This window comes from Scyliorhinus canicula, chromosome 4 (assembly GCF_902713615.1).
Source record: "Scyliorhinus canicula chromosome 4, sScyCan1.1, whole genome shotgun sequence".
Lineage (NCBI taxonomy): Eukaryota > Metazoa > Chordata > Chondrichthyes > Carcharhiniformes > Scyliorhinidae > Scyliorhinus > Scyliorhinus canicula.
The window spans coordinates 17840044-17984222 of NC_052149.1; the positions used below are offsets into that span (position 1 = coordinate 17840044).

Sequence of the window (144179 nt, forward strand, 5' to 3'; positions counted from 1 at the left end):
AGGAATTCCCACTCACTACCATACTTAGAAATTTTTCTGAATAATCACGTCCATCTTTGGCTTTCCTTACTTGTCCTATTACCACTCCCTTTGGCTCTGTGGTACTGATCCTATAGCTATTTAATTCTTCCTGTATTCAACCCAATGGCAAATCTTCCCTTTTGTATCTTTTCCACTCGTCACATTTCACTTGTTTACTTTTCTAACTTTTCCCTGTTCTGATGAGAGATTTCTCTCCACAGACGCTGACTATTTCCACCATTTTCTCTCTATTTCAGATTTCCAGGATTTTGCTTTCTCTCGGGAGTGAATTTAGGAAATACTTATACGAACAAAAGGTGGTAGAAATTTGGAACACCATCTGCAAATGGTAATTGTTGCAAAATTAATTGTTAATCTTAAATCCAAGTTTGATGAATTACTGTTGGCCAAAGATAAAGTTATATGGGACAATGGCAGATATATGGGGCGCGATTCTCCGCTGCCCACGACGGGTCGGAGAATAGCGGGAGGGCCTTCCCGACATTTTTCACGACCTCCCGTTATTCCCCCCCCCCCCCCCACGGCCGCCCCACGACACGATTCGCTGCTCGCCGTTTTTTACGGTGAGCAGCGATTCTCCCCTGGCCGATGGGCCGAGTTCCCAGGCCTTTACAGCCGTTTTCACGAACGCAAACACACCTGCTCTCACCGTTCGTGAAAACGGCCGCAAAGTGCCGTTCCGGACAACCATGGCACCGATTGGCACGGCCGCACCACGGCCGCACCACGGCTGCACCATGGCCGTGCCAAGGGTGGCATGGGCCCGCGATTGGTGGACACCGATCGCGGGCAGCAGGTCCGATACCCGCGCACTCTTTGTTCCTCCGCCGCCCCGCAGGATCAGTCCGCGGGGCGGCTGAGGGGCATGACGGCCCGCGCATGCGCGTGTTTGACGCATATGCGTGATGACGTCATCCGCGCATGCGCGGGTTGGAGCCGTCCAATCCGCGCATGCACGGCTGCGTCATCGTGCGTGTCAGCCGCCGTGACCCTTGGCGCGCGGGCTTAGCGACGGTCGCTAAGCCCGCGATGTTGTGCTTCGCGGGGCCGCGCTGCTAGCCCCGCCCGGGGGGGAGAATCGGGTCCCGAGAGGGGGCGCGGAGGCTGCCGTGAAACACGGCCAGTTTCACGGCAGCCTTTACGACTCTCCGCATTTGCGGAGAATCGCGCCCATGGAGTTAGAGAGCAGATCAACCATATCAATGGAGGTGGAACAGGGTCAAAGGGCTAAAAGGCCTACTTCCTGTTTCCATGTTCCTAAATTGCTCATTTTAGGGCCTTGGAGTTCTGAACATGTGTGAAAACTATGTGTGAAAACTATGATAAAGAAAAAAGAAGATAAAACTAGAGTTAAAAAGTTCCAATGCCAGGCATAGAGGTGTGGTATTGCATTGAGTTTTTCAGTATAGCGGTGGGAAGTTTGGAGATGCTCCCGATGTTTCTGCATGTTAGGTATAACAAAAAATGAAGGGAGGACTCCTGTAATAAATAATTGTTTGTCCACACTGATTTAAAACATCTCAAACAGGGACCGCAAAGTGGGGCCTCAGTTAAAGATGGGTATGACTGCAGTGCCAAATTGGTTACTATTTCTCCTTCCACTGATATTGCCTGATTTGCGAAATATTTTCCAGTATTTTCTGATTGCAGCATCAAGTGTTACGCTTTTGTCCTCAAAGTGGAAAAGTCAAGTCGCGTGGGGGGGGGTGGTGGTCTGCATGTTATTTCCCCACAACCCCTTGTGGTGAATCATGATGCTAGTAATTCACACTGTGTTATATTATATGTGTTGTGTCTTTGTGGGCTCTGTGTACGAGCAGTTGCGCGGCTCTGCCCAGAGGGGGAGATGAGGAGTTCGTACTGGGCTCCACCCTTGGCTCCGCCCATGGGTGCACCCATGGCTCTCCCACTTACTGGAAGTATAAAGATCTGCAGTTGTGGTTCTGCTGCCAGTTCATCTCGTCGCAGGCAGGCTCAGTTGTAAGACTATTAAAACCACTGTTCACTTCCAATCACATGTCTTGTGAATTGATAGTCTCATCAATTTAATAGTCTTACGAAACTTGAAGAAAACGACTATGGAATCAGCCCTCAAACCTGATCGACTAGAACTCGACCTGCAGGCTGCAGAGGCGAAATAAATCTTTCTACACTGGCTCAGATGTTTCAAGGCCTACCTGGCTGAATCAAGCACTTCAGAAACCTCAAAGGAGCAGAAACTAGGCCTACTGCACACAACGGTGAGCCACCGTATCTCTACTCAACTTAACAGTACTACCTCGTATACGGAGGCCTTAGCCATACTAGATCGAATGCACGTGAGGCCCATCAACGAGGTCTACGCGTGCCACATTTTTACGACCTGCCGCCAGCGCCCCGCGGAGTCGTTGGACGAATTCCTGCGCGATTTAAAAGCCTTAGCTCGGGACTGTAATTATCAAGCTGTATCAGCTGCCCATCATATGGAGCTCGCTGTCCGAGATGTGTATGTGGCAGGGCTCAGGTTAAATTATGTGCGCCAGCGGTTGCTTGAAACAGGGGCCCAAAACTTGGAGGACACTGTAGAATTGGCTACAACCATGGAGGTCTCGTTCCGCAGCCTCACCTCGTTCCCCGCGGACCAAGCGATCGCATCGTGGGCCCCCGACCAGCGACTGCCCCAGGCCTGCGCCACGCAGCCACCCACCCACTATGCAGCCCCAGTGTGCCATTTTTGAGGGCAGCACCCACGGCAGCACTGCCCAGCCCGCAATGCGACCAACTGCGGTCGCAAAGGACACTATGCCCGGGTATGCCTGGTGAAGAAATCCACTTCTCCAAACTCTCCCGCAGCCCAGAGCACTCGCTTCCAAAACTCACAGGCCCGCAGGCCCGGAATTGCTGTGGCCTGTACTCCGACTCCGCCCCCACCCGACATGTGCGACTCATGGGGGCCGCCATCTTGGCAACTCTTCTCCACGCGGCCGGCCACGTGCGACTCATGGGGGCCGCCATCCTGGATGCCATCTTCCTCGCCGCCCGCCACGTGCGATCCACGGGGGTGGCCATCTTGGGCTTCATCCTTTTCAAACTCTGAAACTCACCTCGACGACTACGACCTCAGCGGACTGTCATCACGGGGCCACTCCAGCACAGCTGATCAAGCAGCCGACTACCCGCAACTCAACGCAGTCACGTTGGACCAGTCACGTCCGAAGCGCGGACAGTCATCGCGGGGCCACTCCAGCACAGCTGATCGAGCCGCCGGCTACCCGCAACTCAACGCAATCACATTGGACCAGCCGCGTCCGAAACACCTCGGGAGCTCGATGAGGTCCATTAAAATCAATGGGTACAGTTCACCATGTCTCTTCGACTCCGGGAGCACCAAGAGCTTCATACGTCCTGATCTGGCAAGACGCTGTTCGCTCCCTATCTTCCCTGCACGGCAAACTATTTCCCTTGCCTCGGGCTCACACTCAGCTTCAGCGGACCCCTACCTCCACTCTTTGCTAACCTCACTCGGCGTCCCCTCCCGCTCTCTAAGATCCGCTCATGGACCCGCTCTCTCGAACCCGCTCTCTCGGGCCCGCTACCTCGCACTCGCGCTCCCGCACTCGCTCACTTGGACCCGCTCTCTCGAACCCACTCTCTCGGGCCCGCTCCCTCGCAATCGTGCTCTCGCTTGCTTGGACCCGCTCTCTCGGACCCGCGCTCTCGGACCCGCTCTCTCGCTCCCGCACGCTCGGACTCACTCGCTCGGACCCGCTCTCTTGGACCCGCATCCTCGGACTCGCTCTCTCGGACCCGCTCTCTCGGACCCGCACCCTCGGACCCGCTCTCTCAACCCGCTCTCTCAGACCCGCTCTCGCACTCGCTCGCTCGTACCCGCTCTCTCTGGCCCGCTCTCTTGGACCCGCTCTCTCGGACCCGCTCTCTCGGACCCGCTCTCTCGGACCCGCTCTCTCGGACCCGCTCTCTCGGACCCGCACCCTCGGACCCGTTCGCTCGGACCTGCTCATTCGGACCCTCTCTCTTGGACCCGCTCGCTCAGACCCGCTCTCTCGGACCCGCTCTCTCGGGCCCGCTCTCTCGGACCCGCACCCTCGGACCCGTTCGCTCGGACCTGCTCATTCGGACCCTCTCTCTTGGACCCGCTCGCTCAGACCCGCTCTCTCGGACCCGCTCTCTCGGACCCGCACCCTCGGACCCGTTCGCTCGGACCTGCTCATTCGGACCCTCTCTCTCGGACCCGCACCCTCCGACCCTCTCTCTCGGACCTGCTCTCTCAGACCCGCTCGCTCGGACCCTCTCTCTCAGACCCGCACCCTCGGACCCTCTCTCTCAGACCCGCTCGCTCAGACCCGCTCTCTCGGACCCGCTCTCTCGGTCCCGCACCCTCGGCCCCGCTCGCTCGGACCCGCTCTCTCAGACCCACTCGCTCGGACCCTCTCTCTCAGACCCGCTCGCTCAGACCCGCTCTCTCGGACCCACTCTCTCGGTCCCGCACCCTCGGCCCCGCTCGCTCGGACCCGCTCTCTCAGACCCACTCGCTCGGACCCTCTCTCTCGGACCCGCACCCTCCGACCCTCTCTCTCGGACCTGCTCTCTCAGACCCGCTCGTTCGGACCCGCTCTCACAGACCCGCTCGCTCGGACCCGCTCGCTCGGACCCTCTCTCTCAGACCCGCACCCTCGGCCCCGCTCGCTCGGACCCTCTCGCTCAGACCCGCTCTCTCGGACCTGCTCTCTCAGACCCGCTCGCTCGGACCCGCTCGCTCGGACCCTCTCTCTCGGACCCGCTCTCTCGGACCCGCTCTCTCGGTCCCACACCCTCGGCCCCGCTCGCTCGCACCCACTCTCTCGGACCCGCACCCTCGGACCCGCTCTCTCGGACCCGCTCTCTCAGACCCGCTCTCTCGGTCTCGCGCCCTCGGCCCCGCTCGCTCGGACCCGCTCTCTCAGACCCGCTCTCTCGGTCCCGCACCCTCGGATCCGCACCCTCCGACCCTCTCTCTCGGACCCTCTCTCTCGGACCCGCTCTCTCAGACCCGCTCTCGGTCCCGCACCCTCGGCCCCGCTCGCTCGCACCCGCTCTCGGTCCCGCTCTCTCGGGCCCGTTCCCTCGGACCCGCTCGCTCAGACCCGCCCGCTTGGACCCGCCCTCCCGCAACCACTCTCTCGGGTCCGCTCCGGCACTCGCTCTTCTGCGCTCGCTCTCCAGCACTCGCTCTCCTGCACTCGCGCTATCGCACTCTCTCTCTCGCCCTCTCTTGCCCTCAGTGCTCTCCTGCACTCGCTCTCTCGGTGTCGCTCTCTCTCGCCCCCGGTGTCGCCCTCTCTCGCTCTCGGTGACACCCCCTCTCGCCCTCGGTGACGCCCACTCGCGCCCTCGGTGTCGCCCGCTCTCGCCCTAATCTGTTTTGTCCTCGTGGGCTCAGTATCCGGGCACACAAAACTGACACGCTCGTGGCAAGAGTGCGACTATCCCATTCGAATCCCCAATACGCGTTCATCGAATACCCTGACGGCCGTCAGGACACTGTTTCCCTCCAGGACCTGGCGCCTGCAGGATCCAACTCCAACACTACTACCTCCGAGGTACCCCTCACACTACACCCCACCCAACCCCCGCGCCCTGCGCCCCCACACCTACAGGTTCACTGCCCGTGCTCCGCGCCCTCCCACCTATGGGTTTCCGGCGCTCCCCGCCGCCAGTCGAACCAGTCGAGTACGACTCACCCCGGTGTCCGCCATCGTACCCTCACCGACCGCCACCACCCAGCCACCAAAAGAGGCTGCAACCCCGGCGCTTCGCCGATCCCAGAGGATGACCCGGCTGCCGGACCAGCTAAATTTGTAGACCCATCACCCCCGCCGGACTTGATTTTTTTTTTACAGGGGGTGAATCATAATCCTAGTAATTCACACTGTTATATTATATGTGTTGTGTCTTTGTGAGCTCTGTATACGAGCAGTTGCGCGGCTCTGCCCATAGGGGGAGATGAGGAGTTTGTACTGGGCTCCATCCTTGGCTCCGCCCATGGCTCCTCCCACTAACCGGAAGTATAAAGATCTGCAGTTGTGAGCCTGCTGCCAGTTCATCTCATCGCAGGCAGGCTCAGTTGTAAGACTGTTAAAACCACTGTTCACTTCCAATCACGTGTCTTGTGAATTGATGGTCCCATCACCCCCTTCTCTACCCATCGTGTGTGGGAAAGTAGAGCTGAGCAGAAGAATAGCCACAATCAAAATGAATGGCGGAGCAGTCTGGCCTGGCCCACTGCTCCAATTTCCTTTATCCTTTCTTTCTTCTGTTAATTCCTTAATTATTCGCCCCATTCATGACCAGATGTGTGAGGACTGCAGAGCTTTGATCTGATTCATTGGTTGTGAGTTTAACATGTGACAGAAACAGAGCATCATTTATGCACCCATACTCCACTTAACTGCTGAATTCACCAACTTGTAATGTATGTCCATGTTTTACAAAACAATAACTTTCATTTATATAGTCCCTTTAAGATAGTTAACCATGTCTCAAGGTGTTGCACAGTTTAACACTTTTTTGACAAAGAGGGTCTTAAACAAGTAGTGAAGAAAGGTAAAGGGTTTTAGGGCAGCACGGTAGCATGGTGGTTAGCATAAATGCTTCACAGCTCCAGGGTCCCAGGTTCGATTCCCGGCTGGGTCACTGTCTGTGCAGAGTCTACACGTCCTCCCCGTGTGTGCGTGGGTTTCCTCCGGGTGCTCCGGTTTCCTCCCACAGTCCAAAGATGTGCGGGTTAGGTGGATTGGCCATGCTAAATTGCCCGTAGTGTCCTAAAAAGTAAGGTTAAGGGATGGGGGTTTTGTTCGGTTACGGGTATAGGGTGGATACGTGGGTTTGAGTAGGGCGATCATGGCTCGGCACAACATCGAGGGCCGAAGGGCCTGTTCTGTGCTGTACTGTTCTATGTTCTATGTTTTGGGACGGAATTAGCAAGGAGATAGGTGGCTCAAACTACAGTTGTTAATGATGGGCGAATGGAAGGGGACAAACATTATCGGAACCGATTCAGAGGAATAGTGAGTTCATGGGAGTGATGGGTTGCAGAATTGGTTGTTATAAAGGTAGGGAGATGTGAGGCCATGGAGGAATTAAACACATGAAACCATTGTCGATTGCCGTAAAATTCCATCAGGTTCGCTGATGTCCTTCAGGGAAGGAAATCTGCTGTCCTTGCCTGGTCTGTTCTGCATGTGACACCAGATCCACAGCAATGTGGTTGACTCTTAAAATACCACTCAGTTCGAGCACAATTGGGGACAGGGCCTGTCGCCCCCACATCCCATGAAAGAAAAAAAAAAGCAAGGATGAGAATTTTTAAATGTGAGGTATGGGGTGGGGAAACAGGGAGTCACGATCGATCAGTGAGGATTAGGTTGATCATCAAACAGGACATGGTGTTAGATATATTCCTAAAATGGTTGTATTTGAAAATGAAATGAAAAATGAAAAATGAAAATCGCTCATTGTCACGAGTAGACTTCAATGAAGTTACTGTGAAAAGCCCCTAGTCGCCACATTCCGGCGCCTGTCCGGGGAGGCTGGTACGGGAATCGAACCGTGCTGCTGGCCTGCTTTCAAAGCCAGCGATTTAGCCCAGTGAGCTAAACCAGCCCCTTATTTTGGGAAAATAATTTTGGGATTATGACTTTAATTTAGGATAAATGACTGGTTTATCCAACCTCTTCTGAAGTGTGCCTGACAGCAGATCTGGGTAATGAGGCTGTTAACATTTTAAAGGGAAGCTCAGATCGTTTGCTGGAAAGGTGCAAGGTGTTCACAGCAGGAGGCAATGACAGCAGGATTCCAATGGTTTGACTGGTACAGTCTGCAAAAATCCAGGAAGACACATACGAACTAGAAAGAGGAATAGGCCACTTCGTCCCTCAAGCCTGCACCACCATTCCATAAGATCATGGCTCATCGGATTGTAACTTCAGCTTCACATTTCCTACATAGCCCCACAAGCCTTTCATCCCCTTGTTTATCAAGAATCGATCTACCTCTGCCGTAAAAATATTTGATGTGGAGAGGCTGGACTCGGGTGGGCACAGTAAGAAGTCTCACAACACCATCTTAAAGTCCAACAGGTTTATTTGAAATCACAAGCTTTCAGAGCGCTGCTCCTTCAAAATATTTAAAAACTGCTTCCTTGAATGGTTAATTTACTTCCAAGATAAAAAGAGTTAGAATACCAAGGATAGATAATCAGCATTTCTACCCTGGATATAAGACCCATGTGCTTTATGTCGCCACGGAGATGGGTTTTGAGAGCGAAGATATCCCGGAAGCTCACAGACACAGTTAGTCTGTCAGGGTACAGGAGATAGGCCAAGTATTTTAATGGTTCACCACATAGGAATGCAGCTGAGAGCTCATGCTTGAATTGGAATGACCAAATTTGCCAGGACTTAAACAAGACTGGATGATCCACCTAGGTTAAGAGAGAAATATTCTGCAGGAGAATCCTTCACCTGAAAGACAATTTTGGTGTTGTTATCAGGTTAGGGAAAAGAAAGGAAAGGAATGGAAGGAAATACTCAGGAGCTAAGAGTTACCTAAGACTGGGTCCGGTAAAATAGAAAAGTACTTAAGGGAAAATTTACTTAAGGGAAAATGTAAAGTACACCTGTTGGGAGTGGGTTTTTTGATTATGTTGAAAGTAAAAGGGGAAAGTTGTGTTCTATAGTTTAAAGTATATAAGTTGCCTACAAAATGTGTTTAGTCACAGGTGCTTTTAGTCTGTTACAGTAAATTTTTAAAATGTGAAATCTTGTGTCAACTCATCAACTATTTCATTCGAATTTCAAACTTCTTTTTAAACATCGGGGATTAAACAACAGAGATTGTAGCAGATCAGATATGGCAACTGAGTTTTGAATGAACTGATGGAGTCAATAAGAGGATGGATGATAGGAGGCTGACCAGGACAGCAATTTAGTAAAAAATTATATGATCAAACAAAAGCAGAAATACACTTTAATTAGACAAATTAATACATTCAGAAACGTACACAGAAACGTACACAGAAAACAGAATACAACCATATCACCAAAACCCACCTTCACTTTCTCTGTAGTGTAGCGTGCAGGCTATATACATTTCAAATAGACTTGTCATTAAAACTTTCTAAAAATTAACTTTTATAAATGGTTGCCAAATGATTCTCACTGGTAATCAGGAAATGCAGCATCACCCTCTAAACAATTGTAAACAATTGTGGATGGAACAATTTTATCTTTCATTCTTCAATTACAGTTGTATAGGACTTTGGTTAGGCCACATTTGTAATACTGCGTGCATTTCTGGTTGCCACATTACCAGAAGGATGTGGATGCTTTAGAGAGGGTGCAGAGGAGGTTCACCAGGATGTTGCCTGGTATGGAGGGTGCTAGCTAGGAAGAAAAGTTGAGTACTTAGGATTGTTTTCGTTGGAAAGACGGAGGTTATGGGGGGACCTGATTGAGGTCTACAAAATTATGAGAGGTATGGACAGGGTGGATAGCAACAAGCTTTCTCCAAGATTGGGGGTGTCAATTACAAGGGGTCACGATTTCAAGGTGAGAGGGGGAAAGTTTAAGGGAGATGTGTGTGGAAAGATTTTTTACGCAGAGGGTGGTGGGTGCCTGGAATGCTTTGCCAGCGGAGGTGGTAGAGGCGGGCACGATAGCATCATTTAAGAGGCATCTAGACAGATATATGAACAGGCAGGGAACAGAGGGAAGTAGATCCTTGGAAAATAGGCGACAGGTTTAGATAAAGGATCTGGATCGGCGCAGGCTGGGAGGGCCGAAGGGCCTGTTCCTGTGCTGTAATTTTCTTTGTTCTTTTGTTCTGCTTCTCTGCTGCGTTTTAAAGAAATACACTCTCTGTGGGTAAAAACAAGCACTTTTCCAAGTCCTTTGCTGCAGTGAGTGGTACTATCATTGAACCGTCAAGTTAAGAGTAGCAAAACCACAACTTGATGGATCCTGCAAAGAACCTCATCCTGAGTGAGTGGTACTATCATTGGACCGTCAAGTTAAGAGTAGCAAAACCACAACTTGATGGATCCTGCAAAGAACCTCATCCTGAGTGAGTGGTACTATCATTGGACCGCCAAGTTAAGAGTAGCAAAAACACAACTTGATAAATCCTGCAAAGAACCTCACCCTGAGCAAGATCTGGGGTAATGCACTTTTATTCCACTGCTTTTTGTTCATAGGGAGAGTCTTTACCAGATATGTACCATATGGATTTCGGCACTGATATATGTGTCACTATATTAAGGAATCACGCCAATCTCAAATCACTGCCAGTTGAAACCTCAAAGCCCAAATGATATTTAACAGGCTGGTGGTTCTTGCAATCTTTGACCTGTTCAATTCAGTGTTTTGAGGAAGAAAAAGAGTTGAAGACTTCTGTATTAAGGCCAACACAGGTTGATAGGTAGAATTCTGCTCCTTCGGTGAAGCAATGGCTTTCATTTCCAGTTCCTCAGAATGGTCTCTGCCGAATCCAATGTGCTATCTTGCTGTTTTAAAAAAAAAAAAGAGGGATTAGAATGACAACTTACATAATGTACTAACTTGAGATGTGCATGTACAACTTTGTGAATTCTCAGCAGCGGGGCTGGTAAGTAGATCATGCCTCCACCCTCAGCGTGTAAACCAGTAGACTTACCTTGATAAAGCAGAAGCGAATGTACTTCTCAAATTGACTCTTGGCCTGGTCACTGACAAATGAAGACACAGGGATGGCTGCCAGTCGCTGAAAGAAAATTAATTTTAAATTATAAACTCTCAGTGTACAGCGATAAACACAACTCAAAGTGTAGCTTCAGGTGCAATTCTACTGCGATGATCTAATGGCCACATTGACCGTGGGTGCAAATCCTTTGATGACCACTACATTTCACGAGAGGCCTAAAACGGGGTTATAGGGTTCGTCACCATAACATTTGCCCTCTCCCTATCCTCCCACCCATGACGTCACACAGGGACAGGCTCTCTGGGGAACATCATTTGTGTGTGTGTAGGGGGGGTCCCTGATATGTGGTGGAGGGGGAAGAGTCAGGGAGGAGGAGGGGGTGACCCGATGCTTGTGTGGGGAAGGGCTTTTATTTAAATCAGAGACTGGGGCATCCTTTAAAAAAGGCTCCCTAATCTTGGGATTCCTGGCCTTGCCGGCTTTCTGAGGTGCTGTCCCTCCATTTCAATGTGGCAAGAAAAGTCGACCGTGCTGCTTGCGAGCCTCACATGGTTTTCTCGTCTGAGCCAACCCTGTATTTTTGGTAAGATTCCACACCAAGTATCTGCACGGTACACGATCATAACAAGTAAACAGTTTCATAATTCCAAAAGCAACCTATTATGGTAGTAAGGAATAAAAAGCAATGGGCCAGGATTCTCCGTTCCTGAGACTAAGTGTTGATGCCAGGGCAGGATTTGTGGTCTTCCATGACAGCAAAACCGGAGCCACATGGAACACAATCGATTCCAATGAGAAACGGTGCCGGATTCACGACTGACACTCAGGAGGGCAACAAGCTGCAGCTGCATATACACACTTCACTCCCCACACACACAATCTCAGTCAACAAGGTGCCAGCAAGGAAAGCGGTCTCGAGATTCATAGACGCCAAGCTCGAGACTCCCCTGGCCCTGCGGAAGAGAGACGGGCAATCCTATACCCCGGCCGGGGAAGGAGGCTGCCAGCTGTCGCTGTTCACTGTGCCTGGGCGCAGGTGGCAAAGGCAATAAGTGCCACTGACCGGACTGGCCTGCTGTGCAGTAAAAAACTGCACAACCTCCTCAGGGCGACCTCAGTGCAAGTAGAGATAGAGATAGAGAAATACAGCACAGAACAGGCCCTTCGGCCCACGATGTTGCGCCGAACTTTTGTCCTAGGTTAATCATAGAATTTTGGACAATTTGTCATGGCCAATCCACCCAACCTGCACTGTGCCCCTGGCACCAACCCCCTCCCAACCAGGAGGGCGGCCGAACCCCCACCCTGCACCACATGCCAGCACCCATCCTGGCCGCGTGCCCTGGCCACTGAAGCCGCCAGCTACCCATCCCCTGGGCTGCACGTGTTGGACTGTATAACACTGTGCATTTTCTGTTCTTCCCCCACCCTCCCCGCTCCCAGGTTCCCCGTGACCCATGTGTCAACACCCCCCCCCCCCCCTCCTCCCCCAAACACTATCCTCACCCCCACACCAGTTCCACCCACCAGTCTAATCATGTATCTGCTCCTGTGTCTTGCAGGAGATGCTGGTGATGGGGCGAGCCCGTCTGGTGTCCCTCACCCACAGCCATGACCCCCCCGCCCCCCCCCCGGTGGAAAACCAAACAGCAGGGTCATTTGAGCTGAGTTCAAACAAAACCCATTTTTGCCATAACAAGGGCCTTAACCCACAGTGCAGGAGTTACGAATTTAAGGAGATGTAAATGCTCATGAAGGGCAGATAAGGCATGTAGAACTCAAGCTGTGAAGGTTTTTAAATCCCTAGTACTTTAAAAACTAAAAAATAGCCTGCATGTGACAATGGGTGTTGAAAATAACCTATTTTAGCAGTTATGATTGTCCAGGGTCTATCAATATATCATTATTAGTGGTTGGCTGTTTTTCACAACACATACTTCTCCCAGCAGGAGATTACACAAAGGATTACCTTTGATGTGATATTATGAATACAAGTCTGTTTATTTTGGTAGGCTTTTAAGTACTTATGGGGCATTAAAAGTTTTATATATGCTTTCGTGAGTAGGAGTTTTTTCATTATAGTGAAAGATTAGAATCACATTATTGTGATTGATATTTACATCTCTATTATATTTCACCTCAACATGGCTCCTCGAGATCTCCCCATGGTGGATACTAGGCAAGTTGGCATTGAGAGTGTAAGAAATGTAGAAAATAGGATGCCATTCTGTCCTTCGAGCCTGCTCTGCCATTCATTATGATCATGGCTGATCATCCAACTCCATAAGCTAATCCCACCTTTCCCCCCCCCCCCCCATATCCTTTGAGCCCCTTCGCCCCAAGTGCTATATCTAACCGTTTCTTGAAAACATGCAATGTTTTGGCCTCAACTGCGTTCTGTGGTAATGAATCCCACAGGCTCAGCACTCTCTGGGTGAAGAAATTTCTCCTCATCTCTGTCCTAAATGGTCTATCCTAAATCCACAGACTGAAGACTGGTTCTGGACACCCTCACAATCGGGAAAATCCTTCTAGCATCTACCCTGTCTAGTCCTGAGAGAATAGGTTTCTATAGGCTCCCTCCTCATTCTTCTGAACTCCAACGAAAACAATCCTAACCGAGTCAATCTTTCTTGCTGCCACCCGAGGAGTCAGTCCGGTAAGCGTCTGTTGCACTCCCTCTAGAACATGAACATCCTTCCTCAGATAAGGAGACCAGAACTACACACAATATTCCAGGTGTGGCCTCACCAAGGCCCTGTATAGACATCCCTGTTCCAGTACTCCAATCCTCTCGCTTTGAAGGCCAACATACCATTTGCTTTCTTTATCGCCTGCTGTATCTGCATGCTTACCTTCAGCGAGTGGTGTAGGACACCCAGGTCTCATTGCACATTCCCCTGTCCTAATTTATGGCCAGATAATAGACTGCCTTCCAACCTTGCATTTATCCAAATTATACTGCATCTGATATTCATTTTTTCACTCACTCAAATTGACTAAATCACACTGAAGGATCTCGACATCCTCCTCATAGCTCACCCTCCCACCCAACTTAATTTGCAAGTTTGGAATTTAAAAAATATATATATAAATTTAGAGTACCCCATTCATTTTTTCCAATTAAGGGGCAATTTAGTGTGGCCAATCCACCTACCCTGCACATCTTCGTGTTGTGAGGGCGAAACCCACGCAGACACGGGGAGAATTTGCAAACTCCACACGGACAGTGACCCAGAGCCGGGATCGAACCTGGGACCTTGGCGCCATGAGGCAACAATGCTAACCACTGCGCCACTGTGCTGCCCCGCAAGTTTGGAAATATTGCATTTAGTTCCTTCATTTAATCATTAATATATATTGTGAATAATGGGGTCACAGCATCAATCTCTGTCATATGAGTCACTGCCTGTCAGTTGAAAAAAGACCTGTTGATTCCTACTTTGTTTCAAGTCTGCCGACCAGTTTTCTATCCATCTCAATACACTATCCCTGTGCTTTAATTTTACATGCTAATCATGTGGGACTTTGTCGAAAGCATTCTAAAGTCCAAATAAACCACATCCACTGGCTCTCCGTCGTCACCTCTACTTGTTACTTCCTCGAAGAATCCCAGTCGATTTGTCAAGCATGATTTCCCCTTCATAAATCCATGCTGACTCTGTCCAATCCTGCCACTGTTTTTGAAGTGATCTGCTATAAAAACTTTGATAATGGATTCTAGAATTTTCCCCACTACCGACATCAGGCTTACTGGTGTATAATTCCCCGTTTTCTCTCTACCTCCCTTTTTAAATTGTGGGTTACATTAGCTACCCTCCAATCTGTAGGGACAGTTCCAGAGACTGTAGAATCTTGGAAGATGACCACCAATGCATCCACTATTTCTAGAGCCACTTCCTTGAGTACTCTGGGATGTAGATTATCAGGCCCTGGGGATTTATCAACTTTCAATCCCATCAATTTCACCAATACCATTTCTCTACTAATATTGATTTCCTTCTGTTCTTCCCTCTCACAACCCAGCGTTCCCCAATATTTCTGGTATCGTATTTGTGAAGACAGAGCCAAAGTACATTTTTAGCTGAGTCATTTCTTTGTCCCCCATTATAAATTCCCCTGTTTCAGATTGTAAGGGACCTAATATTTGTCTTCACCAATCCTTTGGGCACAGTAACTGTGCTCACCCCAGTCCAACGCCGGCATCTCCATACCAATCCTTTGGGTACAGGGTGGTGGCTGGGCTCACGACAGAGGATATGCTGGCATGGATGGTGCATTGTGAGTGGATGGGGGGGGGGGGGTGATGAGGTGTGCGGGATGAGGGCTGAAGGGTCTGAAATTTAATAAAACAACTGGGACAAGTCCCAGACAACCAAGACAGTCTTGTAAAAAACCTTGGCACTGGCACGGAACCAGGAAATTCCCCGACTTGAGCTCCATGCCTCAGGCGCAAATTTCCAGGCCCATTAACTCTGTTTTCTCTCCACAGATGATTCCTGACCCGTTAATTTTTTACCAACATCTTCTGCTTTTATTTCAGGACTTCCAGCATCCACAGTATGTTGCCTTTTGTTATACCTTTACTTGGTAAGTAATATAACTAAAAAGCACATGCAGTCAACCCAATATTTAGAAAGCTGCACCGCAGCAGCTTCATTGACGTGCTGGTTCTATATTTGAATTTGATTGAACAAAAACCTTCGGCTTCTTTAAATATGTACAAAGTATGAAATCCTCCACTGTAAAGATTAGCCAAGTATGCAGAAGCTGCAACAGATGCTTCCTGTTTTAAATTGCACGTCATCTCCTGAAAAATAATGGTTGTTCTCAGAAACCTCAGACCCAGTCTGCACTTTCTGCCATCAACCTAGCTGAAGGCAGACAAAAGTGAACTGTATGAAACAAACTTTCAATACAACCAAGGTTAGTTGTTAATGTTTATAGGCCCTTCAATATTTTTGCACAATACATTGCAGAAAACCTCATCAATTCCATGAACATCTGTAATTAGATTCATGTTAGCATAAGAAAAAACCTTGTGTTTGTCTTCATTCAGGACTCCAATAAGGGCAGGTATGCTATACGTTCATTTAGTTCCGTCTCCAGTAATTAACTTGCCAAGAATCCTTTGACGCCAGATTCACTTTTCCCAAAACTTACCTCCTTTTCCCACACACTGTTCTTTTTCTACATCAGTTATCTCTTCAGCTCATCATCTATCTCAATCCACCTTGATCCACGCTTCTACTGATCATTCCACATCAAGTTTATAATCTCCCCATAGGTTACATGTTCTTACTGTGCACATCCTTCATTCCTCCTGCAGTGCAATGGCTGGACCACTGCATCTTCATCCTTATGCTGTCCTTTAATGCATCAGTGAAATATCTTGTTTCTTTCAGCTTTTCCTATACATTTTCTTCACCCGTTTCCTTCTTCACACAATCTTTTGCTCCTAAAACCTCAATCTGGCATTAGCTGCCTTCAGATTAAAATTGTCAACACTGGCCCTGTTCTATGTTCACCGTAGTTCATCAACTTAAAATAAGACAATGGGGCAAGTGTAGTTTGATGTGAGAAAGTGAGAGGTTCACTTTGAATTCAAGCAAGATAAATCAGCCTATGCTCTTAATGGTGAGAAACAAAGAATGGTGGAGGTTTTGGTGTCCCATGTACAAAAACAAAAATTAAAAAGGCCAATGGAACATTAACCTTCATCTCAAGGTCTAGAATGCAGTTGTATAGACCCTTGGCCAGTCCACATCTGGAATACTGATTCGATTTTGAACTCCAGAAAGGGTTTACTGACTTTGGAGATGGTATGTCGCATATTCACCAGAAGGATATCAGGTGGTAAGGGCCAGGGTCTAGAGAACCCCAAAGTGTGTCATGGAGTTCACCTGACCTACAACGTTTAATAGATTGTGGTATGGGGAGCACAATGCCCACTCTCCAGGGTGGTAGAGCAGAAATTGAAAAGTATTTTTTTAAAGCAAAACAATGTTTTCTTTCTGAACTCAAGTTAAACTTTTTAAAACATACAGTAAACATCTTAGCAACCATTAATTCAAATACAACCCCAAAGAAGACAACACTAAGTAATCCTTTAAGCTTTCCTTTTAACATACATAAGACTTAAAACCCCTTTTACCAGAAGCACATTGGGTTAAAGTCACTACTGTTATTAGTTTTGAATCACCAGGATCGAATTACATTCTTTAGATTACAGAGAGAGACTCTAAAACACCTTCTGGCTGTGACTGCAGCTATCCAGCTCTGAAAACGAAACTAAATACACCCTGCAGCAAACAGCCTAAAACAAAAGTAAAATGCTGACAGACAGCCCAGCTCCACCCACTCTCTGACATCACTGCAGTAATAAACACCCATTTCTTAAAGGTACTCTCACTACAGATATTTATATACGTACCCATTTATAAACACCCATTTCTTTAAGGTACTCTCACATGACACCTCCCCCCAAGAAAAAAAAAACTATCAACTTCAGGATGGTTTCATTTTTCACCTTTTCACTATCCTTTAAGAAGTGCACACAGTAAATATACATTTTCGTTTCAAAAAACAACGCACGCAAACAGATATAATAATATAGTCCTTTTTTTCCCCGTTTTTCTTCCTCCAACTGAAATCCTTCTCGATTGACAGTCTCTTTGAACAAGAAGGTCTCTGCACGATCCATCCCTTTCTCTATGCCTCGGCATTTCTCTTTAAAGTCAGATACTTTAGTCCAATCTGATCACAGAGTCCCTTGTAATTCTCCAACACAGGAGCATTGGTTATCGCAGCTTTCAGGCAGTCAAATGACTGTTGACACTCCGCTGTCCACTGGAATTTGTTACTCTTCTTCAGCAAGTCCATCAGTGAAGCAATCACGTGACAAAACCTTTGCACAAATGTTCGATTAAATCCACTCATGTCAAGAACTCGCATTATTTCCCTCCGTCTTGAGGGTATTGGAAACTGCTCAATAACTGTTGATTTCACATCCCATGTGATCATTCGACCCTGTCCGATTGTATGGCCAAGGAACGTGACCTGGGCTTTTCCAAATTCACTTTTGGTGAGGTTTACCACCAAACCTGCCTCCTGAAGTCGATTGAATAACTACATCAGATGTTTTAAATGTTCTTTCCATGTCTGGCTGAAAATTACCAGATCGTCGATGTATACCGCACAATTGGGTAATCCTGAAACAACTTTGTTGGTTAACCATTGAAATGTGACTGGGGTGTTTTTCATGCCAAATGGCATAATTTTGAATTGGCATATACCATCTGGAGTCACAAAAGCTGAAATCTCCTTCGTCCTTTCGGATAAAGGTACCTGCCAGTAACCTTTAAGCAAATTCAGTTTGGAAATAAAAGCTTATTGTCCCACTTTCGAAATGCAATCCTCCAAACGTGGGATAGGATAAGAGTCCATTCTTGTAACTGCATTAACTTTTCTACAGTCCACACACAACCGTTGAGTACCGTGTGGTTTAGGTACCATCACTGTGGATGAGCTCCATTGGCTGCAACCCACTTCAATTATGCCATTTTTAAGCATACTCTCAATCTCTTTGTTAACCTGTGCCAATTTTAAAGGGTTAAGTCTGTATGGATGTTGTTTGAATGGAACAGCATTGTCCACATCTACATCATGTAGAGCCATTATAGTACTTCCCAATTTATCTCCACAAATATGCCCATGCGATATCAATAACTCTTTCAGCTCAGTCTGTTTTTCATCTGGAAGGTAACGCAACAATTTATCACAATTTTTAAGAACATCCTCATTTTCCAATTTAATTTGAGGTATGTCAAATTCACAGTCATCTGTATTTGGTTTGTCACTTTGAGTTAGAATCATTAAAACCTCCTTTTTCTCTCCTTCCCTTTCAAAGTACCTTTTAAGCATATTCACAAGAAACACTTAGCGAGTCTTCCTTCTATCTAGTGTTTTTACCACAGAATTCACCTCACTTAATTTCCTTACAATCTGATAAGGTCCACAAAACCTTGCTTTTAAAGGTTCACCTACCACTGGTAACAACACTAAAACTTTATCTCCACTGGCAAAACTACGAACTTTGGATGACTTGTCTGCGGAGGTGGTAGAGGTGGGCACGATAGCGTCATTGAAGATGTATCTAGACAGATACATGAATGGGCAGGGAGCAGAGGGATACAGATCCTTAGAAAATAGGCGACAGTTTTAGATAGAGGATGTGGATCGGCGCAAGCTTGGAGGGCCGAAGGGCCTGTTCCTGTGCTGTAATTTTTCTTTGTTCTTTGTCCGCTACCTATTTCATCACATTTTGTGCAACTTTTAAATGTTGTCTAGCCAATTCACCTGCTCTATTTAATTGTTCCCTTAAATTTGATTCGTAATCCAATAATGTAATTTCCGATTTCTCACACCATTTTTCCTTAATCAATTTAAGTGGTCCTCTTACCTCATGACCAAAAATTAGTTCAAAAGGACTGAATTTGGTTGACTCATTTGATGCATCCCTAATTGCAAACAGTACGAATGGAATTCCTTTATCCCAATCCTCTGGATAATCTTGACAATAAGCCCTCAACATTGTCTTTAATGTCTGATGCCACCTTTCTAACGCTCCCTGAGATTCTGGATGGTACGCAGTTGATTTGAATTGTTTTATTCCTCAGCTATCCATAACTTCTTTGAATAACCGTGAGGTAAAATTTGATCCTTGATCAGATTGCATTTCTGTTGGTAGTCCATATCTAGTAAATAATTTAAGTATCTCCTCCACAATCTTTTTAGCTGTAATATTACATACTGAAATGGCCTCTGGAAACCTAGTAGACACATCCATTATGGTCAAAAGATACTGATTCCCACTTTCCGTTTTAAGAAGTGGTCCTACGCAATCAATTAGGACCCTCGTAAACGGTTCTTCAAATGCTGGAATGGGTATTAAGGGCGCTGGTTTTATTACTGCTTGAGGTTTCCCTATCACTTGACATGTGTGACATGATTGACAAAATTTAACAACATCTTTATGTAGTCCAGGCCAATAAAAATGTTTCTGGATTTTAGCTTGAGTTTTCCTTGTTGCTAAATGACCTCCCATCATGTGCAACTCGCAATACCTTTTTATACCCTACCGGCAATACTACTTGATGAACTTCTGCCCACTTTTCATCTGCCTGCATATGTACAGGTCTCCATTTTCTCATCAAGACATTATTTTTACGGGCATAACACTCTGGTATACACTCAGATTCCTCTTCCGTGTATGCTTTCTGATACATCCGTTTTATTTCTACATCTTTTTGTTGTAACTCTGCCAATTTTCCTAAACTAAAAATATCCGCCTCATCCTCCACCTGTTCTTGTTCTTTTCCAACCATCTGGTCAAAAATAGTTTCTGATAATTGAATTTCAACTTTATCTTCACTCTTTGATTTATCCTCTTGTCTTAAACTGTGACATTGCGACCTTGCTACTACACAATCCGGAAAAATCCCAGGATATTCGTCCTTCAACACTTCAGTTGTCTGATTTTCTACTGGCTTATCCACCATGGTAGGCATCAGTCCCACCTGCGATCCAGCTATATTATTACCCAAGATAAACTGTATTCCTGGACAAGATAGTTTCTCTATTACTCCTACTACCACTTCACCACTCTTCACTTGACTTTCCAACCTTACCATATATAATGGAACACTACTCCTCTCACCCTGAATTCCACATTTTACTACCTTTTCTGGCAACATTCTTCCAAAACTACATAACTCCTCACCTCTTACCATTAAAGATTGACTAGCTCCCGTATCTCTTTAAATTGTGACTTCTTTACCTGCTCCTCCTGATACACGAGTAAACTTTACCCACACAAGTAAATTCTTTAAAGAGATCTGTCACCTTCTTATCAATTACCTCTTGATCAGGCTGTACAATCTTTTGCACCTCCTTCGCTTCACTTGGGCTTTCTTTTACCACTTTAACAAACCCTACTTGTCTTATCCTGTTTTACCACATCAGCCTTCCCAGTGCTTTTCTTCAACCACCAACACTGTGACGTTACATGACCTAGTTTATTACAGTGAAAACATTTGAAATTTTTCATTTCTTTTCCACCCTCCTGGATTTCTTTTTTAATCTGAGGTACACTCTCCTCATTATCTCCCATCCGATCACCTTTACCTTTACCACTTCAGTATTTCTCATTTCCCCAGTTTCTATCCCTCACAGGCTGAAACTGATGTCGGAAACCAAGCTTTGATTTATGAACTAATTCATAATTATCTGCCATTTCTGCTGCTAATCTCGCAGTTTTAACCCTCTGCTCTTCCACATGAGTTCTCACTAAATCAGGAAGTGAATTTTTAAACTCCTCCAAAAGTATAATTTCTCTGAGAGCTTCATATCTTTGGTCTATTTTCAAAGCACTTATCCACCGATCAAAATTATTCTGTTTGATCCTTTCAAACTCCATGTATGTTTGACCAAATTCTTTCCTTAAATTTCTAAACCTTTGTCTGTAGGCTTCAGGCACTAATTCATATGCACCTAAGATGGATTTTTTCACCTCCTCATACGTCCCAGATACCTCCTCCGGTAGTGATGCAAACACTTCACTAACCCTACCTACCAGTTTTGTTTGAATCAGTAATACCCATATGTCCTGTGGCTATTTCATTTGTTTAGCTACCTTCTCAAATGAAATGAAAAAGGCTTCTACCTCCTTCTCGTCAAACCTTGGCAATGCTTGGACATATTTAAATAGATTCCCACCAAGCCATCGACTATGATGCTCTTTCTCACTGTCCTCATCACTATCATCCAACTGTACGTTTCTCTTTACGCCTGTCAATTTTAACTGACTGTCATGTTTCATAGCCATTTTCTGAAGTTCAAACTCTCTTTCCTTGATCTGTATCTCCCTTTTTCTTTCTTTTTGTTCTGCTAGGGCTATTTTTTCTGTTTTCCTTTCTTCTCTCGCTGTGCCCTCTCTCTCTCTTTTGTATTCAAGCTGCTTTAATTCTTTCTCATGTTCCATTTGTTTAATTTGTAACTGAATTTTTCCCATTTCCAATGAGTTAAACTGTGTCTCAGGCAACTTTAAATGCTTTGCCACCGCCATAATGACCTCATCTTTTTGCCCTTTGTCAGGTAATGTTAACTGCAATGTTTTTGCCAAATCCAACAGTCTGCTTTTAGTCTCTGTCCGTAAGGTACTGCAACCGTCTCCACCCCCAAAACCTTCAGAGCCTCTGACAGAGCCATTGTCCACAACACACTCCCTACTAAACTAGAATACCACACCTGATAAGCATCCACAATATGCTCACCCCTCACTGTCTTTAAGTTCACTAAGCCAATCCAATAGACTTTTTCCCCCCTCGAGCCCCCAATTTGTTATGAGCCAGGGTTTAGAGAACCCCAAAGTGTATCATGGAGTTCACCTGACCACAACTTTTAATAGATTGTGGTATGGGGAGCACACGGCCCACTCTACAGGGTGGTACAGCAGAAATGGAAAAGTATTTTTTAAAGCAAAACAATTTTATTCTCTGAACTCAAGTTAACCTTTTTAAAACATAGTGAACATCTTAGCAACTATTAATTCAAACACAACCCCCAAAGAATACAACACTAAGTAATCCTTGAAGCTTGCCTTTTAACATCTATAAGACTTAAAACATCTTTTACCAGAAGCACATCAGGTTAAAGTCCCTACTGTTATTAGTTTTAAATCACCAGGATCAATTTACAGTCTTTAGATTACAGAGAGAGACTCTAAAACACCTTCTGGCTGTGACTGCAGCTATTCAGCTCCCGGACAGGCGCCGGAATGTGGCGACTAGGGGCTTTTCACAGTAACTTCATTGAAGCCTACTTGTGACAATAAGCGATTTTCATTTTCATTTCATTTCAAAATGAAGCTAAAACACACCCTGCAGCAAACAGCCTAAAATGAAAGTAAAAAGCTGACAGACAGCCCAGCTCCACCCCCACCCACTCTGACGTCACTGCAGTAATAAACACCCATTTCTTAAAGGTACTCTCACTACAGATATTTATATACATACCCATTTATCAACACTCTTTCTTAAAGGTACTCTCACATGACACAGGGCTTAATTTTTTTCAAATTTAGAGTACCCCATTATTTCTTTTCCAATTAAGGGGCAATTTAGCGTGGCCAATCCACCTAGCCTGCACATCTTTGGGTTATGGGGGTGAGGTCCACGCAAACACAGGGAGAATGTGCAAACTCCACACGGACAGTGATCCGGGGCCTGGATCGAACCCAGGTCCTCGGTGCCGTAAGTCAGCAATGCTAACCACTACGCCACCTTGCCGCCGAGAGGGCCTAAAATTAAAGGTGGGCCATTCAGAGTGAAATCAAGAATTTACCTTTTCCTCGCAAAGACTAGTGAAAATCTAGAACTCTCTTGCAAAAAATCTGGGTTTAAAGAGGGTCAATTGAAATTTTCAAGACCCAGATAAATACATTTTTGACGAGGGAGGCTACTGAACCTATGTATTCAGAAGAGTAGGAATAGGCCACTCAGCCCCTCCCGTCTGCTCTGCTATTCAATAAGATCATGGCTGATCGTAACCTCAACTCTACATTCCTACCTACCCCAAATAACCTTTCATCCCCATGCTTATCCAGAATCTATCTAGCTTGCTGGCGGCGTGATTCTCCACTCCTGTCGCTCGTCAATGGGATTTCCCCTTAAAGCCAACTCACGGTCGTCAGGAAACCCATCGGTGGGGGTGTGCTGCTGGCAGGAAAAGTGAATTGCAACTGCCAGAGAATTCCAGCCTCTGTTTCTACTGCCTTTTGAGGAATATTCGCTGCCGTCAGAGAAAAAAAAATCTTCTAATCTTTGTTTAAAAATAAAGGCTCATCCATTTAAGACAGTGACCCCTAATTCTAGATTCTTCCCAAGAGGAAATATCCTTTCCACATCCACCCTGTCAAGACCCCTCTGGATCTCATAAGGATACAAGCCCAGCTTTTCCAACCTTTCCTCGACAACCCTCCCATTCCATCTATTAGTCTAGTAAGCTTCCTCTGAACTGCTTCCAACATATTTCTATCCTTTCTTACATAAAGACCGCCAATACTCCCTGCACTGTACACCAGATGTGGTCTCATCGATGCCCTGTACAACTGCAGTGTAACCTTGTTACTTGAGAGCTGTTTTAGCTCAGTAGCCTAGACAATTGGTTTGTGATGTAGAACAAGGCCAGCAGCGCGGGTTCAATTCCCGTACCCGCTGAGAATTCTGAATTCTCCCTCTGTGTACCCGAACAGGCGCCGGAAAATGGCGACCAGGGGCTTTTCACAATAACTTCACTGCAGTGTTAATGTAAGCCTACTTGTGACAATAAAGGTTATTTATTTATTTTTTATTTATTTTATATTCAATTCCCCCTGCAATAACTGATAACATTCTATTTTCTTTCCTAATTTTTGCTGTACCTGCATACCAAACTTTTTTTTTAAATTAATCTTTTATTGTCACAAGTAGGCTTACATTAACACTGCAATTAAGTTACTGTGAAAAGCCCCTAGTCGCCACACTCTGGTGCCAGTTCGGGTACACAGAGGGAGAATTTAGAACGTCAAAATTACCTTTCGGGACTTGTGGGAGCACCTGGAGAACCCGGAGGAAACCCTTTTGTGATTCATGTAGTAGGACATCCAGATTCCTCTATAAGACCATAAGAAATAGGAATGGGATTAGGCCGTTCAGTCCTTCGAGCCTGCTCCACCATTCAATATGATCATGGCTGATCCAGTATTTCTCAGATCCACTTTCCTGCCCTTTCCCCTTTGTGTTGCAGCTTTTCTCCATTTAAATAACACTGTTCTTTTGTTCTCCTTCCAATATGAGCAACTTCACATTTTGCACATTATACTCCGTTTGCCAACTTTTTGCCCACTTACTTAAGCTAACAATAACTCTTTGCAAACGGTTATGTATCCCGCTAGCAACTTGCCTTTCCATTTGTTTTTGTGTCGTCTGCAAATTTGGCTACAATATATTCCCTTCCTTTCTCCAAGTCATCAATGTGTATTGTAAACAGTTGCGGTCCCAATGCCGATCCCTGTGGAACCCCACTGGTTGCAGGTTGCCAACCTGAAAAAGAACCCCTTATCCCTACTCGCTGTTTCCTGCCCATTAGCCAATTTTCTATCCTTGCCAATATTATTACCTCCCAACACCATAGGCTCTTAACTTACAATTTATTTTGCGAGGTACCTTGTCACATGCCTTCTGGAAGTCCAAATACAACACATCTACTGGTTCCCCTCTATCCATTCTAGTTCGGAATTACTCGTAAAACTCTAATAATTAGTCAGACACTATTTCCCTTTCATGAAGCTTTGCTGAATCTGATCGATTAGATTATGATTTTCCAAATATGCCTTATTCTTCTTTAATACCGGATTACAACATTTTTCCAACATTAGATATTAGACTAATCAACCTATAGTTGCCCACATTTTGCTTCCTCCCATTTTTGAATAGGTGTGTCACATTGGCAGTTTTCCAATCCAAGGATTTTTGGAAAATTACACCCAATGCATCCACTACCTCGGCAGCTACTTCTTTTAGGGTCCCAGGATGCAAGTAATCAGGGCCAAGGGACTTATCTGCCTTTAGCCCTATCTCTAGTGATGGTGACAGTATTTACTTGCTCCCCCGTATTCTTTAGTGTTAATAGGATTTTCAAAATATCTTCCACTGTAAAGACTAATGCAAAATATCTGGTTAACTCCTCTGCCATTTCCTTGTTCCCCATAACTATCTCCCCAGAGATTTATTCATCTCTTAAAATCTTTCCTCCCTACTGGTATACACTGCCCAGGTTTAAACTGTCCAGTTTGTACTGGTCCCACACCCCCAGGCCGGCCCCAATATCCCAGGAACCTGAAACCTTCCCCCTTGCCCCATCTTTCCAGTCACGTATTCATGCAATATATCCTGCGATTTCTACTCGAACTAGCATGTGGCACTAGTACCAATCCTGAGATCACTATATTTGAGGTCATACTTTTCAAATAATTTCCTAACTTCCTGTATTCTGCTTTTAGGACCGCATCTTTTTTTACCCGTGCCATTGGTACCGAAGTGCTCCACAACCACTGGCTGAACACTCTCCCCTCCAGAATGTCCTGTAGCCCCATTGAGACATCCTTGACCCTAGCACTAAGGAGGAAACATACAGCCTGGAAGTGGATTTGTGGCCACAGAAATACCCTATTCCCCTTACAATTAAACCCCCTACAACTACTGTATTTCCACATTCTTTAATCCTCCTCTGTGCAGCGGAGCCAACTGTGATGCAATGAAATTAGGTGTCGGCGCTACCCCCCCCCTCCCCCCAAAAGAGACAATTCCGCTCAACAATATCTAAAGCGGCATATTTGTTTGCAGGGCCTGCCTCATATCTTGCCCTGCCTGATGGTCCCCCATTCCTTTTCTGCCTGTGAAGCCTTTAGCCTGTTGTGTGACCACGTCTCTTTATACATGCTATCCATGATACACTATGCTCCACAGTGTCCCAGGCCGTCGTTCCAGCGGCATATTTGTTTGCAGGGCCTGCCTAGTATCTTGCCCTGCCTGATGGTCCCCCATTCCTTTCCTGCCTGTGAAGCCTTAGCCTGTTGTGTGACCACATCTCTTTATACATGCTATCCACGATACACTATCCTCCATAGTGTCCCCAGCCGCCGCTCCAGCTCCGAAACCCACACTTCCAGGAGCTGCAGCTAGAGTCACTTCCTGCACACATGCTGGTCCTGGGCACTGGAAATGTGGACAGCTTCCACAGAGCAGGAGCAAACCACGGCTTTGGGATTTCCTGCCATAACTTATCCCTTTGGATTAAACCTTTAAAAGGACTCGTACAATAAAATATCATGTATGTTAGGGGCCTTCTTCCCTTGTTCTTGTTAATACAGGCCTTACAAACTGTAAACCACAAAATACGTCTTTATTAACTATAAACGATAATAGTAGTATAAATACTCACCGTCTGTACTCCTCCAATCAGCAGCTTCCACTTGCCCCACGTCATCTCAGGATGGATGAGCGAAGGTACGGTGGGCTTTTTAAAAAAAAATGTTTCCACTACTCTGCTCAGCTGCTCTTCACCAGATTCGTTCTCTCTCTGACCTTCAATGCTCTGAACTGTAATAGTTACTTAAAAGTCCCTCTTTCCCCTTATGCTTCAAATTCCCCAAGATTATACTTTTATTTTAAAGAGCAAAAGTACTCACCAGAGAAAGAAAAGGGACTGGTCACCCGGTTCCCTCCTTCACCAAACTCCAGCTGCACTTCTTGTGGTGAGCCACGTATAGCTATTGTATATACTCACTGTTGTTCTATTATTACTATTGTCATCGACAACCACTATTGTATATACTTACTGTTGTTGCTGTTACTGTTGAATTATTGTGTTGATGCTGCTGTTGGCTTCGCCTGTGGCTCCGCCCCTCTGAGGAGGTATATAATCGGCCGATCTGAGACAGGCTCTCAGTGCGGGTGAAGCTACAGGTTGGTACACATCTAGTTGAGTAAAGCCACTGTTCTTTGCTACAAACTGTCTCGACTGAATTGATGGTCATCACTTCTAATGCAACAAGGCTGCACTTGGTGCTGTCTGCATCTCAGAGCTCTGCAATCATTTACCACTTAGATGATATGCTTTATTATTCCTCCCAAAATGGACAATATCACATTTTCCCACATTATGCTCCATTTGCCAGATCTTTGCTCATTTAACCTTTCTATATGCCTCCTTATGTCCTCTTCACAACTTACTTTCCTAACTATCTTTGTGTCATCAGCAAATTTAGCAACCATGGGCAGGATTCTCCGACCACCTGCCGGGTCGGAGAATTGCCGGGGGGGGTGGCATGAATCCTGCCCCCGCCGACTGCCGAATTCTCTGGTGCTGGGGATTTGGCGGGGGCGGGAATCGCGCCGCGCCGGTTGACGGTCGCTGGCAGCGACCCCCCCGGCGATTCTCCGGCCCGCGATGGACCGAGTGGCCTCCCGTTTTCGGCCAGTCCCGCCGGCGTATATTACACCAGGTATTTGCCAGCGGGACCTGGCTGCGTGGGCGGCCTCTGGGGTCCTCGGGGAGGTGCGGGGGGATCTGGTCCCGGGAGGTGCCCCCACGGTGGCCTGGCCTGCGATCGGGGCCCACCGATCCGCGGGCGGGCCTGTGCTGTGGGGGCACTCTATTCTTCCGCGTCGGTGGCTGTGGTCCTCTGCGATGGCCGACACAGAGATGATCCCCACTGCGCACGTGCTGGCATGACACCGGCACACGTGGCGCTCCAGCACATGCGCCAACTCGCGCCGGCTGGCAGAGGCCCTTCGGCGCTGGTTGGCGTGGCGCCAAGCCCCTTCCCGGCCGGCCGGCGTGGCACAAACCACTCCGGCGCCGGCCTAGCCCCAGAAGGGGTGGCCCGACGCCGGAGTGGTTCACGCCACTCCTCGGCACCGGAGTTGCCCGCCCCGCAGATTCCCGCAGAATCCCGCCCGATACCTTTCATCTCTTGATCCAAGTCATTTATACAAATTGTAAATAGTTGACGGCCCAGCACTGATCCCTGTGGCAGAGCGTTCATAACATCTTGCCAACCAGAAAATGATCCATTTGTGCTTACTGGGTTTCCAGTTAACAAGCCTATTTTCAATCCACCATGAGCTTTTATTTTCTGCAATAGGCTTTGATGCGGCACCTTATCAAATGCTTTCCAAAAATCTAAATACGATACATACACTGGTTCCCCTTCATCCATAGCACATATTACTTCTTCAAAGAACTCCAATAAATCGGTTAAACAGGATTTCCCTCAAAACCATTTTGACTCTGCCTGATTACGTTGAATTTATCTAAGTACCCTGTTATAACATATTTAATAATAGCTTCTAACATTGTTAAGCATACTGGCCTATAGTTTTCTGCTTTCTGTCATCCTCCCTATATAAAAGTTAAATTCTATTTTCCAATCTAATGGAACCTTCCCCGAATATAGAAACTTTTGAAAAACATGATTTCTCTTTCACAAAACCATGATGGCTTTGCCTGATTATCATGAATTTTTCCCAAGAGCCCTACTATAATGTTTTTAACTATAGTTTCCAGCATTTTTCCCTATGCCATTTTCCATATTTCTACCAAAGGGATAAGGGTCAAAGACAAGTAAAAGAAGGACACATTGGAAAGACAGATCAGGCTGAATGGCCTCCTCTTGTTCATATGATTCACCAGGTGGTGGAGGGGAAGAAATAATCAAACCAAAAGATTCATCTCATTTCTATGGCTTGAATTTCCAAATCAGAGGTGCAATGAGAAGAATGTACATTTAGAGCGCATCTTCATGTCCTCAGGACTTTTCAAAGTATTTCACAGTCAATGAAGTATGTTGAAATGTAGTCGCCATTGTTAGTAAATGCAAACAGGACAGCCAACTTCTACAAGAAACACAGCAATGACAAAATGAGATCAACCTTTTACAGTGGAGGCAGTTAAAGATTGCCCAAGTTATAAGAAATGCTGTAATGTGGTCTCCTTTATGCCCACCGGAGAGAGGGCTGATGGGACCTGTTTAATGTCTTATCCAAAAAGACAGCCGCTTCACCAGTTGAGCGCTCTCTTAGTAACGCATACTAGAGTGTTAGCCTAGGTTCTGTGCTCAAGTCTCTGGAGAGGGGTTGGAACCCACAATCTGATTCAGAACTACAATGCACAGTGTCATAATAAATGTCCTCCTTCTGTGCCTTAACATTTGTGATATTCAATATGTAAACACTTATTTCATATCATTGAAATCAAGTTGACCGTACCTTGTTTTTAAGCATCCACTTCACAAAGATGTTGTCATAAGGCACATTCCCTTCCGTCTTTGGGAGATCGACATCTGGAGCGAATATTGTGCAAAGGATTAGAAGAAATTGGTAATTTTATTAGCTCAGATCAGGTTTGAAATTTCTGAGATCTTGGGGACGCAGCATTGTACAGAACCATGTACCCATTGACCAAACAATTCCAGAGCTCCAAAAGTGGAGTATGGGCCCCCAAAAAGTCTTCCTTCTTTCTTGCCTTTACTGTCCACCTGCTCAAGTTGGCCACTTAATCTCCAACACTCCGTTCTCTGAAGGCTCACCCTGTGTGTTCATTCCCGAAATGGTGAACTGTGGCAGCAAGTGTCAATAGACTATTCAACCACATTGGAGACATCACCACTGTGTGGAATATTGTCCTGTTCCACCCAAACCTCACACATTTTTCCAGCGTGACAGAATGACAAAACAGCTGGGGTAGGAACCAACACTTTGACCTTGCTTAGAGATCAAAAGGCCATTCAACCACTGCTCCAGCTAACATCTGCCAAACCAGCCCATACCAAAGATCCAACAAGAACCTTGGTTGACATGGGTGAAAATACCAGATTTATTTCTCGACCTGACTGGAACACTCCTTAGCCTGGCAGTTTCTGTTTTCATGTCTTACAGCATTTGGCAACTACCCAATAAATGGGTATTTCTTTAGCAATCTCATCACCATTTCTGATTCGTCCAATAGCAAAAGAAAGCAGCAGAAACCTCCAACTGACAATCTGTCGTCTGGAACAGTACCCTTGGAATACTTTCAAATCTGAACTGTGAGCCCATTTATCCTGTACCAAGTCTTTAATTTGTTGAGTCTAAAGTCAGACTTGAATATACGATGGGACTAATCCAATTTTCCATTCATAACAAAACTTCTCTGTTGCTTTAATGCATCATTCAATAAATAGAAGAAAACAGCTATGTGTCCCTACTGGCACCAGCACAATATCCAAGCAAATCTCAACAATTGTGAAGCGTTAATGAACAGTGCTTTAAGTGGGGCAGGGGTGAAGAGGAAAAGCACTTACCTAGAACTGAAATATTTGCAATCATAAAGTATCCGCCTTCAGGGATGACCGGGCTCATCCCAGCAGCATCGAGAAACTTTGCCATGCGATTCCGCTTGACTTCCAGTTCACGAGGTAGAGAGGAGAAGTAGCATTCCTGATCGTTCAGGAGGGCATACTCCTTCCGAATACCTTGGGCAACAGCTTCCTGTGCAATAGAAGACAACAGACAACTTCAGTCAGTGTGCTTTGCAGATTTCCAATTCGGACCAGATTTACAGGTATTATTTGCTTGTAAATATTCAGTGCGAACATTACACAAGGATTGACAGCTTAGAAATGTACATATGGACGTTAATGGCCACAGGACCCTCCTCCCACCAATCATCTCACCCCATCAATACAACATTCTATTTCTTTTTACCTCACATGGTTATAGTTACCTCAACTACTCCCATAAAGTGAATTCCACATTCTAACCAAAATTCTCTATTGCATTTTTAATGACCATCTTATATTTTTAATAAAAGTTATTAAGCTGATTCAAACACAGCATATATTGGATAAATATTATTGATATATTTTGCTGCTGCATAACAAGAGGTCTGTTAAAATTGGGTTCCATCATTATGATGCAATGACACAACCATTAAAGTGCAGAAAGATCCTCGGTTCAACCATGGCCTGCACAAAGTTACGTGATCCCACCCGAGGAGGCAGGAGTAGCAGGGCACTGCAGAATGCCTGGGCCATATAACCTTTTCCCCACTGTCTTCCAGCCCTTTCCATTTGGACACACTCCTGTGGCCAAGCTATGATAATTTTAAAGTACAGGCTTGGAGACCACAAAAAGTACAAAACAAACAAGAGCTTTATTAGAAAGGTGTTTTCTCACAGGCTGCTACAATAGACTGACTATTAGCCTGCCCAAACTGCCGATGAAGTCATCAATAAATCATGTGATCAAACTGTGACCTCCAACTAGGAACAAACATGAATATGCAAAGGGGCTTTCCTCCCCACATTACATCAGAGGTTCCTGCAATGAAACCATAGTATAATGTTATCAAAATGTGCAATAAGAAAAATTAATAAACACAAGTCAATAAGTTAGATGTTTCAGAGGACGTTGATTCCTGTATAGTTGTCAGTGAACCGCAGGCATCTGCTTTTTCATGTTGACTGCAACCTCTTGTTTTTGGTTGAGTTTGGAAGTTGTCCGTAGTTTTCAACCAGTCATATGGGATTTGGGGATTGACTTGGTGTTGAAATGTCCTGAACCGATGTTCCACTGTTGTTTCAGGTATTGTCAGATTCTCGGGTGTGTACAGGTCTTCACTTGGTAGTTTGTTGTGGTCCCTTAGTTTCTATAAGCCTTGTTCTAACTGCTAAAAGTTGGTCAGCGTGTCTTCCCCACACCACATTGTCCAGAGTTTGAACGGTGTCGGAGGCCGATCCCATCAGTGCCAAGACGATGATCCACTTCACACTGGTTGTATCGTTTCTTGCCAGTACTTTGCCAGGTAGGCCCGCTGTGAAGATTAACACGACAGAGGCCTCACATGTATCAGATGTGACATGTTTTAATAGTGGACACAATAGACATTTCAATTTCCCTAGCTACAGATAATGACCACCTCAGTGTCCCCCAGACGTCTTCATCTTACGTGGCCTAGTGCTACGTCTGGTGTGTTCTCTGGATGCACCAAGGTGAAGGCAACTTACTGTTTTCCACGGCCTGTGGCCTTTGATGGCCATCCTCTAAAGGTCTGGAGTCGCAGGGCCCTGAGTGGCTTGCTCGTGTCACTGGCATCAGTGTGCCATCCTGTTATGCCTGGTGCCCTTGAGATGCGCCAGTGACGGGGGGGGGGGGTTTAAGAGGGGGTATAGATTCTGAAGAACAGGAGACTGCCGCCGTCTCCATGCTGGCAGGCCCGGGTTGGATTCCAGTGCTTCCTCCTTCCTGACAGTTACTGTAGGGTCATGGAGCTCCAAAGACCTCGGAGTCATCTGGTTCTGCCAGTCCTGGCAGTTCCCCATTGTCTCGACACCCTCAGCAATGGTCCTCAGTGACTGGGACAGGCTCTGTCGGCAATATCCACCTGTCTCAGGGACAAGTCCCTCAGCGACTGGGATATGCTGCCGAGGTGCTCAGCCATGTTCTGCACAGACTGAGCCACACCTTGGATGCCACTGTCCCGGACGTTGTGCACCAGGCTTTCCACTGCAGTCGCCACCCTAGCAGTGTTGGCCTCGGTGCCACGCAGTGCATGTCGCCATCTCCTGCGTCTGTAGCCTTTGGTACTCCTCCAATTGCCTATGAACTCGCTGGAGTGTCACTGACATCCCCCTCTGAATCTCACGGCCATACCCTCGCCTCCGCATCAGTTCCGGGATTGCCTGGTCCAGAGGCTCAGCATTTGACTGGGACTCAGCTGAGTCCTGGGTGTTCTGCAGACTTTCGACTGCTGACTCCTCTTGATGTTCCTGCCTCCACCTGATGTGTGGGTGGAGTCAGGAACATCAAGCCTTTCCACTAATGTCGTCCACCAAGGTGTGTGTCTCTGCGTTGGTGGAAGTTCCAGGTGACAGCTGTGACTTGTCGACGGTGGTCTCCTCGGAGCTCTGCTCCGAGGTGGTCTCTTGCTCGTTGGTTTCTTCCGACGCTTGATGGCAATCTTCCTGTACATGCTGCCCGCACTCACTGCAGCTACCACTGCTTCCCAGGTGGCATGGCTGGCCCCAATGCGGACCTCCAACCCCCTCAGGGGAACAGGGGTCAGTCTCACATCCATCGCGTCTGACAACCTGTCCAGGTCGGCATCGGTCTCTGCGCAGCTATTCTTCTTTGCTGACTGGAGTAAGTGGTGAGGGAGCTCCCTCTTGCTAGTGGTGAGCAGTTAGGGCGCAAGTCTGGTGAATCAATGGTGAGCGACCCAGGAATGGCGAGACACTCGTGGGGGTTCATTTTTGGCACACCCCAGCAAATGCGCCCAAAATGACATTCGAATTTTTCCCGTTAGATTACAGCCAAAAAGTTGTATAAAGGCTTGAGAGTAGTTGCCAGATTAGGGACAAACCATCCATAATACGTTAAACAGCCCAAAAGCAATTTATTTACATTTGAGGTGCAGATGCCTCAGTGATGGGGCGCGATTCTCCGCACTCACGACGGGGCGGAGAATAGCGTGCGGCACAAATTTTTACGGCGACGCTGGTCCGACGCCCTCCCGCTATTCTCCCCTCCCCCCCACACCCGCCCCCCGACACGAATCGCTGCTCGCCGTTTTTTTACCGATGGGCCGATTTCCAAGGCCTGTATGGCCGTTTTCACGATTTTTAATACACCTGCTATACCAGTTCGTGAAAACGGCCGCAAAGTGCCGTTCTGCACAACCATGCCACCGATTGGCACGGCCGTGCCAAGGGTGGCATGGGCCTGCGATCGGTGGGCACCGATCGCGGGCAGCGGGTCCGATTCCCGCGCACTCTTTCTCCCTCCGCCGCCCCGCAGCATCAGTCCGCGGGGCAGCTGAGGGGCATCCCGGACCGCGCATGCTCGGGTCTGACGCATATGCGCGGATGACGTCATCTGCGCATGCGCGGGTTGGAGTCGTCCAATCCGCGCATGCACGGCTGACGTCATCATATGCGTCAGCCGTCGCTAACTTTGGTGCGCGGGCTTAGCGAAATTCGTTAAGCCCGCGATGCCGGAGTTCACGGGGCCGCGATGCTAGCCCCGACCAGGGAGCAGAATCGGGTCCCGGGAGGGAGCGCGGAGGCTGCCGTGAAACACGGCCGGTTTCGTGGCAGCCTTCACGACTCTCCGCCTTTGCGGAGAATCGCGCGCATGGATTTTACTTTGAAGCTAATTTGGGCAGTCCCTTTGCACCTATTAAGTGTCCCAGATATTCAAAAGATGATTTGAATAATTCACATTTATTCTTCTGTACTCTGTCGTCCATAGACTCTGGAGTGCAGCATCAGATGCTCTTCTTCATTCTTTCCAGTCACTATGATATCGTCTAAGTAGCACTGGGCTCCTTCCAGTCCGCTTAGAATTTAATCCATGGCACGTTGGAACAATGCAGGTGCAGACGGGTTAGCAAATGGGAGTCTTTTATATCTGCATTGCCCTGTATCTCACATTTATCAAATACTGTTGCGAATCTGGAGTCACATTTATCTGGAACCGAGCTTGATAAAGGCCAACGTTACTGAAATGCTGGCCTCCAGTTAACCCAACAAATAAATGATCAATTAAAGTCAGAGGGTATTGCTCTGCACACTTTACTGGATTGATAGTGACTTTAAAATATGCATAACCGGACCACCTTTCTTCATCACCGATACAATGCCATAGCCCAATCTATTACATTCTGTCTTGACATTAGGGGTGGAATCCCGCGCCCGCCGTCCTTCAAATTCTCCCACCCCCCCCAAAAATTGCCCCGGCGTGAGTCGCGCCGCCCGCCTCGGTGAATGGCAGGGACCGGCGCAACTCAATGGGCCCCAGGACTCCACGACTTCTCAGGCCCATGATGGGCCGAAGTCCTGCCCATTCGTTGCCAGTCCCACCGGCGTAAATTAGAGTAGGTCCCTTACCGGCAGGTCCTAGTGGCGTGGGCGGGCTCCGGGGTTCTTGTGGGGGGGCACGGGGGGGGGGGGGGGGGGGGGAATCAGGCCCCGGGAGGTGCCCCCACGGTGGCCTGGCCCGCGATCGGGGCCCACCGATCCGCGGGCGGGCCTGTGCCGTGGGGGCACTCTATCCTTCCACACTGGAGGCTGTGGTCCTCCGCCATTCCCGGTGCAGAAGCGAATCCATCTGTGCATGCGCGGGGATGACGCCAGCACATGCTGGCGCTCCCGCGCATGCGCCGAGGCCCTTTGGTGCCGGGTGGCGTAGCGCCAAGCCCCTTTCTCGCCATCCGGCGGTGCGCAAACCACTCCGGGCACGCCTAGCCCCTGAAGGTGCGGAGGATTTCGCACCTTTGGGGCGGCCCGACGCCAGAGTGGTTCACGCTACTCCATCCCGCTGGGATCCCCAGCCCCGCCGGGTAGGGGTGAATCCCGCCCTAGATCTGATAGCATATGGCATTGACTAGCCTTTAAGCATCGTGCTTGCCTTTTGTCCTTAATCTTTAGCTTGACAGAGATCTCTTTCATGCTTCCCAGCTCTCCATTAAAGACAATAGCATTTTTCTTTAGAATCTTTGGTAGACATGCCTCAGACTTCGACATGAGATTCACCTCAGCCCAGTTTAGCTTGATTCTCTCCAGCCAGGTTCTCCCCATTATGGCTGGATAGTTACTTTGAACAACGTGCAGGGGCAGGCTGCAGTCTAACCATTTACATCGATACAGCCCCTCAACGGAACCACTTCCCCGATATGTTGAGTATGGAGGGTTTCAAGGCGACATGTCACAGTTTCCCTTGGTAAACAGTTTCTGGGACCAACAATGATGACTGCGCCAGTGTCCACCTCCATATTCACTGGTTGTTTGTCCAGTGATGGAGTAACCTAATACCGGCTGGTTGCACCAGTAATGACCAGTCCATTCAGTTCGTCATCTGACTGTGACTATCACATGGATACTTTTCCCTTGATTTGATTTTTCATTTGATGTTTATTTTGTCCTTGCTTTTTATAATTCTTGTTTGAAACTTCTCCGACATGGAAGTTCGATGTGCCCCTTTTTACCATTATCCCTGCAATTTTATTCCAGCAATCAGTTGCTGTAAACCCAGTTGTGGACATTGATGGCAATTTCAAACCCATGCCTGTGTTCGGGTCTCAGTCGATATTTCATGTATTTTGTGCGCGAGCTTAATTGTTGCGGTTCCTTTGTTCCGTAGCGATCGCGACTTCTATACTCTTCTTTAGGTCTAAGTTGCTTTCTGTTAACAGCCTTTTTTGGATATCTTCACTTCTTAACCCAGACACAATTCTGTCTCTAATGGTGTTATCAAGGCATCTCCAAATTCATGGAATTCAACTAATTTCTTCAAAGTAGCTATTAATTGTGTGATTGATTCACCTTTGTGCTGGTCACTTTTGTGGAACCTGAACCCCTCGGCCATGACCAAAGGTTGAGGTGAGCATGAACTCCAGTGCTCAGTGCTTTCATCATACAGTCCCACAATGCCAAAAATCCTCACCATTCTTACTATGGGAAGGCTTGCGTAAGCAAAAGGGCATAGAGTCATACAGCCAGACACATGGCCCACCATGTCTATCCCGACTATCAAATACCAATCTACACTAATTCCATTTACCAGCACTTAGAACATAAGAACTAGGAGCAGGAGTAGGCCATCTGGCCCCTCGAGCCTGCTCCACCATTCAACGAGATCATGGCTGATCTTTTGTGGACTCAGCTCCACTTTCCGGCCCGAACACCATAACCCTTAATCCCTTTATTCTTCAAAAAACGATATCTTTACCTTAAAAACATTTTATGAAGGAGCCTCAACTGCTTCACTGGGCAAGGAATTCCATAGATTCACAACCCTTTGGGTGAAGAAGTTCCTCCTAAACTCAGTCCTAAATCTACTTCCCCTTATTTTGAGGCTATGCCCCCTAGTTCTGCTTTCACCCACCAGTGGAAACAACCTGCCCGCATCTATTCTATCTATTCCCTTCATAATTTTATATGTTTCTATAAGATCCTCCCTCATCCTTCTAAATTCCAACGAGTACAGTCCCAGTCTACTCAACCTCTCCTTGTAATCCAACCCCTTCAGCTCTGGGATTAACCTAGTGAATCTCCTCTGCACACCCTCCAGTGCCAGTACGTCCTTTCTCAAGTAAGGAGAACAAAACTGAATACAATACTCCAGGTGTGGCCTCACTAACACCTTATACAGTTGCAACATAACCTCCCTAGTCTTAAACTCCATCCCTCTAGCAATGAAGGACAAAATTCCATTTGCCTTCTTAATCACCTGTTGCACCTGTAAACCAACCTTCTGTGACTCATGCACTAGCACACCCAGGTCTCTTTGCACAGCAGCATGCTTTAATATTTTATCGTTTAAATAATAATCCTGTTTGCTGTTATTCCTACCAAAATGGATAACCTCACATTTGTCAACATTGTATTCCATCAGCCAGACCCTAGCCCATTTACTTAACCTATCCAAATCCCTCTGCAGACTTCCAGTATCCTCTGCACTTTTCGCTTTACCACTCATCTTAGTGTCATCTGCAAACTTGGACACATTGCCCTTGGTCCCCAACTCCAAATCATCTATGTAAATTGTGAACAATTGTGGGCCCAACACGGATCCCTGAGGGACACCACTAGCTACTGATTGCCAACCAGAGAAACACCCATTAATCCCCACTCTTTGCTTCCTATTAATTAACCAATCCTCTATCCATGCTACTACTTTACCCTTAATGCCATGCATCTTTATCTTATGCAGCAACCTTTTGTGTGGCACCTTGTCAAAGGCTTTCTGGAAATGCAGATATACCACATCCATTGGCTCCCCGTTATCTACTGCACTGGTAATATCCTCAAAAAATTCCACTAAATTAGTTAGGCACGACCTGCCCTTTATGAACCCATGCTGCGTCTGCCCAATGGGACAATTTCTATCCAGATGCCTCGCTATTTCTTCCTTGATGATAGATTCCAGCATCTTCCCTACTACCGAAGTTAAGCTCAGATGGATTCGCTTCTGCACCGGGAATGGCGGAGGACCACAGCCTCCAGTGTGGAAGGATAGAGTTACATATGTCTGTTCCAGCTGACCTACTCTGTCTGCATGAGAAGTGAAATGGGGGATTTTGTAAGCACGCCACTTTTGTTGTGTATTCACGTTTGTTGCTAGTTGGCACAAAGCCACTTTGAATTTGTTTTTTCTAATAAAGCTCATGTTTGTTTTGTGCTTTTTGTGGTCTGCAAGTCTGTACTTTAAAAATACCGCGAAGAAACTGGCTATGAGGTGGTCGATCCACACTGCAAACACCCAAAAAAGAACTGCAGAAATCCAGTGGAGTAAGAAAAATGATCTCCATCCAAAAAAGATTAAACAGTTTAAAAACATGGCTATACCATAGCTGCCAATGGAAGGGTGCCGAATAATAGCAGCAACCATCGAAGGAACCAAAATTTAAAGAATCATTTTGGTGGAAGCAGCATCAAAAGAAGCTTGCCATGTGCTCTGCCTCAAAGTTCGGGAACAGCGCTCCCTCTACTATGAGTAGCAAGTAAGGTAACAACAACCCTGCAACTATTAAATTGAGAGCTAGAGGAATTTTGCAACACAGTCGGAAAGAAACAGGCTGAACTCGGGGTTACCTTGTTTGAAAGGGAAAAGAAAAACCGAGGCAATGCCAAAAACTTTGTGGCCCAGGATGGTGCCTGGGATGGAAAGTTTTTGCTATGAGGAGTGACCGGATAGGCTGGGTTTGATTTCCCTGGAGCAGAGGAGGCTGAGCAGGTATCTAATAAGAAGTGTACGAGAGGCATAGCTAGGGTAGAGCGTACAAATCTTCATCCCATGGTAGAGGTTAGAGGACATCGGTTTTAAGGTGAGAAGTGGTTTGGAGGGGGACCTGAGGAAACATTTTTTCACCCAGAGGGTGGTGGAAATATGGAACACCTTTCCTGAGAGGGTGGTGAAGGCAGATACTCTTACCACATTTAAGAAGCATCTGGACGAGCACCTAAATTGCCACAGTCGAGGTGGTTATGGACCAAGCATACAAAGTGGCAAAGATTGGTGGGAGACTAGAGGACTGGGAAATCTTTAGGGGGCAACAGAAAGCTACTAAAAAAAAGCTATAAAGAAGAGTTAGATAGAGTATGAGAGTAAACTTGCTCAGAATATTCCCCCTAATCGATATTCCCCCCCCCCCCAACCCGTCTCTCAGCTTAAAATGCTGCCTAAACTGCCTCCAAATCTTCAATGTGGCCACCACCAGCGGACTCAATGAATACTTTCCTGGAGCCATCGGAAGCGGCACCATTGCCAACGCCTGTAACCCCAACCCCCTACACAAGTCCACCTCAGTCTTTACCCACAGTGCCTCCCCCCCTCCCTGCTCCAACCCTGCACCTTCTCCGCATTTTCCGCCTAATAATAGTACAGCAAGTTTTGGAGGCCTCCCTGCACGCCCCCCCCACCCCCAATCCCCACCACCTGTCGTCCTCTCTGCAGAACCACCCTCCTAATCCTGACCACCTTCCCCCCAAATAGAACGAGGGGATCAATTTGTCCAACCCCCTGAAAAAGGATTTCAATAAAAAGGCCGTCAAGCACTAAAATAAAAACAAGACTTGCAGCAAACCATCCATTTTAACTGCCTGCACATTACCCATCAACGACAGAGGGAGGTTGTCCCACCTCGACAAATCGGCCTTCACCCTTCCCACCAAACTAGTGAAATAATATTTTTGGAACCCTCCCCATTCTCGGGCAGCCCCATGATCGGGCAACACGGTAGCACAAGTGGATAGCACTGTGGCTTCACAGCGCCAGGGTCCCAGGTTCGATTCCCCGCTGGGCCACTGTCTGTGCGGAGTCTGCACGTTCTCCCCATGTCTGCGTGGGTTTCCTCCGAGTGCTCCGGTTCCCTCCCACAGTCCAAAGACGTGCAGGTTAGATGGATTGGCCTCAATAAATTGCCCTTAGTGACCAAAAAGGTTAGGAGGGGTTATTGGGTTACGGGGATAGGGTGGATGTAAGGGCTTAAGTGGGTCGGTGCAAATCGATGGGCCGAATGGCCTCCTTCTGCACTGTATGTTCTATGTTCTCGGGCCACCTGCACCCCCAAGTACCTGAAGTGGGTTACCACCAAATCAAATGGCAGCCCCACCACCACCACCACTACTACCGACGGGGAGACCATAAAATACTCGCTCTTGCCTAAATTCAATTTATACCCAGAGAACGTTCTGAATCTCTGGACCAGCTCCATCATACTGCCCACCGCATTCCCGAATCTCTGGACCAGCTCCATCATACTCCCCACCGCATTCCCGAATCTCTGGACCAGCTCCATCATACTCTCCACCGCATTCCCGAATCTCTGGACCAGATCCATCATACTCCCCACCGCATTCCCGAATCTCTGGACCAGCTCCATCATACTCCCCGCCGCATTCCCGAATCTCTGGACCAGATCCATCATACTCCCCACCGCATTCCCGAATCTCTGGACCAGCTCCATCATACTCCCCACCGCATCCCTGAATCTCTGGACCAGCTCCATCGTACTCCCCACCGCATTCCCGAATCTCTGCACCAGCTCCATCATACTCCCCACCGCATTCCTGAATCTCTGGACCAGCTCCATCATACTCTCCACCGCATTCCCGAATCTCTGGACCAGATCCATCATACTCCCCACCGCATTCCCGAATCTCTGGACCAGCTCCATCATACTCCCCGCCGCATTCCCGAATCTCTGGACCAGATCCATCATACTCCCCACCGCATTCCCGAATCTCTGGACCAGCTCCATCATACTCCCCACCGCATCCCTGAATCTCTGGACCAGCTCCATCGTACTCCCCACCGCATTCCCGAATCTCTGCACCAGCTCCATCATACTCCCCACCGCATTCCCGAATCTCTGGACCAGCTCCATCATACTCCCCACCGCATCCCTGAATCTCTGGACCAGCTCCATCGTACTCCCCACCGCATTCCCGAATCTCTGGACGAGCTCCATCATACTCCCCACCGCATTCCCGAATCTCTGGACCAGCTCCATCATACTCCCCACCACATTCCTGAATCTCTGGACCAGATCCATTGTACTCCCCACTGATGTGCTCAGTTCCGAGATATACAACAGCAGATCACTGGCATACAGGGATACCCTATGTACCCCCCCCCCCCCCCCCCCCCCCCCCCACTATCTCCTTCCAGAGCCCCGAGCTCTTCCATTGACCCGAGGCAATGGCTAAGGGTTCTATAGCCAATGCAAACAACAGGAGGCACACCTGTCACGTACTCCGGTGCAGCGCAATGTACCCAGAGCTCACGTTGCTCGTTCGAACACTTGCCATCAGCTCCTTATACAACAGCCACACCCACGCCACGAACCTTGGCCCAATCCCAAATCTATCCAATACCGCCATAAAGTACCTCCACTCTTCAATCAAACGCCTTCTCTGCGTCTAGCGCCACCACCACCTCCATTACCTTTCCCTCCCCTGGATACAGGGCCACATTCAACAACTTCGTCACATTCAAAAACAGCTGCCTTCCCTTCACAAATTCCGCCCGATCCTCGCCAATCACCTTCGGGAGACATCCCTCCAACTTTGACGCCATCATCTTTGCCAATATCTTGGCATTTACATTCAGTAGAGATATGGGCCTGTACGACCCACACTCCACTGAATCTATCCTTCTTTAGCAGCAACAAAATAGAAGCTTGCCCCATCATTTGTGGCAAGACACCCCTACCTATCGCATCCTCAAACATTCCCATCATCAGGGCACCAACTTGTCCTTAAATTTCTTACAAAATTCAACTGGGAACCAGTCAGGCCCCGCCGCCTTTCCTACCTGCACACTACAAACTGTAAATAATAACAGCTCTCGCTCAATTCAATGTGTGCCTCAGTTCATTCACAGTCCTTGGAATCCACCTCAGGTGACCTTTAAGACTGTATTTGCATTATAAGATCCTAACTGATCCCATCGCAGAGTTGAGGGTCAGACTGAGAATATGATGGCTCTGATTTTAACTCAGGTCATGTGTCAGGCCACCGAGTGGGGAGGGGAGTTGGAAGCTCACCCACTGTTGTAGAAACCAGCCTGGGCCTCAATTAAGTCCTACTGACCAATCCCAGGTGGTAAATTCTTCATCCTCAAAATCATAAGCTGTTGGGTGGGGTTCAAGAGCAGAAGGGGGGGGGGGGGGGGTCTGAAATTTCCTTGTGGTGCTTAGGTTTTAGGTAGAATTCACTCCTGCTGCTCATGGTCTCCCACAAGAAGACAGGAACACACAGGAATTCACCAAGTCTCCTTAGGCAGCACCTTCCAAACCCATGACCATTACCATCTAGAAGAACAAAGGCAGCAGACACATGGAAACACCACCACCTGGAACTTCTCCTCCAAGCCACTCACCATCCTGACTTTGAAATATAATCGCCGTTCCTTCACTGTCACGGAGTTACAATCCCGGACTGCCCTCACCAACAGCATTGTGGGTGTACCTCCACCACATGGACAGCAGTTCAAGAAAACAGCTCGCCTCCACCTTCTCACGGGCAATTACGGAGGGGCGACAAATGCTGGCCTGGCCAGTGGTACCCAATTCCCTTGAACACTTAAAAAAAAATTTCGGTCTCACTTGGGGGCAGCTCCTCTTTGTCCCAGATTGAACAGGCAGGAGGGCTATAGCCACTTCCATTCATAGGCTAGAGCTAAAATTGGAGTCAGTCCCATTGACAACATTGTGATCCGACATAATTTTGGAAAGAATGCCACCAACTTTGACCAAGCAGGTTAAAATGACTGACAGGAGGATCCTGTTGGCTCCACTGTGGCTAAGTAACCCTGGCATTTTAACAGGGATGAAAATCACTCCTAAGGTATATTTTTTTACAGGTGGAGAGGAGTTACAGAATCTTTGAAACAAGTAGTAAAGAGAAATATTGCTACTCCATAGCCTCAACAAATTATTCCCAATGTAAGCAAACTGGGGCTATTCGAGTTGAGATGAGTCCTCCAGAAAAGAACAAGCCTCCAGTTACAATCGGTGGCACCATACCAGAAACTTGCCCAAGCTGAACAAATCAGACAAGGTTTGGATCAGAGACCTAGGGAGAGAAGGTATTATCATTCAAAGGGCAGCACGGTAGCATTGTGGATAGCACAATCGCTTCACAGCTCCAGGGTCCCAGGTTCGATTCTGGCTTGGGTCACTGTCTGTGCGGAGTCTGCACATCCTCCCCGTGTGTGCGTGGGTTTCCTCCGGGTGCTCCGGTTTCCTCCCACAGTCCAAAGATGTGCAAGTTAGGTGGATTGGCCATGATAAATTGCCCTCAGTGTCCAAAATTGCCCTTAGTGTTGGGTGGGGTTGCTGGGTTATGGGGATAGGGTGGAGGTGTTGACCTTGGGTAGGGTGCTCTTTCCAAGAGCCAGTGCACACTCGATGGCCGAATGGCCTCCTTCTGCACTGTAAATTCTATGAAATCATCAACGATCTTACTTGATTCATATCACAGAAAGCACAATAAGAATTAAGGAACAGGAGAAATCTGGGGTGGAATTCGCCCGTACCCGGCGGGGCGGTGGTCCCGGCGGGACGGAGTGGCGTGAACCACTCTGGCATCGGGCCACCCCAAAGGTACGGAATCCTCCGCACCATCAGGGGCTAGGCCTGCCCAAGAGTGGTTGGTGCCCCGCCGGCTGGCGTGGAAGGCCTTTGGCGCCGCGCCAGCCGGGACTCCGCCGGCCGGCGAGGGTCTGCGCATGCGCGGGAGCGTCAGCGGCTGCTGACGTCATCCCCGCGCATGCTCAGAGGGGGTCGGCCATCGCGGATGCCTACACAGCCAGCACGTAGGAAAATAGTGCCCCCATGGCACAGGCCCGCCCGCGGATCGGTGGGCCTCGATCCCGGTCAACCTCCGTTGTTCTAATGAAAACAGTCCGAGTCCCACCAGGGTTGGTTTAGCTCAATGGGCTAGACAGCTGGTTTGTGATGCAGAACAAGGCCAGCAGCGCGGGTTCAAATACTGTAACAGCTGAGAATTCTGAATTCTCCCTCCGTGTACCCAAGCAGGCGCCGGAATGTGGTGACTAGGGGCTTTTCACAGTAACTTCATTGCAGTGTTAATGTAAGTCTACTTGTGACAATAAAAAATATTATCTATTCAGCCTCTCCACATAGTAACATCCTCCAGACCAGGCAACATCCTGGTAAACCTCCATACAGCTGTAGCATGACGAACCAGGTTTTATACTCGCACTGCAAGGAAATGTTGATGTATTAATATTGGAATTTTGCCACAAGTTTTCAAAGTATTTGTCCTCGCTGAACATTTTAATTTAGATAGATATCGGAGGCAGTGCTGTAAACGAAGGACCATTTTGTAACTTCCTGAATTTCAGCTCAGATTTGCTTTGCTTCCTTTGTATTGTAAACAGCCTGAAATTATGATGAAAGGTTTGTACCGATTGGAAATAAGTTAACACAAAAATTAGGCCTAATCTGAGACACATATGCACAGCAAATTTAAAATTGTACCACTTTCTGAGGATGAGCTGCTGACCAGGAAGTCCCATTCCCACATGGAATTAAAATATAACTGTAACAAAAAAAGAGCTGTGCAGCCCAGTGGTACCAGGGCAGCAGAAATGAAGATAGGTTCACGATCGGAGCTCCAGTTTTTCAGCTGGACTATCATACAGGAAGGTGCTGAGCAGCCACTTAAAGTGCTGCAGCGGGCAAGGTCTGGAACCCAATAAGGAAGCTGATCCGACCTTTGAAAAGAAAGCACACCAAGAAACGAGACAGCTGAACGTTTCAATGTAAACAGAATTTGATTGCAGAGTAAAAATTCTCAAATACTTGTGGTTGTTGTTTTTTTTTTGTTTGGTTTATACTCGAACTACCAGCTGTCCAGTCATGGGGCCGGTTTAGCCCAGTTGGCTGGTTCATGATGCAGAGTGAGGCCAGGTCAGCAGCGCGGGTTCGATTCCCGTACCGGCTAAGGTTATTCATGAAGGCCCGGCCTTCTCAACCTTGCCCCTCGCCTGAGGTGTGGTGATCCTCAGGTTAAACTACCACCAGTCAGCTCTCTCCCTCAAAAGGGTAAAGCAGCCTATCGTGACCTCGGACTATGGAGACATTAATTAATATATTTAAACAGTTTTAGTGGCTAATAAAAGCTAAACATTCAAGCATTCATAAACAGATTCAATAGTAATTTTCAAACAAGAAATTAATAAATAATTATGGGGGTGGTGAGGGGAATTACAGGGTTATGCAGCACAAGTAAAAGGAGCAGGACTAACTGGATAGCATTTTCAAAGAGCTGGCATCACAGGAACGATGAGGTGAATGGCCTCCTTCTGTGCTGGAATCTTCGATGATTAAACCGTTCAAGCAGGGAGCATGGATTGTTTTCTGAAGTAATCGTTAATTATAAGGATTTTAGAGTTAAACCTTCGTACCTGAATAGGAGTGCAGCAAGTATAAATGGTGTTCTGTTGAACAGTCTGCAGATGTTTTATCAGGTGTTCTGGACCAATAGACCAACCAAGCTGCCAGAGAGGATAAAAGCCAAACCGTAAATAATTATCCTTTTCATTTTGTACAAACTAAACATTACATTTTTTAAAAACTAGAAAAAAAATTCACTGAGATAGCGCCTTTCACAATCTCAAATGCCTGAGTCTTTTACAGGTAATTAAGTATTTTGAAGTATAGTCATTATTGTAATGTAGGAAACATAGTAGCACAAGAAGTAACCACAGACAGCAATATGATCATCACCAGGCAATTGTTTTTCAGTGATGCTGATTGAGGGAGAAATATTGGCCAGAAACTTGGGGATAACTCCCCCTGTTCTTCTTTGAAATAGTACCAGGAGATCTATTATGCCTGCCAAAAAGGATGGAGTCCACACCAAGTTGCAAATGCTTCCCAACCGAGTGAGTAAAGCCGGCCGGTTCTATACCAGAAGCTTACGCTTGTTCCGCCCCTTTTAGTGGAGAGTGCAAATGATCCTATGGATTCTGGGAGGACCAGATCCCCGATACGATAGGCTTCGGCAGGGCCTAGCCACCTCCCTCTTCCTCAAAGTCTGAAGGACTGCTGGTCCTCGGGCCCGGATCCTCTGGAACCATTGGGGACATAAGGTGGGCGGCCCGCCCATAGGTGAGCCAAATGCCGCTGTAACTGCTAGTTCCCAACCTGAACCCGATAAGACACCGGACCAGTCTGCCGAAGTATAGTCCTGGAGAACCAACAGGCACAGAAGGCGAAATTTCGAACAAATACTTAGTCTATCTGGGCAAAGACTGGGTGGATCACGTGGAGCAAGGCTGCGCACCTGTTGATCCTGGGCACAACGCACCTTTGCCCTGATATCCGGAATTAATAAACCCAACTGAATGCGGAGTCACCAGCATTAGAAGCTCCACCTGAGCCACCTCGTTATGATGTGTGGTGAGGTCTGGTACGCAAACAAAAATCTGGCCAAGCGCGTGTCCAATGAGCCCGTTTTCTGCTCGTGGGGGCCCAGCTTGAAGGTTTGGATGGCCCTCTTTAACCAAACCGTTGTATACCCGGTGAAGAGGGGTGGCCGTTCTCACATGCCAATTGCCATTGGTCTTAAGAAATGCTGAAAAGTCAGCCCTCTTAAAGGAATAAAAGCAAATTACTACGGATGCTGGAATCTGAAATTGTCCCTCTTAAAGGAAGCCCCGTTGTCTGTCAAGGACCTCAGTGATGCCATGCGTGGAAAAGGAGAGATGCATCTTCTCCAGCGTCACATTAGAGGTTATGGTCTCCATCTGATGGACCTCTAACAATTTGGAATAGATATCCACTAACAAGAGGAACGTTGAGCCCATGAAGGGGCCAGCGATGTCCGCAGGGATCCAGGAACATGGGCTGCCCGGCCACTCCCAAAGGTCGAGAGGTACGGCAGCGGGCTGTTGCTGGCATTCCTAGAAAATGGGACATTGTTGAGCCAACTTTTCAATGTCTGCATAGAGTCCCGGCCACCGCACAAAGCTTTGTGCTAGCATTTTCATCTTTGTCACCCCGGGTGCCCGTAGTACAATTCACGCAACACGAGTGCCTGGCTGGTAGCTGGGATCACAACCCGTGTGCCCCAAAGTAGGACCCAGTCTTCAAAACCAAGTTCAGACAGCCTGGAAGAAAAAGCCCGTAGTTCCCCGGGCAACTGTTGATGCTGATCACCCAGAGATGTCAAACCAGGGCAACGATGCGATCCATCCGGATCCATTCATGGGCAGCACGGTAGCATAGTGGTTAGCACAATTGCTTACAGCTCCAGGGTCCCAGGTTCGATTCCCGGCTTGGGTTACTGTCTGTGCGGAATCTGCACATTCTCCCCGTGTGTGCGTGGGTTTCCTCCGGGTGCTCCGGTTTCCTCCCACAGTCCAAAGATGTGCAGGTTAGGTGGATTGGTCATGCTAAATTGCCCTTAGTGTCCAAAATTGCCCTTTGTGTTGGGTGGAGTTACTGGGTTATGGCATTGGCATAGAGATCCTCTATTGGGTATCACTCCATTCACGAGGCGGTATTAATTGCTCATTTATAGTTGCTGCAGAGGCATACGGTCCTATTCGCTTTCAGAACCAAGACCACCGGTGCAGCCAATCAGGCCAAATGATGTCCAGGATCTCCAGGGGGTCGGGTTCTGTGTTCACCTTTCCCACCAAATCAAAGATATGGGCCATGCCCTGAAAACAAACGTGGTTGAGCCTCCAGGTTGATATGGATTTTGGCTACGGCACCTTGGATGGTCCCAAGACCGGGCTGTAAAACCTGGCCCAGCCCTCCGGACCCTACCTGTAGGATGCGGTGCCAGTTCAAGCAGAGGTGGCGTAGCCAATTGCACCCCAGGAGGCTGGGACCATCGCCTGGAACTATAATCGATCAGAGAGAATTGGACTGATTGTTGACCATAAACAATGGCGGTCTGCACCATCTGCAATTGTTCCCCAGTGTATGTAGCCAAATGAGAGGAGGTGGTCACCAAAATCAAAGCTGAATACTGTTGAATGTGCCCTGGCCCACTATCGACACTGCCGGCCCCCGTGTCCAGTTCCATGGTCAGTTACCTACACAGGGATGAGGATGGCGACCATGGCAATGGAGCTACATCTTGGCCTCCTCTCCATCTAGACTTTCGCCGATCTCGACCAGTGTGCTGGAACCATTGGGGTCTGCATTGTCGGCAGCCACGCCGACAACGGCAGCTGCATGTTGCACATGGACGCATATTGCCATAAGCTAGTTCAGGAAAAGGTTCTGGTTGTGGATGCTGGTTTGACGACCATTGGTCAGGGCCCCATCGCTCGCCTGCTTGACCGGGTTTTGGGGGTGGGGGGGGCGGTGATGGGAGGGGGTACCACACGAAGATCCGTGTCCCAGGGCATTGACCTCCATTACCTGGATCTCTTGAATGCACCTCGCTCCACGCTCTCTCAAGACAGGGCAATCTGGAGGGCCTGGTGGAACGTCAAAGTGGGCTCACCCAGGAGCCACTGCTGGATCACAGCGTCATTGATGCCGCAGACAAGGCGATCCTGTAACGCTTCTGAGGGGGAGGCGGTCCCATATTCTCAAAATTCAGCAAAGCTGCATAGTCGGGTCATTCAGTCACAAACTCAACTGGGGAACATGCTGTTGCATTAAGGTGGTATCTCCAGACGATAACAGATGGATGCAGGCTAAAATGCCACCCAACGAGCCCCACAACCTGGGCGAAGGTATTGGTGTCCAGCACCATGGATAACCTCATACGTCTGAGCCCTACACGTTGTCAGCAAGATCACCGTTCATCTTCAGTGATAATATTCGTGTGAAAATAGCAGCTCATGTGCTCTGCATATCGGACCCAGCATCGAACGAGTCTAAGTGGCCAAACAGACGGATCACGGGTCCTGACCTGCAACTTCAGTCTCAGGAGGTGGCTGAGCAGGAAGGCCTCAGTTGACCGAGGACTGTTTTTGCTCCTCATCACCAGTATTATTTCCGCACCGAGTTATGAGGTTAAACAGGAGGTTTATTTCAAAGTACAAGAACAGAGTTCAAGCAAGTGCGACCCAGCCGAGTGAGTGCCGGCCGGTTCTAGCCTGGCTGTGTTTATACCGGAAGCTAGGTGTAGCTCCGAACCTTTTAGTGGGGAAGCGCATCTTCCCTAAGGGACTCTGGGAAGACCAGATTCCTGACGCCATAAGCTTCGGCAGGGCCTATGTTATGATTATGACAGGATCTTTCCTCCTGAGAGAGAGTGCGAGTGACGGAGCCTTGATGTATTTCTTCATCAAAATACAGATCCTCAGACAGTGCAGCACCCCCTCAGCATTGCACTGGAGTGTCAGCCTAGATTTTGTTCACAAAAGGGAAAATGCTGGAAAATCTCAGCAAGTCTGGCAGCATCTGTAGGGAGAGAAAAAAGAGCTAACGTTTCTAGTCCAATGACTCTGTCAAAGCTCTGACAAAGATGCTGCCAGACTTGCTGAGATTTTCCAGCATTTTCCCTTTCATTTCAGATTTCAGCATCCTCAGTAATTTGCTTTTATCTAGATTTTGTTCAAGTCTTTGGAATGGGTCTTGAACTCATAATCTTCGAACTCAAGAGGTGAGAGTACTACCCACTGAGTCACGGCTCAATGATCAGAGGCTTTACGCCGAGGTAATCTGACATGTTATGTAATGAGCTGCTGACTTTTAGTCCAAAACAAGCAAACTCACCTTCCAGCCAGTCACACTAAACGCTTTGCCAGCACTTCCTATGGTAATAGTCCTCTCCCACATTCCTGGCAAAGTGGCTATGAAAGTGAAGAGAAGAAAATATATCAGATGAAAACAATTGACCATATAACAGTGTTGTATTAAAGAACTAAAAAACATAACGCAGTACACACCAGCCCAGTGAAAACACAAGGGATTCAAACATAGCTCAGTCTGCAGAGGAAAACTATGGATGAACCCATGTGGAGGTGTGGTTGTTGTGTTCGTTCCCAATCACTATCCAGTAGTTTGAAGGATCTTGCTTGACCAATGATACTCCCTTTGATAAAATGACCCACTTGGTTTGGGGCAGATTTTCATCCATTTTCCCACACAAAATCAGGCAGCAGAGATCCTGCCAGGATCTCTCTCTGAATGTCCAACTGCATCCCATCCAGGGAAACTAGCCCTGGCCAAGGTACCCATATATGGCAAGGGCAGGAAGAGGCAATGACTGGCTGGATGAGTTACCAGATGGCAATCAATACCCCTGGAAATGTAACCCACCATGGAATCAATGGTTTCAGGGAATAAAGCAAAGATAAAGAGAGCAAGTCCACCTTTAATTGTTGCATGTTAAATAGGAAAAGGCTAGCAGAAGTCAATCAGGTCATTAATGATTTTTGATGAGGGCAGCAAGTTTAACATTATTTAGTTACAATACGGCAAATGTTATAAAGTTGCCGAGATGCATGTTTTTTTCCATAGCTCTCGACCAACATATGTGTCTAGCACTGTTGCTTCACAGCGCCAGGGATCTGGGTTCGATTCACCGCTTGGGTCACTGTCTGTGCGGAGTCTGCACGTTCTCCCCGTGTGTGCGTGGGTTTCCTCCGGGTGCTCCGGTTTCCTCCCAGTCCAAAGATGTGCGGGTTCGGTGGATTGGTTACGCTGAGTTGCCCTGTAGTGTTCAAAAGTTAGGTGGGGTTGCTGGTTTACAGGGAGTTAGGCTGGAGGTGTGGGCTAAGGTAGGGTGTTCTTTCAGGGGCTCGATGGGTTGAATGGCCTCCTTCTGCACTGTAAATTCTATGATTTATTTAAAGTTCATGTATTTTGTATTCTGTTCGCCAGCATTGACTGAATTGCCATTGTTTCATATTAGTTAAGGCACTGTATAATTCTTAGTGTCATCCATGGTAAAAAAGGAAGCTTAACAGGGACTACAAAATTAAAACTTCCAGAGAATTTACATCAATGTTTCTCAAAGTATTCTTGCTAAATCGAGCTGGCAAATCAGACCAGATCTGTTAAGGCAGGTCACGAATCTTCCCTCGTAGAAGGCAGTGTTGATCCAAGAGGCTGGGAAGAGCATAAAGAGAAAGTATTTCATACCCATAATGGAAAAAAAAAATGTAGCAGAGGAGAAACTCATGTCAAAGATCCATTTGAATGATAAAACCACACAATTACTGTTCACCATTAAAGTGAGGACTGGTAGCTTTGCTGGTCTGTTTGGAGACAATGCTCAACGACAGCCAGAACACAATGTCGTCTAGTTAAACCTCAGCCAGCAGACCTGTCGTAGTGAGTCTCGAGAAAACTTTAAAATGCTTCCCGAAAATTATTCTTGGGGTGGAGGCAGAGTTGATGACAACACTTCCTCGCCTACAGAGTGCAGTCTTCACCTCAGCGGGTTTATAGAAACTGTACTTTACATCAGTTAGAGAAAAGCTATGAAGTTTTGTCCTCGAGAAAAGAACAAGCAATTATATAGAGCCTCGAACATAGAGAAAAGTCTCAAAGCCCAACATAGGCATGCAATCAGACAGAAATTCACATTTAGCCGAAGGAGGGGCTATCAAGACACCTGACCAAATGTTTGCTCGAAGATGTAGGTTTTAAGGAGTTCCTTAAAAAAGAGAGAGGTAGAAATGTTTAAGGACGGACTTTCAGAGAGAAGGGCCCACACAGCTGATGTGAAGTATTGTTTTTATGATATGCGCACACCCCAGTACAGGTCCGTCTTCTTTGGTGACTTTTTCAATAATCTGACATGTTCAATATTACCTATTTTGACGTGCTTATGTCCACTGTACACGATCCACTCGTACACCTCGTCGCTGATACAGAGAACATCATGTTTAATGCACAGGTCTGCAATTATCTTCAGCTCTTCCATTTTAAATATCTAAATGCATAAACCACAGTTCATTAGGAAAGAAAAAGAGCTCCTGGTCAAAGCGGTAATTTGGCTATTTGTTTTTTTAAGGCTAGGCTAATTAAAAAACAAACTCCATCCTTATAAAAGCTGCAAAAGCAGCACTCAAGTGGCACACAACAGTGCAAAACTCTAATCACAATGTTCATCCTAACCCATTCAAACAAATGGGTTACTGACAGCATTGCTATCAGATAATCTGTGCCAATTGTTTATCAACAAAGTCTTCTGGCCCTGCATCGTCATTTTTATTTTGAAGGGCAGTAACAGTTGCAAAGCCTCTTCCGTTTCATTGATTTGAGGAAGTACAGCTACAACACTTGATAAGACAGCTTTAATGGAAGCTATGACATTTTCAGAAAGCAGAAGCACAAATTGTAAATTAAGAGAAAATAATAAACATCCAAGATTTAGAGAAACAGAGAAACACACATGCCTTGTTATAACCCGCATGGGACTCGTCCAGTTGGGGTGGATTGTTCATTAATGCCCCAACCCACCCATCACCCACTCTCCTTCACAATCCCAGGGCACTCGTCCATACAGAGGCTGGCAGACGCCGCAGAGATGAGGAACCTCCTGGAGGACCTGTCAAACGTGAGTAGTGATTGCCTTACTGACTGACCCATCCCTCCCACTGACCACATGTCCATTCTCCCGCAGGTCCTCCAGCCAACGGCACCGGCCCATCGCGGGTGGTACCATCTCCTGACTCAGAGGAGAACACCTCGGACGAGAGCTCGAAGAATGCATAATCGCGGCACTGCTGTCATCCCCACGCTCCACCAGCACAGATACACACCGCAGTGGGACATGTTAGTGGACAGGCTTCTGGAGCACAATCCGGTGAGCCCCACAATGCTGATGATACACATCTGGTGGAGGCAGGAACCTCCAGACGAGACAGCAGTTAAGAGGGCTGCTGGATCCCTGGACGCAGCTTGATGCTAAGCCTCTGGAACAGGGTTAGCCGGAGCTGATGGAGATGATAGGGAGCAGCTGGGACATACAGAGGGAGATGTCAGCATCTTGCCAGCAGATCCATAGCCGATTGGAGGAGCCCCGGATGCTACGGGCGCAGGAGATGGCACCGGCTGAGTGGCACCGAAGCCAACACTGGTAGGGTGGTGACCGCAGTGGAGAGCCTGGCACATGATGTTGGCACCATTAGAGAAGGTGTCGCACAGTTGGTGACGGCCATGGCGGAGGATTTCGGCAGTATGTCTGCCTCACTGGGGGATGTCAGCCAGTATCAGGATGACCTTGATGGGGTTCTGCAGGACATGTCCCACTCCCAGATGGGAATGGCCGAAGCGCTGCGGAGCTTGTCCCAGTCGCAAGTGGGCAAGGCTGAGGCGCTGCAGAGCATGTCTCAGTCACTGTGGAGTATCGCTGAGAGCTTCTACATGATGGTGCGGACCATGGGGAGGCGCCGGGGCTGGCAGAGCCAGATGATGCTGGGGCAGCCAGGGCTCAAACCAGTTGGCCCTCTGTCCCAAGGCGGATCCTAGGGCCCTATGGCACCGACCGGGAAGAGGGGCGCTGCGTAGCCCCTCAACGGGCAGCACGGTAGCACAGTGGTTAGCACAATTGTTTCACAGCTCCAGGGTCCCAGGTTCGATTCGTTGCCGAGTCACTGTCTGTCCGGAGTCTGCACGTTCTCCCCATGTCTGCGTGGGTTTCCTCCGGGTGCTCCGGTTTCCTCCCACAGTCCAAAGATTTGCAGGTTGGGTGGATTGGCCATGATGAATTTCCCCTGAGTGTCCAAAATTGCCGTTAGTGTTGGGTGGGGTTACTGGGTTATGGGGATAGGGTGGAGGTGTGGGCTTGGGTAGGGTGCTCTTTCCGAGAGCTAGGAGGGCTAGGCACGTCAAGGATCACTGAGGGCACCAGGGCAGGAGTGGACCATCGGGAGAGTGGGGGCCTATATTGAACAATAAACACCCTTGTGCAGGACCAGGAGGCTACCTCTGTCACTTTCCTTTGCAATGCATCACTGCGTGCAGGTGATGTGTGTGAGTGAGCACTCAGCAGACAGGCAGGGGTCAGTCTATGGCATAGATTGAGTAGCACCAGCATTCTGCTCTCTGGAGGTTATCACCACACTGCCTTCGACAGTGACTCGCTAACAGTGCCGACACAGTCCCAGCACCCTGGAATGATGTGACGCATACCCTGGGAGAATGGGGGTGGTGGGTGGGCAAGGTTGAGATGACGGACGAGGCCACGTCCTAGGTGAAGCAGGTGAGTATGAGGGCCTCCTTGGCCTTCCGGGCTTGCCAGGTCATCGTCCTGCAGTCTCCGGCTGTGCCTCAGATTCCTCCCTGGCCTCGTCCTCCAGCCCCTGCTGGTCTGGCGCCTCCCCATCCTTGGAGGTGGCCACATGTTTCTCATCACCAACCTCCAGCTCGTCGCCCTGCTGCTGTGTCAGGTTATGGAGAACACAGCAGGCCACAGCAAAGCAGGCGATCCTCCGGGTGGTGTACTGGAGTACACCACTGGAGCGAACGAGGCATCGGAATGCTTCTCGAGTCCGATGCACCTCTCAGTGACCCAGAGCCGGGATCGAACCTGGGACCTCAGCGCCGTGAGGCGGTTGTGCTAACCACTAGGCCACCGTGCTGCCCTTTGAGGACTTTGATGATGGTGGCAGACGTTATGTCGGGGTCCGGGATAGTGAAGGGCAAACTGGAGTACTCATCGACCACACTGGGGAAATACATGTTACGGTCGGTGGAGGGAAGGAGCCCTTTGAAGTCCACGCTAAGGCGTTCAAAGGGGCGGGAGGCCTTCACCAGGCACGCGCGATTCGGCTGGTAGAAGTGCGGTTTGCATTCCGCACAGATCTGGCAGTCCCTGGTGATTGTCCTGACTTCCTCGACGGAGTAGAGCAGATTGCGGGCCTTGATGAAGTGGTACAACCATGTGACTCCTGGGTGACAAAGATTGTCGTGCAGGGTCCAGAGTCGGTCTACTTGTGCGTTGGCACATGTACCTCGGGATAGGGCATCTGGGGGCTCGTTGAGCTTACCGGGACGATACAAAATCTCGTAATTGTAGGTGGAGAGCTCGATCCTCCACCTCAAGATTTTATCGTTCTTGATCTTGCTCCGCTGTGTGTTGTTAAACATAAAGGCTACCGACCGTTGGTCAGTGAGGAGAGTGAATCTCCTGCCGGCCAGGTAATGCCTCCAATGCCGCACAGCTTCAACGATGGCTTGGGCCTCTTTTTCAACAGAGGAGTGCCGAATTTCAGAGGCATGAAGGGTGCGGCCAGCCTGCCAGCCTGCCACGGGCCTGCCAGCCTGATTGAGCGTAGCGGCTAGAGCGACGTCTGATGCGTCGCTTTCCACTTGAAAGGGCAACGTCTTGCCGACTGCGTGCATTGCGGCCTTGGCAATGTCGGCTCTAATACGGTTGAAGGCCTGTTGAGCCTCGGCCGTCAGGGTAAAAAGGGTAGACTGGATGAGTGGGTGGGCCTTGTCCGCATAGTTTGGGACCCACTGGGCGTAGTACGAAAATAACCCCAGGGGTTATTTGTGTAGGCCCAGAGGGCCTTGGGGCAGTGGGGAAGGGGGAGCTCCATGAGGGGGCGCATGCGGTCGGGATCAGGCCCCAGAACTCCATTCTGGACCACATAGCCGAGGATGGCTAAGTGGTTCGTGCTGAATACGCACTTCTCCTTGTTATAGGTGAGGTTTAGGAGAGTGGCAGTGCGGAGAAATTTGGCAAGGTTAGCATAGTGGTCCTGCTGATCGTGGCCGCAGATGGTGACATTATCTAGGTACGGGAAAGTGGCCTGCAGCCCGTACCGGTCGACCATTCGGTCCATCTCCCTTTGGAAGACCGAGACGCCGTTGGTGACGCCGAAGGGAACCCTGAGAAAGTGGTAGAGGCGGCAATCTGCCTCGAAGGCAGTGTATGGGCGGTCCTCCTTACGGATGGGGAGCTGGTGGTAGGCGGATTTCAGGTTCACAATTGAGAGGAGCCGGTACTGTGCAATCTGATTGACCATATCAGATGTGCGAGGGAGGGGGTACGCATCGAGCTGCATGTACCGATTGATGGTCTGGCTGTAGTCCACGACCATCCTGTGTTTCTCCACAGTTTTCACCACTACCACTTGGGCTCTCCAGGGGCTGTTGCTGGCCTCGATAATACCTTCCCGAAGCAGCCACTGGACTTCGGAAGCAGTCGCTGGACTTCGGACCTGATGAAGGTCCTGTCCTGGGCGCTGTACCGTCTGCTCCTGGTGGCGACGGGTTTGCAATCTGGAGTTAAGTTTGCAAATAGGGACGGTGGGTCGACCTTTAGGATCGCGAGGCTGCACACAGTAAGGGGTGGTAGGGGCCCACCGAATTTCAATGTTAGGCTCTGGAGGTTACATTGGAAGTCCAGGCCGAGTAGCAGGGCAGCGCAGAGGTTGGGGAGGACGTAGAGGCTGAAGCCGCTAAATTCTACGCCCTGGACCGTGAGCGTGGCTATACAGTACCCCCGGATCGCCACGAGTGGGACCCTGGAGGCCAGGCAGATTCTCTGATTGGCGGGAGGAAGCAGGCGCTTACCATATCTGGATGGATGAAGCTTTCGGGGCTCCCTGGAGTCCAGCAGACAAGAGGTCTCGTGCCCATCGATCTACACGCTTGTCGAGGCGGAGGCTAGATTGTGCGGGTGAGACTGGTCAATCGTGACCGAGGGGAGTCGCGGCTGGTCGTCGCTGGTGTCGAACGATGGGATGCCTGGGGGCACGGGACCTGGAACGATGGTGGTGCCCATGTGCCATGGGGGAGATAAGATGGCGGCGTCTGATGATCTTGGGGTGAACAAGATGGCGGCACCCACAGGCCACACGTGTCAGGGGTTGACAAAGATGGTCATGCAGCCCATGGGCTGCATGTGGTCCGAAGTTGGCGGTGCCCATGGGCCGCACGTGGTCCGAGGAAGGGAAGATGGCGGCGCCCACTGTCCATACGGGAGGGGGGTCGGAACGATAGCAGCGACTGCACGGGCCTGGCACACCGCAGTGAAGTGCCCTTTTTTGCCACAGGCCTTGAAAAGGGCGCTGCGAGCTTGGCAGCGTTAGCGGGGGTGTTTCTGTTGCCCGCAGAAGTAACATCGGGGCCCCCGGGGTTGGCTGGCTAGCGCGTGGCACAGGCGTAGGGTTGGCTGAGTGGAGCCCCCAGTGGGGCGGCCGACTGTGGAGTTAACAATGCGTAGGAGTGGTGGACCTCGGGGCTGGGGGTGTAGGCCTGAAGATTGCGCGAGATGACCGTCATCGATAGCGCTAGCTTTATGGTTTCTGTGAGGTCGAGTGGCCCCCTCTGAAAGTCGCTGCCGTATGAGATCTGACCCTATCCCCGTAACGAAAGCATCCCGCATGAGGAGGTTTGAATGTTCCATGGCCATGATGGCCTGACAGTCACAGTCTCTGACCTGGGGAATTAAAGCACGCCAGAAATCCTCTACGGACTCACCAGGGAGCTGCCGACGAGTAGAGAGTACGTGTCTGGCGAAGAGCGTGTTCGTCCGCTGGGTGTAATTCTCTTTCAGTAGCGCCTTGGCTTCATCGTAGGTCGGCACATCCTGGATAAGAGGAAATACGTTGGAGCTCAGCCGCAGGTAGAGTGTCTGGATCTTCTGAGCTTCTGGAATTGGATCTGGTGCAGACCTGATGTAAGCTTCAAAACAAACTAGCCAATGTTGAAAGTCCCTTTTGGCATCGCTTGATTGCGGATCCAGCTGCAGGCGATCCGGTTTGATGCAGAGGTCCATCTTCTGAAAGTCTTAGTGTAATAAATTGATGCACGATCAATTGCACAAAGACGAGAGTTGAATACAACTGAGGCTTTATTACACGAAGATGTGTGGCCTCCTACAGCAGCTGGCGAAATGGCTGCTGTGTGGGGAGCACACATATTTATACTCCGCCTACTGGACGAAGCCAGCAGGCAGGGACTACCCCCATACCTGTAGTACAGGGTCTTACCACACATCTCCTAATATATACAACAGTGGTGATTACCACAGATATACAAGCAATATATTTGATGCCCAACTTTTCAAAAAGTCAAAATGCTGGATATTGCACCCTTACCTTGCCCAATGGATTGTTGGGTGTATTAATGATTATTGCTTTCGTCCGAGAATTAAATTTACTGGCAAGTTCTTCTTCATTGAGTTTCCAATCTCCACTGCTGCATATGCCCTGCTCACCATTTTCTTGTACCTTTAACAAAGACACAAACAGCACATTTGACATATCCACCAGCTATCCTAGTATTTACAAAAAGAATGGTTGCAAAATATTTGAACATCAGAACGAGGAGCAGAAGTAAACCATGAGGCCCTCCCCCAGCAAACTCCACCATTCAGTATGACCGTGGCTGATATTATCAGTCAACTCAACTTTCCTGACTCCTCCCCAAATCCTTCAATTCCATAGGACAGGGGTGTCCAAATTGTGGAATGATCATTTGGTGGTGTGAGGCAGCAATGGTGACTGCTGAGCAGAGACTCTGGCGGGACGACCTTGGGATTGGCTCCAAGGTTCCATTAAATGTGTGTACATGATTCTTAGCTCCGAGATTTCAACAGTCTTTCAAACAGTTGTCGACACGCCATTGGCTCCTGCTCTTCAGCTCTTCCACTCCCCATGTTCAACAACTCCTCCAGCCCCAATATTCAAGAATAATAATGGGACCATACTCAGTAACGGTTTGAGAAGCACTGACAAAGGAGATCAAATCAAAAATCTATTTATCTCAGCCTTGAATATACTCAGTGAAAAAGTATCCACAACCATCAGGGCTAAAGAACTCCAAAAATCCACAATCCTTTCAGTGAAGAAATCTCTCCACATCCTAGACGTGAAGTAAGGGAATAATGTGGCCCTTATCCTGCGCATATGCTCTCATATTCTTGATTCCCCGGCCAGAGGAAACAACCTGTCAGTGGCTACTCTGTCGACCCTTCAGAATCCTGCATGCATCAATGAGATCACCTCTCGTTCTTCTAAACCCCAAAGAGGTTTTAACTTTTAAAGAAAATTACCAGAAGCGGCAAATAAATCTAAGCAGTGAAAGAGAAAACAAATACATTTATAGGGATATTCTTTCCTAGAGAGGGAGGGAAGGAAAAGGTACAGAACAAAACTGGTTTGCAAAAAGCAATCATGTAGAATTTCCATGTTTCTGGATTGTGAATCTGTCATGTTGCATGGGCAATATAGGTTCTAGGTCCAACCATCTTCAGCTGCTTCATCAATGACCTTCATTCCACCAGAAGGTCAGAAATGGGGATGTTCGTTGATGATTGCACAATGTTCATCGCCATTCGTGACTCCTCAGGCACTGAAACAGTCCATGTCCAAATGCAGCCAGACCTGGACAATATCCAGATGTGGCTAGACAAGTGGCAAGTAAAACTCACACCACACAAGTGCCAGGAAATGACCATCACCAACAAGAGAATTCACTCATTGCCCCTTGACATTCAGTGGCATTACGATATTCAATGGCATTACAATCGCCAAAATCCCCAACGATCAATATCCTGGGGGTCTACATTGACCAGAAACTTAACTAGTCTAGCCATATTAATACTGCGGCTACAAGAGGAGGTCAGAGGCTAGGAATCCTGCAATGAGTAACTCACCTCCTAACTGCCGAAAGCCTGTCCATCATCTGCAAGGCTCAGGTCAGAACGATGATGGAATACTCTCCACTTGCCTGGATGAGTGCACCTACAATACTTAAGAAGCTTGATACAATCCAAGACAAAGCAGCCCCTTTGATTGGCACCCATACACAAACATTCACTCCATCACCGATGCACAGTGGCAACAGTGTCTATTGAAGGTTTTAGAGGACATTACTAGAATAGAAAATGGATGTATTGTATTAGGATTTTTAGAAAGTTTTTGATAAAGAGCCACAGCATTAAAAAATTAAACCACATGGGATTGTGGGTAATATATTGGTATGGATTAAGAATTGGTTGGCAGACAGGAAACAGAGCAGGAATACATGGGTTATTTTCAAAGTGGCAGGCGGTGACTAGTGGGGTGCAGCTATTCACCATAGACATCAATGATGTAGGACGCCATCTAATGGAAAAATGTCAAAGTGCGGTAGTGAGCAGAAAATGCCGGGTGTTTCCCAAACAGCCGATCCAGCGAGTCCGTCACCGGTATCTAATATTAATTAGGGCACTTAATGATGCCTCACAGGCTTCACACTGCAAATGACTGTCCCGCCGGCTGATTCCGAGTCCGTGCCCGGCATCTCCCTGCCAACGAGGGGGAACAGCACATAAACCAATCCCGTAGAGCAAACCCCGGACAGCACGCAGCCACGCATCCGCGCAAATCTGCTCCACGATTTGGAGATAACAACTTGGCCAGACTGATGGGCATGGTGGAGTCCAGACGGAATACCCTGTTCCCAGAGGGGCTTTGAGGTCAGCCAGAGCCGCCTGGGAGACAGTGGCAGCAGCCGTCAGCTCGAATGCCCCCAGGAGGACCACCACCCAGTGCCACAAGAAGCTCAAATGACCTCCACCGGGCCATATGGATGAGTTGGCATTGGCCCCCCTGGCACCGGTCCTGCCTGCTATCTGCGGAGAAAACCTCACCACCTCCCTAACAACCCCACGTCTGATACCACCAACCCCCACCCACCCCCAGCACAAGACCACAACTTGCCCCAGCTCACCCTGGCATCCTCCATCCCACTCCACCCATTCCCAGCAGTGCTGCACATGCCTGTTCCCCATCTTTTCTCGCTCCTTCCCCCCCCCCCCCCCCCCCCCCAGGAGGAACGGAACCTGGAGATCACGGGGTGGCTGAGGACAGATCGGGCACTAATGTCGAGATTGACCTTCACCGCAGAGGTGAGTATCCACTGGGCCCCACCAAGAAGACCCGTCACACGTGAGTTGTTCATGCCAGCATGATGATTCATCCCTCCGGCTGACCACATGTCCACTTGCAGGATCTCCAGCCAGCAGTGCTGACCCATCCGGGGTGCCCCCGGGGTGGACATTGGCGAGGCACAGCAGTGCTTGGCGTACTCACAGAGGAGTATCACCAAGGCCATTGACACCATGGTGCAGACATTGGGGAGCAACTGACCTCAGGTTTATCCAGCTGAAATCACACGTTGTGTAGAAAAGTTGCCAACACCAATGAGAAAGGTGCCAACACCAATGAGCGTAGGGAAGGCAGTGGCATAGTGGCATCACTGTTGGACTAGTAATCCGGAGACACAGATAATGCTCTGGGGACTGGGTTAGAATCCAACCATGGCAGATGGTGAAATTTAATTTTGTAAAAATATAATCTGGAATTAAAAGTCTAATGATCATGAAACCATTGCTGATTGCCACAAAAACCCATCTGGTTAACTAAGAAGAACAATACAGCACAGGAACAGGCCCTTCGGCCCTCCAAGTCTGTACTGGTCACGATACCAATGAAGAATACTACTGTCCTTTAGGGAAGGAAATCTGCCATCCTTACCTGGTCTGGCCTACATGTGACTCCACATCCAGAGCAATGTAGACTCTTAAATGCCCTAAGGGATGGGCAACAAATGCTGTCCCAACCAGCGGCGCCCACATCATAGATATCATAGATATCATTTAGAATTTGCAGTGCAGAAGGAGGCCATTCGGCCCCTCGAGTCTGCACCGGCTCTTGGAAAAAGCACCTTACCCAAGGTCAACACCTCCACCTTATCCCCATAACCCAGTAACCCCACCCAACACTAATTTTGGACACTAAGGGCAATTTATCATGGCCAATCCACCTAACCTGCACATCTTTGAACTGTGGGAGGAAACCGGAGCACCCGGAGGAAACCCACGCACACAGGGGGAGGATGTGCAGACTCCACACAGTGACCCAAGCTGGAATCAAACCTGGGACCCTGGAGCTGTGAAGCAATTGTGCTAACCACTATGCTACCGTGCTGCCCATGCACATCCCATGAACAAATTTTTTTTTAATGTTCTCGTGACTGTCACCAGTATCAGCAACAGCCATTGCTCAGGATTGTCTCGTCTAGTATAGAAGGGCTAAGGTTTGATGGATCTTGCTGCTCCACCTGTTTTTCATTGCCATCATTGCTGAAGTCCTCATTTCTATACCCACATGCAATGCTACTAGCCTTGGAACCTGCCTTGCCCTTTCTATCAAGCTCTTCAGTTCTGATGAAAGCTATACACCCCAAGAATATTGGCCTCTCGTTTCTCCTGCTGATACTGCCTGGCCAACATTTTATGTCTTCACCTTTACTTTTCCTCGACTTTCTTGCTCAAGAACCTGGAGCGAACAAGAACCCGGAGTGAATTTACAACTGCGTCTGAGAAATATGTTAAAACATAGAAGCAGGAGTGCGGCACTTAGTCCTAGTCGTTTTTGATCTATCTGGGAAATACAGAATGTTGGGAAAGGATTGAATAGCAAAGCAGGCTTGGAGGGGACGTTAGGCTTACACCAGCTCCTATTTCTTTTGCTACTTCTTACGTCATTCAATGAGACCATGGCAATCCTCAGGACTGCTGTATCTTCTCCACACTCCCCATGGGATTGAGGGATATATTCACCATAGGATAGCTAAAAATCCACAATGGGCTAAACGCTAGAACACACTAAGGTTTTGTGGTAGTATTTCTGCATAATTTCAATTGCCTACTTCATTCCTGGAAAATTGTTTGCCATAATAAAGGTGAACGAACCCTACTACAATTCAGGCATTTATCTCTGACTGAAGCACTTTGGTTAGTTTATTTTGGATTCGCAAATTAAGACATGCTGAAGAGTAGTGTTACTCTAAACCTTCCAGAATTATGCCCAGTCAACACAGAATCATTGTTGCAGTTGGTGCCTTTTGTCTTCCCCCAGATAAGTGGTACTCAGCATGCACAAAGATCTTCTCAGGTGACTTATTGTCCCCAGGTACGGTGCTACTGACAGCAGATAAACATGACACGCAGGAAGTTATATAGGGCTCAATTTTCACAGTAAAACAGGGGACCAGGATCCAATTCTGGAATTCCCAACCCCATTTCCACAGTTTCAATTTATTTACCGGTGCCTCTTAAGAAGGAGGGCTGGTTTGAATCATTTGCCCACACCTTGCACTCCTAACCTGGTTGGCTCTTTTGCAGGGATATTCTCATCATCTGCATGGGGTCAGGCCAGCTTTTCAAAGTGTCATGGCTCACGGCACCTCAGTTTTCATGAACCATGCTATGGTACTTCAATGCCCATGCATCCACTATAAATTGCATAAAACCAAAGAATGCTGTCGTGACAGCAGGATGCATAAAAAAAGCTTTTAAAAATACTTTTTGCTACAATAAAAGTGTCAATCATTTAGACCATTTAACGTATCAATAGAAGAAATTGCAAGTACTTGTAACCTCTTCATTTTGTGTAAATAAACATTGTGAAATTGATTGCATAGATCAGAGTCAAAGTTCTCAGCCAAGCAATGTTTCCCTGGAGCTCTAATGTTTCAACAGGCTAATCATGAGAGCCTAGACATCCATTAGAGTGCTGAAACAGAGGGTACAATATGAGGATGGTTGCGGGGATGAGGTACTTCCTCATGTGAACCATTGGAGAAGCTGCCGGTTTTCTCCTCGGAGAAGAAATGTTGAGAGGAGAAATGTTACAGATGTTCAAAATCATGAGGGGTTTAAACAGAATCGATAAGGGGAGATTGGTCGTATTGATAGAATGCTCGAGAACCGGTTTGAGAGGACTGGCAGAAGAAGCAATGGCAACATGAGGAAAATAATTTTGATGTTGTTTATCTGCATCCTCCTTAAAGGGTTCATCCCAGAACTCCAGTTGATGCCACATCAGTTCCTTAGAATATAGGTGTCGTTGGTAAGGTCAGCATTTATTGTCCAATTTTTTAATGTAACAAATGGTTAGAATCAGGGAAACGGTGGGGAGTGGGGCGAGTTGAGTTGCTCTTGCAGCGACCTAGCACAGATACACGGACCGAATGGCCTCCTTCTGTAACCATTCTAGGTTTCTATGATATAAATATATTTTTTTTATAAATTGCTTTTTAGAGGTTGTAACACTACCTTCGGTGGAAAGGATACCAGGCATTCAGTTTCTTTCTAATGAGGTTACAGCGCCTCACTTAGAACAAAGATGAATATGCTTTACCATTACAATTAGTTGTAGATTGGGCAGACAAGTGGCAAATAACATTGCACCATACAAGTGCCAGGAAATGATCTCGCTAAACTGGAATCTCCCCATGAGTTTCAATGGCATTACCATCACCAAAACGCCCACTATCAACTTCCTGGGAGTTACCATTGACCAGAAACTGAACTGGACGAGCCATATAAATACTGTGGCTACAAGAGCAGGTCAGAAGCGAGGAATCCTGCTCACCTCCCGACTCCCCAAAGACTCACCATCTACAAGGCACAGATCAGGAGTAAGATGGAATACTCTCCACTTGCCTGGATAAGTGCAGCTCCGAAAATACTGCAGAAGCTCGACATGATCCAGGACAAGTCAGCCCGCTTGACTGCCACTCCCTTAACATACATTCACTCCCTCCACTAGTAATGTGCAGTGGCAGCTGTGTGTACCACCTACAAGATGTACTGTAGGAACTCACCAAGTATCCTTGGACGGCACCTTACAAACCCATGACCATGTAGAAGGACAAGAGCAGCAGATACATGGAACAGCATCACCTGGAAGTTCCCCTCCAAATCACTCAACATCCTGACTCATCGCCATTCCGTCATTGTCACTGGATCAAAATCCTGGAAATCCCTCCATAACAGCACTGTGGGTGTACCTACAGCGCATAATTTATCATAGAATCCCTACTGTGCAGGAGGAGGCCATTCAGCCCATCAAGCCCACACTGACCCGCCGAAAGAGCACCCTGCCCAGGCCCATTCCACGCTCTATTCCTGTAACCTTTGGACACGAATGGGCAATTTAACGTGGCTAATCCACCTAACCTGCACATCTGTGGGCTGTGGGAGGAAACTGGAGCACCCGGAGGAAACCCACACAGACAACGTGAAAACTCCACACAAGCATTCACCCAAGGTCAGAATCGAACCCGGGCCCCTGTGAGGCAGTAGTGCTAACCACCATGCTGCCCATGGACTACAGCAATTCAAGAAGACAGCTCACCACCACCTTCTCAAAAGTAATTGGTGGACAATAAACGCTGCCCTAGCCAGTGAATCCCTTGAATTAATGTACAGAGTTGGAGACAATAGAATTGATTACCATACAAATCATGAGTTTAAAACAATAATTTCTGTCCATGCAAATTCAACATCGCTGCCAAACCTTAATAGAAAATAGTGTTTAATTGGATCAAATACTCACAGGCCTTAATGCGATGAAGACTGGAATGCCTCCAGCCATTTTAACCATTGGCTCATAACAGTCAAAGAATGGCTCTATGATTATCACCTGAAATTAAAATAGGAATTAAACATTGATTCACGATCTAGGTTTAAAAAACACTGTACAAATTTGTATTTCAGACAACGTAAATGCACACCCCGGCCAAAGAACTATGACTGACATGCCACTTGTAATGTAGGCCAACACAGCATCAAATCTACACACAGCAAAATCCCAGACCGAAGGAAAATCATTTTTTGCAGGTAACAAACATGCAAGTTTCAAAAGACATTTCGTACTCAGAAAGGTTCATGTGCTCCCTTTCATTTCAGTGGTGTGTGCCAGTGGCAAAGCACCTGCTTTGACTGTTAACTTTTTATACAACTTTTTCTCTACTGTTGTGACTAGGTTACTTTGAAAATTCTTTTTATATGAACCAGATTACACACGAGCAAATCAAGAAGTTGAAGTTGCAAGGCTGCCTCTGATTCAAAAGAAAGGATTTGTAAGAAGGGCTGGAGCGTAGTGAGATACTAGACAATGTGATTATGACTGTAATTTCTCAGTTGTAGGGAACAATTTAATGTAGCTTTGCTGAGCTTTTTGACTTCTTGTTTGGAGCAACATAGACCACAAAGCAAAGTGTTTTGTTTAGCGGGGCAAGCAAGAAGTTAAAATCTCCATTCTTCATATCAGCGGGACCAGAAGATCTTGCTGGCATGAGGGGTCTGAGAACTTCAGCTATGGTGGAAAGTTAATGGGCGGGTTACCCCGTCCAATGACGCCGGAATCATGAATCACGATTGAGCGGAGAATTATGCATCAGCCTAAAATAGATGTCTGTGCCGGGCTCTCAACGGAACGCCACGTTCCAGCGCTTGAGGCGGTGTAAATGTGTTCCACGCCCCGCGTCGGCATGGGCATGAAAATTGTACAGCTGTTAGCATATCATTAATGGGCCCGACCCGATAGTCTCCGGCCTCCTGCGATGCTTCGCCTCTACCAGGCAGAACTGATACCGGTGTGGAACCATGTACCGTAGCTGCTGAGGCCAGGAGAGGAGATCAGCCAAGTTTCCATACTGCCCACCTGACCCGTAAATGTGCAGAGCGCCACCGGCCATAAGGGCGCCCCCCTCCCTGCTGGTCCAGCAGCGGGATGTGCATGGCCCAGCGCGGCCAGTGACTCACCAGTTCCTGGCACCTCTCAGTGCACCCACCGAGGCGCTGCCCTACTGCCGGGAAGGGGGGGAGGGGGGGGGTGATGATGGTGAGCCAGCCGTTCAATAGACGGAGGTGAGGTAGGAAGGAGGCGCTATATCAGGCCCCCTGTTTACTGGCAGCACCTGTGGTACGAGGACTTGCTAACCCGGGCGTGTCGCCGATGACCTGCGGCTCAGCAGAGAGATCGTGCGTCATCTGTGCTAGATGATGGCACTCATTGGACAAACCCATTGAGCAATTGCAAGAACCACGGCACGTGGAACCTTAGTAAATTGATAAACACATACCCGCCTCCACGCGCAGAGAAATAACTTTGTTATTTTACCTCATCGCCCTCGTCAACCAGTCCTTGTATAGAGTTGGAAAGGGAACCGTACCCCCCAACTGTTACCACAATCTCTTTATTTGGATTGATGGAACGTCCGTATACATGTCCATAAAGGTCAGCAAGTGCCTTCACTAATGGAGGGTGGCCCTGATGTAAAAAGACACAATATAGTGAGAAATGAGAAGTACAAAAGAATATTCATTCAGCATTTTGCAAGTTCTGTGAAAGCAGCTTTAATTTTGAATAGCTATTGTGAACGAGTTAGGTTTTGGATTCCAGCAGTGCACTAGGGCAACGTGTACGTCCTGGGCACTGTGATCAACTGTGATCAACTTCAACTGCACCTCTTGGGCACTGGGACCCACCAACTGTGATCAACTTCAACTGCACCTCTATACTATTATTTTACTGCACCAAAGCTCAGAAGCAAAAACGTTTTTCTTTTTAAAACAAAAACACATTTGGATAAGTGACCTAATGATTTAAACACCCAATTAGGTAATTTGTGGAATATAAATACATCGAATTAGCAGCAAGAGTAAGCCATCCAGTCCCTTGAGCCTGCTCCACCATTCAATATGATGGCTGATCGGATTGTGGCCTCCACCCCATATTCTGTCTCCCCGATTGACTCCCTTTTTAATGAAGAATCTGAGGTTATCTATTTCCGTCTTTAAAATATTCGATGACCCTATCTCCACTGCTCTCTGGGGAAGAGTTCCAACGACTCAACCATCTGAGAAAACATTTCTTCTGTCTTAAACAGAAGACCCCTTATTTTTAAACTGTATCCTCTAGTTCTAGTCTCTCCTGCAAGGGAAGACAGCCTTTCAGCATCTACCCTGTTTCATCCCCTCAGGATCTTGTATGTTTCAATAAGATCACCTTTTTCTAAACTCCAATGGACACATCTGTCCAATCTTTCTTCCATGATAATCCCTCAATCCCAGATATCAGTCAAGTGAACCTTCTCTGAAATCTTTGAATGCATTTATATTCTTTCTTAAATAAGGAGACCAAAATTGTACACAGTACTCCGGATGTGGTTTCACCAATGCCCCATACAACTGCAACAGAACATCCCTAGTTTTCTATTCCATTCCCCTTGCAATAAACAACAACATTCAATTTCCCTTCCTAATCACTGGCTGTACCTGCTTATTATCTCCTTATTCATGTCCCAGAATATCCAGATCCCTCTGTACCTCAAGAGTTCTGCAATCTCTCTCCATTTAAATAGTATACGGTTTTCTATTCTTCCTGCCAAAGTGGATAAGTTTACATTTTCCCACATTATGCTCCATCTGCCAAATTTTTGCCACTTTCTTTTGCAGACTCCCTCTGTCCTCTTCACAACTTACTTCACTATCAAATCTTCATGTCATCAGCAAATTTAGCAACCACACCTTCAGATCCTTCATTCAGTCATTGGTACAAGTTGTAAATAGTTGAGGACCCAGCAATGACCCCTGTGACACACCACTCATCATATCCTGCCAACCCTTAAATGACCCATGTTACCGCTTTGCTGGCCAATCTTCTGTCCATTCTAATATGTTACCCCTTACACCACAACCTCTTGTTTTGAACAGTAACCTCTTATATGACACCTTTTCAAATGCCTTCTGGAAATCTAAATACAGCACACCTACAGGTTCCCCTTTATCTACATTGTTATCCCTTCAAAGAACTTTAATAAAGTTGTCAAACATGATTTCCCTTTCAAAAACCATGTTGACTCTGCCTGATTGCCAAGTTCCCCACTTTAACAGACTTAGTAATAGATGCCAGCACTTTCCCCACTATAAATGTTAAGCTAACTGGCCTGTAATTTCCTACTTTCTGTCTCTTTCCTTTCTTGAATAGAGAAGTCACATTCATTATTTTCCAACCTGATGACACCCGAGATGGACCAGGAAAATATCAGAAGGACCAAAAAGAGCCTTGATGTCATTGGGAAGCAAACCCATGGAATATCTGACAGACTATTGGGATCTGGATGGAGACAAAGAACCAGAGGCAAATAGAAACTCTACTACCAGCTGGGTGGAAGACATTCCTATTGAGAAACCAAAGAGTACAGTTTGTCCTCAACCTCAAAATAAAAACAGGACCAAATCATGGAGATTAGTCAGGGCACCACAAATACTGGTCCTGTCTGCGACTCTGGGGAGAGATGTTGGAGTGTGTTTATAGTTAGGATGAATATGTAGAGTAAAGGGCTATCACAAGCACATGATACTGATGTAACTGTGATGTAATGGTACATGATTAAGTAACTGAGATCTGGTGGGAATCAGAAGTTCAACCTCATTTAGAGTTAGGGCAGCAAAGTGGTTAGCACAGTTGTTCATAGCTCCAGGGTCCCAGGTTCAATTCCCGGCTTGGGTCACTGTCTGTGCGGAGTCTGCACGTTCCCCCCATGTCTGCGTGGGTGCTCCGGTTTCCTCCCACAGTCCAAAGATGCGCAGGTTAGGTGGATTTGCCATGATAAATTGCCCTTTTGTGTCCAAAAAAGATAAGCGAGGTTACGGGGATAGGATGGAGGTGTGGGTATAGGATGGAGGTGTGGGTATAGGGTGGAGGTGAGGGTATAGCGTGGAGGTGTGGGTATAGGGTGGAGGTGTGGGTATAGGGTGGAGGTGTGGGTATAGGGTGGAGGTGTGGGCTTGGTTAGGGTGCTCTTTCCCAGCAATTGCCGACCCGATGGACCGAATGGCCTCCTTCTGCACTGTTAATTCTATGATTCTATGTTTGAAATGTACATAGATCTGTAAATAAGGACGGTTTTTTACAGCTAACAGCCGATGGTAGTATTCTTAGGGTAACAGCCAAACCCTAAAGAAACCCCAACCAAGACCAAATTTGGAACGAATGGGTCTTTTTCCGATTGGCAGGCAATGTACTCGGATCCTAATTGTTCACATTATATATTAATGATTTGGTCGAGGACACTAAAAGTAGTATCTCCAAATTTGCAGATGATACAAAGTTGGGTGGGAGAGTGAACTGTGAGGAGGATACAGAGATGCTTCAGTGGGATGTGGACAGGCTGAGTGAGTGGGCATATGCAGTATAATATGGATAAATGTGAGGTTATCTTTTGCAAAAATAGGAAGGCAGATTATTATTTGAATGGGTGTAAATTGAGAGAAGTGGATACTCAGCGAGACCTTGGTGCCCTCATGTATCAGTCACTGAAAGTGTGCATGTTCAGCAGGCAGTAAAGAACGTAAATGGTATAGAACATAGAACATACAGTGCAGGAGGCCATTCGGCCCATCGAGTCTGCACTGACTCACTTAGGCCCTCATTTCCACCCTATCCCCGTAACCCAATAACCCCTCCTAACTTTTGTTTTGGTCACTAAGGGCAATTTATCATGGCCAATCCACCTAACCTGCACGTCTTTGGACTGTGGGAGGAAACCGGAGCACCCGGAGCAAACCCACGCAGGCACGGGGAGAACGTGCAGACTCCGCACAGTCAGTGACCCAGCGGGGAATCGAACCTGGGACCCTGGCGCTGTGAAGCCACAGTGCTATCCACTTGTGCTACCATGCTATGTTGGCTACCGTGTATGTTGGCCTTCATTGCGAGAGGATTTGAGTATAGGAATAGGGCTGTTTTATTGCATTGGATAGGGCATTGGTAGGGCAGCATGGTGGCGCAGTGGGTAGCACTGCTGCCTCACGGCACCAAGGTCCCAGTTTAGAAGAGTGAGAGGGATCGCACAGAAGCTTACAAAATTCTAACATGATTAGACAGGATAGATTCAGAAAGAATGTTCCTGATGGTGGGGGAGTCCAGAACTAGGAGTCATAGTTTGAGGATAATGGGTAAGGACTGAGTTGAGGAGAAATTTCTTCATCCAGAGAGAGTGTTGAATCTGTGGAATTCACTTCCACAGAAAGCAGTTGAGGCAAAAATGTAGTGTAATTTCAAGAAGCAATTAGAAAAGCTCTTGGGGCTAAAGGGTTCAAGGGATATGGGGGGAATGTGGGATCAGGGTATAGAACTTTAAGAACTTATTAGATTTGTGAACAGTAAAGGAATTAAGGTTAGTGGGTGGGTAAGTGGAGCTGAGTCTACAAAAAGATCAGCCATGATTTTATTGAATGGAGGAGCAGGCTCGAGGGGTCAGATGGCCTACTCCTGCTCCTAGTTCTATTATTCTTATGTTGCTTGATGATCAGCAATGATCAGAATGAATGGCTCAAACGGCCTCCTCTTGCTTCTATTTTCTATGTATGTTTCTATGTATACCCAAGGTGAATCAAGGGCAAAGTCAGAAAATGTAATGTATCAGATCAGCACCAATATTAGCTTTTCTTAGCGGTCAGTTTGAGGCACCGAAAAGTCAATAAGCATTGAACTCAAACTACTTTAGATACTGTAGCATTATTGAGCTTGCAACAATCTAATTAAAATTTGGTAGCCTTTATTCTTTCGGCATCTCCCTGGTCATGATCCGAAATTATGTGACTCACACTTCCGCCTCTCTACTATACTACTGACATCCTGTCAGTGCCTACAATAGGGCAGGAAAGAGGAGGTGGCAACAGTGAGTGATGTCAACTCATTCTTTAATGCCAGGCCTCCAAGTGGAACCTTTACCTGCCCCCGACCAATTGCTGACGGTATCAGACCCCACGGAGATTATAAGGGGCTGGTTTAGCACACGGCTAAATCGCTGGCTTTTAAAGCAGACCAAGGCAGGCCAGCAGCACGGTTCAATTCCTGTACCAGCCTCCCCGAACAGGCGGCGGAATGTGGCGACTAGGGGCTTTTCACAGTAACTTCATTTGAAGCCTACTTGTGACAATAAGCGATTTTCATTTTCATTTATAACATAGAGGGAGTAAAATTACATGAACGAGCCAAGGAACCACATCAAATTGTGATGAAAGATCACCAATGTGATGAGTGAACAACAGGCATCTAAAACATGAAGCATAGCGCATGAATAAATTGAGCCACTCTTCCATTGTGCTAGGGTATTTTTCCTAAATTAGCAGCTCCTCATAAAAAGGAGACAGAGTCCATGTGGAATCCATGGCAGAGGTAGCAGTCCTCCATCAACCTGCACATTTTTCTTTGCAGCCAAAGGCTGGTAGTTATAGAGGATCTGATGGAACACAAACAAATCTATATCGGAGATGTTACAGAATGGCCTTTCATTTGGCCGTTGTGAAGCTCTTGCTCTCAATTAACAGCAATGTAGGGGCTTTTCACAGTAACTTCATTGAAGCCTACTTGTGACAATAAGCGATTTTCACATTTCATTTCATGTCTTGTCCATGAAATCCACAAGTGGCCAAATTGGTGAGAGTATATTTTAGGGCAGTTTGGGAAGAATTCTTAGCTTACTAAGAGTGGCCAGCAGGGCAATTCAAAGACACTGGATGGAATATTTGCCGCCGCCCCCCCCCCCCTCCCCGCCCCCACCCCCAGCATGTTTTGTGGTGGAGGCAGCCCACCATTGGTTGGCAGCAGGTTCTCCCAGTCCCGCCATTGTCAATGGGGATTTCTGTTGTTCGCACCCTCAGTTGCCAAGGGACCCACGAGGGGGCTCACCATCGACAGGATCGGATGATGCTGTTAGTGGACAGGGCCGGACAATCCCACCCCCTGAATGCTAACTTTGCCAGATCCACACCCTGCATTAATGCATAACAATAAAAAAACTTTTCAAATATATCATAAAGCATTATTCCAGTACCCAACACTGCATTTAGAAACTAGCTTAGGTAAAAGAGTCATGTGAAGAACTTACAAATCCTCTTGTATACTGGTTCAACATGAAATTTCCACCCACTGCAGCTTCAGCCAAGGCCTCTCGGAGATGAGAGGGAGGGGGCATGTCTGGAAATCCCTGACCAAGATTGACCACCCCTGGCTCAGCAGCCAATGTGGTAAATTCAACCCTACAAAACAGGGCAAACTTTAGCAAACAGAGGAAGTGGTAGAAATAACAACTCAATCTGTGAAGAGAAAAAGACAGGTTAAGACATTCTGGGTGTTAATATTGCATTGGACAGGAAAATAAAAAAAGAGTGGATGGATAATTGGAAAGACTGCGTTAGACTCTTCCCCATGCACTCAATGCAGACGATTATTTCATCTAGATGGCTGAGAGAAAATCTTCGAAAATTGGCCTTGGGGATTGGCAAGTTTGAAAGCGAGGTAGCACTGCAGTCATATTAAATAGTAATCCAGAGACGTGGTCTAATGAACTAGAGGCAAGAGTTCAAATCCCACTGCAACCCACCTGGGGGATTTTAAATTCAGTTAATTAAACAAATAAAACGTAAAATTAATGAAATTAAAAACCAAATGGATTGAATTTTTGCTCACAAAGTTAAAATGCAGAATTGAGAGAGTTTCCAATCTGCAAACCTGACTTGGAAGAAAGTGCCCCAAATCTTCTGATTTTTATTTCCGGGGTGGTGGAGAGAGGCAGCAGGTGCCCACCAACCCTCAAAAGAGTTTGTAAGGGCTGCAGGGTACCGAGGCAGGCTGTACAAAAGGCCTGAGTCAGTGCTCGTAAACGGAAAGCAGCCCACTAACCCTCACCCCTCAGCTCCACATGCCCCATCCATACTACCTCGCACTATCAATGCCAACCCGTGCCCTCCATCACCCCTAAGCAAACTTAATGCAAACTCATGCCCATCATACACACTACCCTTCGCATTTACACCCTCCATGCCAACCCATGTCTCTCCACCTACCTAGCCCCTCATACCTCCATACCAACCCATGTTTCTCACTCATCCTCATACCTCCATTCCAACCCATATTTCCCACTCATTCCCATAGCCTTTTGTAGCCCCCATCCACCACTCTTTTCTCTTACACCCTCCATGTTAACTGACCTAGTATTCACAAGTGAAAGACCTCAGGAGCCACGGTGAGATGAAATGAAATAAAGCTCCAAGTGTCTATTCCTGACTTAAAAATAACACTACCATTAATAACATTTATTCTTTAAATTACTTAATCACTTATGAAAACAAACATTTCCTTCAAGTACTTAATCCCTTCAAAACAAAACCCCTTCAAGTGCTTAATCCTTTGTGAAAATAAATATTTGTATTTCTAGTCCCACATCAAATACAGCTAATCTGTTAATAACCATTTGGAAGTATCAAACTATAAACCTGTTAGATCGTGGAAATAGTCAGGCAGCACCAATCCCTATAATGATAACCTTCAGGCTTGGGTCACCAATGAAATGGCAAACACCATTATTTTCATCTGTATGCTGATTTGTCAAAAAATTTTAAGAGCCTTGGGATTAAATTGACTTGACAGCTTGGCAATTCCTAGAAGCTTATCCATTTTTTTTTTTTACATACATTCATGTCTACACTTTATAATTCTAATAACTGGCCTCCCTCAAAGGGGTTCCTTATCTCTCCCAAAATGGCACCTTCCAAGAGACCATATTTCTCCAAATAACTCAGTAGCTTTAGAACTTTTCCTCAAATGGGTTAAAGCTCAAGTGGTGTTTTGCACATCTCAGTAATGGAAATCTCAGTTTGGAAGGCAGAAACACTTTTATATGCGTAACTGCCACCATGGATGTGAAAAGTACAACCCTTCCCCATTCCTCCCCACCCTGCTGGTGAAAATGGCGAGTACCGGGTTCACGGCTCCAGCACTGTTTTGCCTAAGGCATGGAACCTTCCACCTTTACAAAATTTCAGGCCCTAGTATCAGTTAACTACCAGATTGTCATGATCATCTATCTAGTTCATTAAGGTTCTTAAGAGAAGGAAATCAGCCATCCTTATCCAGTCTGTCCTATTTATGACTTGTGATAAATGTAGAAATTGGGCAATACAGTAGCACAGTGGTTAGCTTCACAGTGCCAAGGACCCGGTTGAGATTCCTGGCTTGAGTCACTGTCTGTGCGGAGTCTGCACGCACTCTCTGTGTCTGCATGAGTTTCCTCCGGGTGCTCCGGTTTCCTCCCACAAGTCCCGTAAGACGTGCTTGTTCGGTGAATTAGACATTCTAAATTCTCCCTCAGTGTATCCCAACAGGCACCCTAGTGTGGTGACGAGGGAATTTTTACAATAACCTCATTGCTGTGTTAATGTAAGCCTACTTGTGACACTAATAAAGATTATTTTAATGGTTATATGTTATATTACATACTAGTAGCAGTAATGTTATTAAAACCCTGGTTTGAAATACATACAGGCAGTATCTATTAAAACTGCGATTCAGAAGTCATAAAAGGTGATGTAATTATTGATTTTAACCATTTATCTGTTAACAGAGAGAGGGTTAATGGAACACTATTGATGTTTTGGATGGTTCTCTGGGGTATAGATAATTTGAGGGATTGTATTTAGTCCTAACTAAGCAGGTCATGGGATATCTTAGTGCAATATTCAGATGATGTAATTAATAGGAGGAACCAGATCAGTCTGCAGCTTGCAGTATTGCCAAATGCTGTTTAGTTGACCAGCAGCTTGCCATGGGATTAGAGTCTGACAAGATAGAAGGATTTTCAGGTTGTTCCTATAAAGGATCCCTCTCCAAAGGTCTGTGCAGATAAGCAAGTAACCTGTTTTGTTAACTTTTTTTATAAGTGACATTTGAATTGTATTGGGTTGCTTAATTGGAATTAGTGGCAGGTATAGATAGCAATTTAAAGTTTTTCCTTTTATTTGATAATTGTAGAGAAATTTATTTCATGCTAATGTGGTTAACTCTGTTTAAATTAAAGTTTGTTTTAACATAAAAGGTACCTATTGGTGAGTCATGGGGTGAAATATCCTTTCCTCACAGTTTTACAAATTAAAAAAAAAAGGTTTTGGGGTCCTCGCCTGGTATCATAACAAAGGTTTGGGTTCCTATCAAACTCCTGACATATAGCAGTGGCGGATCTTTAACTATCCTTTGAATTGGCCTAACTAGTCCCTCAGTTCTCAAGAAGGCAGCTCACTACAACCCCTCAAGGGAAATTAGCGAGGGGCAATAAATACTGGCCCAGCCAGCGAGTCCCACATCACGTGGATGAATAAAATAAAAATCCCTTTATATAATCCTAAAATTCCACAGTATGCACCTACCTGTCTCACAAAGTCTTGGAAACGCTGGTACAGATTCATGGAAATTATTCCATTGTTTTTTTTGCAAAAAGCACATTAGTGCAATCAGGATTTGTTTCCAATAATGATGCTGCTTTCAAAATTTTCATTTTGTGACACGAGGCAAATTTCTCCCCTCGCAATGCCGCAAATGCGCAAATCTGGCGCCCGGCCAAAATAGAGGTCCGCGCCCAGCGGTAAACTCCCGATCCCTCACTGGTGGGTACATACCCTGTACCCGAGACACCCGCAAGTAACATTATCTGGGCCGGGCACTGGTTCGCCCCCATGGTACACGTGCCCATTCTCTTTATGGAAGGCTGGTTTAGCTCAATGGGCTAGACAGCTGTTTTGTGATGCAGAACAAGGCCAACAGCACAGGTTCAATTCCTGTAGCAGCTGAGAATTCTGAATTCTCCCTCTGTGTACCCGAACAGGCACCAGAATGTGGCGACTGGGGGCTTTTCACAATAACTTCATTGCAGTGTTAATGTAAGGCTACTTGTGACAATAAAGGTTATTTGTTTGGTTGCCAAAATGTCCCCAGTGCTGTTCGGACATTGGCCGTGCATCCGTGGGGTTGCCTCCTGCGGTGTTCAAGCGTCACGATCAGATTGGGATGCTAGGCAATAACTCCCACATGATACATGGTATGCCTACCCACGAGGATCCACTTGGGAGCTGTGAAGTATTCACTTAACTAAGATTACCAATTCCCAAATAGCAATAGCCTTCAGCCGGATGGACAGAGGCCTTCGCTGTCAGTGGGAATTATGGGTGATCAGCGAGGCAGGCGGGCTGGGGCTGCCCCTGGAAAGGGACCATTGTTGCTCTGTTTACTTGCTATAAATATAGCAGTCAATATGGTCGCCTTTCTTAATCCCAATTATGTGTATACTTTCAGAGTCGCCGGGTATCTCTTGATACCGCCACAAGGTTCAACCCGAATACCGATCAAAGAGCCAATACACCAGTTAGTTAGTTCAAAGTCAATACTACTTTATTTACACACAGTATGATTTACTCATGCACAATAACACTACAGGCTAAACTATATCCATCACTAACACCTATACTTTACTTCGGGTGCCCACTTAGGTCAGAGGAACAATGAACATTGTTCGGATCTCAGGCTGTTGAGTTCAAAGAGGTAGCAGGAGTACAGCTAAGGTCATCCGTCTGGTAGCGAGCGTCGAATTTGAACCTACTTGCTTCTGGTGATGCTGGTGGAGGGGTCTCTCCACTTGAGAGCCAAATCCAAGAGGATGAACGCATGGCAGGGGTTTCCTTCTTATACCTAGAGGGGCTTTGCGCGCTTTTAGGCGGGCCTTAAACTTGGCCCCAATTAATTGAGCAGCTTCCTGATCATTGCCATTGCACGGTAGCATTGTGGTTAGTACAATTGCTTCACAGCTCCAGGGTCCCAGGTTCGATTCCCGACTTGGGTCACTGTCTGTGTGGAATCTGCACATTCTCCCCGTGTCTGCGTGGGTTTCCTCCGGGTGCTCCGGTTTCCTCCCACAGTCCAAAGATGTGCAGGTTAGGTGGATTGGCCATGATAAATTGCCCTTAGTGTCCAAAATTGCCCTCAGTGTGGGTGGGGTTACTGGGTTACGGGATAGGGTGGAAGTGTCGATCTTGGGTAGGGTGCTCTTTCTAAGAGCCGGTGCAGACTTGATGGGCCGAATGGCCTCCTTCTGCACTGTGAATTCTATGATCTACGATCTAAACCAATAAAGGGATGGGTGCCCTGATGACTGGGTATGTCCTAGGTGGCCGTTAGCATTGTGTCTTTCGGTTGGGGTACTGGTGCCGTGATGTCTGCGACAGTATCAACTATCTGAGTGTTAGTCCTTTATTCCTTGGAGATGGGCCATCAATATGCTAATCGACCCAGAGTTCCGATTCCGTCTGGTGACTGCTTGGCAAATATACATTCAGGCTCTGTGCCTGCTTGTTGTTTAGTATTGTCCATATTTTATGGGCTGGTTTAGCTCACTCGGCTAAATCCCTGGCTTTTAAAGCAGGCCAACAGCACGGTTCGATTCCCGTATCAGCCTCCCCGGACAGGCGCCGGAATGTGGCGACTAGGGGCTTTTCACAGTAACTTCATTGAAGCCTACTCGTGACAATAAGCGATTTTCATTTCATTTCCCTAGAGTCTCTGTGAGCGTCCATTGTGTATACCGAAAGTGGCCATTCCAGATGGCTACACCATGCAGTCCAGGGGTTGGCATGGTGTACCCGCGGGCACTGAGACACCCATCCCCCACCACCCCAGCCCAGGCCATGCCCCCCCCCCCATCCGACCGGCCAATGGTGGCTCACCCCAACCACCTCCCAGGGGCTCCCTCACCCCCCCCTCCGAGTACCGGGGCAGCAACCGCAGTGTCCCCGGCTCATTGCCCGAGAGCGAAGATGGCTACTCATGAGACGGTTACTCATGATATCTAAAGTTATCTCGAGACATTGCGATGCAAATCCCGCCCATTGTGGTAATTTTACCCGAGGCGTTGGGATCGACCCCCTTAGCCTCAGAGACCTCAGACAATCGACGTTCCGTACTGGTCTCCACAAACACTGACCAGACGCAAATGCACTCATGGGTGTCTCAAGGATAGGAGGTCCCCAGGTACATGCCCTCGGGCCAGGGTTGCCCTGCGCGGTTGTTTGAGGGGGTGCACGGTGTCCAGAGACCCACCCATAGTGTGTTGGGGCTAGGGGGGGAAGGGGGCAATATCAATTCAACTGCAGCCTCTGTACCATTTCAAAGCAACAAGCTGAAGGTCATTTTAAAAAGCTGAACTGGAGACAACTGTCAGCAACTCTGGTTGCACTCATTTGTCTTCTAGTGGCCAAATGAAGAATAGCACCCTGTCCTCTGACCAGAAACTATGATTCTTATATTTTTACTCTTTAATGGGATGGGGGATTCACTGAACAAAGAAAAGTACAGCACAGGAACAGGCCCTTTGGCCCTCCAAGCCCGTGCCGACCATGCTGCCCATCTAAACTAAAATCTTCTACACTTCCTGGGTCCGTATCCTCTATTCCCATCCTATTCATTTATTTGTCAAAATGCCCCTTAAATGACACTATCGTCCCTGCTTCCACCACCTCCTCCGGCAGTGAGTTCCAGGCACCCACTAACCTCTGTGTAAAAAAGCTCACCTCGTACATCTCCTCTAAACCTTGCCCCTCGCACCTTAAACCTATGCCCCCTAGTAATTGACCCCTCTACCCTGGGGGAAAGCCTCTGACTATCCACTCTGTCTATGCCCCTGATAATTTTGTAGATCTCTATCAGGTCGTCCCTCAACCTCCGTCGTTCCAGTGAGAACAAACCGAGTTTATTCAACCGCTCCTCATAGCTAATGCCCTCCATACCAGGCAACATCCAGGTAAATCTCTTCTGCACCCTCTCTAAAGCCTCCATATCCTTCTGGTGGTGTGGCGACCAGAATTGAACACCGTACTCCAAGTGTGGCCTAACTAAGGTTCTATACAGCTGCAACATGACTTGCCAATTCTTATACTCAAAGCCCCAGCCAATGAAGACAAGCATGCCGTATGCCTTCTTGACTACCTTCTCCACCTGTGTTGCCCCTTTCAGTGACCTGTGGACCTGTAAACCTAGATCTCTCTGGCTTTGAATACTCTTGAGGGTTCTACCATTCACTGTATATTCCCTACCTGCATTAGACCTTCCAAAATGTATTACCTCACACTAGTAAGGCCGGCGTTTTGTTCATTCTGAATGGTCCTCAAACAGCCATTTCAGAAGGTAGTTAAGAGCCAACCACATTACTGTGGATCTGGAGTCACAAGTATGCCAGACCAGTATGGATGGCTAATTTCCTTCCCTAAAAAAAGGGTATTCGTGAACCGGATGGGTTTACAAGTGCAATAATTTATGTTAGCTTCAGGCTCACAAATACTGGGGCTAGCTTTGAATTCCAAATTTATTTGAGTTTAGATTCCACCAGCTGCAATAGTGGGATTTGAACCAGTGTCCCCAGAGCATTAGTCAGGTTCTCTAGATTACTCGCCCAATGATATTACCATTAACCCCACCCTCTCCCCTATACAGACCATTGGTTAGCTGAGTTGGCTGAGCAGCTGGATCGTGATGTGATGTGGACTGACGCCAACAGTGCCGCTTGAATTCCTGTACCAGCTGAGGTTATTCATGAAGGCCCTGCCTTCAAAACCTTGACCCTCGTCCAAGGTTAAATCACCACCAGTCAGCTCTCAAAAAAGGGAGAGCAGCCTCTGGTCCTTGGGGACCATGGCAAATTTCACAGAAACCTGGAGTGGACATTGTTAAAAATTGACTTGAAATAATGAGTAATTTCTGTACTTTAAGATGCAAAATTGGTTTTAGAATTAAAATGTACGAGGCCAGTAAATCATATCTGCTGCTAAATCACAATTTCAATTTGAAATAACACTCAAGTGAGTGAACGGTAATCACAGTTTTATTCTATTGCTAAGTTAACTGCTAACTAAGCTCCTTCTCCAGTTGTCAGGTGCAAATTTGATCAGGAACACCATATATGTTTTTTAATTCTTGTTATCCAACAAGAAGGATCCAACTGTAAACATCGAAGCTTTAAGATGTTTTTAGGGATTATTCGCTGTAGTGATTACTGCAGGATCTTTACATAAGCACAATTCTAGATTAGCATGCTGTTAGAATACCCCAGTGGTGACTGTAGAAAGTACAGCAATTGCCTGCTGCCATTCAGTCCATTACACGTTGCTCTATAACTGGCTGGGGTTCAACATTCTTAATATTCTTCTTACCAGGAGGAAGAGGACAGTTATCTCAGACCAGTACTAACTTTCTTTGCTTATCATTAAAGGCAAGAAAGTAGTTGAAATGGATGAATGTATTTAAGGGCTAAGCTGGATAAACACATGAGGGAGAAAGGATCAGGTTCAAGGAAATAGAGTGGGAGGAAACAGAACATGCAGAACACCACAGAATCAGAGTCGCAGAATTTTTACGGCACGGGAGGAGGCCATTTGGCCCATTGTGTCTGCACCAACTCCCGAAATGAGCATCATTACTTAGTGCCATTTTCCTGCCTTTTCTCTGTACCCCTGCACATTGATCGAATGCCTCAACCACATTTCAAGGCTGTGCATTCCAGACCTGAACCTGAAAAAGTTCTCTCTCACATCACATTTCCTACTTCTACAAATCACTAAATCTGTGCCCTCTCATTCTTGATCCTTTTACAAGCAGGAAAAAATTCTCCGTATCTACTCTGTCCAGCCCCCATGATTTTGAACATCTCTATCAAATCTACTCATCGCCTTCTTCTCTCCAAGGAGAAGCGTCCCAACTGCTCCAATCTAGTCTCATCATTTAAGTTCCTTATCCCTGGAAGCATTCTTGTAAACCTCTTCCGCATGCTCTCCAATATATTCACATTGTTCCCACACTATGGCACCCAGAACTACACATAATGGGAGAGATCTACCGGCAACGTTACGCTCGAATGGGAGTGTGACATGGCCAGTAGATGCCAGGTGAAGCCTCACATGGACTTTCCAGGAACCACTACGCCTCATGGGATCTACCCAAGTCTTGCGAGGCATCAAGATCGGGAACCCGCCCACAAGGGCGTGACCAAGCAGCGCTCACATAAGTAGGCCTTAAACCTACTAAGGCCTACTCATCCAGGATCTCTCAGCCTCCCAGCATCTAATGATCGCCCTGGAGAGTGCCCCAAGCCGGTACCATTAAGTGCTGGTCAACACAAACGTGGACCAGGCGGAACGGCACCTGGGGGAGTGGTGGGGTCTCCAAGGCCATCAGAGACCCCTAGACCACCTAGGGACAGAGTGGGGTGGCTCCTCCGTGAACATGGACACTTTGGTACTGCTTAGCTGGCACTGCCACCCTGGTGCCTGGGTGGCACTGCCAAGCCAACAGGAATACTGTCAGGGTGGCAGCGCAAGGATGTCCATGTGCCAGCATGGCACTGGCAAGGGTCAGGGCCCGAGGTGGACATGCCCATGAAAGGTGGGTGGAGGAGTGTAGGGCCGGTAAGAAGGGGCCTTTGGGAGATTGTGGGGGTCCTGGATAGGGGAATACTGTAAAGGGGCATGAGGGAACGTGAAAAAGGGACCCCCAGGGGCCCCATTATGGGGTGTGGGGTAATGTGGGGGGGGTGGGGGGTGGGGGGTGGGGGGGGGGGGGGTGGGGGGGGGGGGTTATTTGCCTCACAGGCTCACTTAGAGATTGGGGGACTCTTTCAAAAACTCCCCAGGGCCGAAAATAGTGACTAAATGTCATTAGATAACGGTGGGGAGCGTGCCGACTGAGCCGATGGGAAACTCCCAGCAAAACCCGCCACACATGGAGCGGTATTCCCCCCCCCCCACGTCGGGTGGGAGAATCGCCGGGGGGCCGCGCGGGTCGCGCCACGCCGCCCCGACACCCGCACGCGATTCTCCCACCCCTCCCAAACCAGCGCTGCGAGAATCACGCCGGGCCGCTCGCCGTTTGTGGCGATTCTCGGGCCCGGATGGGCCGAGCGGCTGCTACGCACGACAGGTTCTCGCCAGCGCCATCCACACCTGGTCGCTGCCGGTGGGAACTGTGCGGGAATGTTGGGAGGGCGGCCTGTGGGGGGGGGGGGGGGGTGGTTCCTTCACCAGCGGGGGCCTCCAATGAGATCTGGCCCGCAATCGGGGCCCACCGATCGGCGGGCCGGCCTCTCTAAAGGAGGACCTCCTTTCCTCCGCCACCCTGCAAGATTCATCCGCCATCTTCTTGCGGGGCGGTCTCGTGGAGGATGGCCACCGTGCATGCGCGGGTGACTCAATTTACACAACGCCAGCCATGTCATTTATGCGGCGCCGCTTTTTACGCAGCGCCAAGGCCCAGCGTGCGTAAAAGACGCGACCCCGCTCCTAGCCCCCCGGGGGCAGGAGAATAGGGGGCTGGGAGCAGGCTCCGATGCTGGAGTGAAACACTCAGGTTTTCACTCCGGCGCCGGGACTTTGTCTCCCTTTGGGAGAATCGTGCCCAGGATACTTAGAAACCTTTCCATTAGATTACGCCCGATATTCCAACTGAAGTCTAACTAGTGTCTTGTACAATTTCAGCATAACCTCCTTGCTCCTGCGCTCAATGCTCCTATAAATAAAGCCCAGAATGCTATATGCTTTATTAGCTACTCTCTCCGCCTGTCTTGCCACATTTAATGACTTATACACATATATACCCAGGACCTCTGCTCCTGCACCCCCTTTTAGAATTTTACGCCTTCTTTCATGTTCTCTCCCATGTTCGTCCTAGCAAAATGCATCGCCTCACACTTCTCCCCATTAAACTTCATCTGCCACCTATCTGCACACTCTACCAACTTGTCTACATCCTAGTATTCATAAAAGCCAGGGCAACTGAGTCGAATGGGCTGTTTCTGTGCTGTATACACCATGTAAAGCTGTGTAGACACACACCTAACTAGACTACAATCCAACTAGCGAGAATTAACAAATTTTAGGGTTCGGTGCTGACTCAACTTTAACCCATGGAAGTCATAACTTGTTAACAATGAAAATACACTGGAACACATGAGACTTAGGAACAGGTGTAGGCCATTCTGCCTTTCAAGCTTGTTCTATCATTCGATAAGATCACGGCTGATCTGGTTATGGTCTCAGCTCCATCTTCCTGTCTGCTCCCCATAACCCTTGATTCACTTGTCTATCTTGATAACAAAAATCTAACTTTATACCCACAGAAATTTAATGTTACTACTTACCATACATTCTTATCCAGGCCTTCAATCCTTTTTGCATTCTTATGTCTGCATAAAGTCATCTACAAGTTGAAAAAATTCAAATGATCTAATTCATTTAAATTAAAGCACAGATCTTTATAAAATAGCGTTACTCAATCGACTAAAAATGTGAGTAAAAGGTGCCACCATGTGCATTGTAAAATTTTGCAGGAGTGTCGCATACCAAAAGGCAGCATTTACACCGAGTGAAACGAACAAGCCTTCTGAATGTCAAATTACTGCAATGCTTTTAAAACTGGTCACTAATCTTGAAGAATCACCTCCCCCTTTCGCAGGCTTACATGCAAACCATCTTTTTATATACATTAGCATTTGTTAAAAAGAACCTGGTCAGTTTGGTAAAGCAGTGGTCGAAACAATATTTAACACATTGTCTGTAAATCTTTTGTCCTGTGGTAATCTTCACTCATTAAAACCCAATGGACACTACATTTTTTTTTGTCTTCAGCTTTTACAGTAACATCCTTGAACACTACTGAACCTTTACATTAGAGGCAGTCATAGCTTTTACAATTGAAAATAGAACACTGCATGCTAATAAGCAGTTCACTTTTGTTCCCGCTGTAACTAAACCAGATGCCAGAGAAGCCACAATGGCGACTTTTGATTGCTTTATTTCCAATGATTAACTTGTACCTCCTCAGGCACAGCTCTTTCCTCTGCTCTTCTCACACTCCCTCCACCATTTGTAACAATCTGTTGCTCAGAGCCCCCCCCCCACTCTGATCTTCCACTCTCTTGTCTCTATTTAATAGTCCTGTTATTTTTTGATCTGAAGTTTATGGATGCTGGAAGATGGGATGCTGATCAGGAGACTATTGCAATAAATTAGCCTGGAGCTGAAAATATGTGGCATAAAATGCAACCAGTCCAGTTAACTTCCTCCATTTAAGGGCAGCACAGTGGCCAATGTTAAGTAATGGGTTAAGAGACATTCCAATTAGTTGTCTCATTTATGTTAAGCATCCAATAACTGACACTGATATGTAAAGGGGCTTCAGGTGGCCCTTGTGTCAGGTGATGTGATGTTAAGAGTTTTGTGCAAAGTCTGTTGAAGGAAATTAAAGGTGTTTTGTGGAAAAGCAGCAGAACATTTGACTCTTTATTACCACAGCAGCTAAATATCTATCAGATGGCAGCAGAGAACGGTTGCTGTGCAAGTGTGAAGGGTTGAAGGAGACAACTTTTCCAGACCAAACCAAGGATTGAGTGAGAAAAAAACCCATATATGGCTGAACCAAGAATAAAGATGGCTGGATGCGACTACCCCCCCTTATTCTCTGAAAGGGGATTGTACGATCAATGGAGAAGTGCAGTAGTTATGTGGACCAAGGTAACTGTCTTGGGAAAGAGAAAACAAGGTATGGCGAAATTGCACAGCTACAAACAGGTCCCAAGACTATAGACGGAGATCGGGACCCGGACGGTATGAAGACAAAACCTACAATAGGAAGATGAACCCCAAATATACCCGGGGTATGATAAATTGATGTGACTCGCAATACCATTATGCTTTCAACTGCCCAACACATTATAATAGAGTGTTTGAAGCGACACATGACACGTAAGAGTCAGAAGAGGAAAAAGATAGTGACCAGAAAGAAGGCATTGTCCTATTACCAAGCAGCTTTACACCGGTAATGAGGGTGTTGGTTGCAGAATCGTTCAATTGTGCTGTATTGGACAGTGGCTGCACATCTACTGCGTGTAAAAATGACTGGTTAAAATGTTACCTGGACTCCTTGAATGCTGAAAATCATAACAAGGTTAAGGAATTTGAAAGTTCCACAAGTTTCCGGTTTGGGGTTGATAATACTCTAAAAATCGCTGAAAAGAGTGGTGATCCCTTGCAATATTGCCGGAGTGAATCATTTCATTAGCATGGAGCACAGATGTTGTATCAAGTGAGATACCTTTGCTTCTGAGCAGACCGTCGATGAAGAAAGCACACACGAAACTGGATATGGAACAGGATAAGGCAACAGTTTTGGGGAAGACTGTGGACTTGCAATTTACACAGTCGGCACACTATTGTATTCCATTACTGACAAATAATATTTCAAGTACAGTTGTTAAGGGTATGTTAATGGCAGTTAAAAATGGGACTTTAGCTGATAAAAAGCTTGTTGTATTAAAGCTGCATAGGAAATTTGCGCATCCGTGTCCTTGGAGGCTGAAAAATTTATTATAGGATGCAGGGGTAAGGGATGAAGACGATAGTAAACTGATAGAACAGGTTAGTGATTGCTGTGAAGTTTGTAGGAAGTACAGAAGGACACCCACACGACCGATATAAGCCCTACCTTTGACTTGGGATTTTAATGACATTGTGGCCATAGGCCTTCAGATCTGGGATAAAGCCAATAATATTTATTTTGCGTTTTGTAGATTTAGCAAATCAACGATTGTACGAAGTAAAGAAAAGAGCGTAATTCTAGATCAAATCGTGGAAAAATGGATAGGGACAGGAATGGGCCGACCGGCAAAATTCTTTATGGACAATGGGGGAGAATTTGCTAATGATGAGTTTAGGGATATGTGTGAAAATATAAATATCACAGTTATGAATACGGCTGCGGAAAGCCCATTTAGTAATGGTGTCTGTGAAAGAAACCACGCGGTAATAGATGACATGCTCCAGAAAATTTTGGCGGACAGACCAAACTGCAAGTTAAATTCAGCTTTAGCATGGGCGGTACATGCAAAGAATTTATTGCAGATGTTGGGGGCTATAGTCCCTATCAATTAGTGTTTGGTAGAAACCTTAAAATTCCGTCCATCTTGGATGACCAGCCTCCAGCTTCAGAAGGGACTACTATTAGCTCTGCTTTGCTGAGCATTTAAATGCATTATATAGCAATAGAAAAGCTTTTTTGGAAGCAGAAGTCTCTGAAAGAATTCGCAGAGCTTTAAGACAATGTATGGCCATCAGATGCCGTTTTTCAGCAAGGAGACATGGTATACTATAAGAGAGACAATTCTAATGAATGGAAAGGCTCAGGGAAGATCATAGGCATAGATGGCAAAACAATTATTTTGCAACATGGTAATCAAACTGTTAGGGTACATTCATCAAGGATAATGGGTACAGATTACAAATTTTCAAATATAGACAGAGCAGACAGACATGACGAGGAACCCGAGTCATCTGGTATGCACGTGTTACAGAACTATGAGGACCAGTTAACTGATATAGACAGGGTTTCTACAACATGTCTGATGAATTAGAACAGGCCATTTTTCTGAAAGGGCAAATGCCAAAAGTTGGGACAAAAGTGACATACTTGCCTGAAGGGTCTAGACAATGGAAGGATGCAACTTTTAATAGAGCAGGGAAGGCCACTGGAAAGTATAAACATTGGTTGAATGTACAGCATTGAGAGGTTGGAGTCAAGACAATGGATTGGGAAAGCGAAGTTCAAAAATGGAGGGCACAGAAACGCAGTGCCAGTTCTGATAGTACATTGGATAGTGAATAGGTCCATAGGAAAAGGTTGAGAACTATTGAAAGGACATCCCACAGCAGAAGGGAAAGATCAAGCAGTAGCAGTACAGAACGAGATACCAGGCGGGAGAGGGACGTAGTTTACCAAGATCTCGGAACATGAGTAAGACTATGAATAATGATAGGAGTAGAAGCCCACATGCACGTGAGATTTTGGTGGCTTCCAATCAATTAGATGAAAAAGTTATCAAAGATGCCAAACAGCAAGAACTGCATAGTTGGAGTGAATTTGGGGTATACACGGAAGTACCGGATAGGGGATAAAGAGCTCTATCCCACAGATGGATTTGCATGGAAAAGGTTCTTCCGGATGGAACTTATAAAGCAAAGGCCAGGCTTGTGGCAAGGGGATTTGAAGAAAACTTAGATGATCAGGATTTAGGGGCTGGTTTAGCTCACTGGACTAAATTGCTGGCTTTTAAAGCAGGCCAGCAGCACGGTTCGATTCCCGTAACAGCCTCCCCGGACAGGCGGCGGAATGTGGCGACTAGGGGCTTTTCACAGTAACTTTATTGAAGCCTACTCGTGACAATAAGTGATTTCCATTTCCATTTAAAGGTAGATTCACCAACGGTAGGAAAGGTTATTCTAAAGATCTTCTTGGCTCTATTAGCCACAAAGGTATGGGAATGCAAATCTATAGATATAAAAGCAGCCTTTTTGCAGGAGCGTCAGCTCCAAAGAGACATTTTTCTCCGTCCTCCGAAAGAGGCCGCTAACACAGAAGGGAAGTTGAACAAATGTGTATATGGATTGAATGATGCGTCTAGAGTCTGGTACTTTTCGGTAAGGTCAGTTTAGTTAGTTAGGCTGTTGCCAGTTGAAAGCAGATCCGGCAATGTTTTACTGGCACTATAAAGGAAATCTTTTATGATGCATGTCGATGATTTTTTGTGGGGTGGGGCTAGTGATTTTGAAGCTATTGTAATCTCTGGCTTGAGCAAAGAATTCAGAGTTGGAAGTCAGGCTTCCGGTGCATTCAAATATATTGGACTAGAAATCGGACAGACTAAGTTAGGGGCTACTTTATGGCAGCAATCTTATTTGGATTGCATGAGCCCAATAGCAATTAGTCGTGGCCGGGTTTCACAAAAGACGCAATGGTTTCAAAGATGGAAAAAGAGCAACTGCGAAGTTTAATTGGGCAATTGAATTAGTTAGGTAGACAGACTAGACCGGACGTGAGTTTTGATGTCTTAGAGTTGAATATAAAAATGAATGATCCCAAAGTGGAAGACATGATTAGAGCAAATAAAGCGTTGGCCAATCTAAAAAATGCAGGTGTGTTTTGAGGTTCCCTGTTTTAGATGACCTTAAGCACTTAAGAACATAAGAACTATGAGCAGGAGTAGGCCATCTGGCCTCTCGAGCCTGCTCCGCCATTCAATGAGATCATGGCTGAACTTTTGTAGACTCAGCTCCACTTTCCGGCCCGAACACCTTAATCCCTTTATTCTTCAAAAAACTATCTATCTTTACCTTAATAACATTTAATGAAGGAGCCTCAACTGCTTCACTGGGCAAGGAATTCCATAGATTCACAACCCTTTGGGTGAAGAAGTTCCTCCTAAACTCAGTCCTAAATCTACTTCCCCTTGTTTTGAGGCTATGTCCCCTAGTTCTGCTTTCACCCGCCAGTGGAAACAACCTGCCCGCATCTATCCTATCTATTCCCTTCATAATTTTTAATGTTTCTATAAGATCCCCCCTCATCCTTCTAAATTCCAACGAGTACAGTCCCAGTCTACTCAACCTCTCCTCATAATTCAACCCCTTCAGCTCTGGAATTAACCTAGTGAATCTCCTCTGCACACCCTCCAGTGCCAGTAAGTCCTTTCTCAAGTAAGGAGACCAAAACTGAACACAATACTCCAGGTGTGGCCTCACTAACACCTTATACAATTGCAACATAACCTCCCTAGTCTTAAACTCCATCCCTCTAGCAATGAAGGACAAAATTCCATTTGCCTTCTTAATCACCTGTTGCACCTGTAAACCAACTTTCTGTGACTCATGCACTAGCACACCCAGGTCTCTCTGCACAGCGGCATGCTTTAATATTTTATCGTTTAAATAATAATCCCTTTTGCTGTTATTCCTACCAAAATGGATAACCTCACATTTGTCAACATTGTATTCCATCTGCCAGACCCTAGCCCATTCACTCATAGTTTATAGTGATGCGTCCTATGCAAATTTATGCGATGGGGTTTCAAGCGCAGGAGGTTTTATAATTTTCCTTTTGGGGAACGATGGTAAATGTTGCCCTCTTGTATGGGAAACAAAGAAAATAAGGAGAGTGGTCAAAAACACTTTGGTTGCTGAGACATTAAGCTTTGTAGAGGCGGTGCATATGGCCTTTTATATATCTCAGATATTGACAGAAATTTTGGGATTAGGGGATTTGGGAAATATACCTATTGAATGTCACATTGACAATAAATCCATATGGGAAGATGTGCACTCTTGTTAGAGTTTTGTGCAAAGTCTGTTGAAGGAAATTAGAGGTGTTTTGTGGAAAAGCAGCAGAACCTTTGATCCTTATACTACAGCAGCTAAACATCTATCAGCCAAGCGGTTAGCACTGCTGTCTACGGCGCTGAGGACCTGGGTTCGATCCCGGCCCCGGGTCACTGTTTGCACATTTTCCCCGTGTCTGCATGGGTTTCATCCCATAACCCAAAGATGTGCGGAGTAGGTGGACTGGCCACACTAAATTGCCCCTTAATTGGAAAAAACTTAATTGGGTACTCTAAATTTATAAAACAAAAACTTCCTCTATTTAGATTCCTTACCCGGCATAGTTGCCAATAGTTGCATGTAACCAGTGGTAGTTCTATCAAGGTTGTGAAAACCGTTACGAAAACAAAGGCAGTTTTAAGGGATTTATATTTGTATTGGTAAATATTAGAAAGAAGTAGGTTTAATTTAATGTATCTGTAGAAGGAAGGGTAAAACCTATAGTAGGTTCATGTTGGACAAAAGTGTTTTTTATGTGTTGGGGTTGGTTAAATTTGAACTGTGATTCTATTGTACTTTTTATGTGTAGGGGTTACATCATGAAGGGTAAATAAAAGCCTAAAGAAGGATAAGTCATTGCTTAGCAACAAGAGGTTACTTTCCAGAGGAAAGGAATTACTTTGGTTCTTAGTTACAGCTGAATTTGTTAGCAGTTGAATAAGGATACCAGGCAGTGAACATCTCTCAACCATGCCAGAATATTGGACAGGATGGGACGTGCAAAGAGATAGGCCTCCCAAAAAAAACAGTTACAGTCCAGATAACCAGGGAAATGGAACAGAAAGAATGTCTTAAGACAGCTGAAGTTAAGAGAACAGAGACCAAGGCACTGTTCAGAAGAGTTTCAGGGAAGAGTAAACAAAGCGTTATGAGTTAAAGAGACAATTGTAGTAACCAGATTTAAACTGAGAAAACAGACTTCAAACTCAGAAGTTTGATGCCATTTTTAACAGATTTTGGGAAATTAAAGTTAAAGCAATTGTTAACAGCGTGTACAGCAATCAAGACAAAGAAATCCTAAAGAGGAAGTGGTAAACCCTAGATACTGGGTTTTTTAAAAAGATGGAGTGGACACTTTGTTTAAACGAATCATTTGGAAAACCAGACAATTTCAGAATGCAAAACGCTAATGGGAACATTACTTTGAAAGAAGATTTCAAACCGTGTTTTAATGAGTGGGGTTTGGAAACTCATGTGATAATAATCTGGGGGATTCCGAGGAGAAATCTACAGAAACTAATTGTACTTAAAGGGACTGTGTTAATGAGACAGTTGTAGCTTAAGATATACTTCCATGTTAGTCTTAAAATCTGTGTGTATTTGATAAACTAAGGGGGGGGGGGGGGGGGGGGAGTAAAGAAGTATTGTATCAGAATCCAGTTTTTTCATGTTTAACATTTTTTCATCTTGTTATAAAAACTAATTCGCAGTCCTTTGACTCTGTTCCTCCACAGTTTATTACAAAAAAAGTAAACGTTGAAGTCTTTTGAGCCAGGGTCCCATTCTAGGAGCTTCCCATCCAGTTATCTCACCAACTGAGATCGTAACAAAAGGCACAATGTTACGTCATCAAGGCTAGGAAGTTCAAACGCCTCTGCTTCATCGTTGATTCATGGCATCACATTCTATATAGTGTTACATTTTTACAACAATATTTGTTAAGTATATTATTATTGTGGGATGGATGAAGGCCCGCAGGACGGGGCAGGATAGGACCACTGTACGACAAGGGGAACAAAAGTCATCAGCAAAAATAATATTCCATTTATGGAAGGTAGACGAATATAGCATGGAATCAGCAATGGAAAAGCAGATACGGCTGGATGATGAGTGGATGAGGTTCTTGACATGAAGGAGGATCAGGGTGGATGGAGGCAATCCAGAGTTAAAAGAGTCAGAGGATGAAGATTGAATTACAACATAACTAGAATGATTGCAACCTTGACAACAACGTGTGCAACAGTAATATTAAACTAGCAGGATTAAAAATTCAGATCTCCAGTGGTCAGTATTGTAACCTTTGCTATCCTGATATATATTAATTGGTGTCCAGGGGATAATTTCAAAAGTTGGGAATGATACAAAACTTGAAAGTATTGTAAACAGTGAAGACAACTGTATGCATTTCAAAAGGACTTGGACATGCTGGAGATTGGGTAGATGCAGAGATGTGAGGGGGGGACTGGACAGATTAGATAGAGAGAACTGTTTTCCCACTCATAAAAGGATCAAGTACAAGAGGGCATAAATTTACCGATTTGCAAAAGAAGCAAATAAGATGTGAGGAACTTTTCAGCGAGGTGGTTCAGGTTTGGAATGCAGTGCCTGGAAGTGTAGTGGAGGCAGGCTCATCGAGGCATTTGATGATTATGTGAATAGAAACAACCTGCAAGGGGAAAATGGGTCTCTGCTCAGCACTTTTCTTTTCATCATTCAGTCACAGGATGTTGGTGTCGCTGGCTAGCCCAGAATTTGTTGCCCATCCCTAATTGCCTTCAAGGGTTGTGGTGAACTGCCTTCTTGAACTGCTGCAATCCATGTGGTGTAGGTACACCCAAATTGCTGTTGGGAAGGTGATGGAACCATCAATTCACCAGACACGTGTTTCCGATGTGAATCTAGGCTTTAATCGACTTACTTCAGAACCAGCCTGTTACCTGTCGATGAACTTGTAGTGACCCAGGCTGACTCTGGACACGGGTACTTATACAGCTGCACTAGGGGGAGGAGTCATGGGCGGAACCAAGGGTGGAACCCAGTACAAGTTCCTAGGTGCTCCCAGCGCTACTCCCCTAGTGGTAGGACAGCTCTACTGCGCTTACACCAACAGTGTGAATTAACATATATATTACATTCACCACAGAAGGGAGTTCCAGGATTTTGACCCAGCAACTGTGAAGGAATGGCAATTTAGTTCAAAGCCAGGATAGTGAGTGGTTTGGAGGGGTAATTCCAGGTGGTGGTATTCCCATGTGTCTGCTTACCTTGTCCTTCTACATGGCAGTGATTGCGGATTAGAACGGTGCTGTCTAGGGAGGTATGGCGAGTTCCTGCAGTGTCATTCTAGCTTGCCTTCCCAAGTCCTAGAGTTGAGTTAGTAGCTACTGAATCAAAGGCAAAAGCCAAAACTGTTATTCCACATTGTGGTTCCGTGAGTGGTGCGCGATCCCCTGGAGGAGTACTGAATTTGCCACTGCATAAAGAAGCAAATTGTAGCCAACCTGCAGATTGGGTTAAAAGGTCTCTTTAAATTCTGCAATGAACCAATCGTTGTCTAAAATTTAAAGTCTGCTTACCACTGAGGTGGAAAATCTTTGTCTGCGTGAAGAATGAAGAAGATTATGTGTGGTTTTGATATACTTCAGCCAACGAGCAAGCTGCATACCTGCAATATGAAACATGAAACAAAACAGCAGTAATTACAATTCAGAAAAATAAAATATTGTTTATAAAGCAGTTTGGGGAAGATCTGTGAATTTGAAGGGAGGCTGTATCAATGCAAATGCAGACCTCATTTATTTGTTTTCAATGCAAGCACTGTGACCAATGCAGGATTTTGAATATATTGTGTGATGTTCCTTGTGGAGGCCCTCAAGATGGCTAAAAGTTATAGTGCTGACAGAGAACATCAAGCTATGCATTTCAAACAAAAGGTAGTTTATTTACACTACTTTAAATGATTCACACACCTTAGTAATAGCTAAGAAAAGAACAGTATTAAATCTATGCTACAGAAATCTATATCTCTCTAATACAACTAACACCCTATCTCAGCCTTTCTCCTAACCTTCTCTCAACCTTCTTCCAGAATTCTAGGAGTCACAATATATTTATATGACTACTCTGTGGTGTCATCTAGTGTTAGATACATGAATATCATCGTGTTAACCCTGTACACTTCCTACATTATACATATCATTACATATTGAACCATGGACATGTGGCAGTTTGAGGGTTGGATGCCTGGGGTTATTCTGTTTGACTGCAAGTGTCATGCTTTTAAAAATAATCTTGTTTTGCAAGACCAGAAAGATTTTCAGAGCCAGAGGTGCAAGGTGAATCGAGAGCTTTATGTTTTCTTCTTTCGTGTTGTTTAATCGGGAATAGAGGTAGCAATTAAGGGAATTGTATTTACTGCATGTAGTAGTATTATTTAAGGGGTAATTGTATTCTATTTCGGGTACGTTGTTAAAGAGTTCAATATTGTATTAATAATAAAGTTTTGTTTTAAAATAACATCCCTATTTCATGGTGCAATCGCTGCAGGAGCAAAGTATTCTTTCCGCACAGTCTTACAAAATAAAATTAAGTATTGGGTGTCGGTCCAATATCTTAGCCACTGTTGGGAGTCTAGTCTGGTAATAGCACCAACATTTTCATTAACATGTTGCATTCTGATAAGGTTTAAAGTGTTAGAAAACATCTAATTTTGAGAGACATTTGGCCACTTAATACGAGAATGTAATTTTCACAATACAGAACAATTTTCTAATTCATGGTCTCGAACAATATTTGAAAAGTAAATGGAACAATGTTCAGTGTTTGAATTCTAACCAGACATATAATATGACAGGAATCTATTCAGAAAAGGGATCGCAATCCTTGGCTCTCTGGTAGCACGCTTTCAGCGCACAGATGGCCACACCTTAGAATTTCCTCCCCCCCCCCCCCCCCCACCAAAGAAAAATCAATAATTAAACTTTCCTCTGCATTCCAGACCCTTCACTATTTTCCTCTGGCCTTTTTTCAGGTCGGGAATGCCTAGTGTGCAAAACACACACTGCATCCGCTGAGGATGGGTTCCCCATTTCAAGTCAGATTTCCTCGCATCAGGTTTTGGGAGCCCATTACCGGGTTTGAGTTTGTGAAGAAGATGGAAAACCGGCTGTGGAGTCAGGAGCATTCTGAAAGGCAAGTCTAAATGTCACTATTAGGTGCAGTATTGCAATGTGGCTGTGTTTGTAATACAGCGATTCGGGGATCTGTCCTTTTACTTAAAGTTATTTGTCTGTACATAGGTTGGTGTATTTGTTCAGTGTTTTCCAATGCAAAGAAAAATGAATTGAATAATCCCATCAGTCCGCACTGTCATCTTTTCTACTGTGATTTAAATCACTCGGGCTGATAAAAATCCCGATTTTGAAAGTTGAAAAAATTGAAACATCTGCTTGAATGGCAGGCACTCTGCTTTGAGATTGAAGTGAGCACCATCTGTTCTTACCTTCCCAGAAAGTAGTGAGAATAATGGCAGTTTCAAGAATAAAAGAAACGTACTGCAGCTGCTGGAAGCAGGAAATAAACTCAGCAGGTCTGGCTGCATCGGTGGAGAAGGAACAGAGTTAATGTTAGGTCTTTATGACGTCCGCGAAGCTAAGGAAAGGGTTAACTGTGATTTATTTTATCCTGTTTAAAAGGAGGTGGAACAAAATAGGTCAGTGATAACTGTGGCTGTTCCAAGAAGAAGTTATAAAAACAGATTTTGCCTGTGGGTTTCTGGCTTGTTGACACCAGTTTATAGGATTACAAGAACTTTTCTTCAAATGGCAATTCATTTTCTTCTCTCAAATTCAATTATATGGAGGCTTTTATTAGATGTTGAAGTTCAGTTTTTCAAGGAATGTCAAATATTTTCCGCGCATACTGCATGGAATCGAAGGATAGTACATGCGGGGTGCTTGGGTGGCATGAAGGAATCGGAGGGTGCCTGGAGGATTCATGGGGGGGTGTAGAGTTGACATGAGCGATTTGAGGGGGCACGGGCTAGAATGGAGCATTGGGTGAAGTTGAGGGGGCCTTTGTCCTTGTGCACCCACCAGAACTTCGCAGGAATGTCAAATGTAAAAGGAATAACAATTTATATTGTTTGAGAAGAGAGTGCTCATTGGTAGAGGTGTTGCTATGGTGAATGCACTTGTTTACTGATGACTAGTAGTATAATTACCAAGTTTTGTTTAAATTAAAACCTGACAGTTCAACTAACACAGTATTTAGTCTTACAACATCAGGTAAAGTCCAACAGGTTTATCTGGAATCACCAGCTTTCGTAGCGCAGCGCCTTCCTCAGGTGAATGAAGAGGTAGATTCCACTAACACATATATAGACAAATTCAATGATGCAAGATGATTCGTTGAATGCAAGTTTTTGCAGGTAATTAAGTATTTACAGGTCCAGACGGTGTGACTGAAGAGAGGAATCATTACAGGTTAAAGAGGTTTACAACCTCTGCAAGAGGTGTCAGATCATCGACATGGATACCACCATTACACGTGAGAACACCATCCACCAGGTACGCAGTACATACTCATGTGACGTGACCAACATATTCTATCACATATGCTGCCGGAAAGGATGTCCCGAGGAGTGGTACATTGGCGAGACCATGCAGACGCTGCCACAATGGATGAACGGATATCACACGGCAATCGCCAGGCAGGAATGTTCCCTTCCAGTCAGGAACACTTCAGCAGTCAAGGAGTTAAGCAGTTAAGCAGCACGCAAGCAGCCTCTGATCTTCAGGTAAGCGTTCTCCAAGATGGCCTTCAGGACACGCGGCAACACAGAATCGGGGAGAAGAAACTGATAGCCAAGTTCCACACACATGAGTATGGCCTCAACCGGGACCTTGGATTTATGTCGCATTACATTCAACCCCCCAACCCCCACCATCTGGCATGGGCTTGCGAAACCTTACCAATTGTCCTGGTTTGAGACAATTCACACCTCTTTAATCTGTGATTATCTCTCTCTCCAGTCGCACCTTCTGGACCTGTAAAGATTTGCATTCAAAGTATGATCTTACATCACTGAATTTGTCTAAGGGGCTGCTTTAGCTCTCTCAGCTAAATCGCTGGCTTATAAAGCAGGCCAGCAGTACGGTTCAATTCCTGTACCAGCCTCCCCGGACAGGTGCTGGAATGTGGCGACTAGGGGCTTTTCACAGTAACTTCATTGAAGCCTACTCGTGACAATAAGCAATTTTCATTTTTTAAATTTCATATGTGTGTTTCTGGAACCCACCTCTTCATTCATCTGATGAAGGAGCTCCGCTCCAAAAGCTAGTGATTCAAAACAAACCTGTTGGACTTTAACCTGGTGTTGAAAGACTTTGTACTGTGCCCACCCCCGTCCAATGCTGGCATCTCCACATCAGTTCAACTAGCAAGTTTTGTTTAAATTCAAAATGGACAGATTAGCTACTCGTTCAAGCTAGGAAATAAAGCAGAGTATGGCTGTCACCTATTTTGTTCTGTTGAAGCAGTTGCAATGTGTGTACATGTTATTCCTATCTGCAAAATACAGGGTTCTCTTTATTAATGAATGTAGCTTCTAGCACGTATAAATGTGCCACGTTGCACACCTGACAATCTTGAATTGGTTGTCGGCATAATTCTTAGACCGCCCATCTGTCCCGGCCATTCTGAGACCCCAAATATAGGGTGGCATGGTGGCGCAATGGTTAGCACTGCTGCCTCACAGTGCCAGGGACCCGGGTTCGATTCCGACTTTAGGTGACATTCTCCCAGTGTCTGCGTGGGTTTCCTCCAGTTTCCTCCCACAGTCCAAAGATGTGGATAGGTCATGCTAAATCGCCCCCTAGGTTGGGTTACGGGGGTAGGGTGGGGGATTGGCCGAGGTGGGGTTCTCTTTCAGAGGGTTGGTGCGGACTCAATGGGCTGAATAGCCTCCTTTTGCACTGTAGGGAATTCTATTAAACATCTATAGCACTTCCAATGTAGCACATCTCAGGAATGTAATCAGACAATAGAATGATAGCAAGCCCAAGCTTATTTATGTGTTAAAGATTATGGAGCTGTTATAAGAGAGAGAGGTGGAGACTTTTAGGAGGTTATTCAAGAGCTCAGGGTTTAGAGACAGCCGCAGTAGGGGTAAAAAAAATTTGGCAAGAGGCCACAAGTGGAGAACAGTGTCCAAAACAATAGCTAAAGCAGGGGAGAAGAAATGATTCCCACTGGTTGGTAATTCAAGGCCATAAAGATCAGTAGGAGAATAAGGGGAGGTCAGGATTTTCTTTTCAGTGCAGGGAGTTGTTAGGATTTATTAAGGTCACCCCTCCCACACAAAAAAAGCAGTAGTGGAAGAACTCATAATAGATTGTCAACCTTGCCCCTCACCTGAGGTGTGGTATCGCTCAGGTTAAATTCACCACCAGTCAGCCAAGGGGACAGAAGCTTATGGTCCTCTGGGACGATGGCTGCGTTCGTTTTCAATAGATTGTACAAGAAGAGAAACATGTTTAGCAGGAGTAAAGCAAGAGAGGGGTAGGGTGCCGTCATGTGCAGAACCCTTTCACAAAGTTACACATGCTCGACCTGAACGACATCTCATCTGACCATAGTCTTACCGTGTGGTGATATTTGTGGGTTATCTAGACGGCTGATGATTCACTCGAGAGGTCACACTATGTAGGTTAGCAGTGACAGGCAGTCCGGGACGCGACTGGATCCTATTATCAGCTGCTCCCACAACAGTGCTGTCAGCGGCACCAAACAAGCTGCTTCATTTTACTACCGGGTTTGCTTCACAAGCACCGTCCCTCCCCTCTTCACACGAGAGACAGGCCCTTTGCTGTTCGAAACTATCCAGCCAGCTCCGCCCCGGACACAGACACGTCTCTCTGTAACAACCACTCCCCTCTCCTCCAGCAGCACCCACACCGATTTCCTCTGGGAGAAGCCCGTGAAGAGCGGCCTCTGCTCACTCTCACACCCACAAGCACTTTATCCCGGGATCAGGTGCCATGCCTGTTCTCAGCTTGAATGTAATATGCCCCTTTTCTGGGGACCATGAATTGGATTCAATTTGAATTGTTTCTTGGAGCAAGCAAGAAGATGGATTAAAGGTTTCCCCTGCCCTTTGGCTTTGTAAACTCAGAAATGAACACAATTTTTTTTTTAAATTCACACTGCAACTGGAGGAAAAGCCAGTACTGTATTCCTTTTTCATTTTCTCACTCTCTCTATCTCTCACCAACTTGACCCTACCTTCTTTTTTTCATTCTGCTGAATACCAAAGACGTCTCAGCCACAGAAAAGTACCAGAATCTACCGTCGAAACTTAGAAAACAGGAGCAAGATTAGACCATTCGGCCCATCAATCCTGTTCCGCCATTCAGTGTGATGATGGCTGATCCTCAATCTCACGCCATACCCCTGCACTCTCCCCATAAACAGAGCGCGGTTTAACCATCACGTTGCATCTGGCACAAATCAGTTTGCTCTCTAACCGGCCCGTTCCTGACAGCGAGTTCCGGATCACACCCAAATATGGCGAGCATATCATTAACCCACATTTCCATTCATTTCCATCTCGTTAGTGGTGGGGGTTGGGAGGATAGTGGGGGGGGGGGGCAGTGTGGGGGACCCCTGAGGGGGAGTTGAGCTTAGTCATGGGGCTGAAGCGTTCCAGGTCAGGGGTTGCCCCGGGGCTTTGGGGAGCAGGAGTTGGTGAAGGGCATTTTGTCCATGAAGCTTTCAAGCCATCTTTAAATATTGTGGAGACCCATAACAGGGACAACTACAACTGCTGCCTGTCTGCCAGACCAAAAACTTCCAGGACGGAGTCTGTTCTCGGTTATATGCTGAAGGTCACTTTAACTCCCTTCGACTGTGAGCAGCCTCTGACTTCACAGCTGAAGGCTATTGCTAATAAGGAATTGGCCTTGTTAGTTGTGAGAGCACTTCACAGCTGCAGGTGTGTTTGCTGCTTGTTGCAGGCGGCTGCAGATGCCTGGAGGTTGCTGCAGCTGAGAGTTTGATTGCTGCTTGCTGCTGCGTTTTTCTGCTTGCCCACTGCCTGTTCCCCCTGGACCTTCACCTGATGTGCATCAGCAACTGTGTGGTATTCACCAGATTATGCCCCAGAAGCCTGTCCACTAATGTCGTCCACCGAGGTGTGAGTCTCTGCACCGCTGGAAGGTGGGATGATAGCTGTGACGCTAATGGTGGTCTACTCTGAGCTCTCCTCCAAGGTGGTTTCTCGGGTGGCAGGCTGGTGGGGGAACGACTCCAGATGGTTTGGCGGCATCAGATGGAGATCCTGCAAAAGAATAGACATGTGCTCAGCGAGATGGAAGGATCATTTTGTCTGACATGAAAATTCACTTGAGGCAGGTCGTCTGGGTGAAGGGGCAGTGGATCCTCACCTCTGCGCGCACGTCAACCTCGTTGTCGGTGACTGACTGCTCTCTCCTCGGACAAACGCACAATTTCCAGGGCCCATTCTTCATAGGAATGAGGACTCGGATCTCTGGTGCTCTGCCCCCCGTCTTGGCCCTTTCCCGATTATTATAGGCTATCTATTCCTGCGGGGGCAAAGCGAGGGCTTTGTTAGCCGCGCACTTGATAGATCAGATTCAGATGGCATGTGTGGGCACTGTAACTGGACATGAAGGGGTTGTGCCGGTGGGTGCCAGAGTGATCTGAGAAACAAGCACAAAGATTAGATGGTGGGGAGGGTGCGAGATGTCAGCCAGTGATTTGTGAAGCTGGGGTTGGGAATTTAAGGAGTGACATGCAAAACTGATGCCTCGTCGACTCAATCTCTCTTCAAATGACAATATGGATATGGATGGGAATTCCCGTGGTGGTCATGAGGTGAGCGGTTATGCACAGGGTGGCTCCTGGTTGGAGATTTCGTTTTTACCTGGTAAACGGGCGTGGTGGTGGGAAGAAGGCTGAAATAATTGAAGTTTGTTGGTTTCTCCTCCGGTGTGGGATGCCTGTGGGGTTAAACATGAGGCAAAAGTCAAATTAGCCCCCTGCTCCAGAGGACACTCGTAGTGGAGTGAAAGAGAACGTGGCGGACCTTGCAGTCTCATCAACGTCCTCCCAATTGCCAATGGAGAAGCTCATGGAATTTATCATGGAAGCATTCCAGAAGCATAGATATGCAAGGCAGGAAGACCCTGACTAAGGCAATTGAGGCGGCTGTGGTTCCCCTTCGCGTGATGATGTAAAGGCGGAGCAGTGATTGGAGTCAGTGGGCACGACAATTCAGGAGGTGGAGGAGACGGTCTCAGACCACTGCGACCGGATTGTCTCTTTAGAGGCAGAAGTATCAATGTTGAATGAGGCCCACAAAGGCTTGAAGGCCAGGATAGACAACCAGGAGAACTGGTCTAGGCAACCAAACCTGAGAATAATCTGGCTACCGGGGGGAATTGAAGTTGTGAGCACCACCAGTACGTGGTGAAGATGTTTGGGAAATTGGTTGGGGAGGCGGGTCTTCACAAAACCGCCCAAGGTGGATATCAGTTACTGCAGCAGGAGCCAGATCCATGGATCTGTTGTGGGCGGTAATTGACTGACTACACAAGTATTTGGACAAGGAGCGAATTTTAAAGTGGGTGAAGGCCAAGTGAGAGTGTAGCTGAGAGGGACACTCCATTCAAATTGATCAGGATATTGGGCTGACCTGGTTAAACATCAAGTCAGGTGTAACAAGGCCAAGACGGTGCTCTTCAATAGAAAAGTACGGTTCAGAATTCTGTAGCCGGTGAAACGGTGGGTCACTTTTAAGGACAGAGACCAATTCAATATGCCAGAGGAGGCGAATGGCTTGGTGAGGAAGAATGGACTGGGGCACATCTGATTGAGGTTGTGAGAAGTTTGGGAGTTTTTGAATAACTACAGGTTCACATGTCTTTTTCTTACCATTTACGATGTTTTTGTTATTCTGGGTTCCGTGTTTCTTTCCTGCGAGAATTAGGTTAGTTTGACTCGTCAAGGGCAGTGCGGGTTCGTTCTTCCTGGTACGTACGGGCAGCATTGTGGATAGCACAATCACTTCACAGCTCCAGGGTCCCAGGTTCAATTCTGGCTTGGGTCACTGTCTGTGCGGAGTCTGCACATCCTCCCCATGTGTGTGTGGGTTTCCTCCGGGTGCTCCGGTTTCCTCCCATAGTCCAAAGACGTGCAGGTTAGGTGGATTGGCCATGATAAATTGCCCCTGGTATCCAAAATTGCCCTTAGTGTTGGGTGGGGTTATTGGGTTATGGGGATAGGGTGGAGGTGTTGACCTTGGGTAGGCTGCTCTTTCCAAGAGCCGGTGCAGACTCGATGGGCTGAATGGCCTCCTTCTGCACTGTAAATTCTATGAATCTATAATTCTATGAATCTATGTACCATTTTGGATGGGGGTGTGGGGTAAGGGGTTGTTTGGGCTTTTTCTGGTTGGGTCTTTTCTTTGCTCCCATTAACTGGCATAATTAGTGACCCTCACATGGCAAGCGATGTGAAGGAGGGGATTGTGGCTGGGGGGCGGGAGTGGGGAGGCGGGTGTTCTATCTGGTGTGTGGGGGGTTTCTGTCTGGTTTGTGGGGTGAGGTAGCATGCCTAGGTTGGCCAAGTTTTCTTTGTTTGAGGGGGTGGGGGGAGATTGGGGGGTTGGCTGACGATCTTACGGGAGAGGGAGGATAGGGCAGGGGGGAGAAGTGGTGAATAGGAAGCCGATGGGGGTGGGTATGGGGGCTGTAGAATTCTGGTGACGCAGGTGTATTTGTTGATGGGTTTGGGTGAGGGCGGTGATGGTGGCCATTTTGGGTGGGCCTGTAACCGAGGCAGCCCTGGGTCTGGCTGGATCTCCTCACGACGGGGGTTCAGAGACCCCCTGTCAGGATGGTCATGTAGAATGCGAGGGGGTTAAATGGTCCGGTTAAAAGATCCCGGGTGTTTGCTCACTTGAAGAGCTTGAAAGCCGATGTAACCTTTTTGCAGGAGACACATTCACGGATTGGGTATCAAACCAGTCTAAGGAAGGGATGGATGGGCCAGGAGTTCCACTCAAATGTTGATGCAAGGTCAAGACGGGTGGCGATCTTGTTTAACAGGAGGGTGGCTTTTACAGCAACCGATATTGTGACAGATCCGGGGGTGGGGGGGGGGGGGGGGGGGGGGGGGGGGGGGGGGGAGGGTAGGCGGTAATATGTGATGGTAATCGGGGTTTTGGCGGTTGAGCCGGTGGTTTTAATAAACACAGTGCTCCTTGCTGACAAGGGGTTCTGTGCAAAGGTAGCCTCAGCCATAGGGAATTAACGTCAATCAGAATGAGGGTGTTTTGCCATCCACCTTCTGGAAAGCGCTGAAGGGGATTCACTTACCCATTGTAGCGGACGGGTGTGAATGGTCTCTAAGGGGGCCAGCGAACCACTCGCATATGTTCTGGTCCTGCCCAAAATTGGCTGCGTTCTGGGCCTCGTTCTTTGGGTCTCGCTCTTTGAAACTATGTTGAAGGTTGTGCGGGTTAGGCTGGAGCCATGTTCGCTAGTGGTGATTTTCGAGGTGTCGGCGGATTTGCCTGAGAGTCTTGAGGGAAAGAGGGCCAATGCCTTTGCCTCTCTGATAGCCCCGTGATGGGTCCTGCGTGAATGGAGGTTGGTGCTGCCACCTAAGGCCATGGCATGGCTGGACACATTGAGAGAATTTCTGAGATTGGAAAGGATTAAGTATGCCATCAGAGGTCGGAGGAAGGGTTCTACTCCTAGTGGCAGCTATTCACCACCTTCTTCAAGGATCTGTTTGTTGCCAGCAGTTGGAGGGATGGGGGGACGGGGGTGCGTTGGCCAGGGGGTGGCTGGGAACTCCTGTTAGTTTGTTAAAACAAAAGATGACAAACTATTATATTTGAATGTTTCTTTTGTGTATGTATGATTTTTGTAATGTTTAGAATAAAAATATGTTTTTAAAAAATGAATGTGGGTGACCTATCAGTGGATGTTCTTGGGTTAAGAGCCCTGTCTGGTTCAATAACACAGTTTGGAGGGCTATAATGCTCTAACATCATGCTTAAAAAGTACTTGGTTGGAAAGCCTTTTGATTCTGAGGATACAGAGTTGAGGAGGGGTGGAGGGAGAGGGCAAGGATGACATGGAGGAATATCACAGTATCAGTAATCCAGAAGGCTCTGGGGACGTGGCCTCAAATCCAACCACAGCAGATGGTGGAATTTAATAAATCTGGAAAATAAAACTAGGTTCGATCTAACCAAAATAAAACAAAGTGCATTCTGGGTGGGATTAGCGGGGTTGTTCCTGCCGTTTTGTAGCGTCAGGAATGACCTCACTACCGAACGGCACTCTGTCTTGTTTCTGTGTCCCACCAAGGAACGCCCCCCCCCCCCCCCCCCCCCCCCCCCCTCCCCAGAAGCAACAATTAGCGTCATGGCCTGCACTGAGGAGCTCCGACAGTGTAGGAAGACATCGGGACACCATTTTTACATGGCGCCCCAATCTCTCAACGCCCTGACAACCCCGCCCCCACCCACCGCAAACCCCAGACCTATCCGATGCCACAATTCACCTAGAAGGGGGCCCACGGGGCTCCCGCAACCTGCATCGTGCAGGCCCAATCACTGGCATGGCACGCCAGCTTGGCACCTTGGAAGTTTCAGGTTAGCACCCGGGTGGCACTGCCATGGTGCCCAGGTGACATTGCCAGGGTGCCAGGCTGGCAGTGCTATCTAAATGCTCTTCCATCTTTATTAATTGTTGCAATGTTGGGGACTGTGACAGCTAGGTCACACAAATAGCATTGAGAAAATGACAAAACAATCTTTCTTAGGGATGTAGGTTGAGGGACCATTGTCAGTCAACACACTGAGAGAACACATCTGCTTGTTGGAAAGCAGCATGGGATTTTTAAAAATGAAAGCAAATTACTGCGGCTGCTGGAATCTGAAAGCAAAGAGAAAATGCTGGAAAATCTCAGCAGGTCTGGCAGCATCTGTAATGAGAGAAAACAGCTAACGTTTCGAGTCCAGGTGACCCTTTGTCAAATGGGATTTTTTAGCATCAGCAAGCAGCCTTGGTTTAATATCTCCTCTGAAAGATGGCATCTCCTACAGTGAGGCACTCCTTAAGTACTACACTAAAGTCTCCTAATGGATTCCATGCTCAACCCCCTGAAATGGAGCTTAATCTCACAACCTTCTGAGCCTTTTCACTATTGCTGTACCTAACATTAGTTAAAAGCTACTTTGCCCCGTCCAAAAACCTCAACATGAGCATTTGTGTTGTCATGTCAATAAGATGCATAAATAAATCAAAACTCTGTGTGTCAAAACTTTATTTTTTGCTGAACCACAAAGTTACTGCTGCGGGAGTTTTGCTTCTCAAGATTTGCCATTTTTTCGAGAAGCTTCCAACAGAAATTACAAGAGCAAAATAATGCCATTTTAATATTTGTTGAATTTCACACCCCATTATAAGGTCACATTCTAATCATGAAACTAGAAGACTAACAGATGAACTAACTCCCTCCAACTGAGATGATAACAAAGGTCGAGGCATTGAAACTTGTTGTATCTGAAGAGGTGTTAATACCCACTGTTTCGTTCCAAAAGGAAACAATGGATTTTGCTCGGAAACTACTTGGGCGATTGCAATCCACTCATTAATGGGCCATGTCACATGACTCCATGCTTCTAACCTTTATGGGCCATTTTAGTATTATATTTCAAGCTTCACAGCTCTGTCTGCTGAGTCAACACCAATGGAAAGAATGGCATCAGATCTCCTGGCCACCATTTCTCAGCTCCTTGAAGCCGGTATGATTTTATAAAAGTCTCTGATCATTTGCCTGCCAAGTGGTCTAAGCATAGAAACCCCATCATGCTGCAGAATTATTCATTTCAAGGATTTTTGTGTTAGGCCATAAGACCATAAGACATAGGAGCAGAATTAAACCATTCCACCCATTGAGTCTACTCCGCCATCCAATCATGGCTGATATGTTTCTCATCCCCATTCTCCTGCCTTCTCCCCATAACCCCTGATTCCCTTATTAATCAAGAAACTATCGATCTCTGCCTTAAAGACACTCAGTGATTTGGCCTCCACAGCCTTCTACGACAAAGAGTTCCACAGATTCACCACCCTCTAGCTGAAGAAATTCCTCCTCATCTCTGTTTTAAAGGATCATCCGTTTAGTCTGCGATTGTGCCCTCTGGTTCTAGCTTTCCTACTAATGGAAACATCCTCTCCCCCGTCCACACTATCCAGGCCTCACAGTATCCTGTAAGTTTCAATAAGATCCCCTATCACCTTTCTAAACTCCAACCAGTCCAGACCCAAAGTCCTCAACCGCTCCTCATATGACAAGCTCTTCATTCGAGGAATCATTCTTGTGAACCCCCTCTGGACTCTTTCCTAGGCCAGCACATCCTTCCTTAGATACGGGGCCCAAAACTGCTCACAGTACTCCAAATAGGGTCTGATCAGAGCCTTATACAGCCTCAGAAGTACCTCCCTGATCTTGTATTCTAGTCCTCTCGATATGAATGTTAACATTGCATTTGCCTTCCTAACTGCCAACTGAACCTGCATGTTAACTTTAAGAGAATCTTGAACTAGGACTCCTAAGTCCCTTTGTGCTTCTGATTTTCTAATCCTTTTCCCATTTAGAAAATTGTCTATGTCTCTATTCTTCCTACTAAAGTGCATTACCTCACACTTTTCCACATTGTATTCCATCTGCCACTTTGTTTCCCATCTCCCAGCCTGTCCAAGTCCTTCTGCAGCCCCCCCTGCTTCCTCATACAACCTGTCTCTCTAGATATCTTTGTATCATCTGCAAACTTAGCAACAGTGCCTTCAGTTCCTTCTTCCAGATCATTAATGTATATTGTGAAAAGTTGTGATCCCAACACTAACCCCTGAGGCACACCACTAGTCACCGGCTGCCATCCTGAAAAGACCCCTTTATCCCCAGTCACTGCCTTCTGCCAGTCAGCCAATCCTCTATCCATGCCAGGATCTTACCCTTAACACCATGGGCTTTTAACTTATGCAACAGTCTCCTATGCGGAGCCTTGTCAAAGGCCTTCTGAAAATCAAAATAGATCACGTCCACTGGTTCTCCTTTGTCTAACTTCCTTGTTACCTCCTCAAAGAATTCTAACAGATTTGTCAGACATGACCTCCCCTTGACGAAGCCGTGCTGACTCAGTCCTATTTTATCATGCACTTCCAAGTATTCCGTAATCTCATCTTTAATAACAGACTCTAAAATCTTACCAATGATAGAAGTCAGGCTAACCAGCCCATAATTTCCTGGCTTCTGCCTCCCTCCCTTCTTAAACAGTGGTGTTACATTAGTCATTTTCCAGTCCCCTGGGACCCTCCCTACCTCCAGTGATTCCTGAAAGATTACTACCAATACCTCCACAATCTCTTCAGCTATCTCCTTTGGACCTTGGGCTATAGTGCATCTGGTCCAAGTGATTTATCCACCTTCAGACATTCAGTTTCCCCAGCACCTTCTCCTTAGCGATGGCTACTACATTCACCTCTGCCCCCTGATTCTCCTGAAGTTCTGGTATCCCACTGGTGGTATCTTCCGTCGTGAAGACTGATACAAAGTAACTATTCAGTTCCTCTGCCATTTCTTTGTTACCTATTACTACTTCTCCATGTTTATTTTCCAGTGGTCCAATGTCTATTCTTGCTTCTCTCTTATCTTTTATATATTTAAAATACTCTTCCTATCTTCTTTTCTATGACTAGCTAGTTTACACTAATATTTCATCTTCTCCCCCCTTATTGCTTTGTTAGTTGTCCTCTGTTTGCTTTTAAAGGCTTCCCAATCCTCTAGCTTCCCACCTCGCTACCTTGTGTGCTTTATCTTTTGCTTTTATACTGTCCTTGACTTGCCTCATCAGCCAAGGATGCTCATCCTCTCCTAGCATGTTGCCTCCTCCTTGGGATGAATTTTTTGTTGTGCCTACTGAAAACCCCCAAAAAATTCCAACCATTGCTGTTCCACAGTCTTCCCTGCTAGGCTCCCCTTCCAACCAACTCTGGCCAGCTCCTCCCTCATGTCTTTGCAGTTACCCTTATTCAATTGTAATATCGTTACATCTGATTGCAGCTTCTCCCTCTCAAACTGCAGGGTAAATTCTATCACACTGTAGTCACTGCCCCCTAAGGGTTCCTTCACCTTAAGTTCCCTAATCAGGGGTGGGATTTTCCATTTCTGAGACTAGGTGTTGACGCCAACGGAGAATCCGTGGACTTTCACGACAGAGAAATTGGCGCCGTACCTGCACCGATTATGCTACTATTGATAGGCTCGCACCTGTGCCGCGTGGAAAACAATCAATTCTAATGAAGAACAGTGCAGGATTCGCCGGGTCCATGATTGACACTCAGGAGGCAGACAGGTTGCAGCCGCACATACACATTACAATCCCACAAACACTTATCCCAGCCAAAAAGATGGCACTGGTTGTGCTGGAGTGCGCCCATACACTGTTGGGTGGTCTGGGGCGACAGGGCACCCAGGGGCAGGCCCTGGGGGACACCGACACAACTATGGCAACAAGCTCAAAGTGGGCTGTTAGCGGCGAGCGCAGTTACATGGCTGCCTTGCCAGCTGCGGCAATGGTGCTCCGTGCTTTTCCACCCCGACCCCACAGCCCATCTCCTGGCCACCCCCCATTACTCCCCCTGGCCCTGGCAGAAGCTCCCCGGCCAGCGGCACAACTGTCAGCAAACTATGGCGATGATGGACACCATCTGTACCCTCTTTCCTTCCCCCAGCAGCCGCCACGCCGGTTTCACAATTTTATAAAGCGCTGTCCGGAACCTGGCCCATCGGAGGCAGAGAATCGCAGAGGCCTCCAGAGTACTGGGCCGGGCCTACTAATGATATGTAAATGGTGTCTACTTTATGTGTGGAGTGAAACACATTGACGCCGTTTTCGCGGTGATGGAGAATCACCATTTGGCACCAAATTGGGGCTGCCGCGATTTTGGTGTCAGAAGCTATTCTCCGCCCAATTGTATTTCTCGAATTCAGAGTCGGCTAACGGAGAATCCCGTTTGGGATCGACCAGAAGCTGCTCCAAAAAACATTCCACAAATTCCTTTTCTTGGCAACCGCTACCAACCTGATTTTCCCAGTCCACCTGCATATTGAAGTCCCCCACGATTATTTCAATATTGCCTTTCTTATATGCATTTTCTATCTCCTGATTTATATCCTCTCCCGTATCCTTACTACTACTAGGGTGCCTATACATTACACCCATTAGGATCTTTTTACCTTTGCAATTCCTCAACTCTACCCACACAGATTCTACGCCTTCCGATCCTGGATTGCTTCTTGCTATTAATTTAATTTAATTCCTTACTAACAATCCAACCCCCTCCCCTCCACCCATCTGCCTGTCTTTTCGATAGGACACAGATCCTTGGATATTTTAGCCCTGAGTCCCCTGCAGCCACGCCTCTGTGGCAATGAAGGTTGCTCATTTTTATCCCAGAAGAAATATATTTCTGCATTGCTTTTGTCAAACCAGTTCTGGATACAATAATGCTCAAATTCAATGGATGCAAGAATCTAATATAGCTGGCTTTACTTGATCCCACTGTTCTGTAATTTACTTGGATGTGTGGAGATTTTCTAGATTAGTTGTAAATTGCACTTGAAGTTCCTCTCCGATCAGCAGCTTTGGATCTGAGACTTTGATCTTCTTCCTCTTGGGTTTTTGGGATTGGTGATGTCTTGGTGTTAGGTGGATGTTCAGCAGCAATCAATGAGTTAATTATCTGTCCAGCTGGCAGCGATCTCCTGCATGGGTCCAGAGATGCAGACATCACTTAGATCTTTGACTCAAAGAATGAAACAATCCAAGATGTGTCAGTGCTTTGATCTAGGATCTCGCTGTGTGATTTTGTATTTGTCCTTCTGGCAGAAGAGGGCATCTTTATAATGAGGCCATGCTGAGCACACTTTGTAAGCAGGAGGGCTTTTGCCACCCCCTTTCTTTCCAATGTCCCCTCTGCAGACATCAGTAGCCAACCCTGGCATTGAATGTTAATAGCTGGTTGAATATGTTGTGAAAGGTACACCGGTGATGGGCGTTGATTGATTGAAGATTGAAACCAGATGGAAAGAGAGGCTACTGGGACACTGGGTTGGCAGTTGGGAGGTAGAGGCCTATAAAACTGCATCTCTGAATAAACCTACTAACAAGGGAAAGGTCTGTGTCCTCATTCATACTTCACCATCTGAGTCCATTTACCAAACAGAGAATAGTCTTCTAAAGGGAAGATTTCTTTTCACAGACAGAAGACTGTGATCATCCTTTTGAGAAGGATAGATGAAAGCAAGGGTATGATTTCACTCTGATGGTCTGTCAATATGAACTTTATGACAAATGGAAAAATGAGGTCGATATATGGACATGGGTTTAGCTCACTGGGCTAAATCGCTGGCTTTTAAAGCAGACCAAGCAGGCCAGCAGCACGGTTCGATTCCCGTACCAGCCTCCCTGGACAGGTGCTGGAATGTGGCGACTAGGGGCTTTTCACAGTAACTTCATTGAAGTCTACTCGTGACAATAAGCGATTTTCATTTTTCGTTTTCATTTCATTACTGAATCCAAAGCACAGAATGGTCTTGGCACTGTTGCTTCCTAACAAAAGGAGGATAAGGTGCAAAGTATTTTTGGAGCTCGAGGCTTGTTAGTTGGACACTGAGGAAGATTTGGATAGTTTATTAAGCTTTATGGTGAAAATCTGTAAGAAAGATATGGCAGGACGTTCTGCCAGCCCCGCAGTGTGTTTTGTGGCAGGGCAAGTGGCCAGCCATTGGCCAGAAGTATGATCTTCCGGTCACTCCACTGTCGATGGTCTTTTCCGTGGTTCACACCCCTGGGCTGCAGAGGAACCTGTGGAAGATCCCGCTGGCGAGAAGAGCCAGGAGATTTTGGCCACAATCTATTAGATGCATACAAAGCATATCCAGCCTTTGATAAATTTAGAAATGTGAATGAATATTCCATTGAGGACTATTTAATGCAATTTAGCACACTGTAGACAAGATTGTAGAAACTCTATTTGGAAATTCCTGATTCAGTGCTTGCTTTCAAATTGTTGGATTGTGCTGAACTGTCGAACATGGATCGGCTTCTATCTAACTGGAGTTAGATTCCCAGGAAGAGACATGCTTTTGGATCCAATGTCTGAGGTTTTAAAGAAAAGGTCCTAGGAGAGCCATAATTTCTAGTAGCCTTCAAGGCACAAATAAGACATTCAGCACCGTCACAGGAAATGGAGGATTCAATGCCCGCAACATTTCAATACTGTTCAGATAGGGGGTGTAGTACAACAGCAGAACCACAAAGACACGAGGATTCAGTCCTTTTCAATAGCTCTTGCAGATGATAGAAATGGAGTAACAATAACAGAAGAGTGAACCCGGGAATGCCAGGGGAATTATTAACAGGTGTCTCAGATATGATTCGAAATATCATTATGCAATAAATCTGAAATGGAACAACAGGAATTTAAAGGCGATCCACAGCATGGAAAGTTGGGAAGGGGAAGATGGCAAAATTGATGAGTTGTAGGAAATTTACTGGGCACAAGAAGCTTCATCCCAGTAATGAGCGTATTAATTGCGGATTCATTTAATTACACCATGTTGGACAGCGGTAGCACAGTGGTGATTTCATATAGACTAATAAGGGTAAGCCACTTTATATTTACAGATGTAATATCTAGAGAGGATACCTTTGTGGCTGAGTAAGCCACCCATGAAAAAGACACAAATGAAACTGGACATGGAACATGATAAAGCAATTTGCCTTTGTTAAGTCAGTAGGTTTGCAATTTATCGAATCAGGACATTATTGTCCTGGGAGTTGGTTTAGCTCAGTGGGCTAGACAGCTGGTTTGTGATGCAGAACAAGGCCAGCAGCGCAGGTTCAATTCCCATACCAGCTGAGAATTCTGGATTGGCCTTCCGTGTACCCGAACAGGTGCCAGAATGTGGCAATTAGGTACTTTACACAGTAACTTCATTGTAGTGTTAATGTAAGCCTACTTGTGACAATAAGAGGATTATTATTATTATGTATCCCGTTAACAAAACCGAGCATCTCTAGTCAGTATGTTAAAGAAGTGTTAATGGCATCAGGTGAGAGGAATTTGAGAGAATAAAAAGCAAATTGACCTTAAATTATATCGACAAATTACATTGACAATTTGCTCATCTCTCTTGTCACAGATTTAAAATCCTACTGAAGGATGCAGGGGTAGTTGATAGAAGAGTGCACAGAGCTTATTGAAGAGGTTAGTGAAAAATGTAATATACGCAAAAATTAACAGAGGACACCGGCAACACAATATTTTAACAAAAGTAGTAGTTATGGATTTAAAGGTGTGGGACAAGGATAGAAACATTTTTGTTTTGCATTTCATAGACATGGTACAAGATTCTGCCTCTCTACAATAATACATAGTAAAGACAAAACAGTGATTGTCAATGAAATCATGGGAACATAGACAGGGACCTGACTGGGAGTATTGGCCAAATTCTAAGATGTCTCCCTTGGTTGGGGAGTTTAGTACCAGGGCGTATAATTTCAGAATAAAGGGGAAGCCACTTATGAAGAAATGAAGAGAAATTTCTTTACACAGCGGGTTGTGAATCTTGGAATTCACTTTCATCGCACAAAAGTAGAAATTGATAGATTTCGGATGAAACAATAATGTAAAGGTTTATTGGGGCTAGTGTGGGGTAAAAAGGCATTGAAGTGCGCAATCTGCCTTGGCCCTGTTAAATTGAGGAGGCAGGCTTGGGGATGGGCCAAATGGTCTATTCTGATGTTCCAGACGGACAAGGGGGGGGGAGGAGGAAAGTGCCAATGATGAATGTGCAGACATGTGTGAAAATATGAACATTGTAGTGATGACCACTGCAGCTGAAAGCTCTTTCAGTCATAAGCTTTGTGAAAGCACTATGCAGTGATTGATGAGATGCTCCATTAACCATCCAAATTGTAAACTAGCATCTGCCCTGGTGTAGGCAGTCCATGCGGAAAATTTGCTTCAAATCTATGGGGGTTATAGTCTGCATCTATTGGTCTAGAGGAGAAACTTCAGTTCTGAGGATAGATTGGAGAGGTCGAGACTGTTCTCTTTCAGGGGAAGAAGGTTAAGACGAGATTTGATAGAGATGTTCAAAATCATGAGGTGGCTGGACAGAGTAGATAGGGCGAAACTATTCTCGCTCGTAAACGGATCCAGAACGAGAGGGCACAGTTTTTGTTTTTTGAAAAAGAACCAAATGTGATGTGTGAAAAAAACGTTTTTGCACAAGTCGTTCGGGACTGGAATGCACTTCCTGGAAGTGTGGTGGAGGCAAGTTTAATTGAGGAATTCAAGAGGGCATGAGACAAGTAATGTGCAGCGGTACGGGGAAATGGCAGGGGAATGGCATTAAGTCAAAATGCTCATTTGGAAAGCCAGTGCAGACGTGATGGAACATATGGCCTCCTTCTGTACCATAATGAGTTTGTGATTGTGTGAAATCCAAAAATCCCTTCTGTGATGTGTGATCCCCTTACCAGCCCTCCCCCCATACCGCCAACCATCCGGCCTTAGAAGGGGCTACAATTAGTTCCACCTTTCTCATGCAGGCAGAGGGGCACTCATCATGGCAGAAGTCTCAGAGAGAACTCAACAAGCCTTACAGCAGCACATAGGGCCATCAGCGATACACTTTGATCATGAGGATTTAGTATACCATAAAAGAGAGTTTCAGAAAGAGTGGAAAGGTCTGGGACAAGTGATAGGGTGTGCTGAAATTCAGTATTCTCCACCGTGGTAATTCAGCTATAAGGGTATGTTCATCTAGATCAATTGCAAATTGTTGGGATTCTCATTCGGGATCCTGACATTGTAAGAATACGGTAGAAGTGGGTTGATGATGGCAGATAAAATGATACTAATGCGCAGGTTACAGCTATTTGTCTCAAAGGTCAACTTCTGAAAGTCGATATTCGGGTAACATACATACTGGATAGATTCAGGGAATGCAGGGATGTCATCATTGTAGGAGGAAGCTACTGGCAGATTCAAACATTAGCTATATGTTCAAGGTGATGCACTCGAGGTAGGATCTGTGGATCTATGGCCATTTTAATAGATTGCTTCACAGAATTGTCACAGTGCAGAAGGAGGCTATTCAACCCATTGTAATTGCACCGGCTCTCCGAATGAATTATTCACTTAGTGCCATTATGTCCAAAATTATTTAAAGTCTTGTCTGAAAGTTCACAATATACTGGAGGGTGACACTAGTTTAAATGAAATAATGCCGGGAAAGGAGATCTCCAAAATAGAATGGGTTGGCTCAAGTCCCAAATATCTTTTGTTATGAAGAGTTGTAAGAAATACAGAAAAGCATTTTGTTAGATTGCATTATATTTATTTAAGGCCATTGTGTTGTTCCTTGTGTCTTAATAAAGCTTGTCGTCTTAAAGTTGAAGTAGATGCTTTATTGTGAGTTCGTTCTCTCTTCAGTGCTTAACTTGAAGTTACATCTGTGCTGCTAGTCTGTCTTGCTACCAGCTCCCGTTCCTGTGAAGTGTCTGTTGACTTCCTGTTCGTGTGTATTTATAGCTCTCCCGTGCTCCCTCTAGTGCTTGCTCAGTTGTATTGCATCTACACAGATATACAATCACCACAGCCATAAGATAGAAGAGCAGAATTACGGCACTCGTCCCGTCAAGTCTGCTCCGCCATTCAATCACGGCTGATATTTTTCTCATCCCCATTCGTCTATAAAACCATAAGACATAGGAACAGAATTTAAGTATGTTAAAAAGAAAGCAAAGGGTATCTATTAATGGTTTGATTGAGTTGTTAAAGGTGGGCTGGCAGGCAGATGGAATGACCTCCTCATTAGCCTGCTCCTGGGCCTCCCAAGGTGGCCATTAACAGGTCGAGGCAGTGGGCAGTTGAGAGGCCACTCAACCTGATTGTCTGCCTCTGGGCTGTGGTAATATCTGCAACTGAGTGTCCTCGGAGAAGGAGCATGGGGTGTCCACTGATACACTTGGAACTTTCCACAAGCGGTGGGAACCACAGGGGTTGGAATGCCCAATCAGCCCCAGGATCATTATTTAAATTGGTGAGTATCCTTTAAAGTTTTGTTTTTTGTTGCAGTGTCCTTCAAGGGGACATCAACTAATTAATTTGTTTATTTGATCTTTGTTTACTCAGAAGAGTATAAAGAGGGGCTTTGTACTGGGCACTGGGTTGGTAGATGGGATGTAGAAATCCGTAATGTTGCATCTTGTGAAGAAACAAACCAAAGGGAAAATCAATATCCATTTAACAGTCTTCCAGAAGGATGATCTTTGAGGACTTCATCAAGGTCAGAATAGAACATTTCCTGAACTTCTCCATCGGTTCGGGGCATAAACACGGAGGACAGTAGCATATCGATGGCAGCTAAATTGGAGATGAAGTGTAGGTGAAGCTTTTTATTTATACAATTGGGTGTTCTGGCACTGCATCCAAAATCCCATTTCCTATTGAAAAACTAACTCTGTGGTCACTTCCAGAATTTTCTTTCCAGCAGAAGGTACTTGTTCCTGCCTCAGTTGCTCCTTCCCAGGAAGTCTCACTGTCAATTTGGAAATTGGTATCTCACATGATCTGGTTGAAGTTCTTCATTCTGGATGGTCACCCTGTAATTATCCAAGTTGCAAAATGTTTATTTCCTTGACCGTGAAGATGGTGATCCTACCAGGTGTGGTTTTACCAGCCAGGAGAAAGTGGGACAACAAGAGCACCTTTCCTGTCCCCCTTCCTATTTGGAGTGAGCAGAGTGAGAGGACTGTTTAATCATAGATGCGGGGGTGGATTCTCCACCCCGCCGCCCCACATTTCTGTTTCAGCACGCCGGCGGGATGCTCCATTACACCGGCTGGTGAATGGGGGGCTGGATTCTCCATTTCAGGGACTATGTTCCCCATGCTGGTTTAGCTCACTCAGCTAAATCGCTGGCTTTTAAAGCAGACCAAGCAGGCCAGCAGCACGGTTCGATTCCCGTACCAACCTCCCCGGACAGGCGCCGGAATGTGGCGACTAGGGGCTTTTCACAGTAACTTCATTGAAGCCTACTTGTGACAATAAGCGATTTTCATTTCATTTTCATTTCATTTCATTTTCAAAACCATGGTTTTTTACTCCAGAAAAACTGGCGTCAAAATGCCACATATTCACAGCCCTGCAGGGGGACTAACAAGGAGCCGTCGTGAAGCTCACAGCTCTAGCTGCAGATACGGCCTCCCGTACTTCCGGCTCGGAGGCCGCGCCGTGCTCCTTGGCGGCCTCAGACCGCGGAGCTGGACTGCGGAAATGGTGCCCCCAATTGGCCCATGCCCGACCCGGATTGCCCGCTCAGAAATACCTTGGTCCCGCATGAGGCCCCCCTGCCCTCCAATCGGCCCGCCCCCGACCATGGTGGCCGCGGACTATGTCCGGAGCCACCACACAAGTATCCCGAATGGCACGACCAGATTAGATCCACGCCATTGGGACTTTGGCCGCGCGGGGGTGGAGAATAGTGGAGCGGGCCTCTGGCAATAGCCGCAGGTAGGGGATATGCGGTGTGGCGTACTCCCCGAGTGCACCGCTTTTCGGAGGACGGAGAAACGAGGAAACGGCGCCTGTCCAGATTCCATGCATGGAACTGGATTCTCTGCCCCGGCGCCGGCTGTGATTTTGACGTCATGGTGCGGAGAATCCAGCCCGGGGTTTCCCATTGTGGGGAAATCCCACGCCGTTGGGAAACCCCCGGGCTGCCGGCAAAATGGAACATCCCACCGGTAGAGAATCCAGCCCATGGTTCCCCAACCTCTGTCCCAACACAGATATCCAATGTCTTTCCTAAATCTGTCTCCTGTGTGCAGATTCTTGACTAGGAGCTCCCAGGTTCACAGCCATCTCCATCGCCAATTCTCCATTGCCGCAGGACAGGGTAAATGACACCTTGTATAATCCTCCATGTGACTTTGTTTAACATGCAGACCTTAGGATGCTGACATTGCTCACACAATCTTGATGGGTTGGAGATCAGGTTTTGGTGACGTGTCAAATCACGATGACCTTTCCACTGCAGCCTTCTTAGTAGATTAGGATTGTTTTCATTGGAAAGATGGAGGTTGAGGGGGGACCTGACTGAGGTCTACAAAATTATGAGAGGTATGGACAGGGTGGATAGCAACAAGCTTTTTCCAAGAGTGGGGTTGTCAATTACAAGGAGTCACAATTTCAAGGTGAGAGGGGGAAAGTTTGAGGGAGATGTGCGTGGAAAGTTTTTTACGCAGAGGGTTGTGGGTGCCTGGAATTCTTTGCCAGTGGAGGTGGTAGAGGCGGGCACAATAGCATCATTTAAGATGCATCTGGACAGATATATGAACGGGCGGGGAACAGAGGGAAGTAGATCCTTGGAAAATAGGCGACAGGTTTAGATAAAGGATCTGGATCGGCGCAGGCTGGGAGGGCCGAAAGGCCTGTTCCTGTGCTGTAATTTTCTTTGTTCTTTTGTTCCTTGTTCTTCTGCCTTCGCCGCCAGTCAGACGGACAGTCTCTCTTCATCTGTTCTGCCTCTACGGATATTTTAGACTACACTTTGTCGCACAGCTCCTCCCAACCGTGCCACCATAAGTGGGCCCTATCAGGAGCAGGGAGCTCCTGTCAACGGTGCTCAAAGCACCCAAGTCCTTCCCCATATTATGGTGTTGATCCACAAAGAGGATGCATTCTAGTACTGGTTCAAGGTTTGACCTCGCAAGTGGCATATAATTTAATAACCTCGCACATTAAACAAACGCCTGCATAGCAAAGAGGGAATTGGAACCCAGTCTATCTTTAGGGGGGCTTGAAAAACCTCTAATATAATTTTAATGATCCATCATTCTTTGCTTTAATCAACCCCATCAAACTAATATCTGGTGGAATATAGGACATAATTAATCCATTCACGATTTAGCCAACTCAAAAATAATTGGAACAGGTGTCTATCTGTAAAGTATCTACCAAACCGCAAGGGGTCAAAGAATGAGATTTAAACAAATATAAAACGTGCCTAAACCAGATGGTACCCAACGGTTGTGTTTTCGGGTGTCGGAGAATTGAGGAACCAGCGCCGGTCCTGATTCCATGCGTGGAACTGGATTCTCTGCCCTGGCACCGGCTGGATTCTCTACCGGTGGGATGCTCCATTTTGCCAGCAGCCTGGGTGTTTCCAAACGGTGTGGGGTTGCCCCACAATGGGAGGAGTAAAGAAAGATTAATGCAGTTACAAGAACGGACTCCTATCCCACATTTGGAGGATTGCCATTGAGAAAGTGGGACAATCAACTTTTATTTCCAAACTGGATTTACTTAAAGGTTACTGGCAAGTACCTTTATCCGAAAAGGCAAAGGAGATTTCAGCTTTTGTGACTCCACATGGTCTACACCAATTCACAGTTATGCCATTTAGCATGAAAAATGCCCCAGCCACATTTCAACGGTTAACTAACAAAGTTGTTTCAGGATTACCCAATTGTGCGGTCTGCATCGACGATCTGGTCATTTTCAGCCAGACATGGAAAGAACATTTAAAACATCTGATGGAGTTATTCGATCGACTTCAGGAGGCGGGTTTGGTGATAAACCTAGCCAAAAGTGAATTTGGAAAGGCCCAAGTTACTTTCCTTGGTCCTACAATCGGACAGGGTCGAATGGTCCCACGGGATAGAATCATAGAATTTACAGTGCAGAAGGAGGCCATTCAGCCCATCGAGTCTGCACCGGCTCTTGGAAAGAGCACCCTACCCAAGGTCAACAACTCCACCCTATCCCCATAACCCAGTAACCCCACCCAACACTAAGGGCAATTTTGGACACTAAGGGCAATTTATCATGGCCAATCCACCTAATCTGCACATCTTTGGACTGTGGGAGGAAACCGGAGCATCCGGAGGAAACCCACGCACACACGGGGAGGATGTGCAGACTCCGCACAGACAGTGACCCAAGCCGGAATCGAACCTGGGACCCTGGAGCTGTGAAGCGATTGTGCTATCCACAATGCTACCGTGCTGCCCCATGTGAAAACAAAAGTTATTGGGGAGTTTCTGATACCGTCGACACGATGGGAAAAATGCGATTTCTTGGTATGAGGGGATTTTACCGGAAATTTGTATCCAATGTTAGCAGTGTGGTCGCTCCACTGAAGGACTTGCTCAAGAAGCGTAACAAATTCCAGTGGACAGCGGAGTGTCAACAGGTATTTGAGGGCCTGAAGGCTGTGTTAACCACTGCTCCTGTGTTAGCCATCCCAAATTATACAAAACCATTCAATGTGGCGGTCGATGCGAGTGATGTGGGTGTAGGCGCGGTGCTTCTACAAGATGACGACGAAGGGCTAGAGCGGCCTATTGGTTATTTTTCAAAGAAATTGAATTCTCACCGAAAAAGTATTCCACGATTGAGAAGGATACTTTGAGTTTGATGCTGGCTTTGCAACATTTTCACAATTATGTGACCAGCAATCTGTCTGACACCGTTATATATACTGATTATAATCCGTTGACGTTTTTGGAGCGATTCCGGAATAACAATGCAAGGCTGTTTCGTTGGAGTTTATTGTTGCAGCCATTTCATTTAAAAATAGTACATGTGGCAGGACGAGAAAACGTGATAGCCGATACTTTGTCACGCATGTGATGAACGGAAGCAGTTTCAGTTGGAGGAAGAAGAACAAAAATGGACTATATTATTATACCTGTTTGCGTGTGTTGTTTTTTTTAACCAAAAAAGTATATTTACTGTATGCATTTCTTAAAGAATGATTGAAAGGTGAAAAATGAAACCATCTTGAAGTTGATGGTTTATTTTTTTTCCTTGGGGGCAGTGTCATGTGAGAGTACCTTTAAGAAGTGGATGTTTAAAAAATGTACCTTTAAGAAATAGGTATTATCAGTGATGTCAGAGTGTGGGTGGTGCTGGGCTGTCTGTCAGCTTTTTACTTTAGTTTTTGAGCAGACTGCAGGGTGTGTTTTAGTTTCATTTTCAGTGTTGGAGCTGAAGCCAGACCAAGCGGGTGTACTGCTGTTCTCTCTGCCATCAAAAGACTATCTCTTGATCATTTGGTGAATTCAGAATTATAAATGTTCTCAATAGTGAATGTAAACCTAATGTGCTTCTGTTAAAAAGTGTTTATTTTGTCTTATGGGTGTTGTTTGGGAGGTTATTAAGCATTACTTAGTGTTGTTTTCTTTGGGGGTTGTATTTGAATTAATGATTGCTAAGATGTTCACTGTATGTTTTGAAAAGGTTAACTTGAGTTTATAGAATAAACATTGTTTTGCTTAAAAAATACTTTTCCATTTCTGCTCTACTACACCTGTAGAGTGGGCCGTGTGCTCCCCATACCACAATCTAGTAAAAGTTGTGCGTCAGGTGAACTCCATGATACACTTTGGGGTTCTCTAAACCCTGGCACATAACACAAGTCTAATGACTGTAATTTGTTGCAAAACCCGTCTGGTTCGCTAATGGGAAGGATATCTTACTTGATCTGCCTACATGTGACTTCTCACCTGCAGCAATGTGGTTGCCTCTTAAATGGTCTCTGAAATGGCCTCTGAAAACAGCTGGCGCCAGCGGGATTTCATTTTTTTTTTTAGTTTCCACAAATCTCCGGCCCGGATGGGCCGAAGTCCCAGTTGCTTTAAAACGGCGTCAACCATTGATGATGGTTGACGCCGTTCAGTGTCGGGGGAGGGGTGGGTTGCGGCATCGGGGGGGGGGGGGTGGTTGCGGCATCGGGGGGGGGGTTGCGGCATCGGGGGGGGGGGTTGCGGCATCGGGGGGGGGTTGCGGCAATCGGGGGGGGTTGGCGGAATCGGGGGGGTTGCTGCATCAGGGGGGGGTTTCGGCATCGGGGGGGTTGCGGCATCGGGGGGGGGTTGCGGCTATCGGGTGGGGTTGCGGCCTCGGGGGGGTTGGGTTGCGGCATCGGGGGGGGTTGCAGCATCGGGGGGGTTGCGGCATCGGGGGGGGTTGCGGCATCGGGGGGGTTGCGGCATTTGGGGGGGGTTGCGGCATCGGGGGGGGGGTGCGGCATCGGGGGGGTTGCGGCAGTCGTCGGGGGGTGGTTGCGGCATCGGGGGGGGGGGGTTTGGGGGCAGCGGCGTGCAGAGAGGGGGGAGCGACGGATGCCCGGGGCCAACGCACCGTTGCCCCCCCTCTGTACGCCGCTGCCCCCTACCCCAACCACCCCCCCCCTCACCACCCCTACCTCCCTCCAACGCCCCTACCCCCCCTCCCCACCACACCTACCCCCCTCCGACGCCGCCCCCCCCATCTCTCGCAACGCCGCAACCCCCCACCCTCAACGCCGCAACCCCCCCTCATCGCCGCAACCCCCCCCCTCTCAACGCCGGGTCCCCCCCCTCTCAACGCCGGGTCCCCCCCCTCTGAACGCCGGGTCCCCCCCCTCTCAACGCCGTGTCCCCCCCCCCTCAACGCCGGTACCCACACCCCGTCCCCCTCCCTCTGAAGGCCGGTACCCACACCCCCCCTCTCCTCCTCCCCCCCTTCCTTCCTCCTCACCCCCTTCCTTCCTCCTCCCCCCCTTCCTTCCTCCGTTAGGGGGGGGGTGCAGCGTTAGTGGGGGGGGTGCGGCGTTGGACTGGGGTGGGGTGGTGAAGGGGGTAGGGGTGGTGAGGGGGTTGGGGTAGGGGCAGCGGCGTGCAGAGGGGGGGCGACAGTGCGTTGGCCCCGGGCATCCGTCGCCCCCCTCCTCTGCACGCCGCTGCCCCTACCCCCACACCCCCTCACCACCCCTACCCCCTTCACCACCCCTACCCCCCTCCAACGCCGCCCCCTCCAACACCGCCCCCCCTCTCTCAACTCAACACCGCAACCCCCCCTCAACTCAACGCCGCAAACCACCCCCCTCAACTCAACGCCGCAAACCCCCCCCTCTCCTCTCAACTCAACGCCGCAAACCCCCCAACGCCGGGTCTGTCTCTCTCCTCCTCCCCCCCCCCCCAAAATGCCGGTCTGTCTCTCTCCTCCTCCTCCCCCCCCCCCCCCCCCCCCCAAATGCCGGGTCTGTATCTCCTCCTCCCCCCCAAAATGCCGGTCTGTCTCTCTCCTCCTCCCCTCCCCCCCCCCAAACGCCGGGCTGTCTCTCTCCTCCTCCTCCCCCCCCCCCCAAAATGCCGGTCTGTCTCTCTCCTCCTCCTCCCCCCCCCCCAAACGCCGGGCTGTCTCTCTCCTCCTCCTCCCCCCCCCCCCCCCCAAAACGCCGGGTCTCACCACTTCCGCAGCTGGTGAAACTGACGCGTATCGCGTCAGTCAGCTGCTGGCCCCTCCGGGAACGGAGAATAGCGGCCTAAAAGAAGGCCCCGACGCCGGAGTCATCTACACCGATTTTTCTCGCCGGAAATCGGCGTTACGATGGTCTGCAGAGAATTTCGCCCCGGTAAGCAGAGATGAGGACTCCAGCCTCTTAATATAGGGTCAACATCCGAGAAGCCACTCATGTCCAATGGGAGCAGTGTGACGATGCTTCATCACATCTAGCCAGCCCCCCTGCTCAAGAGTTATGAATCATTCTGATGGGCCCTGCATGCACAAAAGCACTGTCAACTGGACGTAAAAGCAGCGGAAAGAAACGGGTTGTCTTCTGTGTCAGCGAGGCCGGAAGAGAAGAAGGCAAAAATTACACTCCAGAGGGAAGTGAAAATAAGAATGGCAGTGAAAGCGTTAACTTCAAGATCAGAAATTCTGCAAGGAGTTTTGATTTATTTAAAGCTTGGGAGGTGACCCCAACTTAAACCTTTTTCATTTAAATATGTGATACAAGCAGAATTTTGTTCTGGTGAAACGGTGTACTAGTGCACAGACACAAAATTAAAGCCTATCAATAAAGAAATCAAGATGCAACTTTATATAATTTTTTTGAAGCGCTACACGTTTTGCTGTAAAAAGCCACTTGATGGAATTGCTTGTTTGTTTATCAATGTCGCTCTTAGTGTTAACCTCGCCTCACTGAAACCCATACCTCATCCCTGTTTTGCCAACCCCTCCATGGCCTGAACCATCATTCTCTCTGTAGTTCCCTTCAGGCCGAGATCTCTGCACTCTTTCAATTCTGGCCTCTTGAGAGTCCCTGATTTTAACCCCTCCAGCGCTAGTGGTCATGCTTACAGCTGCTTAGGCCCCAAGATCTGGAATTTCGTCCCTCCACCTCTCTACCCCTTCTTTCCTCCTTCAAGACAAGCCTTAAACGGTACCTCTTTGATCATCTGCTCTATGTGGCTTGGTGTTGAATATTGTTTAACAAAGACCATGTGCCGTGCCTTTAAAGGCATTATTTCAATACATGTGATTGAATAAATGTAATTATTTTTGCCACACAATGCCAATTTCCAGGTCTAATTGTGAAAGGGATGGAGGCCTTTACAATAAAATAAAGTTATATTGACCAGAACTGAACTGGATTAGCCATTTAAATACTATGACTACAAAAGCAGATTAGAGTCTGGGAACCCCACAGTGACTGACTCCACAAAGCCTGTCCACAAACTACACAGCACAAGTCAGGAGCGTGATGGAATATTCTCCACTTACCTGGATGAGTGCAACTCCGACAACACTCAAGAAACTTGATCCAGGACAAAACAGCTGACTAGATTGGCACCCCACCCACAAACATTCACTCCCTCCACCTCAGTGGCAGCAGTGGGTATCATCTACAAGATGCACTTCAGGAACTCACCAAGGCTCTTTAGACAGCACCTTCCAAACCCATGACCGCTACCATCTAGAAGGACAAGAGCAGCAGGTACATGGGAAACCTCACCATCTGCAAGTTCCTCTACAAGCCACTCACCACCCTGACTTAGAAATGTATCACTGTTCCTTGCCTGTCACTGGGTGAAAATCCTGGAACTCCCTCCCTAATAGCACTGTGGGTGCACCTACGCCACTTGGACTGCAGCGGTTGAGGAAGACTGATATACACCTCAGCTCTATTTACCTCTTTGTGTTCTATAAACTGTAATGCACTTACCCAACAAAAATCTACTGATCTGAATAGACAGAAAATAATAAGTAAGCTATTAAATCAGAATACAGTCCTTACAAAAGCTTGCTGGTCAAACAGTGTTTTAGTTAATAGCTGTTACCTGAAGCAGAGAAGAGTCTTTAATGAAATTCTATTCAGACCATTGGTTTTTAATTGGAGCTCTCTTGACTTTCAGGGTCTATGAGGAGATCCCAGGCTGTTCCTGGTGTCACCAGATTTCTGACCATCTATCAGATTTTAGTATTTTCTCATGACCGTTGACTTACAGCTCATAACTTCCATTGCTGACAACGTCCATTCTCTGCAATGATAGAACTGTTTTCATTTGGGTGGGTGACTGGGAAACTAGTGCATCAATATTTACAGGGGTTTAGGAGCACTATGAAACATTCACCGAGCCTGAGAGGATGTTGTAGTATTAATTGATTGGGTCAAACTGGTGAAGGGCAGCAATCTTTTTTGATAAATTACATTGTTAAAAAGAACCCGTGGTATTTATAATCAACGCACGTATATGCATTTTACAAGGAAGAACTTCTGCTCGTGGAACTCCATGGTATATCTAGATAATTTCAAACTTTTTTCCTGGGACCCACCTATGCCAACCAGCCAACCTTCAGGACTCACACTGCCCATTATAACACAGCCACATTCACTTATCATTAATGCAAAAGGGGAACCTGCTTTGTCCTCAGTCCAATCTAGTTCACAGGAGAAGAGGGCAATGCACATATCAAGTTCAGAGTTCAGCCAGTTCCTTTGTGCCATCTTCACCTTTGTGAGAATGGAAAATCAAACCTCACACATGTAGATCGTCATGAAGAGCAATAGCAACAAAATGCTTGTTTTACTCAGCACTAGATACAGCTGGGGAGATGCTACACCAGAGTGCTGACAGCCTCATGTATGTTTGGCATGTTTTAATGTGCTGTCACAGGTCAGGTACAGCAGCTTAGTCTCTTCATCTGGAGTCAGCTGTAAGTTAATAACTGACTCTCAACCTCAAAAGGAATTTTTCACCCACCACTTTTCTTTCAAAAACTGAAACCTCTCCTCTCATTTGCCAGTACTTGCCTGCAGAGAACACATGTGGGCTTTGCATCCTTACTTGCATTGGCATAATTGACAAAACCATACCTCATGAAATCATCTTTATACTGCTTTGATCCCGAGTTCTTCTCTGTTCACCAGAGGCCCTGGAGCTCTGTACAGCGATAACACTAGCACTGCTCTGTTCTGCCTTGGACTCTCCTAAGCAGCTCTCTTCAGCAGATTCTGTTGTGAGATCCTGTCCAATAGGTTATCTGCGTATCTGAGTTTCTGGCCATCACATACTTTTAAGAAAACTATTCATCTTAATAGTTTGCTTGCCTTGCTTGCCAGCTGCTGGAAAATGGAAGAAGCTCTCCTCTGTGATTTGGCATTAAAATCACGTACGTACTTGATGTCAAGTGTAAGTGCAGGGCATGTGACCTCACTGCTGCCGCATATGGTTGGAAGACTCAGTTAAAAGCCGGGAGCCACTGCAATTCTCAATTCACTGCCGGTAGCGGCTTTGGACCTTTCTCCCGCAATCGGGACCACCGTTGGAATGCCGTGACCGATCGCTCCATGACCATCCAGACACCAGCCCACGACCCTCCCATGGGTCACGACCCACAATTTGAAAAACCCTGTAAGGTGGAAAGAGGATGAAAATATAGCCATTCTGGAAATGGACTACATTTGTTATTTATTTTAAACTTTACTGATGTGTATATAATTTTATCAGAGCCACTTTTGATCCAACCATCAAAGATTATGTCAGCTGCAACTTCCACTTTGATTATTGCCCACTGTGTAAAGTAACCAACAGCATTCACTTCACACTGTAAGACCAAGCTAGTTAGTCAAAAGGACGGCACGGTGGCACGGTGGTTAGCACGGTTGCTTCACAGCTCCAGGGTCCCAGGTTCGATTCCCGGCTTGGGTCACTGTCTGTGTGGAGTTTGCACTTTCTCCCTGTGTCTGAGTGGGTTTCCTCCGGGTGCTCCGGTTTCCTCCCACAGTCCAAAGATGTGCAGGTTAGGTGGATTGGCCATGATAAATTGCCCTTAGTGTCCAAAGGGGTTGGGTGGGGTTACTGGGTTATGGGGATAGGGTGGAGTTGTGGGCTTAAGTGGGGTGCTCTTTCCAAGGACCAGTGCAGACTCGATGGGCTGAATGGTCTCCTGCATTGTAAAGTCTATGATTCTATGACTGACATATCAGCCAAATTATTTTCTGCACAAGACTATTTAGAACAGAAAATATCTAGTAGTTTTCCAATTCTAAGTTGCAGACACATTTTTAGTTTTATAAATATATATATATGGACATAATTTTTGTTACTCTTATTTTCTTTCTAGTCTCTTAACTATTGGCCCATTTCCTAGTTTGAAAGGATTGTGAGTCGGAACCTGTTTATTGATTGATGGCTGGGATGAAAGGGTTTCTCATTGAATTGAATGGGACTATATTCTCGAGGGATGAGAAGAGTTAGAAAGGAAAAAATTACTTCTACCTCCAGGGTAAATGACCTGTTTCCTTTTACGGAATCGTGCTGCTTCTTATAGGAGACCTACCATACCTCCACCCTCCCCGCCAAATTGGGGAAACGTGATCTGATTGAGCCTGGAAGGGACAACCCATTAGGAGCTCTGCCAGTGAGACTCCAGTGGTTGGTATGAGAGGTAGTGTTATATATGAGAAGGAAGTTGGCCAACTTGAGGCATAATGGTCTATTTGGTTGTTTCCTCATTGCAGACTTGAATGTCTGAACTGCTCTCTCTCTTGCTAATCTGTTTGAGGCCGGATTCTAAGGGGTTGTTCGAATGTGGTGGATGCCATTGGTTTGACAAAGTGCTGAAATTCCTCCCCGGTAAACACAGTGCCATTGTCCACCAATACTTCAGAGAGGCCGTGGACAGCTAAGGTGATTGCTAAGGTTGTCGTTCACCCGCTTGGGGTGGGCATCCACTCGTATTAGGAACATCCTCCCCAAGATGTAACCCCATTCTTGGAGGACCAGGTCATTCCCATGGTTGCAACTGAGCCGTGGGCGGCAAAGTTTGATGTAGCTGGCAGAGATCACACTGGTGCTCTCGGTGCTCAATATCCTTCTCAGTGACCAGCCACCATATGTCTCTCCTGGTCAACATTTTCATCTTTGGCTGGCCAGTGTGTGCACTGGGCAACTCCTGCAGCTGTGGGTCTCTTGCTGGGGATGGCACCACCACCTGAGAGCTCCAACGTAAAACTCTGCCCCCCCCCCCACAACTGAGTTAATCCTTTCTGATGAGGTCGGGTCTAAGTTGATCTGACTGGTCAGGATCATTCCTTTCACCTTGGAAAGGACTGGATCAGGTTGAGTCCAATTCTTGATGTGGGCCAAACAACGGCCAGACGCATACTAGTTGAATTACTTGACATCGTAAATTACAGTGAGGCCTTTTTTTTCAATCTGTGCATACTTCCACTGCATCGGTGAGAGTTTGGGAGATGAAGGAGATGGTCCTCTCTGAGTGTCCTCCATCTTAATGGACAGGACCATCCCTATACCATAAGGTGAAGCGTCACAGGTTCAGAAGATTTGTTTACTTGGATTGAAATGCACCAAGAAGCTGAACCACTGTAGCGCCTGTTTATCATGGTGTCTGTTCTTGTTGTTCTTTCCAAAACCGCACTTATGCTTTTTTTAAAGGAGGTGTAGTGGCGTCAATGTAGTTGCCAAATTGGGGATGGACCAACCATAGTAGTTTGCCAATGATTGAAGCTCAGTGGCACTCTTTGGTGCAGGCCCTTATCTTGTCTTCAAGGGAGGCCCTTTAAGTCCACTTTGAATCCTATGTGACCAAGTATGTGACCTTGCTGGTCTGGAACATATATTTCTCTCACTTCACTCTAATACCTGTGCCTCTGAATCTTCTTAGAACTTCTTCTAAGCTGACTAGGTGCTCTTTGTGTGACGTCCCTGTCACTAAAACATCATCCAAAATGTTGGGGATGCCTTGGAGAAGATTTTCCATTGTGCATTGAAAGATTGCACAGGCGGAAGAGATGCCAAAAGGTAGCTTGCTGTATTGCAAAGGGGCTTTGTGCGTATTAATGGTTTCATACCTTCGGGAATCCTGGTCCAGTTCCAGTTGCAAATAGGGCTGGCTTATGTCATGTTTTGTGTATGTTAGGATCCATACCAACTTTGCATAAAGGTTTTCTATTCAGGGAATCAGGGCCAGGATTATCCGAGCCTCAGCGCCAAAATTGCGCTCGGCGCGGGGACGGAGAATGGGGCTTCGGACTCGCGATGCCTTCCCGTGATTCTCCGGCAAGCAGAGAATTGGCGGCAGTCGCGCGCTCGTGGTTCGACATGGCGCCAGTCGGGAGCCATTGAAAGAGGCCCCCGCGGCGATTCTCCGTGGACTACCAGCCGAGTTCCCGCCGGCATGGTTCTAACATGGTTTCACCTGGCGGGAGATCGGAGTTGCAGCTGCGGTGGCCGTCCTGGTGGGGAGCGAGGGGATCCGTCACCAGGGGAGGCCTCCACGATGGCCAGGATCGCGATTGGGGGGCCACCGATTGAAGGTTGCATGCGATTTGGGGGGGGTGGGACTACTTCTTTGGCTCCGGCCCACTGTGTGGGTCTGCCACGTCGCACGAGGCTGGGACGGCAGGCGGCTGCCGCACGCATGTGTGGGCCCACGGCCGTAAGTGCATGGCCCCACATCAGCAGCAGGAGCTGCGTGGAACACTCCGGAGCCATGTAAGCCCCCCTTAAAAAAGTCTAGAAAAAAGTCTGGAGTGGTTTGGGCCCGTTTTCTCGCGGGCGTGGGGACATAGCCCCATTATTGGAGAATCCCGCCCCAGATATTTGTTAAGTTGGATGGTATGTAGTCCTTGCCAATTCCGACTAAGCATTCTGGTTTTAAAACAGGGATGATGGGGGCTGCCCACTCAGAAAATTGTATGGATTTTACACCCCCAATTTTTCCAAGCACTTTAAACTTTAACCTTTTGGTAAGGGACGAGCCTTGCCCTGGAGAACTTTGGTATGGATTCCAGGTTGATAAAATTGACCTTTATCCTTTGAATCCAGCCTTGCTCATTCCAAAACACATCTTTATAATTGTTTAAGACTTCCTGGAATACGACATCAGATATTTCAAAAATCTGCTACCAGTTTTGCTTGATTTAGCACAGCCAATCTCACCCCATGAGACTTCAATGTTATCCGCTGACGATCAAGGTTAACTGGACATCCTGTTTCTGATAAGACATTGGCATCATATTTGTCCCCAAAGTATTCAGGATTTCCTCTATATTAGTCTCCAACTTGGTAGTTGTACAGAAATGGCTCAAAGACAGAACTCCTGCTCGAAGATATTTGAAACCTTGTCGCCCACCACAGTGGCTGACGCCCCAGTGTCGACCCCCATGTTTAATGGTCACCCGTTGACCATGAGGACTATTTCTGTTGGTCTGTTTTGCTCACTTTCATCATATTCAGCCTATAAATTTTTGATTCTTCCGCAGAGATCTTGACATTATTCACTGGAGTTGTTTTTTTGGTGGGCCCTGATTGTGCGGCAGTATGTCTGAATGTGTTCCTTCCTGTTGCACCTAAAACAGATGAATTATTTGCAGTGACATGTTTCTTGGGGGTGATCTCCCCTGCATCTATAGGTTACTTGGATTGGCCATGCTAAAACAAATTGCCCCCAATGTCCAAAGATGTGCGGATTATGTGGGGTTAAGGGGATAGGGTGGGAGAGTGGGCCCAGATAGGATGTTCTTTCAGAGGTTTGGTGCAGAGGTGGTGGGTCGAATGGTCTCCTTCTGCACTGTCTGGATTCTATGGAGCTTAAACTGGGGCAATCATTAACTAGTTATCTTGGTTAGCTAACGAAGTGGAGTAATGCTGAGAAGTCAATACAGATATGGAATTCCATTGTCCTCCGCAGGGCGTGTCCTGGTAGGTGACAATGTAAAAGTTAATATGTTCTTAAAGTTAATTATGTTTTTTTCACATAAAAATGAAAATTGATTGGTGTGTGCCTTGCACTTGATTAATGTTCCCAAAATTGTGGAGACGATCCATACTTCAGCTTTGCATTGTATGCTTTGTATTCCACAACAAGAACTGGATGGGTTATGGGAGGCAATATTTCATGGGATTTACATCAATCTTAGCTTAATAGCTTTTTGCACCTTTTAAAAAAAGATGTTTGGGATGCTGGAAAAGGCCCCTGTATAATTCAATCATTATACACCCTGAGAAAAGGCAGCGGACCTTCACCTCGAACTGCTGCAGCTCATGTGGTGATCGTGCTCCCACAGGGTGAGGGACCCTTTGATTTTTACTTGAAGCTGAGGCCTCTGTGCGGTGTTTTGAAGGACTTCACCTGCAATCGCTTGCTTAAGGTAGCTTTACGTAAAATGGTTGATTTAGGTTGATTCAAGGACTGAGCATTAATGTGTAATGTAAGAGAAAGAGGAGTCCAAATTTCGGGAGGCTTCATTAGGAAGGTTTTGAACCCCTAAAGGTGGGACAGGTTGCAAGATGGTGTGATGTGGTCAAGCACCAAAGCAGTGTACATGGAATACACAATGTGTGACCACAGATTGTGGGTTCAAATCCTGCTCCAGAGACTTGAACATGTAATTTTGGCTGACACTTCAGCTCAGTGCTGAGGGAGTGCTGTACTGTCGGGGATGCTGTCTTTCAAAGGAGACATTAAACTAAAGCACCAACTCCCTTCTTGGGCCGACAAGAAATATATTGTGGCATAGAAGGTAAGCATGCAGGTGCAGCAGACGGTAAAGAGGGTTAATGGTATGTTGGTCTTCATTGTGAGAGGTTTCGAGTACAAGTGCAGGGATGTGTTGTTGCAATTATACAGGGCATTGGTGAGGCCACACCTGGAGTATCGTGTGGAGTTTCGGTCTCCTTCTCTGAGGAAGAATATTCTTGCTCTTGAGGGAGTGCAGCAAATGATGATGGTACAGGTCGAGTTTCCTTTATCCGAACCCTCAGGTCTGATTGCATTTCCGATTTCAGATAATTTTGGTTTTCTTCCAGAGAACATTTACCCAATTAATTCCAGGAATAGGTGGATTAACTTGTGGGTAAATGCTGAAGAGGTTCGGGCTGAAATCCACTGACCGTTTATGCTGATGGGAACGCAAGAATAAATCAAAAAGAATGCTATAAGAATGCTGGAATCTATCATCAAGGAAGAAATTGCGAGGCATCTGGATAGAAATTGTCCCATTGGGCAGACGCAGCATGGGTTCGTAAAAGGCAGGTCATGCCTAACTAATTTAGTGGAATTTTTTGAGGACATTACCAGTGCAGTAGATAACGGGGAGCCGATGGATGTGGTATATCTGGATTTCCAGAAAGCCTTTGACAAGGTGCCACACAAAAGGTTGCTGCATAAGATAAAGATGCATGGCATTAAGGGTAAAGTAGTAGCATGGATAGAGGATTGGTTAATTAATAGAAAGCAAAGAGTGGGGATTAATGGGTGTTTCTCTGGTTGGCAATCAGTAGCTAGTGGTGTCCCTCAGGGATCCGTGTTGGGCCCACAATTGTTCACAATTTACATAGATGATTTGGAGTTGGGGACCAAGGGCAATGTGTCCAAGTTTGCAGATGACATTAAGATGAGTGGTAAAGCGAAAAGTGCAGAGGATACTGGAAGTCTGCAGAGGGATTTGGATAGGTTAAGTGAATGGGCTAGGGTCTGGCAGATGGAATACAATGTTGACAAATGTGAGGTTATCCATTTTGGTAGGAATAACAGCAAATGGGATTATTATTTAAACGATAAAATATTAAAGCATGCCGCTGTTCAGAGAGACTTGGGTGTGCTAGTGCATGAGTCACAGAAGGTTGGTTTACAAGTGCAACAGGTGATTAAGAAGGCAAATGGAATTTTGTCCTTCATTGCTAGAGGGATGGAGTTTAAGACTAGGGAGGTTATGTTGCAATTGTATAAGGTGTTAGTGCGGCCACACCTGGAGTATTGTGTTCAGTTTTGGTCTCCTTACTTGAGAAAGGACGTACTGGCGCTGGAGGGTGTTCAGAGGAGATTCACTAGGTTAATCCCAGAGCTGAAGGGGTTGGATTATGAGGAGAGGTTGAGTAGACTGGGACTGTACTCGTTGGAATTTAGAAGGATGAGGGGGGATCTTATAGAAACATATAAAATTATGAAGGGAATAGATAGGATAGATGCGGGCAGGTTGTTTCCACTGGCGGGTGACAGCAGAACTAGGGGACATAGCCTTAAAATAAGGGGAAGTAGATTTAGGACTGAGTTTAGGAGGAACTTCTTCACCCAAAGGGTTGTGAATCTATGGAATTCCTTGCCCAGTGAGGCAGTTGAGGCTCCTTCATTAAATGTTTTTAAGGTAAAGATAGATAGTTTTTTGAAGAATAAAGGGATTAAGGGTTATGATGTTCGGGCCGGAAAGTGGAGCTGAGTCCACAAAAGATCAGCCATGATCTAATTGAATGGCGGAGCAGGCTCGAGGGGCCAGATGGCCTACTCCTGCTCCTAGTTCTTATGTTCTTATGTTCTTATAAGAGGTAATTCTATGATGCTGTCATTACCAGGGATGAGGCAGACTTGATTGGCCGAATGGCCTCCTTCTGCACTGTAAATTCTATGATCTATGATGGGACTGTCACATGAGGAGAGATTGACTAGGTTGGGATTGTTCTCGCTGGAGTTCAGAAGAATGAGGGGGGATCTCATAGAGACTTATAAAATTCAAGCAGGACTAGACAGGGTAGATGCAGGGAAGATGTTCCAGATGGTGGGTGTGTCCAGAACCAGGGGTCACAATCTGAGGATTCAGGGCAAACCATTTTGGACAGTGATGAGGAGACATTTCTTCACCCAAAGAGTGGTGAGCCTGTGGAATTCATTACCACAGGAAGTAGTTGATGCTAAAACTGAATATATTCAAGAGGCGGCTTGATTTAGCTCTTGGGGCAATTGGGATCAAAGGTTATGGGGAGAAAGCAGGATTAGGCTATTGATTTGGATGATTAGCCATGATTGTGATAAATGGCAGAGCAGGCTCAAAGGGCCGAATGGACTCCTACTGCTCCTATCTTCTATGTATCTATGTATGTATAGTTTTGCAGAAGAGCAGGGCAGTTCTCCTAGTATACTAAAGAACTTTTAAACCTTAACTCACACCAGTTCAAGACAATTTTAAACTTGTCATTATCTCATTGCTGATTATGGGAGCTCACTGTGTACCAATCAGCTATTGCTTCTCCCAAGCAAATGTGAGGTTATCCATTTTGGACCAAAAAAGGATAAATCAGGGTACTTTCTTGGTCGTATGAAGCTGAATTCAATGAATGCCCAAAGAAACCTGGGGGTTCAGGTGGACTTTAAAATCCTAATGACAAGTGCGGAAAGTAATCAAGAAGGCTAAGGGAATTCTGGTCTTCATGTCTAGAAGACATGGCAGCATGGTAGCATGGTGGTTAGCATCAATGCTTCACAGCTCCAGGGTCCCAGGTTCGATTCCCGGCTGGGTCACTGTCTGTGCGGAGTCTGCACGTCCTCCCCGTGTGTGCGTGGGTTTCCTCCGGGTGCTCCGGTTTCCTCCCACAGTCCAAAGATGTGCGGGTTAGGTGGATTGGCCATGCTAAATTGCCCGTAGTGTCATAGTAAGATTAAGGGGGGGGGAGGGGGAGTTGTTGGGTTACGGGTATAGGGTGGATACGTGGGTTTGAGTGGGGTGATCATTGCTCGGCACAACATCGAGGGCCGAAGGGCCTGTTCTGTGCTGTACTGTTCTATGTTCTAAGACTGAAGTATAAGGACGCAGAGGTGATGTTGCAGCTTTACAAAACCCTGGTGACCAGATCTAGGCACCACACCTTAGGAAAGATATTTTGGTCTTGGAGGGAGTGCAATATGTGTTTACAAGAATGACACCTTAACAGAGGTTAAGTTATGTGGAGATATTACACAAATTAGGCCTGTTTTCTCTAGAATTTAGGAGATTAAGGGGTGATCTGATCGGAGTCTTCAAGATATTAACAGGAAAAGCCAGGGTAGATAAAGATTAACCGTTTCCACTGGTTGGAGATTCTAAAACTCGGGGACATGGACTAAAATTAGGGCCGGACCATTCAGGAGGGATGTTTGGAAGCTCTTCTACACACAAAGGGTGGGCGAGGTTTGAAACTCTCTCCCACAAACGTCAATGGATGCTGGATCACTTGTTAATTTTAAATCTGAGATAGATAATTTTTTGTTCAGTAAATGTATTCAGGGATATGGGCCAAAGGCAGGTATTTGGAGTTAAACGACAGACCAGCCATGCAAATAAGTTTTGCATAGAGGTACATGCAAAATCTACCATTGGGCAACATTGCAAAAATCAACAATTGGAATGTTCCCTTCCAGTCGGGGAACACTTCAGCAGTCAAGGGCATTCAGCCTCTGATCTTCAGGTAAGCGTTCTCCAAGGCGGCCTTCAGGACGCGCGACAACGGAGAATCGCCGAGCAGAAACTTCTAGCCAAGTTCGGCACACATGAGTACGGCCTCAACCGAGACCTGGGATTCATGTCGCATTAAATTCACCCCCCACCATCTGGCCTGGGCTTGCGAAATCCTACCAACTGTCCTGGTTTGAGACAATTGAAAACACGTTAACCTGGGATGATCCCTCTCTCCACTCGCACCATCTGGACTTGTAAAGACTTAATTACCTGCAAAGACTCGCATTCAAAGTATTGTCTTGCATCTTTGACTTTGTCTATATATGTGTTTGTGGAACCTACCTCTTCATTCACCTGAGGAAGGAGCAGTGCTCCGAAAGCTAGTGATTTGAAGCAAACCTGTTTGACTTTAACCTGGTGTTGTAAGACTTCTTATTGTCTTCAGAGGTGTGAGGGTTCTATTTTTGGATCGTTGTGAGATTTTGCTATAATTACAGGAAAACTTAGTTCTCTGCTCGTGGACCAAGCTTATTCTCTATGGTGACATTTTCTTTTTTTTTAATGTATTTTATTACAAACATGTATCAAACCAGATTACAGCGAATAAACGCCCCGGGAAACACACTTCCCAAACAATCAACTATACAGTCTGTACAGATATTCCCCCTTTTTCATCACCCCCACGACGAACAGCCCCTCAAACACGGTCACAAACATTCCCCCCCTTTCCTCAAACCCCCCTGAAGAGCCCCTTAATTCATACTTTATCTTCTCTAATGGTGACATTTTCAATGGACATTACAATTTGTCCAAACAGACCATTGCTCCTCACCACTGCCCATTCCGATGTGTGAGTCCAGTTAGCTAAAGATGATGGTACAGGTCGAGTTTCCTTTGTCCGAACCCTCAGGTCTGATTGCATTTCGGATTTCAGATCATTTTGGTTTTCTTCCAGAGAACGTTTACCCGATTAATTCCAGGAATAGGTGGATTAACTTGTGGGTAAATGTTGAACAGGTTAGGGCTGAAATCTTCTGGCCGTTTATGCTGATGGGAATGCAAGAATAAATGGAAAAGAATGCTATAAGAGGTAATTCTATGATGCTGTCATAAAATTATGGAAGCATCATAAACCGATAACCCACACTCACCAAAGTTCAGGTGCCTGGACCGCTCTAGAGGGGCCCACCAGTATCATGCTGGGAGAGTCTCCTACATCGTTATAGCCTGCTGAGTCCTCCACAACATCATGCAACAGAGGGGCTACGTGCTGGAGGAGGAGGATGAATGCAGTCGTCGTCCAACGAGGGGATGTAGGGGAAGGCGTGGGTGGGCAGGATATGGGCACCAGGCAGGCACCGGAGGCTGCACAATGTGTGCGCTAGGGCCGACACGCAGGGGACACTCTGATCGCCTCCAGGTTCATCGACTAGGGGGATTAGCCAGGGGCACGGACATTGCATCTCATCTCCACGGCCCCCTCCCCACGGCCGAGCAATACCTCCCATGAACACCCTTCCTGCGCCACACCCCCTCCACCCCTTGCAGCCCGCTCCGTGATTCCTGACTACCTCACTATGGGGTGTTGGCCCTGATTTGGCAGTCACAGCGGGTTTGGCTCATGGAATGAAGGATGATGACAACCCGCTTTGCGCTGAGCTCTAATGCATCGTTCAGCAACGCCTGACTCCTGCCCAGGTACACTTTCCACCGTTCACCTGGGTGATCCTTGCATGCGAGCTGGCCATTGCATCATGCGGTCCCATCAAATCGCTGGGGTAGCGGAGGTGGGGACAGTGGGGGGGGTTGGGACATCGAAGCAGCAAGTACTACCTGAACTGCGGACACTGGGCCAAGCCCATCCACAACATTGGCCCATTTCTCCCCCCCCCCCCCCCCCCCCCCCCCGCCACCCCCCCCCAACCTCACCTCACCCCCCACCCCCTCTGTGGACAGCCCAGCAGAACCCTCACACCCTTTTGACAGAGCACTGAGGCAGGTTGTAACGTACACAGGTGTTTAATGTGAACAAATATATACAGGTTTGTGCAATGCCAGCAACGCTCTCAGCCTTGTCTGCTATTGCTGGGCCACGCTCTGGATTGCCATTGTATTGTCCAGGTGGCTCTGGTGCATGGCTGCCTGTGATAGGGCAGCCCTGTCCTGGGCCTCAGCCACCGCCTGCACAGATTGCCCTAAGCCTTCGACATGTTGACCCATGGTCGAAACCTTTGCCCCAAGGCCTCCACCACGGACACCACCCATGTGGTGCTGGCCTGGGTGGCATGCATGATTGGCACCATCTCCTGCGCCTGCATGTGGTTGGACTTCTCCACCTGCGCCTACAGGTGCTGGATGGTCGCCGACAACCCCTAATGTAATCCCGGCTCTGCAACTGCATCTCCAAAATCAATTTGAGGCCTGGAGCCCATCTGGACGGCAGCTAGTTCCTGGGGTCGGCATTCCCCCCCCCCCCCCCCCCCCCCCCCCCCCAATGCGGCTAGTGCCTTCAGTGGCTAGGGCACCCAGCCATGGCAGCCGTTATGGGTGCTTACATGTGGTGCAGAGTGGTGGTTCGGCCATCCTCTGGGTTGGGGGGGTGGGGGGGTGTAGGGTTGATGCTAGGGGCACAGTAAAGCCTACCCACCCTGGCTGCTCTGAGGAGGTCGTGCAGTTTCTTTTGGCACCGCTGGCCAGTCCTCGCGGTGTTTCCCATGGCACTGACAGCGCTGCCACTTGCGTCCAGGCCCGGTGTATGGTGGTGGCTCTCAGCCTCCTTCACACCACAGGGTACAGGGTTGCCCACCTCCCCTCCACGGCCTCCAGCAAGGCCTCCAGTTCTGCATCTTTTAACCTTGGTGCCACTTATCTTACTGCCATGTTGTTCGCTGGGATGTTGTGTGTGGGAAACGCAGTGTGTATTTGCGGCTGCAGCTTGTCAGCTTCCCAAGTGTCAATCCTGAATCCGGCAGCGTTTCTCATTGGAATCGATCGGGTTCTACGTGGCGCCAGTGCTAACCCCTTAATGGTCAGTGAATTGGACCAGGTGTGGCTCCCGTTTTGCTATCATACTAATCCTGGCCCGGCGTCAACACTTAGCCTAGAATCTGGCCCCTAGTGTTTGCAACATTCTCACAGCAGATGGCAGCCCATGTCACTATCAGAATGGGAGCACCGTTACTGCAGCTCATTAACTGTGTGATACATTATGGTTGTGTTTTTAGAATCATGGTTAGTCAAAGCTGCAGATGCATCTGCAAGTGTCAATGTGAGTGCAAGCCTGCCTTGGCTTGGCGAAGAAAGATATTTTAGTTCCCCAGTAAATGGAAAATTGGAAGTCCAGAACTAGGGATCACAGTCTGAGGGTACGGGGTAGACCATTTAGGACTGAGATGAGGAAGAATCTCTTCACCTATAATAATAATAGTCTCTATTAGTGACACAAGTAGGCTTACATTAACATTGCAATGAAGTTACTGTGAAAATCCCCTAATCGCCACATTCCGGCGCCTGTTCGGGTACACAGAAGGAGAATTCAGAATGTCCAATTCACCTAACAAGCACATCTTTTAGGATTTGTGGGAGGAAACCGGAGCGCCCGGAGGAAATCCAAGCAGAGAGGGGGAGACGGTCCAGACACCGCACAGACAGTGACCCAAGCGGGAATCAAACCTGGGACCCTGGTGCTGTGAAGCCACAGTGCTAACCACTGTGCTACCATGAGCCGGTGAAATTCTTTACCACAGAAAGTAGTCACGGCTAAAATGTTTTCAAAAGGGAGTTAGCTATAGCTCTTGGGTCTAAAGGGATCAAAGGGTATCGGATGAAAGTGGGAGCAGGATAATCAGCCATGATCATAATGAATGGCGGAGCAGACACGAAGGGTAGAATGGCCTATTCCTGTTCCTGTTTTCTATGTTTCTATGAGAGGTTCTAATCAGTCAGTCAAGGAAGCAATCTCTTGATAAACACGCAAAGTGTTTTCTGTATTTTCTGAGGTCGGATCTTTCTGGCTATTCACGCTGGCGAGAACGTACGGTCCCGCTGTTGGCGATCCCCCACCGCAGGCTTTCCGGCTGTGAGGGATGTATTCAATGAGAACCCCGTTGACACCAGCAGAACCAGAAGTGGGGCGCACGGAAAATCCCGCCATGTGTCTGCAACATTAGGAATAGTGTCAGGTTAACTGCCCAATTACATCTTAGTGCAATGCAAATAACTGTAGCCTCTGTGTCTCATACCACAGATGGTGCAAAGAAATGAACATATATCCCTGGAGGTTTGATCACACAACTATGATCTCTGATCACATGTTGTTCAGCGCATTTATAGATGTTATTGCATTTACTTTGAATTACTCCTCTCTCTACCATCCCGCTGGGGAGTCAAAACAAAAAACATATTAAACACAAAGGTGCAATTTAATACCAGAAATGTGAGGTTCTGAGGATTTGGCAGAGGGAAGGTTGATGTAGATTATTTTAATGAGGTAACAGGGAGTGAGATCTTGAAATTTTATTCAACAGATCTCTAAAACCATCAGCACAATGTTCTTAAACTCTTATAAAAACAAACAGAATGTTTGGATGCACAGCAAGAGATACAATCTCAGTTAAGGTCATTTTACAACTGTATTTGATGTTTTATAAGGAGCTTGACAGGGTAGATACTGATGATAACAATAAAATACGCACCATCATTAAGGATGGGATTGACATATTTTTCCTCTCAGAGAATTAAGGGTTTGGGGTGTTTTAAAATTTCATTTATGGGATGTGAGCGTCGCTGGCTAGGCCAGCATTTATTTCCCATCCCTAGCTGCCCTTGAGAAGGTGGTAGTTGTCAGAATATAGATCCAGGTATATAATGGAGTGCAGAAAGGCAGTGATTGACACACAGGATGACCAGTGAACACACAGAACACACCAGCCAATCACCAGACAGGACATGACCACTATAAAGCCAGAGGGCGCTAGTTTTCCCGCTCTCTCGGGATCCAGCCTCTGAGACAGTCTGAGCTCGTGAGCAGCAGCCAGTACAAACACCATGTAGTAGTGAGATAGTCTGGTCAGGTTAGCCTCAGGTCTCCAGTCAAGTCAGCATAGTGTCAACCCACAGTTAAAGCATGTATTATAGTTAAGTGTTCAATAAAGTCGAGTTGCATTTCTTCAAGTGTTGGAAGCCTGTCTCTCTCACCACTGCAGTAAATGCAGTCCGCGTAGACTCAGCTTACCCAAGCACGGTAGCATTGTGGATAGCACAATTGCTTCACAGCTCCAGGGTCCCAGGTTCGATTCCGGCTTGGGTCACTGTCTGTGCGGAGTCTGCACATCCTCCCCATGTGTGCATGGGTTTCCTCCGGGTGCTCCGGTTTCCTCCCACAGTCCAAAGATGTGCAGGTTAGGTGGATTGGCCATGATAAATTGCCCTTAGTGTCCAAAATTGCCTTTCGTGTTGGGTGGGGTTACTAGGTTATGTGGATAGGGTGGAGGTGTTGACCTTGGGTAGGGTGCTCTTTCCAAGAGCCGGTGCAGACTCAATGGGCCGAATGGCCTCCTTCTACACTGTAAATTTTATGAAATTCTATGAAAACACATCAGTAGTGAGCTGCATTCTTGAGCTGCTGCTGTTCATATGATGTAGGTACACCCACAATGCTGTTAGGGAAGGAGGTTCAGGATTTTGACCCAGCAACAGTGAAGAACAGCAATATATTTCCAAGTCAGGAAGGTGGGTGACTTGGAGGGGGACCTCCAGGTGATGGGGTTCCCATGCGTTTGCTGCCCTTGTCCTTCTGGATGGTGTCTGTCATGGGCGGGTAAGTGGAGTCGAAGGCCAAGATCAGCCACGATACTATTAAATGGTGGAGCAGACTCAATGGCCCATGTGGTCTACTCCTGCTCCTAGTTCTTGTGTTCTTATGTTCTTTTGTGCAGGTGTGTTCCAGTGATTGTAATTTAGCTGATACGGGTACAGCAATGAAAATTATTAACTTAAATGATATCAACACCACAACAGCAAATTCTATTTATTACCCATCTTTTACGAGGCACTTCACAAAAACATCAAACATAATTTGATGCTGAATCACGAAAGGGGATATGCATGGCCAATGGTTTGGTGAAAGAAGGAAAGTTGAAGAGTTTGTCTGGGGATGGCATGACCACCAATGTCGAAGTGGTTAAATCAGAAATAGTCATGAGGTCAGATTTTGAGCATTACAGAGCTCTGAAAAGTTGTCAGGATGGAGGAGATTGCAGAAATAGTAAGGGGCGAGGCCACAGAGGAATCTGAAAACAATGTTGAGAATTTTAAGAGCAGGGGGTTGCTTAACCAGATACCAATGTATCTGGGTTAGGATCAGAAGGAGCAGGAGTAGACCAAACAAAGAGTAAAATGTAGAAGGAGTTAAACCTTTGGGGCGGCTCGGTGGCACAGTGGTTAGCTCTGCTGCCTCACAGCTCCAGGGATCCGGGTTCAATTCTGGCCTTGGGTGACCGTCTGTGTGGAGTTTGCACGTTCTCTCCCTGTCTGCGTGGGTTTCCTCTGGGTGCTCCCGTTTCCTCCCACGGTCCAGAGATGTGCAGGTTAGGTGGATTGGCCGTGCTAAATTGCCCCATTTGTGTCCAAAAATGTGCAAGTTAAATGGGGTTCTGGGGATGGGGCAGGGGAGTGGACCAAGGTAGAGTGCTCTGTCAGAGGGTTGGTGCACAATAGTGGGCCAAATGGCCTTCTTCTGCACTGTAGGAACTCTATGGTTCTTTAAAATTGCCTCACTTACCCAGAGTCAAGCACTCAGCTTCATTGTAAATCTGATGGCAGACTGTAAGAACAGGAGAGCTTCCTGGGCAGTCATGCTGCAGAAGGCAATGGCAGACCACTGCAGCGCTGTGCCAAGCATAGTCATGGACCAATCCAATGGAAGCTCATGGTTGCCAACACTGTTTTAGGGCCTGGTACTTGAAGGGGGAAGAAGAAAATGTAGGAGAGCAGGCAGGAGTGCAGTGCAATAGCCATGTCTGAGGTGACAACAACATGGATGAGAGTTTCAGCAGCAGGAGACTGTGGGTGGTGATGGAGGGTTGGGGGGGGGGGGGGGGGGGGGTGGGGACGGGGGGAGAGGGGGGAAGTGCAGTAAGGTGATGTTTCAGAGATAGAAATAGGCAGTCTTTGCGATAGTGCACTTATGTGTTTAGAAGCTGACCCAGCAGTAAACTATGACACCAAGGTTGAAAATAGTCGGGTTCAACATTGGACACTTGCAAAGGATAAGGATACGGTCTGTGGAAAGGGAGCAGAGTTTGTGGTAGGGATTGGAGTCAATAACTTGCTCTTCTCAAATTTAGTTGGGGGAAATTTCCGGTTGTGGGACATGCCATCTGTCTTTAGAAACAATGGAGGGGGGGACCTTCAGTGGCAGTCATGGAGTGAGCGGTCGCACATTTGGTGGCTCCCGCTCGAGGTGGAATTTCTTCATCCTTTGTCAATTTAAAGAACCATAGACGTCCTACCGAAGTCCCCCTCCACTCTCAGTTGAGAATACTTCCCCCAATTTGAAGTTCAGTTAAGGAAGAGCCGAACAGTGAGAAAATGTTTTGAACTATGAATCACGTACAGTGAAAAATGGCTGCCTAATGACTCTACAAAATCGTAAGAAATTAATTGAAAATTATAGAAATGGATCCTTCTCTCTGTTTGGGTACCTTATTAAGAAAAACATATTTTGCATCTTGCCAGGGCTGACACAGACACAAGTCAGCATAGGCCGATTATCTCTGCCAAGAACATGAATCGAGACATAAGCTTTTATTTAAGACATTCTAGGTCTAATAAGGTGGGATTTTATGCTCCTTATCGAATAAGGTTAATAAGAAGTCCTTTGGGTAGCACAGTGGCTCAGTGGTTAGCCCTGCTGCCTCACAGCGCCGAGGTCCCAGGTTCGATCCCGACCCTGGGTCACTGTCTGTGTGGAGTTTGCACATTCTCCCCGTGTTTGCGTGGGTTTCGCCCCTACAACCAAAAGATGTGCAAGGTAGGTGGATTGGCCACGCTAAATTGCCCCTTAATTGGAAAAAATGAATTGGGTACTCTAAATTTAAAAAATATATAAGAAGTCCTTGTAAGACATAAGCAGAGTGATGGCCTCAAGGGTTAAGAGCTGGAATAGGAGGTTCTATTTCCAGTATCTGCCTTCTCACAATTGAATGTGGAAAGATTGAATGATGCTCTTTAGGGAGCGCCCATTAGCATCAACTTAACTTGCAGCCAAAAGGTACGAAAGAGATCATTACAACAAGTAGTGGAGACCAGGCCTTTCCATCTGTCCAATCCGAAATTAGTACAGTCTCAATGGTCAAGGGTAATATATCTATTAAACTATTCTGATTATGTATTGTGGTGAATGTGATTCACACCGGATTATAATCTGTATATACATGTGTCTATATTGTAAGTGCAGTTGCACTACCTGTCCTCCAGGGGGAGTAGCTCTGGGAATGCTCGAGTTGTACGGGGCTTCTCCCTTGGCTCTGCCCAGTACTCCTCCCCCGGAAGCTGCTATATAAAGATCAGTGCCACATGGTCAGCCGGCCAGTTCACCGAAAGTTCAATGGCTAACCGGCTGGCTCTGTTGTGAGTATATTAAAACCGCTATTCTAATCCTACAAGCACGTGTCCGTAGAATTGTTGGTTCCAACAATTTAATATACTCAGAAAACAGTCGAAGAAATTATGGAAGCAGCCCTCAAGCCCGGACACCTAGAACTCGACCCAGAGGATGCAGAGGCTAAGGAAATTTTTTCCCACTGGCTGAGATGTTTTAAAGCCTACCTGGCAGAAGCCAGCACCGCCGGAACAACGGAGGAACACAAACTCAGCCTACTGCATGCGAGGGTAAGACACAGAATATCCACACAGCTGAATCCGGCCGGTTCTTACACCGCAGCGCTGGCAATAGTGGACAAAATGTACGTTAGGCCCATTAACGAGGTTTATGCACGCCACATGTTTACGACCCGCCGTCAGCGGCCTACAGAAATGCTAGCCGAGTTTGTAAGGGAATTGAACAATCTTTCCAATGACTGTAATTATCAAGCCGTTACCACGGCTGAACATAGGGAGCTTGCTGTGTGGGACGTTTTCGTGGCGAGCCTTAGGTCTAACTATGTGCGCCAAAGACTGCTAGAAAAGGGGGTCCAGGACTTAGACACTACTGTGGAGGCTGCTACCACTATGGAAGTTTCCTTCCGCAGCCTCACCTCGTTTCCCGCGGACCCCGCGACCTCATCGTGGACCCCCGACCAACAGTCCCCCCAAGCCTGTGCCGCACGGCCCCCCAGCTACCGCGCTGCCCCAGCCAGTTACTCTGCTGCCCCAGCCAGCTACTCGGCTGCTCCAGCCTGCCATTTCTGTGGCCAAAGCCAGCACCCGCGGCAGCACTGCTCGGCCCGTAACGCGACCTGCAGCAGCTGTGGCCGAAAAGGACACTATGCCAGAGTGTGTCTGATGAAGAAAGCCCCAGCCTCTAACCCTCCTACGGCTCAAAGCACTC

The 144179-nt window shown here is 47.0% G+C and overlaps 1 protein-coding gene and 1 long non-coding RNA gene across 2 annotated transcripts; one reads left to right on the plus strand and one right to left on the minus strand.

Moving 5' to 3' along the window:
* The first annotated feature begins 324 nt into the window (after positions 1-324).
* On the plus strand, positions 325-69343 carry LOC119964385. Its single transcript, XR_005460291.1, has 3 exons — positions 325-370; positions 15302-15348; positions 69138-69343. It is a non-coding gene; the product is annotated as an uncharacterized LOC119964385 (long non-coding RNA).
* Positions 9763-98854, minus strand: LOC119964384 (kynurenine--oxoglutarate transaminase 3-like). Its single transcript, XM_038793782.1, has 14 exons — positions 98590-98854; positions 93523-93611; positions 84163-84221; positions 73048-73198; positions 67269-67418; positions 65700-65786; positions 58407-58538; positions 52162-52282; positions 50116-50192; positions 45834-45923; positions 30701-30887; positions 29628-29701; positions 10732-10818; positions 9763-10582 (listed from the first exon to the last, which is right to left on the minus strand). Exons 2-14 carry the CDS (start codon positions 93607-93609, stop codon positions 10532-10534), a joined length of 1353 nt encoding a protein of 450 aa, XP_038649710.1. The 5' UTR covers positions 93610-93611; positions 98590-98854; the 3' UTR covers positions 9763-10531.
* Positions 98855-144179: the final 45325 nt, after the last annotated feature.

What these genes read in the sequence shown, in the direction of transcription:
- LOC119964384 (XM_038793782.1), bottom strand. Translation starts at nt 93,609, where the DNA reads ATGCAGCTTGCTCGTTGGCTGAAGTATATCAAAACCACACATAATCTT. An exon ending in TGGTTGACGAGGGCGATGAG is followed by an intron (nt 65,787 to 67,268) that starts GTAAAATAACAA and finishes TTTTAATTTCAG; the next exon opens with GTGATAATCATAGAGCCATT. An exon ending in CTTGCTGCACTCCTATTCAG is followed by an intron (nt 30,888 to 45,833) that starts GTACGAAGGTTT and finishes TCTATTGCACAG; the next exon opens with GAAGCTGTTGCCCAAGGTAT.